Below are 101,530 nucleotides of genomic sequence, written 5' to 3'. Positions count from 1 at the left end.
GTCTGGATATACCAAGGTTGTGGATTCAATCCCCAGTCAGGTCACATACAAGAATCAACCAATGAATGCATGAATAAGTGGTACAAGAAACCCATGTCTCTGTTTCTCTCTTCCTCTCTCTCTCCAGTCAATAAATATATATGTTTTTAAAAGCATGATAAGATTCTTTGCAACTAAGAATGTGGGGAAATGCTATCCCATGTGTCACTGATGGACATTTAAATTGGTACGAAGGCATCAGTATTTGTAGTGCAAGAATGGAAACAACCTCAGTATGCAGCAATCAAAGCTAGTTATATAAAGTGCAGACTATCCATACAATGGACTATCAGGCAAAAAGAATGAAGTGACCCAAATGTACTGTTGAGGAAGAATGGCCAAAAAAAGACATGAAAAAACATAGGATCCAGAGCAGTGTGAATGAAATAACCTGTGTAAAGCAAAAAATGATTAAAAAAAAGAGAGAGGAGTGGAACCTCAAGATTTTTTTTTTAATATATTTTATTGATATTTTACAGAGAGGAAGGGAGAGGGATAGAGAGCTAGAAACATCGATGAGAGAGAAACATCGATCAGCTGCCTCCTGCACACCTCCCACTGGGGATGTGCCCGCAACCAAGGTACATGCCCTTGACCGGAATCGAACCCGGGACCCCTCAGTCCGCAGGCCGACGCTCTATCCACTGAGCCAAACCGGTTTCGGCAAGATTTTTTTTATTTTTATTTTTTTTTTTCAAATTTTTATTAAGGTATTATATGTGTACATATCTTACCATTGCCCCCCACCCCCACCCCACTCCCATACATGCCCTCACCCCCCAATGTTTTGCATCCGTTGGTTACTCTTATATACATGCATATAAGTCCTTCAGTTGATCTCTTATTTCCCCCACCTCTCCCTAACCTTACCACTGTAATTTGACAGTCTGTTTGATGCTTTACTGCCTCTGTAACTATCTTTTTGTTCATCAGTTTATAATGTTTTTCATTATCCCCAAATGAGTGGGATCATGTGGTATTTTTCTTTCATTGACTGGCTTATTTCACTTAGCATAATGTTCTCTAATTCCATCCAAGTTCGGCAAGATTTTTTTAATGCCTAAAATTGACCATTGTGTATTTGTGTGTTTCTAACAACTTTATTGAGATATAATTTACATACCATAAAGTTCACCTATATATAGTTTGATGGGTTTTTTAAACATATTTTTTAGTATATTTAGAGTTGTGCAACCATCACCATAACTATAATCTACTTTTAGAAGAGTTTCATCACCCCCAAATCTTGTGACCATTACTATTTCCCTTCTCAACCTCCCGCAACCCCACTCCTAGTTTCTGTCTCTGTAGATTTGCCTGTTCCGGACAGTTCATAAAAATGGAATCATATATTTTACTTAGCAAAATCATTTCAAGGTTCATCCATGTTGTAGCATGTATCAGTACTTCATTCTTTTTTTATGGATAATTTTTAATTAAATAAAATAAATTTTATTAATAATCTTCCAATGCATGGATATAGCACATTCGTTTATCCATTCATCTGTTGATGAACATTTGGGTTGTTTCTACTTTCTGCTATTCTGAATATTGCTGTAAATACTGGTGCACAACCTTTTGTATGGACATATGTTTTTATTCCTTTTAGGTAGCTATCTACCAGTGGAATTGCTGGGTCATATGGAAACTATGTTTAACATTTTGCAACTGAGCATGTGGGGGAAAGCAGCTCACCATTTTACAATTCCAGCACCAAAGTATGAGGGTTCTAATTCCTCCACATTCTTTTTTTTATCATTTTTAAAATTTTTAAACGTTTTTATCTATTTCAGAGAGGGGGGAGAGAGATAGAAACACTGATGAGAGAGAAAGATCATTGTTCGGCTGCCTCCTACACACTCCCTACTGGGGGATCAAGCCACAACCCGGGCATGTGCCCTGACCAGGAACTGAACCATGACCTCCTGGTTCATAGGTAGACACTCAACCACTGAGCCACGCTGGATGGATATTTCTCCACATTCTTTTTTTTTTTTTCTTTAATATATTTCATTGATATTTTACAGAGAGGAAGGGAGAGGGATAGAGAGCTAGAAACATTGATGAGAGAGAAACATCGATCAGCTGCCTCCTGCACACCTCCCACCGGGGATGTGCCCGCAACCAAGGTACATGCCCTTGACCAGAATCGAACCTAGGACCCTTCAGTCAGCAGGCCGACGCTCTATCCACTGAGCCAAACCGGTTTCGGCTCTCCACATTCTTATCAACACTTTATTGTCTGTCTTTTTTATTATGGCCATCCTAGGTGTGAAGTGGTATCTCACTGTGTTTTTTATTTACATTTCCCTACTGACTAATGCTTATCTTAGTTCAGTCATCAATTCAAATGGAGAGAGACTGCAGCCAAGAAATGAAAAGAATGCCAAGACTCAAAAGTTCAGAAATGGAAGACTTAGGAAAGGGCACCAGGAACTAAGATGTGTCATTAGAAACCAAAGCTAAGATCATCCACACCCTTGTATTTCCAATTAGCATGTATGGATGCAAAAGTCGGACAGCGAAGAAGGCGAATAGGGAAGAAAACAAAGGTGTTAATTTGAAGTATGATGTTGGAGGAAAGCTCTACGAATACCCTGGACTACCCAGGAGAAGCCAGGGTTCCTTGGAAAAGACAACGATGCGGAGAAAAGTAGAAGGCAGCAGGAAGAGAGGAAGGCCAAATATGAGATCGATTGACTCCCTAAAAGGAGCCACAGACATGAGTTTACAAGAACTGAGCAGGGCTGCTGAGGACAGGACATTGTGAACATCACTCATTCACAATGTAGAATTGCCAGGAGTCAGAGCCAACTCAATAGCACATAATACACACAATGACTAATGAAGTCCACCAACAAGATAGAAAGTTTTTTTTTAATCATCTCTGGAACTAGTAATAAGTTAGTAACAGTGTTTGCCTTTGGGGAGAAGAAATGAGAGACTAAGTTCCAAGTGGTTAAACGGCTTCCTTTCCACCAGGTGACCTTTTGTACTGTTTGGATTTTCTGGTCATATTCATCTTTAAAACGTCAGGCCAAATTCCATGGGGATTCATGGAAAGGCATTGTGGTGCCCAAGAACCCCTGGAATTACTACACATAATTAATACACATAATTGATAATGTATGTGTATGTCTTTACAGCTTGCTAAAGGGAGGTCTGCCGCTTTAATCAGATTCTCAATGAATCTCTCCAGAAATATATGAAGCCCGAGTCTAGAAATGCAAGTATATCTGGATAACCAGTATCCTATTAGCATCTGCCCTCTATTGCTCAGAGCCCTGTAAATACCCTGCTCATAACTGTAAGGTGCTTTTCACATGGCACCAGAGCTTAAGACAGGGGTGTCAGTACAGATCACTGTCCACCTGGGCTGGCACCCACCTGGCTTTTTACATATCAGTACAAAGCTGACGTTGCGGGGGGGCTGTTGAATGCTTACACCAGCCAGAATCTGACCCTTGCTCTGACAGTAGACCTATGAAACAGGTACTTTTTATTCTCCCCATGGTATAGATGAAACAGAGGCTCAAGTAATGCCCTAACTTAGCCCAAGATGACACAGCTATTAACAGCCAGCATTTACAGCAAGCACCCAGAAATCTCTTAGCTACCCCACGATACCCCGGCTAATGGATGCAGAGTGACTTCTCCAAGTTCATCTGGACACAAAACTAATGACAAGATACTGGTTGACTTTATCAATGTATATTTATTTTATAAAAATAAAAGGGAAAAAGATCACTATAGTAGGATTATTTAAAATAGGGCACACTGAATATAAAAGAGAATTTGTTTCACAAAAAAATCTGCAACATGACTTTTCAGAAATATACCCACTGCATAAACATTAGGTACATGGCAGAAATAGATGTTTAATATCTTTTTATTTCTTTATTTTATAAAACAGGACAAGTGCATTTTCAAAGTACTTCTATACCTATGTCTCACCTATTCTTCCCAACAGCCCAGGGAGGGAGAATGAACAGGTATTACTTATAAGGAAACTGAGGTTCCAGAAATTACATGATTGACTTAATTAGCAGCAGAATCAGAATGAAACCAGTTCTTCTGATTTTCATCCAGCTATAAATAACACATATTTTCAAAATAAAAGTTCCATTAGAAATATTAGCATTAGTGGGATAGGAGGATAAAGGTGTAGATAGACATTAAATAAATATCTGTGGGTTGCAAGACTTACAAAAAAGAAAGCAGAAAACCTACAGAGCCCTTTGCTAGGTGTCTGGCCTTTGTCAAACTTGAGACCTTGAGACATGCGTCAAGAACTGCATTGGGACACAAGGTGGAAATCTTTCCGGTCACGGAGGCTTGCAGGAGGTCGTTGGCAAATATGACCCAGAGATTTTAACTTTGGAAAGTGCCGTCAGCATTCAGAACGCTCTGTCAGTTGTTGAGGGGTGAGAACAGGGTAACAGCATCGGCTGGGGCACTTGACGTCACACCCTCCCCGGAACCACGAACCTGCCCACATCCTGGGCCCACGTACCAGGGTTTGTGCTTTCATCTCCTGATGATACCCAGCTCTGACCAACAAATCCCAGAATGGAAGAGGACTTCGTGGATTTTGCTTTCTCTAAAAGCTGAGGTCCCTTCTCCCTTCACTTACGCTGGAAATTGGAAGTTTCCTTTCCCCCCAGGTTGGCTGATGTTTGGTTTGTAGTTCCTGGGAGATCTTGGATTTGCCCCAGATCTTTTTCTTGATTTGACAGTTGTCTTTCCAATAGAGGACAAGGGTCCTCAGCTGTGTTCTGGTAATCAGGGGCCAAAAAGCTCGATGCTGTCCAGTTTCTCCTCTTTGTAAAGCAGGATATTCTCCATCAGCTTCCTTTTGGCCTCATTGATCTCAATTTTCCACGAAGTCTCTGTAGTTGATGTTCAATAGAAAGTTTTTTTAAAGAGCCACTTGAACAACACACATTTGGAAATAGGTACTACTATTCTAATTCTTAAAAGCCAGACTTGGTCACAGTTTCTCACTTAAATCAGGTTTCTGAATCTGAGTGTAATGAGTGTTTTCATCATTTCCGCCTTTGCAGGAAAGCCCTGCCACCTGTCCCCACTTTCAGAGAAGAGGGGGCTCTCATGTTCCTCCCCACTGGGGAAGCGGGTGGGGGTGGAGTGAACACTTACACCCTCTCTCTTCCTCCTCTTTCTTCCACAAGGGAGGAGGAGCAATAGGAATGGTCAGAGCCTGGGACATTCATTGAGCTGTGTTTACTAGAGGACAAGGCATTGAAGAGGCTTTCCAAACTTAATTTCAGAAGGAAGCCTCGTATATTTGGATAGAAGGTATCTTTGGAAGCAGCTGGCGAGAATGGGTTCATATTATGAAGCGAGGATGGAGAAGCGGGCAGGGACAAACCACACAGGACCTTGCTGGTCTGGAGGAAGAGTTTCGACTTGGTCCCTAAGTGCAATGGGGAGCTACACAATGGCTTCAACAAAGGAGTGACATGAGTTGTTTTTAAAAGCCACTCTGGTTGGCTCCTGGAAAAAGGACTGGCGAGGAGCCAGAGTGGAACAGGGAGGACAAGAGAAGGCGTGCAGTCATCTAGCAAGAGGACAGTAGCTTAGATGAGTTAGGCCACAGTGGTCGGCAAACTGCAGCTCTTTGGCCCCTTGAGTGTGGCTCTTCCACAAAATACCACGGCCTGGGCAAGTCTATTTTGAAGAAGTGGCATTAGAAGAAGTTTAAGTTTAAAAAATTTGGCTCTCAAAAGAAATTTCAATCGTACTGTTGATATTGGGCTTTGTTGACTAATGAGTTTGCCGACCACTGAGTTAGGGGGATGGTTGCAAAGTAAAGAAGCAGATGGACCGAGAGATATTTAGATCAATGGCTAGGACTCGGTGATGGACAACAATGGGGGGATGGAGAGAGACAGAGGTTTATCTTTGTGCAGTCAAGTGGTAGGTGAATGGCTGAGTAACCAAATGAATGTGTGAATAAGGGAGATGGAAGGAATAAACAATGGGCTGAGTCAGGGATATATAAATGTGTATAAGCATTAAGACCCCTACACACTTACCATCCTGGGGAGGCTCTGGACTGGTACAGGCCTCAGAGGAGGAGTCAGCCTGCATTCCCCTGCTGGCCTGCATCCTGCCTTCTCCATCCTCTGTGGGGGCAGGCGAAGCAGAAACCCCAGACCGGGGTGCTGCCCTCAAGGAGAAGGAGGCATCAAGGCTAGAATTGTCTACATCGTCCGTTTCTTCTGGGATGTTGGAGGAAGAGCCTGTGCTCTCAGAAAGCCCACCACAAGGGAGCGACGTCTCCTGACCTCTGAGCCGCTCTTCCACAGCAGCCACAGAGCCACACACCTTGGAGAGGAGAGAGATAAGAACACTCACCAAGAATTCTTTCTGAAATAAAAAAAGCTAACAGAAGAAACAGACACTGAAGAATCAAATGCTTGTTGCTTTGGTCTGAAAGAACAGCATCCTTCTTTTGAAAAGAGCTGAACTTGCCCCAATCTACCCTAGCTATAGATAAGACCACATGACCAGAGTGAACCAATCACAGTATCCCGTTCCTCTAACCTCAATGATTGGTTCAGGTTTGGGTACGTGACTAATGCAGGCCAATCAAAACCCTTCTCTGGGATTTTTCCCACCTAAAGCTTTCTAGTGACATAGCCAGATTTTCTATCAAGCACAGAAAATCCATTTATAATAGGTGAAAATGAAGCCCTAACACAGAGTAAAGCAGAGACAAAAGATGGAGAGAAAGCATCACAGGCACTGACACAGATAGTTGTACATTTTCTGGTTGAGACCCTGATTCTAGCTACCCTTGCAGTGCCTGTCCTGTCTGCTGTTTGGTTAAATGAGCTAATAAATGCATTCATTCATTCACTTGTTCACATCACCCCCATCTCGCTCCCTTTCTCTCTCTCTCTCTCTCTCTCTCTCTCGTGTTTCTAAGAGTTTGAGTTGAGTTTCTATCACTTTCAACTACAAATGCCCTAAATAATATAGATACTGTCCTTGAGAACTCTTCTGATTAGGGAAGTCAGGAAAATTAGAGAAAGGCAGGGAAGGAATGTTTCTTCTTTACACACAAACACACACAACGAGCCTGAAACATACATACCTTTAAAAACCCTAACAAATCGCATTTGCTCGGTGCCTTGCAATTTACAAAGCACATCTGACACATGATGCACAATGAGTTTTTATAGATAAAAAAATTAAAAGATCAAAGAGGTTAAATTCCCTGCCTAAGGCCACCCAGCTAGTAACTGGCAGAGCTGACCACTGAACCCAGTCCTGCTTGTCTTAAAGTCCATGACCCAATTGATCTCTCATCTTCCTAATACCTAAAGTGCTCTACCCCCTTTATTCTACATAGCAAATGCCTCCTCAACCTTCAAGGCCCAGTTCAAATGTCACCTCTTGAGATAAATCTTCAGAGTATATGCCCAATAAATACCTGCCACACTAAAAACTACATTCCTCTGTAGCTAGGTATGGCCATATAACAAGATTCTAGCCCATGCAGTGAGAAAGTGACATGTGCATTTCCAGGTCACACCTTTAAAAGGAAGAGGATGTGTTCTCCTCTTCCTTTTAACCCCTTTAAGTTGCTGGCAGATGTGATGACCTGAGCTAGAGCAGCCATCTTGGTCTCTGAAACAGAAGCCACACAGTAAGGACAGCAGAGCAACAATACAGGAGCCTGGGTCCCCAATACTGTGGCACTGCCACGTCAGCTCTGGACTGCCTACATTCAAACTGGTAAGCTAAAGAGAATAATCTTCTATCTCCAAACGACTGTATTTTAGAGTCTCTTCATTATAGCAGTTTCTTCAAGCACTTTAACTAATACACTGAACAAAAAATAAAACTAATGGAAGGCTAAATGAAAGAACAAGTGGTTGAGGAGAAAAATCTTTTTAGAACGTAAATCTTATTATGCCCTGCCCCTGCTTAAGCCCATAGTGACTTCCTCAAAATCCTGACTGTGCTTGCACAACCTCTATTATTGGCCACTCCTTCCTCAGCAGACTCATCACGAGCCACTTGGCCCCATGTACTTTGTGTTCCAGACTCTCTGACCTTCTTTCTTGACCCTGCCAAGCTCTCTCCCTACTCACGCTATTTGCATGAGCTGTTACTTCTGCTGGGACAGCTCTTCATCAGCTTATACTTCCTAGGGAAAGTCCTCTTTGGTGGGGCCCCTGTCATACACTATCCCAGAGCTCACCACACAGTCAATTACTGTGCAATGTCTGTGAGTTCCAGGAAAGTAGAACTGGACTTGTTCACTGATACACCTACCCCCCAGGGCCCAGCACACAACTGCTGGATGAATGACTGAACACTATTGCGCTAGAGCATAGGAGAATAGTTCAGGCTTAGAACAATGACTCGGGTTTCTAGTTCCTGCCACATCATGGTGCGAGATGATGGACATGGGGCTGAACCAGGAGTCCAGAGAGCTCTGACAGAAACTTACTCTGTGGCCTCATCATCTTCTCTCTCTGGGCCTCTACGTCCCAATCTATGAAATGGGAGGCTTGGGCTATGGCAGTTGTGTCTGATGAAGACTTTTGTCAGCTATCACAAACCCTATATAATTATGAGAAGTTAATGTGGTATCTGATTGAAGCCACAGGTGGGGCCTACAGCTCCCCATAGTCCTCTTGTTGCCAACAGCAACGCCTGAGGTACTTTCAAGGTGCCCCTCTCTGCCAGACACCACTTGAAAATCACTCAGCTAGATTATCTCTAAGCCCTCTCAAGCAGTAATTTTGACCTTAGAAAGACCAGGCAGCAGTGTCCAAATTTATACCTGTTACCATGGAAACCACCTTTACATATCCTATCCATAAGAAAATGTTTTACCTCCTGTAGGTGGTTGATTTCTGGGGTGTCTGCCTAGCCCACAAGCTAGAAATGCTCCCTTTCTCTAGGGCCTGGCCCCTTCTCCTTTCAGGGATTGACCTCCCCTGACTACCAGGTTTATATACTGGACCCTATGCTCCTCATCTTACCTGACTGGCCAATGGGGCCAGCCTGATCCTAGCTAGGCCAATCAAGTTCTCTCACTGAGATGTTAGAATGGGGACCTGGAGACTTGGTCTCTCCATGGGGCAGAACTATAACATATAAGTGAATATGGCCACAACTCCTAACCAAGAAAATAAAAATTAAAAAAAGAGAGAAAGGGGGCCTACAGAGAGAAGAGGAGGAATAAGGCAGATTCAGCAAAAGCACCAGAGTTCTGTTAATAACCAAGGGTGTGGCCCTAGGCCCCTCAGGCCAGCAGCACATGACCCTCAGGCTCGTAAGACACCCTTATCCATATACTGCCCTGTTTTGCTGATGTAAGTTCTAACATATTCTGCTACTTCCAACCAAATACAGCCCTGGTTTATGAGATCACATCTCAGTGAAGGGATCAACCCTGAATCTTAACCTAGTCCCTGATAAAGCAAACACATGCAGCCTCGGAAGTGAGACCCAGCTGACCCAAGACAGAGCTCATGGCTGGGGAAAGGCTGAGAATCAAGCTCACCTCTGCCAGGCTGGCATTCCGCCTCCGCAGGCAGAGGCAGGTGGCCGTGGCCAAAGCCTCCGCACAGTCTTCCGGCAGAACCCCTGCTCTCTTCTCCAGGTATTTCTGGCAGATCTCCTTCGCCATCACTTTCTCCACGCCTGTCTTCCTGGTGCTGCTTGGAATTTCATGGAGGAGTAAATCCTTCTGTGGGAAAATTAGTGGAAACACCCCTGAGTGAGCTTTAGGTGTGTGGGATCCAAACACACTTGCCTCACTCACCTCCAGGACTACACCAGAGCTGCAAAAACTTCTCAGAAAACCAACAGGAATTTTAAAATAAATTCAAGGATCCCAGAAACAAGCAAAACAGCCAAGAACTGGAGAATAGCTAAATGCCCTGCATGTACAGGGCATTCCATAGTACACTAAAAAAATACCACAAATGCAATGGCTTAACCTTTCTAGGTAGGCCTCAGTTGATTAATCAGGAAAATGGGGATAATAGGACTAACAGAAAGATTAAACGACATAATGCATCTAAAGCATAAAGTGTAATACTTGACTAAACATTCAATAGTTTTAGTGATAATAACAAATAGTAAAATAGCTATCTTTCATTTATTTTTTTAAATATATTTTTATTGATTTCAGAGAGGAAGGGAGAGAGATAGAAACATCATCAATGAGAGATCATGGATCGGCTGCTTCCTGCATGCCCCCTACTGGGGATCAAGCTTGCGACCCAGGCATGTGCCCTTGACCACAATCGAACCCAGGACCCTTCAGTCCGCAGGCTTACGCTCTATCCACTGAGCCAAACCGGCCAGGGCTATCTTTCATTTATATAGTATTTACTACATACTGAAAACTTACATTAATAATTTGATCTTATTAACAATTACAGAGACAGTCTCTTACAATATAAAATAAACATGTTAGGATTTTCACCTATGAGGGTAAAAACTTTACCTTACTCACCTCTGTATCTCCTGCACCAAGGACAGTGCCTGGCACATAGTCAGTGCTTCCTAAATGTTTTCACAAATTATACATAACTTATTTTTTGTATAAGTTTCATCTTTTAATTTTTATGTAATTTTATTTTAATTATTTTTAATTTATGTCAAAGAGGGGGAGAAAGAGAGAGAGAGAGAAACATCGATGTGAAAGAGATACATTGATTGGTAGTCTCCCAACCACGACCAGGGATTGAACCTGAAACCCAGGCACGTGCCCCTGACCAGGAATAGAACCTGTGACCCTTCAGTTTGTGCAGACCAATGCTCCAACCAATGAGCACACTGGCCAGGGCTAATTTATTATTTTTAATAGAAGTTATTAATTAAATATAAAACAATTAGTCTTTATTGCTTTATACAGTTTTTCATATAAATACACTTACAATTTAGAAAAAAAAGATTATATCAGTGATTATCAGACATGGGTTGTAATATTTGTATCAAAAATAAAACAAGAGTCACCACTCTGCCTCAGTTTCCCTCCAGAAAATAGGTTATGTGAGGGTCCAATAATACTTAAATTCTTGACCCCATCAGAAGCTGAATGCCTGGAGACTAAAAACTTCTCCCTGGCAAGGGCTGCATTTTTTAATACCCTTTTGCATAATTCTCTCATGTGAGCTCTCCCTTTTAAATGTTTATTCCTTTAGAAAGTGTATTATTTACAGATATGAAGGTGTCCACCATGTCCAAAGTGAATGCCCTGAAAAGAACGGAGATAGAGATGCTCACCATTTGACTACCCCCAACGAAATCATGGGTCTCATCTAGCAACAGTCACCAAGAGAAGCTGAGAGCACTCGGTGGCAGGGTGATGGGGGAACTTAGTAATGGAAGGAATCAGCAAGTCCACCTGAACCCAGTGATAAAGCTCAGCCCTGAAAGTAGGACAATCTGCTACGTGCCTCGTGTTGCCATGCTACGGGAAGTACACAGCACCATCCAGGAAGTAGCACTGACCATGAATCTAACAAGTTTCAGAGCTGACTACAATGTACAGGAAACATGAGGAATAGAGAAACAAGGATACCTCAAGGACGTCATCACCAAAAGCTGGACCTGAGAGAGTCCATAGGAAGAATGACCCACTTTCTGCAGAAATGCAACGATACACACAAAGAAAAGGGGGGAGAGGTACAGTTAGAGAATAAAAGTGTCTTAAGAAACATAACCAAAGGCAAATATGGAGCTTGCCTGGATCGGTTTCAAATAAAACAACTTTTAAAAAGCAATTTTTGAGGGGGGTGGGAACCGTCGGGGAGAGGTCAATGGGGGAAAAAGGAGACATGTAATACTTTAAACAATAAAGAATCTCAAAAATAAAATAAAAAGCAATTTTTGAGGTGATTTGGGAATTCTAAATATAGAATGGGTATTAAGTAATATTTTAAAATTTAGAAAACTTTATATGGATGCAATAACATAATATTGGAATTTAAAGTACACACACACAAAGTTTTGGGAGTGCAAAGAAATACGAACAGCATGATGTTGATAACTAATATAATATTCTTTATATTCTTTTCTTTACATTTGAAATGGTTCATAATAAAAATGGCTTTTAAGAACTAGCCATGCCTACCCAGAGAGTGAAAGGGGAGTGGGGGGAGAGAGAGAAACATCAGTTGGTGGCCTCCTGTCAACCAATATCAAGTTAGAACCCGCAACCTGGGCATGCGTCCTGACTAGGAACAAACTCACCACCTTTCTGTGTGTGGAATGACACTCCAAACAACTGAGCCACACCAGCCAGGGCAAAACTAGGTTTTTTAATAAGTGATATCCTTCACACTTTTAGAAACCATTAACAAAAAGAACTTCTAGCAAATTTCATATAAGTGCCTCCAAAGCCTCTTTGTCCTGTGACATTCACCCAGGGAGCCCCAGAGGACTGCTGAGACATGCATCTCGAGAAAACTTCAGGAGATGAGAAATTGCCCCAAACTACCCAAACCACATCCAAGCTGCTTAAACTGACGTCTTTGTGGTGTCTGTAGCTCGGTGCCCAAAGGGGGCGGAGCTCAGGGAGCTCAGTAGAGAAACAAATTGTGTATAGGGGAGGCCTTCAGCTCTCCACCCTAAAGCTCAGGAAATGCTATTGGGGCCCAATCACAAAAAGCCAGCTGCTCCACTGGCCTCAACATCAAGTCAGAAAAGGGGTTGCCCTCTCAAACTGATGAAGAGGACCAGAGCTTGCATAGAATTTCGATCTCTGCCAAAGACATGGGTTCAAATCCGTTTGGCCATTGATCTCACTGAGGAGCATGAGACAAGTCTCTTCACCTTGGCCTTAATTTCTTCATCCATAAAATGGGGATGATGATAATACTGAATTCATATGGTTGGACTTCCATGAGAATTAAACAGTCAAAAGTGTCAGGGTTGAGAACTCCAGGATCTGCAATTCAGAAGACCTGACTCAGAATTCCAGCTCTGACATTCAGTACAGCTGAGATTTCAGGCAAACCTCAGAGCTGGCTTTCCTCATCTATAGATGAATATAATGCTTCTATCAATCTCATAGGGATTCTAAAATGACTTAGAAAGATAATGTATGGGCCTGGCCTGTGTGGCTCAGTAGTTGAGCGTCGATCCAGGAACCAAGAAGTTGCTCATCAGCAATCAATGATTCTCTCTCATCATTGATATTTCTATATCTCCCTCTCCCTTCCTCTCTCTGAAATCAATAAAAACATATCTTTAAAAAAAAAGATAATTTATGGAAGGTGCCAGAGTCAAGCTATGTTGTTATGTTTTTGAAATGACACTATACATATGATAGTTCTTTGGACCTACCAAATATGGAAGTTATTGAATCTATTATAGAAAACCATTTTAAAAGGCTGAAATTAACTTTCCAATTTGAGGACAACCCCATTTGATTGCCTGATGTGTAAAGAGGAGAAATGAGTTTTCCTGAAACATTCTAAATTCTATTATATCATGAAAAAGTAATTGTTAGCTGGTAGGTGGGTATGGGAGATTAAAGCTTACTTTGCACAGATGCAAATCAAACCCTGGTCTGAGACCTCATTAGCATCTGTAAAATGGGTACCCTCCTGAGCCCTCGTGGCTGTGAGGCCCTAACACACCAACCAGCCAGAAGTGACTGATTTCCTTACCAGGTAAACTGGGCTTCGGTGGTTCTCCATCGCAGGGATGCCAGTGAGGACCTCAGCTAACACCTGCAGAGAACATGGAGTTAGCACAGTTCACACACTCATGTACAGGTCAAGAGAGAAGCTTCTTCTCAATAATAAAGTCTGAGCTTCGGGCTCAGCTCTGCCATTTGCCAGCATAGACACATGCCCAAAGTCTGGAACATGAGACCCAATGCTTATAGAAGGTTCGAATTAACTGATACTAAGGTAGGGAGGATGGAAACCCAATGTGTGTGTATTATCATCAATTATATATATATAAATATATGTATATATATATATATATATACACACACACACACATATATGCACACTTATACGTATGTATACATAAACTATATGCATATACACATACAGGGTGGGGCAAAAGTAGGTTTATGGTTTTTTGTATGGAAAATAATACAATAATTAATAAATAATAATACAATAATAAACTCTGTTTCACATACTCACAACTGTAAACCTACTTTTGCCCTACCCTGTATAATATACACACATTATATATATACACACACACATGCATATATATCTATATTTATCTATATACACATATACATATGCACACACTATATTTTAAAGATAATTTCATTTAAAAAACCATCAGAAATGGTAAGCAGGCATTGCTACATCAATCTCAGGAAAAAGGAATCCATGTGCATATATGTATTCTACGAAGAAAATCTCAGCAATATTTATAGCATGTTTCATCCATATGCCTTTTTAAAAAAATATGTTTTTACTGATTTGAGAGAGAGAGGAAGGAAGAGGAGAGAGAGGAAGAGAGAGGAGAGATATAGAAACATCGATGATGACAGAGAAAATTGATTGGCTGCCTCCTGCAAGGCCCCCTATTGGGGATTATGTCCTGATCAGGAATCGAACCAGTGGCCTCTTGGTGTACGGGATGACCCTCAACCAACTGAGCCACACTGGACGGGCCTATATGCCTTTATTAACATTATTTGTTCATTACTTCATCCACTCACAAAAGGAACAGAGACCTGAGCCAGTATAAGCCACCAAAAATTGATAAACAGTGGTATGTGTTTTAGTAAATGGGGAGCCTGCTTTGAACAGGAATTCTTGGCAGAGATAGCAGCATGGTGGTTAAGGACTCTACAGTCAGACAGACCTGGGTTCAAATTACTTTGTTCCTTATACGTGCAGGTGAGTTTTAGGCAAGTGACTAAAATGAGCTGTGTCCTCATCTGGTAAATGAGGATCTAGCAGTAGTGAATAGAAGGGACTGAGTGTCAAATCTCTCTTCCACACCCCCTTTAGAAGCAACTCATAATAGGTTCCCTTTTACTGCTAAGAAATCCTCTATTCCAGAGAAAAGGCCCACTAGGTTAATAACAGAAAGGCAGTGGTCAGGAGGGAGCAGTAGCGGGCAACCCTGCAGCCAGTGGACAGGAGACCATTGAAAAGACTCCCCACCAGCAGTGCCAGAAAGGAAGGGGGAATAAATACACAAACATTTCCTCTGCCTCCCGACATGCAGGCTCTATACAAGGCCCCTTATAGAGGTCACTGAGTGCTCACCAAAAACACACACACAAAACACTGAGAAACACACTGTTCCCAATAAGAGAAACCAAAGTTCAAAATCATACTGTTAGTCAATGGCAGGGCTGAGAAAGAGTGCAGGGAGCCAGTGGGCACTGAATGAATGAGTGAATGAATGAATGAACGAATAAGGAAGTCAATTGTTACACTAAGAGCTGAGTTAAAAAGTCAAGAGTAAACATAAATCAGGAATGAGGGTGTAAAGGTAGTAATAATAAAACAAACCACTATAATAATCATCATCATCTTGATATTTGCAGAGTACTATGCTAACCAGTTTATATATATATATATATATATATATATATATATATATATATATAATCTTATTAATCTTCATATATATAATTTACTCCCCATTTTACAGAGGGCAAAACTAAGGTCCAGAGTTATAGGTGATGTACCCTAGGTCACACAGCTGAAAGTAACTGAGCTGGGGCCCAAATCCATGCTTTTAACCTCTGCACTACAGTGCCTGGTGGTTTGGGGGGTTCAGTCCCCCCAGGTCTTAAAGAAGCAGGAGCCTGGGGGAGCCCTGATGAGCTTCACTGAATCACCCAGTGAGGGTGACAGGGGCAAGGAAACCAGAAGAGTCCATGAGCTGGGAGACTGACAAAAGCAAAATCTGACATGTGGATGTCGGGCTGAGGGCAGAAGGTGGCTCAGGGGGAGGGCACTAGTTAGTAGGAGAGGTGGACAGCCAGGGGGTTGGGGTCAGAGAGAGGAAGTATGGAGTTGAAGGCTGGAGAGGAAGAGAGAAGGCAAGGTCCAAAATGCAGTTTGCTTGTTCTTGGCAGATGTCAACCATGGACTATCACTTTTCTCAGCCAGTATTTCCTAGACCAGGTTCCATGGGACACGGATGCTGAGACATACTGAGAAAACAAGGTTCAGTTATCAAATTAATTTGGGAAACACAGCTTACTGTTTTCCCAGCGGTAGTAAATTCACAAAGATTAGATTAAGAGCTCATTATTATACTAAAGGCTCTGATTAATTTTGTGGTAAAGAAATCTGCTTGACTTTGATTAATCCAGATTTCTCAAACCTATTTGCCCCCAAAACCTTTAAACACACCAAACCTACAGAGATCTCAAGGAATTGGTGTTCTGTAGAAATATACACTGGAGACTATTTTCAGACCATGAGCTCCTGGGGGAGGGATTGTGTTTAAGTTACATTTATAGTCTATACAAATTCTACACATAGTAATGCCAGACAGATGGTGGTGAGGATGAGTAGATGGATAGTGAACAGATGTGTAACTGATGGATGGATGGATGGATGGATGGATGAGTGGATGAATGTTGAATGAATGATGATTGGAAAGATGGATGGAAAGATGGACAAAAAAGATGAATGAACAAACAAGGACAAACACAACTGGATAGAAAATTAGACGGCTGGCTGGGTGGGAATCAGGGAAGTCAGGAGATGATAGCTTACTACAATCTGGACACTCATGAGGGGCTTTACTTCAAGGGTTGGCAGATTTTTTTTCTTTAACAGGCTAGAGAGTAAATATCCTATATAATAAAAGCCTAATATGCAAATCGACTGAATGGCAGAACAACCAGTTGCTAAGACACGCACTGACCACCAGGGGGCAGACGCTCAATGAAGGAGCTGCCCCCAGCCCGCAGGCCCAGGTCAGCCAAAGTGGGTGCCAGCAGGAGCCCCCTGATCGCCCCGCCGGTCGTCCCACAGAGGGAGGCAACTGGCGGCGGCAGCAGGGGGCAGGGCTGGGGAGTGGGCGGCACTGGGCCAGTCAAGGTGAGTGCCAGCGGGGGGGCCCTCAATCAGCCTATCGGTTGCCCCACAGAATGGCCCTGATTGCCGGCCAGGCCTAGGGACCCTACACGTGCACGAATTTTGTGCACCGGGCCTCTAGTTCTAAATATTTTTTTAAAAAAAACAAAACATTTCTTTATTGATTTCAGAGAGGAAGGGAGAAGGAGAGAGAGATAGAAACATCAATGATGAGAGAGAATCATTGATATGCCGCCTCCTGCACACCCCCCACTGGGGATTGACCCTGCAACCCAGGCATGTGCCCTTGGCTGGAATCAAACCTGGGACCTTTCAGTCTGCAGGCTGATGCTCTATCTACTGAGTCAAGCCAGCTAGGGTTAAATATATTTTTGCTGATTTCAGAGAAAGGAAGGGAGAGGGAAGGAGAGAGAGATAGAAACATCAATGATGAGAGAGAATCCCACTAGGGATTGAGCCCACATCCCAGGCATGTGCCCTAACCAGTAATTGATCTGCAACCTCCTAGTTCATAGGTTGACGCTCAACCACCAAGCCACGCCAGCTGAGTGAGAGTAAATATTTTAGGCTTTGTGGGCCACAAACCAAGTCTCTGTCACATATTCTTCCTCTTTTTAAAAAATTATTATTATTTAATCTTTTATGAATATAAAAACTATTCTTAGTTATAGGTCATAGGCTAGTTTTGGCCTGTGGGCCATAGTTAGCCAACCCCTACTGTACTTTGATGTAACGTATCTATGAGCCTCTATCATAGCCTGTGCTTACACAGGAGTCAGGGAAAAGACAAATGAGTATAGGCCCCCCTCAGCAGAGAAGGAAACTCTTACTATTCCACAGCTGAAGATGTCCACTCGCTTTGTCAGCTGCCCCACTTTGATGAAATCTTCTGGCAGATATGCAGCCGAGGCCTGGAAAAGATGGGTCTTCATCCTGGTATATTTTGACCTTTTATTGTCAGGACACAGGTGAGCCTTTGGATGAGCCAGCATGGGGGTGAAGTTTTGATCTAGCAAAACATTGGAGCTGTGGAAAAGAAGCAGAGAGAACCTTTTCATTTGGGGCTGGACAAGAAGAGGTTGCCATGGAGACGCTTTTGGGAAACAACTTAGCAATGAGCAGCGTCCACTGCAGCAAGTTAGCGTCACTGAAGACCCTCAACATGGAGTTTCTGAGAGAGTCCTGAGAAAGGAGCCTACTCTGACAAGCCAATGAAGATGGAGCTAAGATTAATCCTGCTGCTTGCCAAAACCGGTTTGGCTCAGTGGAAGAGCGTCAGCCTGCGGACTGAAAGGTCCCAGGTTCGATTCCGGTCAAGGGCATGTAACTTGGTTGCGGGCACATCCCCAGTAGGAGGTGTGCAAGAGGCAGCTGATCGATGTTTCTCTCTCATCGATGTTTCTGACTATCTATCACTCTTCCTTCCTCTCTGTAAAAAATCAATAAAGTATATAAAAAAAAAAAAAGATTAATCCTGCTGCCTTGAGAATGGCATTCAGTGTGGTCAAAGAGGTGCAGCCATCCTGATCCCCACAGATGTCCACCCTGATCACCCTCAGCTGGCTAAGCCCATATAGGCTGACTTGGCTCAGTCCCTCCAAGGCTGTTCCGACCCCCAGCTCTGGCCCAGCTGACTCAAGTCTAAATGTCAGCATCCTTCGTGACTGAACCTGTCCAAATTGTAGAAAATAAGAACAATAAAAATATTCTTGAACCTAGTCGTCTATTAGTAAACCATGGAAGTGAACTCTCAGAAAGTACTCCAAAGGGGAGGGGAAACAAAAAACTCAGCTATGCATACAAATATTCAATATAGAACTAACCCTCTAATAGTTTTTTTAAAAGTAGACACCAATTCTAACGTCCACTATTAGGAGTGGGTAAGTAAATTATGGGCAATCCGTGCAATTGAAGACTAAGAAGTCACTGAAAATAATGACATGCAATGTGGAAAAATGTTTATCATATTTAAGTGAAGCAGGGGAAGAGAATATGAAATGGTAACCAGGTAACTGGGCTACCTTAGGGTCAAGACCTTCTGTGTGGGAAGGGGCTGAGAAAAGAAACAGAAAAATGGGGCCAACTGATGAGTCAGAGTGGTGAGCTAGGACGACCCCAGTCCTTCCGTTTCCTTCCTTGCTATTACAGTTGTTTGTGCAACCAAATAAGAATCAATGGGGAGAGACAAAAAACGGGCTTCCCTTTGTCAAACGGAGAGAGGACTTTTGGGGAAGTGTGGGTTCTATGGTTTCAAGCTCAATTTTGCCAAATTCTCTGATATCTTCTGGAATCTCTTCCCATGTTGCCAGTCCCCAAATGGGGAACTCTTGCTCTTAGATGGTTGGGACCGTGATAGCTGGGGTGTACACTAACACGAGTTACGTTCACCAACAGGTACACAAGCAGGGGAGGTGGGTCTCCAAGAAGACTCTGAGCACAGAGCTCAAAATCCCAGGGGACTTGGCAGATATGACCCAAACTTCAAGGACCAGGTGCAGACCAGCTGGCTGGGTGGAAAGTAAACTACATCATGGGTGTGGGGTGCTTGTTGGAAAAACACCAGCTTAGAAAGACAAATGTGGTGACAGGTAGGCAGTATGTGCTGACAGCAATCAGAAACACTGACTTTTGAGGATGTAACAAAGAAAGGGAGACCCAAAGGAGGTGAGGTGGGGAGAGAAAGGCAAAGAGAAGAGAGACAGAGGGAGAGGAAGGGGACCCTGGAATGTGGTACTGTCTCACCCCTGCAGCCAGAGCCCTGGCAGGGTCCAGCCCACCTCTCTCACCTCTTGATGTTACTGTGGATGATCTCCAGGCTGTGAAGGTGCTCCACAGCACGAAGCAGCCCTGAGACGATGCTGATGCGCTGGGGCCAGAGGAGGGGGTCTGAGCCACCCTAAGAGAAAGAAAGGGGATGAAACAGTGACACCTGTTCCTTTTAAAGTCCCAATGGCAGGCTCCTGGGCTCCTGTCTCTCCTCCAGCCCTTCCTGTCCTCTGCAACAGGGCTCGACCTGCATGGGTTACTGGCAGGGTACCAGTTTTGATATCTGACAGATCTAGGTGGAAATCCCAGCTCAAACATGCACTAGCTGTGTGACTTTGGAAAAGACACAACCTCTCTGAGCCTCGCTTTCTTTAGATTAAAATGGAAATGTTAATCCCTATGCTTTAGGGTTCTTGTAAGGATTCAAAGAAGTGTATGCTATGTCCCTAATATAGAGTGTGCCACACAGTGGGTGCTCAACAAACAGCAGCTATTTTTATCATGACTATTACAGTGGCAGCTCTGGAATTTTTCTCTAGGTGGGGCTGGTTGGGAGAGGAGCTAGGGAGCTTGTGTGGGCACACCAGGCCCTGGACCTTATGCCCATTTTATGTATATATATTTGGGGAGACTTCACAAGGGATGATGCACATTGTGGGGTGGGCTAAATTCGGCTCCCTTTCCTCAGGTGCTACCACTGTTGCTCTAAGACCGAATCTCCAAGCTAAATCACCACTTATTTCTCAAGTCCTGTCTTAGGTCCCACATCCTCTAAGAATTGGCCCTGCTCATTGATTTCTTCTCAAAAGCTCTGAAATATGGAGCCACATGAAACCAGTTCAAACCCTAGCCCTGACACCTGTCAGCTGTGTCCTTTGGGCAAATCACTTTGCCTCTCTGTGCCGGACACTCCTCTTTCAGAAAATGGAGAAAACCTGTTGGGTTGTGGCAAGGCCTGGAGGAAACATGTGTAAAGCCCTTGTCACAGTGCCTTGCACACAGGAAGAGCTCAGCAAGGGCATATAATGATCATTATCATACCATGATCATTATCATACCATGAATAACTGCTTTACTTGGACCCTGCCAAAGGAAGTAATAATTCCATGTGGTATAATTCTTTTCCCTCTGAGAATTTCATGGGAGGGATGTTTGCTTTTAAAATTGTAATTTTGCCCAGCCAGCTCAGCAGTTGAGCGTCAACCTATGAACCAGGAGGTCACAGTTCAATTTCTGGTCAGCTCACATGCCTGGGTTGTATACTCAATTCCCAGTGTGAGGTGTACAGGAGGCAGCTGATCAATGATTCTCTCATCTTAATGTTTCTATCACTCTCCCTTCCTCTCTGAAATCAATAAAAATAGATTTTAAATAAATAAATAAAATAAAATTGTAACTTTATCATTTCTGAGCCTTTTGGCTAAGATCAAGTGATAAAACTGTAATTTTTGTTGTTGTGTTGTTAATCCTCACCCAAAAACATTTTTTCTATTGATTTTTAGAGAGAGTGGAAGGGAGAGGGAGAGACAAAGAGAGAGAAACATCGCTGTGAGAGAGACATGTTGGTTGCTTCCCACATGCATCCCAACTGGGGATTGAGCCTGCAACTGAGATATATGCCCTTGATCAGAACTGAACCACAACTCTTCAATCTGTGGGCTGACACTCTAATCACTGAGCAAAACCAGCTAGGGCTAAAACTGAAATTTTAGTTAAGTATTTATTTTGAAATAAAATTTTGCCTCTACTTTTCCATACTTTGAATCTTTTGTTTTATTGTCTAAAGTTTTATATTTGTCTTCTTTTTCCCCAATTAACCGCCCCCCCCCCCCAGCCATTCCCACCCCAGGCAAGCCCCAATGACTCAGTGCCTGTATCTATTGGCTATGCTAATATGCATGCATACAAGTCCTTTGGCTGCTCTCTAACCCCGCCTCCCCTACCATTTATCTCTGGATCTATTCTTGTTCATCAAATTATGTTGATCATTATATCCCACATATGAGTGAGATCATGTGATATTTATCTTTCTCCGACTGGCTTATTTCGCTTAGCATAATGCTCTCCAGTTCCATCCATGCTGTTGCAAATGGTAAAAGTTCATTCTTTTTTATAGCGGCATAGTATTCCATTGTGTAGATGTACCACAGTTTTTTAATCCACATACTTTGTATCTTTTAATTATTTTTCTTGTCCTATTGCATTGGCTATCATGTCCAGAACAATGTTGAATAAATTTAGTGCTATGGGATAGTTTATCTTGCTCTTGACTTAAATGAAATGCCTGTTGTCAAATAAAATTTTTATAGGGTTTTACCTGAAGATATTTAGCCAGATCTTATGTATCCTGGACCAACTTCTCTTGAAGGGGGCCTCTCTCTCTCTGGACTCTTATATGTCTTTAACCATTGATTCTCTAAGTGGGTACTGCCTGGTCCTGCTCTCTGACCGTGACCCAGCCTCTTACCTGGCACCGGAGTCTGTCCTGTAAAGAACCATTTGCCATGTAGGGGTAGATCAAGCTGTAAAACTGTTTTCCAATGCAGACGCCCAGCAGAGGTAAGACATTGGGGTGGCAGCATCTGAAATCAGGCATTAGTGCAGAGGCGAGGAGTCAGACAGAAAGAATAATCAAAGACTGCTCCAATTCCTCACCTCCCATACCTCTTTTGCCCTCTCCATTGCCCTGAGGCCCAGCACCAGGGTAGAAAGATAAAAACTGGTGTGCCTTCAAGGAGCTGGAAGTCAGTTGCTTGAACTTATCCTGCCTCCCTGCTCTGCAGCATATGACACCTTAACCACCCCGTCTTCTGGAAGCAGAGGCTTAGAGACTAAGGAACTTGCCAAGGTTATAGCTAGCAAGCAGTGAAGCCAGGGTAAGATTGCAAGTCTGTTTGACCCCCAGGACTGGAGTTCTTTCCCAAAATCCTCTTCTGCTGAGTCTAAGTCACCCATTCCTTCTGACTCCTCCTACCCTCTTAACCACTCTTCCTTGGCCGTTTTCCCTAAGACCCTCCTCTTTCAACTCCCTCTGAAACCTGAGTCTCCCATCTTGTATTATAAGCTGTTCCTCTAGGTATATCTCACCTCTATGAGGAATGCTCCCAAATCGCTCATCTCCATACTCTAGGTGAACAATCTAAACTCGTCAAGTCCCAAACCCGCTTCTCCATCCATAGTTATTATCTCAGCAAAGGGCACCACCATCCACCTAATTTCCTGGAAACCCGCTTACCGCCCCCATCTAGTTATTATAGACACTGAAATTTGAATTTTTTATACTTATGTCATGAAATAGTCTTTTTGTTTTCTTCAAACCATTCTTAGCTCTTGAGCCTTACAACACAGGCAGGGCCAGATTTAGCTTATGGGTCGTCATTTGCCAGATCCTGCTCTAGATCTGGATTTTAAGATGGATTCACTCTTAGAATTGGAATCACTAAGTCCCTGCCAATCTCAAAAAAATGAGATAGGTCCTGCCAGTGTGATTCAGAGGTTGAGCGTCTACCTATGAAGCAGGAAGTCACAGCTCAATTCAGGTTGAGGTTGCGTGCAGGAGGGGGCATGCAGGAGGCAGTGATTGATGATTCTCTCTCATCATTGATGCTTCTATCTCTCTATCCCTCTCCCTTCCTCTCTGAAATCAATTAAAAAACAAAACACATATTTTTTAAAAAGAGAGATAAAAATGGATTTCTTTCCCCCTGGATGAAAGGAGTTGGGCCAAGTGAGCCAAGTTTCTTTTATAATTCTAATCTATACATATAGTTGTTAAACAGAAAAAGCATGGACTATGGTGCCAGAGCAACCTCGGTTCAAATTCTGGCTCTGTCACCTACTTGCTGTGTGATCTTGGACAAGATACTTAACCTCTTTGTGCCTCAATTTGCCCGTATGTAAAATACTGTGCTAATAGCAACTACATTACAGGGTTCTTGTGAGGATAAAATGAGTTTGCACACACAGAGTGCTTAAAGCATGCCTGCCACATAGGAAGCACTATATAAGGGTTAGCTGTCATCATTATTAAACAAAGTTTAATCATTTTCCATAGAGGAGGCTTACCTATGACAGATTCGTGTCTCTGCTTGGAAGAAATTTTCAATTGATCCTGGACCTGAGCAGGCCATCTGTGGGAAAAGACTCCAAAATATTAAAATCCAGCCTCACCCAGGCAGCTTCCCCCAACACACACACTACAAACCAAGTGCTTACCTCTCGGAGCTTCTTAAAGATGAATGGTGTGCCCTGCCTTTGTCCTTTGTAGATGTCAGCAAAGGTCCCCTCACTGATTTTGTGGGTTTGGTTGAAGTTATCAGTTGCCTGAACCACATCCACCTCATTCCAGAAAAGGCTGTCTACAGCCAGGCTCAGAAGGGTTTCTTGCTTAGGAATGGAGGTGCTGACATCCTGGGGATTTAGAGAAGAGAAGGAGATTAACATGAAATTAATATGGAAAATATTATTTTCCCTACTATCTCAGGGATCTTAGAACAGCAGAGCTGAAGGGACAGAGGGGATCATCTTATCCAGTGAGGAGAAATGATAAAAAAGGACATGAGTCCTACAGCTCAGTTGGAGTGCCTTTCTGTACACCAAAAGGTTGGGGGTTTGATTCCTGGTCAGGGCACATACCTAGGTTGTGGGTTCGATCCCATCAGGAAGCATAGGGAAGGCAACTGATTAATGTTTCTCTCTCACAATGATGTTTCTCTCTCTCTCTCTCTCTCTCTCTCTCTCTCAAAATCAATAAAAACATATCCTCAGGTGAGGATTTAAAAACAAAACAAAACAAAACAAAACAAAATAAAGGACATGAATAGGGCCAGCTCAAATCCAAGCTCAGGCACTACTTTGCTCTGTGACCTTGGATAAGTCACTTAACCTCTATGAACTTTAACTGCATCAGCAAAAATGAACATCACAATCATTGTACCCTGGAGAGAAATGTTGAAGATTAACTAAAATGTGAGTATTACTAGAAAATGGTTGATGTTTGCTTTTTTTGTTTTTCATTTTACAAAGGTAGCACCAAGGGGGTCAAAGAGCTGAGGTGAGATCACACAGCTGGTCAATGGCCAAGCTGGTTCCCTAGTCCTATACTTGGTACATGTGCTGGGAAGCAGGATATAGGTTCACATAACCAAAGACGCTTCTGGAATCAGAGCTTTGAGACTGCTTGTGTGGGTAAGCCTATGAAAAGCAGCAGCTCTGCTTCAACCACTTCCCTTCTTAAAAATAGGTGTACAAAACTTACATTTTTTTAAACTTTTTATGCTCTTTTAAAGAGTTTTAGAAAATTAGTGGTGTGTGTGGGGGGATCCCATTAATCCCATTATCCACTTAACTGCTATTCAAGTGTAGTGAGTTTCTTGCAGACCAGATATATAAGATTTTATTTCACAAACTAGAATCATGATGCACACATTGTTTTGATATTTGGTGTTTCCACTTACTTACACAATGATCATTCTCCCAAGTTATCATCTTTGGGCATGATTAATTTTCAGAGAAAATTAAAACCCTGTTTAAGTGAGTCTCCTTTTTGGCACAGCTTCATTAATCAGCCCTGCAGTGCTAGCTGCTTCACCAGGCACCCTGCCACACACTTTTAGGGGCCAATGAATATGTTTTAATTTCTTGTAAAATCAGAAGAACAAAAACAAACTTATAAAGTCAAAGAAAATGTTTTCATTTTTAATCTAGCTTGAATTATATTCACTTTTATATCAATGTAATTATAAAATAGAAATTATTTTTAATGAAAGAAAGGGCCCGTGAAGGCACAAGTGCTTAAGACCCATGAAAGTCATATGTGGCTTGGACCCAAGTCATTGAAAATTCAGAATAACACAAACATATTTTGGGTTGAAAAATAAACTGGGCCAAAACCGGTTTGGCTCAGTGGATAGAGCGTCAGCCTGCGGACTGAAAGGTCCCAAGTTCGATTCCGGTCAAGGGCACGTAACTTGGTTGCCGGCACATCCCCAATAGGAGGTGTGCAAGAGGCAGCTGATCGATGTTTCTCTCTCATCGATGTTTCTAACTCTCTATCCCTCTTCCTTCCTCTCTGTAAAAAATCAATAAAAAATATATTTTAAAAAAAAAGAATGCAAATCATCTCCTTTAAAAAAATAAATAAATAAATAAACTAAATGGGAGGCAGTTTGTAAGCAAATACTACTACAATCAATATATTTATGTATAAATGAGACCTGCCAATTATCAGGTCTCATTTATACACAAATAATGGAAAAGCTCATTAAAAATGTTTATTCACTAGTGCATGAACCCCCTCACCCCCAACCCCGCCCCAGTTTTATTGACTGTCAGTACTTACACCTCAGAAGCTCAGAGTAATTCAACTGGTCTCCTCCTCCCCACCTCCCACCCCCCCCCCGCTCTAATCCCCAAATTGGTCTCAGGGAATAAATGCATTGCTGTTTTGAGAAAGAGTGCCACAAACTGGGGCTATGGCTTTCAGATAGGGATTTACCTTTGGATCAGATGAAGCAGGAAGGTCAGTTTTTAAGGAAGGAGGGGCATCTTCAGGAGGAGGCAGGAGGCTGGCTCTGGCTGGAACAGGCGCTAGAAAGAAGGGACTGTGGGTCAAAAAGTGGCGCCCCTGAGGAAAGAGGGAGGGGTCCCTGTCAGTCCCCTGACCAAACCAGGCTCTGATTGTTGTCAATAATGACAGCTACTATTTCCTGACACCCCCAGGCACCAGACTACACAATCCTCATGCAGTACCTAAATGAATCCTTATGACAACCCTATGGATTGGTCCCCATTTGGCAGGTGGAGAAACAGAGGCACTGGAGGTGGCCACTTGCCCAGGGCCACATAGTAAGTGTCAGAGCCAGTCTTCAAATGGAGTATCATCTGTGTGACATCTAATCCCTACACTGTCACACCTTCCTCACAAGGATCTGAGAACACAGGAAAATTAGCTACGAAGCCTGCCTTCCAGAAACCTCCACCATGGCGGGAATGGCCATGAGGAGCCTCTGAGTCAGAGCAGGAGAGGCTGGCCGTAACAGGCTGGGAGACCAAGGAGGGTCTCACAGAGGAAGGAGCATATGACCTGGGCTTGAGAGATGGGGAAATGTTAAGTGGGTACAAGGTGGGAGGGCACCGAGACAGTGCAACTGGACTGTGTGGAGGGAAACATTGCAAACATTGACATCAGCGACAGCTCTACATGACTCACTGTTTTAACTCATTTAACTCTCACAACAATCCTGGGAGGTAGGTATCATTATCATCTACTCTTTACCGATGCTGAAAATAAGGCCTCTGAGTAACTAGGGGCCAACCTTCCAAGGAAACCTGGCCTTGACCCCAGGGAGGCAGGTGAAATTCACCTGCTTCCCATATTTCTGGTTGACGATATCAGGAAAGGATGATTAATCTGGACTTTGGGCCATAAAATAATGCAGAAGACTGAAAATGGAACCAGGTGAAACGACAATGAGCCTTGCTAAACTATTAACCTGGGCAGCTGATACAACTCATCTGATACAAAGCCTGAGGCTCTTTCATCCCCAAGAGCCCAACAGGAGGTCGCCCTAAGCCGCTCCCCTGGGTCTGCTGCAGCTTTTAGGTCTTCTACAGCTTCCAGAGTTGTCAGGGCTTTTTTTGTTTTTGTTTTCCACATTTGCCAGTTTTGGCCATATTTGAAAGAACTACACTTGAGAAGGTACAGTGTTTACACACCCACACTGCATCAGAGAACCCCAAAACGGGTCACTACAAATACACACACACACACACACACACACACACACACACACACACACACACACACACCCTCAGTCCATCAGTGCACTATAACAGTAAACTAAGCTTCGGGGTAAGAGCTATAGCTCAGACACTGGAAGTAAACCTTTGGCAAATACACAGATTAATTAATCCAGGTTAAAAAAATAATAATACCAGCTATGTGCTGCAGACCAGCTGCTGGCAGCATGGCTGACAAGAGTGCTTGCGCTGCTGCTCACTCAAATCCATCCCCCATCTGCACCCAGGCCAAGCTTCCCACTGGCTTCCCTGTCCCCCCAGTGACGGAGTGAAGAGGGGAGACTAAGAGGAGACCCAAGACTCTGATGGCTGGGGACTCTAGTCTCCCCAAGGACACACCTGAGCCTGCCTTAGACTACAAGCAGGACACTCCCACCCAACCTTCCCACCCCAGCCTTGCCCAGCACCTTCCATATTTTCTCCCAGATATTTGTCCTATGAAAACCCTTGTGTTCATCTTGGCTTCTGCTCCTCAGGTGGCCTGGAATACAGGTGCCCACTGGCCAGCAGTGCAGGGCCCCTGCCTTGCAGAAAGGCTCCCTCCCACTGCTGCTCCTGGGATGAGGTCTCCGCTCTTGCCTGCCCTGCCCCCTCTTGGCCTCTGCCCAGTACCCTTGGCCTGTCACATTCATCCCTCTCTTAGATGTTGGCCCTGCCTCTGTGCTGCCTCACTGAGTTACTTGAGTTTTACTTTCAATCCACTTTAATTCACATACTGTGCTATGTATTTAGCTTTGAAATCCCTAGTTCTTTGTGCATGTGATATATATTTTTTCCAGCACCCATGTTCTCATGTACCACTGGGTACAGGCTCCACATTCTGGGAACTGCTGCTCCAGTCCAACTCGATCTCCCTCCTGCTTCTTTCTCCTCTCCCTGACCTAGCTTTGGCCTCTCAGCAGAGCTACATACATAGTCCCTTGTCCTCTTCCTTTGCCCTGTGACTCCAAGGTCAGCACTGGCCTCACACAGCCAGAATTTTCTGGTCTGACTTGATGCCTGAGGTTCACTCTGGGGGCTGCACCAGGTCTCTTGGGTTGGGGGGATCACTGAGGTCCGCTCTTGTGACCTATGAGGGCTACTAGTTGGAGGAGTGGCTGAGTCTATTTATCCCTCTGGTTTTGTCAATAAACAGGAAGGGGATTTGGGCCACTACTACAAGGAGGACACACCAGATAAGGACTAGCCCTTGCTTTGTAAATGCTCGTGGAAGGACTGGGTCAGGGAAGACACTGGGCTACATAAATGTCATTTCGAAAACACTAAGCGTGAACCCTTAATGTGCCAAAACGTTTACCCCCCTCACAAAAACATGAACATTTCGTATGAAAATCTTCCTAGAATGTCTGCTTTCCCAAGCCGAATGCAGCAAATCCCATCCTGCTACGTGGCACCACTGTGGGCCTGAATATAGAGCACATGGCAGCGCTGGCATTTGGGGTCTTCTGTCCCCTGCCCTGTGGCTGGCAGTGGGCCTGCCTCTGCAGCCTCCCTGCCTCCTTTCTGTTTATCAGACAGAACTGGGCTCAAGTCCTGGCTCTAACATTACTAACGAGTTGAACTTGGTGAGTTGTGCTTCACTTCTCCAGCTTCCTCAAATGTAAGAAGAGCAATAACAGACCATTCCTCATAGAGTTCTTGTCCAGATTAAAAGCTATGACAATTTTAAAGCACAAAGATCAGTCTCTGTCTGCTATGTATGTATGGAGCACCAAGGCTGGTAAAACTGTGTAGAATAAGAGTAAATAGATTCTTATTGACAGCACAATGGCCTCTCCCACGGCGAAGGCTTTTTGAGTTATTTCAGCTACTCAGAGCCCTTTTATCTGGATTCTGGCTTTGAGAATTTATTTAACAAGGTGCTCAGAATCTGTCTGTGGCTCACCTACTCAAGTATTTTCCTCTTCCACATATCTCCCCCACTTCCTCCTCCCCTACTGCAAGGGGGTTAGTATATACAGGGGGTAAGATGTGGGCTCTGGCCCTGGACGGTGTGGCTCAGGTGGTTAGAGTGTCTTCCTGTACACCATAAGGTGGCAGGTTTGATCCCCTGGTTGAGGCATGTGTGGGAGCCAATCGCTCTCTCTCTCTCTCTCTCTCTCTCTCTGTCCCTTCCTCTCTCTAAAATATCAAATGTTTTCTAAATTAAAAAAAACAAAAGTGGGCTCTGGGCAACTCACCTGAACTGAATCCCAACCCCACCACTCATTCAGCCAGGAAGCTCTGGCAGGTTATGCATCCTTCCCCAGTTATTAAGGTGAGGGCTGGGAGCAACAGGGGCCCTCACCTCCCTGGTTGTCAGTGTGACTCACCAGGCAGTACCTAGAACCTCCCGGCCGGTGTCTCCTGCATGTAGGCAGTCTTTGTTCCCACTTATCATACCCTCCCCAGCCTTCACTGCCTCTGCCCTCTGCATTCTCCATTCCTACAAGATAATCAGCCTAAACTTTGGGGCCCAAAGAAAGTTTGGGGTTTTCCCAAGAGAGGACAAGCTTTGTGTTATTTGATGAAATGAATGATTACTCTCTTATTTTCAGTTTGGGCAAAGATAAACAATCAGCTTCCTTCCTGTCTATAGATTGTATTTATCATCTCGACCTGCCAGGGCACATGTGCTTCTGATGGGCATTCAAGAAACTGAAGGGTGCAGAAGCTGGCAGAAACCTGTGATGCTTGTTTTTGCAGTCACCTAGATAAGGAACAACAGAAGTGGCTACACCTGTAACCTCCCCATCCTGACCAGCACTCCCCTAGAATTTCCTTATTTTATTACTATGTTTCCCGTTGACCATCAACCAGTATCACATTTACTTTATGACTATTTCCCCTTATCTTTAATTGCTGATCAAAGTTCTGCATTTTTTTTTTCTTTAGCTACAGGAAGTAACTCAGACTCCTTGGCCTAGAATTAATTTTCCAGACTTGAACTATCTGGGGTGTCTGGAATGTTCCTAACATCGGCAAACATTTAAAAAAATTTTTTTTAGCCCTAGCCGGTTTGACTTAGTGGAAAAAATGTTGGCTTGCAGACTGAAAGGCCCTGGGTTTGATTCCAGTCCAGGGCACGTACCTCGGTTGCAGGCTCCTCCACGGCCCAGGCCCTGACTGGGGCTCGTGCAGGAGGCAACCAATCAATGTGTTTCTCTAACATCAATATTCCTCTCTGTCTTTCCCTCTCTCTTCCACACTCTCTAAAAATCAATAAAAAATATCCTCAGGTGAGGACTAAAAAAAATAATAAATAATAATTAAAAAAAAATTTTAATTGATTTTTAGAGAGAAGGGAGAGGGAGAAACATAAATGTGATCGGCTGCCTCCTACACGCCCCCTACCGGGGATGGAGCCCACAACCCAGGCCTGTGCCCTAACCAGGAATCAAACCAGTAACTGTGCACTGGATGAGCCCAACCGAGCTACACCAATCAGGGTGACATCAGCTAATATTTAATGAGCAAACCTGTGGTGTACGATTCCTTACCACAACATGATGATGTAGGTACTATTATTATGCCCATGTTATAGATGACAAAACTGAGGCACAGAGAGGCTAAATAATTCTGTTAGAAAGTGGCAAAGTTGGAATTCAAATGCGGGTCTGTCTAATGCAAAAGCCTATGCATGCTCCTCTCAGTCCATGCTGACCTTGGCTTCAGTATCCACATTAGTGAACTGAGGTTTCATGGGTTTGGATCTTTGGCTCACATTCAGGAGGCACAGGAGAAAGGAAGGGAGGATGGACTCCAGGGGAGAGATAGTGAAAATGGAGATGTGGGTATGAGTGGCAATTCCCCTCAGGGAAGTTATAGCTGGCTGAGTCCTGCCATCATGGGGTAAACTGTCCCTGAACCCTTTCCTGGACTTTTTTTTCTTTAGCTACAGGAAATAACTCAGAATGGAGACAAATCTGAAGTGGTTTGAAAGGCTTTGGGATAGCAGTGTATGCAGAGGTTAGGGACATAAGCGTTCAAATGACACTGCTCAGATGCTACTTCCTACTCATGTGACCTTGAGCAAATCACTTTCCTCTTGGTGCTTCAGGTGCCACAGAACAAAGCAAAGGATCTGTGATTGGCAAAGAGGACCCGGTGGTGGGGCATGTAGCAACCCCACCACATGGCTGTGAAGGCCAGGCCCTGGGCCTGTGGAAAACAGACAGAGAGGTCATTAGGCTCCTAAGCCTGGAGCTGGCATGCAGGGCCAGTCTGTGCTGAGGGCGTGGGAAACCACAGATAAAATACTTGGGCCCCATGCATATGACCCTGGCGGGCTGTTTAACTCTCTGCACTCACAGTTTCTCATCGGTGAAATGGAGGTAATCACCAAGCTCACAGCTAAGTAAGGTTAAATAAGTTAACATCATTGAAGTGCTTAGAACAGTGTCTGGCACACAGCCCTCATTCACTGAGTTCTTTCTTTCTTTCCTTAAAAATGGTAAAAAATGGTATATTCTTTTATTATCTAACTTTTTTTACTTAATATATTGTAAGCATGTTTCCATGTATGCATACATATCCGAATCATTGTTAACAGCATTATTATGCTAATAATGTTAACAGTATTATGTTAGGCTAACATATTATTGCAATGACCTGTCATTAATTTTACCATTCCCACTGTTGTTTCTAATTTTTTGCCATTATATACTGAGCTGAATATCCTTATAGATAAATCATTTCCTTGAGTATTCTTTAAATAAAAAATGTAATTTAATTAAAAATACCTGGGCCCGGAAAGGCAGCTGGCCTCACAAGCTGCCCCTTTTTCTGTTCATCCTCCGTGTTTCTTACAGAAGCTGCCCAGGGCCTTCCTGGCTTCTCGGCACCTGGGAAGTCTGGGACAGAAGGCCTGATTTCAGGAACTGGTTTCCCTGAAACAAGGTGGAATGGAAGAAAGGTGTTATCATTCAGGGAAGTGGAACAGCCATCCGGAGGCTGATCTAGTCCCGGTTCTGCCTCGAAAGCACCGTGTTCCCCAGCGAGTTCTCTCCCTCGGAGCTGGGACTCTGTCTGTAAAATGTAGTGGTTGGTCAACCAGGGGTCCTCAGACTTTTTAAACAGGGCGCCAGTTCACTGTACCTCAGACCGTTGGAGGGCCGGACTATAGTTTTAAAAAAAAACTATGAACAAATTCCTATGCGCACTGCAGGCCCGGGACGAGTCGGCTGCTAAGCAGGACAGGCAGCGGCACCCGGCGGGCCGGATAAATGTCCTCGGCAGGCCACATGTGGCCCGCGGGGCCGTAGTTTGAGGATGCCTGGAGACAATCTCCTGTGATCGCTTCAGCTCTGACATTCTGAGTCGGAACACCTGGTTTCTAATCCTACTAGCTGTGCCCTGGCCAGGTGGCTCAGTTGGTTAGAGCAGTGGTCGGCAAACTGCGGCTCGCCACTCTGTTGACTAATGAGTTTGCCAACCACTGGGTTAGAGTGTCATCCTATACACCAAAAGGTTTCGGGTTCGATTCCCGGTCAGGGCACATACCAAGGTTTCGGGTTTGATCCCCAGTCAGGGTGCATTCCAGAGGCAACTCATTGATGTTTCTCTCTTACATCAATGTTTCTCTCTCTCTCTCTCTCCCCCCATTCCTTTCTCTAAAATAAATAAACATATCCTCAGGTGAGAGTTTTAAAAAATGTAATCCTACTAGTTGTGTGACCTTAGACAAGTCACTTTCTTTTTTAAAATACGTTTTTATTGATTTTTAGAGAGAAAGGAAGGGAGAGGGAGAAGGGAAAGATAGAAGCATCGATCAGATGCCTCCTGCACGCCCCCTACTGGGGATCAAGCCTGAAACCGGGACATCTGCCCTGACTAGGAATCGAACCAGCAACTCTTGGTGCATGGGTAGATGCTCAACCACTAGGCAACACTGGCCGAGCAAAAAGTCACTTTCATTCCAAGGGCCTGTTTCCTCACCTATAAAAGGAAAATCATGTTAATATCTGCTTGTGTACTTCATAGGCTATTGGGAGGGAAATATGAGAACACAGGCATGAAAGGGCTCTATAGCCCAGCTGGTGTGGCTCAGTGGTTGAACATCGGCCTATGAACCATGAGGTAACGGTTCAATTCCCGGTCAGAGCACATACCCAGGTTTCGGGCTCCATCCCTAGCAGGGGGCATGTAGGAGGCAGCTGATCAATGATTCTCTCTCATCATTGATGTTTCTCTCTCTCCCTTCCTCTCTCTGAAATCAATAAAAACATATTTGAAAGAAAAATGAAAGGCTCTATAAATTATGCATTTCCCTGAACACATGGGGTAGTTAAAGTTATCCATTCTGCTAAGTCCTTAGTTGAGCCCCTGAATATAAAAGTTCTGGCTAGTCCTACAGCTTCCCCTTCCACAAGCAGTAGAAACATATGCATCCTTCCCTGTTTTATAGATGGGGATTCTGAAAATAGCAGCTACGTCAACTGAGTACCAACATTGCGACACCCAGGCCCAGCTTTGCATACATCAAATCCTCACAAGGATTTTTCCATTTTATCCCAGATAGAGATGAGGAAACTGAGGCCTGGGTAGGTTAAGTGACTTCCCCAAGATCACACAGCTGGGCAGACAGGGCTGGCCAAAGGAGCCTGGTGGAGGTCACCTGACTCTTGTAATCACTTCCCTTTGCATCAGTTTGGGAAACCCCAAGGTACTGTCAGGGTGTCTACACTGGCTTCCACCCAGCTTCTCAGAGCCGACTCTATGTCAGGCAGCTTCCTCCATTGCTGCCCTGGTGTCATCTCTCCCCACAGCCACCGCCTCCAGCTTGGAGGCCTTCAGATCCCTCCCAGGCTGCATCTCACTAAAATACAGTTTTGTTTAGAGAGAGACAATTCTCTCTGCTTAAAGCCTTTATGACCCCATCATCTGGATAAAGAATATACTCTTCACCTGACTCCTGATATCTCCCCATTGCTTCCCAGATCAAATCCAAATTCTGCAGCCCTGCTTGCATGGCCCCTCACTCTCTGGTGGTTTGCAGTAGACCCATATTTGAGAACCACAAAAATGGGGGCACCCAAGTCCCAGGGAAGGCTTCTGCCTTGTTAACTCTCACACCTGCATCATCAGGTGGAGCTGAGACAATCCCCCTCCAGCCTTTGAGTCCCCAGTAGCATTCATTCCAACAGGTAAATTGTCTCTCTCTAAACAAAACTGATTGTTACCATGGAGCCAAAGCACTTCAAACACAAGCTTTGGGACTAGAACAATACTAATGATGCCTAAATGCATGGCACTACACTTGTATGGCACCAAGCAGATTTATTTGACTGTCATGACAATCTAGGCTGGTTAACAATTATCTGCATTTTTTTTTTTTCTGAGCACATGGAGTCTCTCAGAGGCAAAATTATTTTTCCCTGAATCAAACAGCTGATAAGATTCAAACCTAGGACTGGTTTCACTGTCCCCTCTCATTGGTTAGAACAGAACTACTTAAATACCAAGATCATTACCATCACCTGCAGATGGCACTGCCCTGGATCCCACCTGCTCAAAAAAGCAGGAAAACTGGGCAGGAACTGAAGAAAGGCTCGAAGGAATGCATAGAAGTAACGAGAAGGCTGAATGGGGGAGAAAAAGTGACTTTTTCTTTGACTGTCACTGATTAAGTATTCTTTTAAATAAAACTATCTTATAAAAGAAGTAGCAGAGCTTAGCTGTTCAAAGTTCAGGCCGTGGAATGGAAACCAACCAGTTTCATTCATTCCCAGTTGTGTTTACTGTAGACGACTTTCACCAGAACTAAGAGAAAACACTGCGTGTCAATGGCTTAGCTCAAAACACAGGAACTTCGTTAAAACCTTGGTTAGCTCTTCTACAGCCCACACAGTGAGCATAAAGAGTAGGGTGGGAGTCTTCATTTTCATCTAAATTGTTTACACTTTTTTTTTTAGTTTTAGTATACTTATTTTTTAATTATGGTAAAATACACATAACATAAATTTACCATCATAACCATTTTTAAGTGTTTAGTTCAGTGGCATTAAGTACATTCATGTTGCTGTGCAACTACCACCACCATCCATCTCCAGAAATTCTGTCCCCATCAAACACTAACTCCCCATCCCCCCTCCCGTAGCCCCTGGCAACCAATATCCTACTTTCTGTCTCTATGTATTTCACTACTCATTAAAATTTTTTTTTTTTTTTTTTTAGTAAATGAGCTTCTATTTTATTTTATTCACCATATAATACTTGCACCTCTTCCTCTATGAGGGGTTCTACAGGTTCTTAAGTGAAACAGTTCATTATCTCAATTACCAATATAGCCATCGAGAGCATAAGAAACTACATCCTTCGAGGCTGTCTCCTAAACCATGTCTGGGAGGCATTACGGAGAATTCCATCCAGCCTGAACAACCAGTCTGTCTGCTGGTTACTGACAACTTCTGAGTATCTTCCTTTTTTGTTTAATCCTCACCTGAGGATATATTTTTATTGATTTTAGAGAGGAAGGCAGAGGGAGAGAGAAAGAGAAACATCGATGTGAGACAGAAATACTGGTTGCCTCCAGCATGAGCCCCAACTGGGGATCAAACCTGAAACCCGGGTATGTGCCTTGACTGGGAATCGAACCCAAGACCTTTCAGTAAATGGGACAAAGCTCCAACCAACTGAGCCTCACCTGCCAGGGCTCTGAGTATCTTCTTTTAAGTGAATATTAATGGTTTTGTTTTCACCTGCATATCTGGTTATTTCATGAGCAAAGACATCAGTGGGCAAGGACAAACGCATGAACTTTTTTCCTAGTGCCTATTCTAGTAAAATAATGCTTCTTACCGTTCTTATGCCACATTATTTGAGTGGGTTTCAGTTCCCAAGTTAAATTACAAGCTTCTTGAGGGATAGGACTGTGTCTTTTACCTCTTTTGAATCCACCCCGATGTCCAGAATGACACCCAGCACAGAGTAAGTGCTCAAGAAATGGTGGTGATGGTCTTTGTTGGGAGTCAAAGAGTGGCTGAATCTCCTTAGCTGGCTCCATCTTCCGTCCACCAGCGTGCCGGACCCATGTGGAGTCTGGGAGGCAGAGGCCTTAGACCTGACCCTTCCTGTCCTTCTCTGGAGCAGTTTCCTCATCGCTCGGGAGGCAGCAGCCCTCCTGCAGCCCACCCGCTGCCACTGCCACAATGGACAACCGGGGTGCGGGGCAGCTGGGCTCCCTCACTTAATTTTTTAACTTGTGTGTTTTTCACACTTTAATAGTAAATAAAGAGATAGTTATGTGTATAGCCATTGACGTGGAAAGGTGTTAATATACTGAGTGAACAAAAAAGGATACATATGTTACCAGTGTTTTGGTAAAATATGTGTAAAAATAGAGAAGACATCTATATATGGAAGAAAAAGAGCCCAAGAACATACACAAAATGTTAACAGTGATTATTTCTAGGTGGTGTAATTATCAATAAATTTATACTCTGGATTTGGGGAGGTTTTTGTTTGTCAGTTTATTCACATTATAGAATTTTTCAACAGTGATAATGGATTTGTTGCATAGAAAAGTATGTTTCTTTTTAAAAAATAGTTTTATTTATTTCAGAGAGGGAGGGAGAGAGAGATAGAAACATCAATGATGAGAGAGAATCATTGATCGGCCACCTCCTGCATGTACCCCACTGGGGATCAGGCCTGCAACCCAGGCATGTGCCCTGACTGGGAATCAAACCATGACCTCTGGTTCACAGGTCAACACTCAACCACTGAGCCACACTGGCCAGGCAAAACGTATGTTTCTTAAGAAACAAAATCAAGGGGGAGAAACCAAGATGGCAGCATAGGTAAACACCTAAACTGCTGCCTCGCACAACAATATCAAAACTACAACTAAAAGACAAAACGACACCATCGAGAACCACAGGAAAGCTGGCTGAGTGAAAATTCTTCAACTAGAAGAAAAGAGGAAAGCACATTGAGACTCAGAGGAGCTACAAAAGGCTGAGGTATGGAGACTCGCACGCGGAGAGGAAGGGCAGCTATGTGCACAGGCGGCTGAGTGCGCGGCTGGCTTTCTAAAGCAGGAGGGAGAAGGAAACTCCCGACTGCACTGAACTCCAGTCCTGGGCGAGACACTGGGAAACCAGACTCATTCGGGGGGAATCTGGACTGTCAGGAAAAAGAAAGCACACTGAGACTCGGGAGCTGCAGAAGGCAGAGGTCTGGAGGCATGCGCGCGCAGAGAGGACGGACTGCTGAATGCACAAGAGGCTGAGTGCGCAGCTGGCTTTCTAAAGCGGGAGGGAGACAGAAGCTCCCAACTACGCTGAACTCCAGTTCCGGGCAAGTTTCTGGGAACTCCGACTCATTTAGGGAGAAACTGGAATGTCTGGCAGTGGGCGAAACTCAAGGGCAGCTTTCTCTCAGAGGTGCTTGCAGCGATTACCGAGGGACACTAAGACCCAGGGGCCTCATAGGGCAGGGCTGACGGGAAACCAAGGCTGTCTGCTCCGCCCTGAGACTCCGCCCCATCCAAGCTGAGCACAAAGGCTTTTGCAATTTTGCAAGTCTTGTCTCATAAGAGTGTCTACAGCACAGAAGTGTTCCCAGCATAGACACAGCTGATCCTCACAGCCAATTGGCCTGGAGGTCAATTCCTCCCAGTGATACCAACAACAATCAAGACTTAACTACAACAAGGCTGAGCACACAGTCCACAAAGGGGTGCACCAAGAGTGTCCACCTCAGGTAACTGGGGAGGCTGAGCCACTGGGCCCTAGAGGACACCTACCACACAAAGCTACTCTACCAACTCAGGGAAGCAGTGAAAATGCAGAGAAAAAGAAACAGATCACAAATAAAAGAAATGGAGGAAAACAAATGACTGGATATAGAGTTCAAAACCACAGTTATAAGGTTTTTCAAGAATTTCCTAGAAAAGGCCAATAAATTTAATGAGACCCTCGAGGATATGAAAAAGGACCAACTAGAAATTAAACATACACTGACTGAAATAAAAAATATTATACAGAGACCTAACAGCAGACTAGAGGACTGCAAGAATCAAGTCAAAGAGTTGAAATACAAAGAAGCAAAAAACACCCAACCAGAAAAGCAAAAAGAAAAAAGAATCCAAAAATTTGAAGATAGTGTAAGGAGCCTTTGGGAGAACCTCAAGCGTACCAACATCAGAATTATGGGGGTGCCAGAAGAAGAGAGAGAGCAAGATACTGAAAACCTATTTGAAGAAATAATGACTGAAAACTTACCCCACCTGGTGAAAGAAATAGACTTACAAGTCCAGAAAGCGCACAGAACCCCAAAAAAGAGGAATCCAAAGAGGACCACACCAAGACACATCATAATTAAAATGCCAAGAGCAAAAGACAAAGAGCAAGAGAAAAACAATTACCTACAAGGGAGCACCCATACGATTGTCAGCTGATTTCTCAACAGAAACTATGCAGGCCAGCTGGGAGTGACAAGAAATATTCAAAGTGATGAATAGCAAGAACCTACAACCAAGATTACTCTACCCAGCAAAGCTATCATTCAGAATTGAAGGTCAGATAAAGAGCTTCACAGATTAAAAAAAAAAAAAAAAAAAAGCTAAAGGAGTTCATCACCGCCAAACTAGTATTATATGAAATGCTGAAAGGTACTCTTTAAGAAGAGGAAGAAGAAGAGAAAGTTAAAGATAAAAATCATGAACAACTAATACATGTCTATCAACAAGTGAATCTAAAAATCAAGTGAATAAAAAATCTGATGAACAGAATAAACTGGTGAATATAATAGAATCAGGGGCATAGAAAGGAAGTGGACTGACAATTCTTGGGGGGGAAGGGGTGTGGGAGGTGCGGGAAGAGACTAGACAAAAAGCTTACACCTATGGATGAGGACAGTGGTGGGGAGGTAGGGCAGAGGGTGGGGTGGAAAACGGGTGGAGGGGAGCTATGGGGGGGAAAAAGAGGAACAATTGTAATAATCTGAACAATAAAGATTTATTAAATTTTAAAAAAAGAAAAACAAAATCAGTAAGCAAGCTAACTAAATAATGACTGGAACTGAGTCTTTTTTTTAATATTTTTTTAAATTGATTTCAGAGAGGAAGAGGGAAAGAGAGAGAGAGACATCAATGATGAGAGAGAGTCACTGATCCGCTGCCTCCTGCAAGCTCCACACTGGGGATTGAGCCTGCAACCCAGGCATGTGCCCTTGACCGGAATTGAACCCAGGACCCTTCAGTCCACAGGCTGATGCTCTATCCACTGAGCCACACTGGCGAGGGCATGGAACTGAGTCTTCTGAACTAGAGTTACCAAAAACCGTGTGCCCTGGAAAACCCATCGGGCTCAGATTAGTAAGAAGGTGGTCACTAAATTCAGATGCAACTCACTTCTGGTATTTGCTACCAAGTGTCCAACGTGCACTGATATTTAGCAAGGAAAGAAACTGGGACTCGGGAGGTGAGGACCCTCGCCTGAGGGAGAAAAGTAAAACAAAGGGGCATTGAGGCAGGAAGGGGAGATCCCCTCCCAGAACCAATGTGAAGAGGCAGGGCTGGGGTCCCTGGAGAACACACACTTCACATCTCCCCACCTGGGGTCCTCAGGCATCTCAGAAGGGTGGCCATGGACCACACCACCCTCTCTCCAACTCCCATCAGGTGGAGGCCCTTCTGGCCGAAACTGGGAGCCCAGAAGCTGGTTACTCACCAATGGCAGCCCTGCCGGAAGGACCCATGGAGTCACGGGGCTGTATCTTAGGTAACACGGCTGCTTCCCGCAGGCAGGGGAGAGCACAGTTCCTTGTACAAAATGCAACAGTGAACCACCACCACCACCACGGTGAATGCTGATTCATGAGTTGACTGATCCCGGGGGTGTACAGATAGGGATACTGTGCCCCTGCCAGGAAGGGGCCACCCCATGCCACTTGGTGTCCTTGTGTCTTTATCTTCCCTGACAACTCCCCTGGTTTAGGAGATGGCCTCTTTCCCGGCACCTTCCTCCACAGACTGCCTAGGGTAGGATCCCATGTTCCTCAAAGGGCCACATTAGTGGCGTCCTCATACATCTGTGTGTGAGGCAAAAGGCAGAGGTGGCCCCAGCTCCTCTTGTGACCCCAGGCTGCCATTTCCTGCAGAGCCAGGCCACAAGAGTAGGAGCTGCTCCCCACTGCTTCGGCTTCCTGCAGGTCCCACCTGCACCCCTAACTGCTTGTGGCCCCAGAAGAAGCTCTGTCCCCCTGTCAGAGGCCCGGCTGGGCCTGTCTCCACATCTGTCAAACAGGGGGAAGGGGGACCATCTGGCCTGACCTGAGCTCAGGGCCCTTTTCCTGTTGACTCTGTTCCCCTTTCTGCACAGGTCTTTTTGTCTCAGTCAAGAACATTTGGCAGAAACGCCCATTTATGGCTGCCCTCTATGGCCTCCACCCATGGGGAATATAAAAGGCGTTATTGTGTTTTCATTTTAAGGAGAGTCTGGTTTCTCTCTTGTTTATTTAGTTCTTTCTCAGTGACTTGCAGTGGCCTACAGCTGGGAGTGGGGGGACTCACAAGGGAGAGAATGCCCTGTGGCTGAGCCTGTCAGCACCTTTCAGGCCGGCCTGTCACACTCGGAAGGCCACATCACACTCAGAGAGCTCAGCTGACAGGAGCCCCATGCCAGACCCATCAGTCCCAAGGAGACAATCTGATGAGAGGTTCTGGTTTCCTGTGAAACCCCCGTCTCAGCATGCTATGGGTTTTCAGATGTCTTTTAGATGCCGACAATAAATAAGATGTTTAAACACCTTCATTTCTACTCTTGAGTTGCTGCCACCTGATCTGAGTTGGAAGGTACAGAGCAGGCCTTTTCCTGCCTCCTGTCCCCCCATCAAAAACAGAAGAGGAGAAGGTGTGGCTCTCTGCCCTTCATGCCTGGAAACCTGGTCTCTGATAGCTGATCAGATACAACACCCACTCTACCAGAGTATCATGGAAATAAAAATAGAACCTGGAGGGCAAGACAGGGTAAAGGAGGTCAAAGTGTTCATGAGAAGGGGTGGTGATGAGCTTCAAATCTCACTTTGGGTTTCCTGTCTGCGAAGGCCAAGCTGGTTATATCATTACTATGACAGATGCGTAGGTGCAACCCCAGGCTTCCAGGACAACATTTTCCCACTGGATTACAGTCTCAAAAAGATTCCACACAAACTTGACTGCAGTATCAATCCAAAAATATAAATTGTAATTAAAAAAAATAAAATAGAACCGAGGTGCTCTGGCCAGTGTGGCTCAGCTGGTTGGGGCATTGTCCTGTATACCAAAAGGTCGAGGGTTCAATTCCCAGTCAGGGAACATACTCGGATGGCAGGTTCAGTCTCCCCTCCCCCACTCAGAGTATGTATGGGAGGCAACCAATTGATGTTTCTCTCTCTATCTCCCTCTCTGTTCCTCTCTGTCTGAAATCAATGAGAGTAGGTCCTCAGGTGAGGATTTAAAAAAAAAAAATAGCCCTAGCCAGTTTTGCTCAGTGGATAGAGCATCAGCCTATCCGATTCCGGTCAAGGGCACGTACCTTGGTTGCAGGCTCCTCCCCGGCCTGGGCCCTGGTCAGGGCTTGTGCAGAAGGCAACCAATCGCTGTGTTTCTCTCACATCAATATTTCTCTCTATCTTTCCCTCTCTCTTCCACTCTCTATAAAAACCAATGCAAAAAATATCCTCAGGTAAGGATTAAAAAAAAAATAGAACCAAGGCCCTGCCCGGATAGCTCAGTTGGTTAGAGTGTTGCCCCAATACTCCAAGGTTGTGGGTTCAATCCCCAGTCAGGGTACACACGAGAAGCAAGCAATGAATGCATAAATAAGTGAAACAACAAACTGTGTTTTCTTTTTCTCTCTCTCTCAAATCATTCAATCAATAAATAATTTTTAAAAGAACAGAACGGAGAGTAAATGTGGGGAAGCTCCCATTTCCAGATCCAGCATCTAAAATTCCTAGCTGTGTCCAAGAGCAAACTTCTTAATCCTCTGAGCATCATTTGTATTTTCTGTGGAGCCAGAATAAATAATATACGACTATCCCAAGACTTAGTGGGATAAGATATGTAAAGTAGTTGGTCCAAGGCCAGGGACAAACTATATACCAATGGTCATCCTCTGAACTCTGTCTTCTCTCCCTGCCTGAATGAAAAAAAAAAAAAAAAAAAAAAAAAAACTCTGATCCCCAAGTATAAGGTCTCTGAAGGGAGCATTTGAGGTGAATGACCATTTTCAACATTTCCAACATTTTAAACACTCTAATGAAAAACTGCGACTCAGTGAGCTGTGGTGTGGCCTCGAAAGGCTCAGTGGTGTGGGGCAGCATAATACAGGAGCCAGCCAGAGGAGAGATGGGACCTGCTTGTGCCTGCCTACACCACTGGTGGCCAGCCTTGTCACACACAGGAGGACAGGCAGCCAGGGGTCCTTCTCCCTGCTGGACCCTCAAGGACAGGGAGGGAATGCCAGTGATGGAAGTAACAGCTTTGGTGGCTGTGTGCTGAGAGGTTGACTATCGGTTCTCAGACCAAGTACATCAGAGTCTGGATATTTCTGAAAGTTCCCTAGGCAATGAAGGTTGAGTTTCAGGTACCAGGGGGATAGAGGTGGGGGAGCAGAAACGTCTTTCTCTGTCTACTTCGAGGTTCACAGGAGGTGATGGGCCTGCCTTCTTTTCCACGCTGCTTTGTGTTTTCAGGATATCCCACACTCTCTAAGGCGCATGCATCCCTTATGCATCACTTCTGCAGCGCAGCCGAATGAACTCATGGCACTCCAGCATGCTTCCAACCAGCTGTGCCAGCCACAGTCAGGCTCGCTGGCAAGGGAAGCTTTCTAAGTCTCGTCTGACAAATGAGAGGAGGAGCTGTCCCCACACCCGAGAGTTGCCATGAGCAGGAGGTAAGACAGTGCTCCACCGTTATACGCTACTAGTGTTACTACTGTTACCATCGTCCCTAAGTCTAGCTCAGGCTTTGTCCCAGGTGCTCTCCTGCATGCTTGGCCTATTTACTTCCGATAACAGCTCTGGGGAAAAGGTCCAACTGCTCTCTCTGCTTTATACCTCAGTGAAGTGAAACCTAGGACAGTTATTTTGTTTATTTATGCCTCATTTCTCTCCATTGAAAGGCTTATGCATGGTGAGCCCTTGGCAGAGGGGTCTGGGGTCTCCTCCCTGGCTGCCCAGGAACGCTTAACACAATAGCAAACCCAGGCACCACACAGGTGAGCAGAAGGGCCTCTAGCTGCTGACAAGGTCTTTCCTCTGTGAGCACACTCTGGAAATCCCCCCATCCTTCAAGCCCCCAAGTTAAACAGTGAGGTAATATTTATACATTTGTTTTTATTCTTCAGCTGACTCAGATGGTTGAAATAAACAAATGAAAGTGATTCAGCCATAGCTAAAGAACCCTGATGCTGGTTGGCCACACATAGCTTTCTAGGCCTTTTCTTTTCCTTTCCTAATCCTTGGGCTCACTCAACCCTCCTGGGTATCCAAAGTTCTGTCCCCACTACACACACCTCACTCAAAATTACCAATTCAAACTAGAAAGAAAATTAGGCAAGTCTGAGGGCATGATCTGTTTTCCTTCTCCGCTCTCCCCTCTCCCCTCCCCGCCCATGGACCTGTACTGCAACAGCTGCTAAAATGACTCATCCTTCCCCATTCATTCATTTGTTGTGCTAGTGACTAGGGATTTCATTCGTTATAAAACTGACATAACCCAGCCGAAACCGGTTTGGCTCAGTGGATAGAGCGTCGGCCTGCGGACTGAAGGGTCCCGGGTTCGATTCCGGTCAAGGGCATGTACCTTGGTTGCGGGCACATCCCCAGTGGGGGGTGTGCAGGAGGCAGCTGATCGATGTTTCTCTCTCATTGATGTTTCTGGCTCTCTATCCCTCTCCCTTCCTCTCTGTAAAAAATCAATAAAATATATTTAAAAAAAAAAAAAAAACAAACAAACAAAAAATGACATAACCCTGACATTAAGCTAGCTAAACAAGAGATATCTAATTATAAACTGGGATGAGTTTATATTTTTCAGAGGGGGGAAGTGAGACTAGATGATGCCATCTAGTGACCTACCCCAATAAGGGTTAAGGTCAGGTGGGCCTGAGTTCCCATCCAGGGCACATTACTCAATCTCTGAGCCTAAGTTGCCTCATTATAACACGGGGATAACAAGATTTGTGCGATAAAATGCTTGCCGGGTATATATTAGGTGCTAAGTCCAAGTTATATGACTAGAACCCAGACATACTGACTCCTAACCTGGGAGGTCTTGGCCCAATGCTACCAGCTCCACTGGCAAGCCCCTAGTGGCCACAGGGTCTGACTCCTCAAGTTTGGTTCTTTTTAATCCTCACCTGAAGATATGTTTGCATTACTTTTAGAGAGTGTGGAAGGGAGGGGGAGACAAAACATCATTGTGAGAAAATTGAAAGATTCGGGAGAAACCAAGATGGCGGCATAGGTAAGCACCTAAACTGCTGCCTCACACAACAATTTCAAAACTACAACTAAAAGACAGAACAGACACCATCCAGAACCACAGGAAAGCTGGCTGAGTGAAAATTCTACAACTAGAAGGAAAGAGAAAAGCTCACAGAGAATTGGAGGTACGGCAAAGGGTCTTTGTGCGCGCAGAGAGGAAGGGCGGCTGAGAGCCTGGCTGACTTTCTCTGGCGGAAGGGGGAAGGAAGCCCCCAACCGCACTGAACCCCAGTTCTGACTGCACTGAACCCCAGCTCCGGGTGAGCCCCTGGGGACCCATGCTCTTGTGGGGGGAGTCTGGACTCTCAGGCGGAGACTCAGGAGCCGGGGAAGGCAGAGGTCTGAAGGCATGCGTGCGCGCAAGGGCAAGGCTGACAGGAAGTCAAGACTGTCTGCTCCGCCCTGAGACTCCACCCCATCCAAGCTGAGCACAGAGGCTATTGCAATTTGGCAAGTCTAATCCTATAAGGCTGTCTTCAGCACCGAACTTCTCCCAGCGTAGACACAGCTGATCCTTACAGCCAACTGGCCTGGAGGTCAATTCCTCCCAGTAATACCAACAACAATCAAGACTTAATTACAACAAGGCTGTACACACAGTCCACAAAGGGGTGCACCAAGAGTGTCCACCTCAGGTTAACTGGGGAGGCGACCCACTGGGCCATATAGGAAACCTAGCACACAAATCTACCCTACCAACTCAGGGAAGCAGTGAAAATGCAGCGTCAAAGAAACAGATCACAAACAAAAGAAATGGAGGAAAACAAACGACTGGATATAGAATTCAAAACCACGGTTATAAGGCTTTTCAAGAATATCCTAGAAAAGGCCGATAAATATAACGAGACCCTTGAAGATATGAAAAAGGACCAACTAGAAATTAAACATACACTGACTGAAATAAAAAATATTTTTTTTATATATTTTATTGATTTTTTACAGAGAGGAAGGGAGAGGGATAGAGAGTTAGAAACATTGATGGGAGAGAAACATCAATCAGCTGCCTCCTGCACACCTCCCACTGGGGATGTGCCCGCAACCAAGGTACATGCTCTTGACCGGAATCGAACCTGGACCCATGAGTCCGCAGGCCGACGCTCTATCCACTGAGCCAAACCAGTCAGGGCTGAAATAAAAAATATTATTCAGAGACCCAAAAACAGACTAGAGGAACACAAGAATCAAGTCAAAGAATTAAAATACAAAGAAGCAAAAAACACTCAACCAAAAAAGCAAAAAGCAAAAAAAAAAATCCAAAAAGTTGAAGATAGTGTAAGAAGACTCTGGGACAACTTCAAGTGTACCAACATCAGAATTATGGGGGTGCCAGAAGAAGAGAGAGAGCAGATACTGAAAACCTATTTGAAGAAATAATGACAGAAAATTTCCCCCACCTGGTGAAAGAAATAGACTTACAAGTCCAGGAAGCGCACAGAACCCCAAACAAAAGGAATCCAAAGAGGACCACACCAAGACACATCATAATTAAAATGCCAAGAGCAAAAGACAAAGAGAGAATATTAAAAGCAGCAAGAGAAAAACAGTTAGTTACCTACAAGGGAGCACCCATATGACTGTCAGCTGATTTCTCAACAGAAACTATGCAAGCCAGATGGGAGTGGCAAGAAATATTCAAAGTGTTGAATAGCAAGAACCTACAACCAAGATTACTCTTCCCAGCAAAGCTATCATTCAGAATTGAAGGGCAGATAAAGAGCTTCACATATAAGAAAAAGCTAAAGGCGTTCATCACCACCAAACCAGTATTATATGAAATGCTGAAAGGTATTCTTTTTTTTTTTTTAATATATTTTATTGATATTTCACAGAGAGGAAGGGAGAGGGACAGAGAGCTAGAAACATCGATGAGAGAGAAACATCGATCAACTGCCTCCTGCACACCTCCCACTGAGGATGTGCCCGCAACCAACGTACATGCCCTTGACCGGAATCGAACCCAGGACCTTTCAGTCCGCAGGCGGACGCTCTATCCACTGAGCCAAACCAGTTTCGGCTGAAAGGTATTCTTAAAGAAGAGGAAGAAGAAAAAAGTAAAGAGAAAAATTATGAACAACAAATACATATCTATCAACAAGTGAACCTAAAAATCAAGTGAATTAAAAACCTGAGGAACAGAATAAACTGGTGAATATAATAGAATCAGGGGCATAGAAAGGGAGTGGACTGACAATTCTCAGGGAGAAAGGGGTATGGGGAATTCAGGAAGAGACTGGACAAAAATCATACACCTATGGATGAGGACAGTTGAGGGGAGGTAAGGGCAGAAGGTGGGGTGGGAACTGGGTGGAGGGGAGCTATGGGGGGAAAAAGGAGAAACAATTGTAATAATCTGAATAAATATTTATAAAAAATAAAAAAATTTAAAAAAATTAAAAAAGAAAAACATCATTGTGAGAAAATCGATCGGCTGCCTCCCGCATACTCCCGTTCCTGTCCTGACCAGGGCTGGGGATCAGGGCTGGGGACCCAGCCTGCAACTGAGGTACTCGCTCTTGACCAGAATTTAACCTGGGACCCTTCAGTTTGCAGGCCGACACGGCATCCATTGCGCCAAACCAGCCAGGGCCCTATTCATGTTTCATTGTTCCCTGGTAGTTGGAAAGGGGCGAATGTTGGGAAAGCTTCCAAGAGAGCAAACACGAGCCTCTTCGGGATAAAAAGAGTTCATTCTCTTGTTTCATTTTAGGCAGCAGTCAAAAATTCCCCACTCAGTGAGAGCTCAGCCCCAGGAAGGAAATGACTTTGAATGAGATGCCAAACCAAAAGTTAGAAGCTGTCAAGGTTGCACAACCAAGGAGAGACTACACAAAAATCAGGAACTTCAGACTCCCAGGAGGATGGTGGCAGCAGATGAGAAGCTAAACCTTGGTCGCCTCCCAAATCCTTTTAGGTTCCAGAAGCTCCTTGCTCTCCTACTCAGCTGATACCTGGAACCACCCAGGCCCCCATTCCACACAGTGGCCAGAACAGTGGGATACTCCCCAGGGACTAGCCCTCCAAAATCTTTCCTGGGCTCCAGGTGAAAGCAAACGGCCACAACTGTGAAACTCTGGGTGGCCTGACCCTGCCCTCTCCGGTCTCAGCCCACTACTCTCCCACTGTCCTCTAACTAAGGGAGGCGCCATGGCCTCTTTTGGGTCCTCAATCATCGCTCCTTCCTACCACCAGGCCTTTGCAGGTGCTGTCCCCTTTGCCCAGAAATGCCTGTGTGGTCTCTCACTTCAGCTGGCCCACTCATCCTTTGAATGGAGACTTCAGTTTCACTTCCTTGGGGAAGCCTCCCCGATGAGATCAAATCTTCCCCTCTTCCCCTCTCCTACCTATCTGCCTATCCTACCTACACTTCTCCCTTGAGCCCTCACACTGTGGTTGGTTATGCGTCTCCATGTCATCATCCACACTGGACTGCAAGCTCCTTGAGGTCTAGGACCTTGTCTGTAATTTCATTGCTGTGTCCCCTGTGCCTAGCACATAGCAGGCACCTGATAAATATTTCTTTAGTTCATCATTGAGTCTCTTGCCCAGCTCTGTGTATCTAACTCCCTGTGGGGAGGAACGAGGCAGAGTGTCAACTCACAGGTGAGGCACACCTGGTTTCTAGCCTCCAACCTCAGAGCTAGAGCCATCTGATCCCAACCATCAACAGGCTCAGCTCCTGGGCCTGCTTTTGGTAGCATTTCACTAGCTCCAGAGCTCAGCAGTGATGGTCGACAAACTGTCTTTAGCTGGAAGCCACAGCTCTGACACTTTGGCCTCTCCTCTCATCCCTGCTCCTAAGCCTCCCAGATGATGACACATCGCTTCTGATGCCTGGCTCACAGGCCCCTCCTAAGCCTGCCAGTCAGGAAAAGTCCCTCTTAGGTTAGGACTCTTAACTTCCCACTTCAGATGAGGCCACAGAGAATAATGAACAGGAGAGCCTCCCCCACCACCCACCCCACCCCAATGCCTACCCCTTCCCCAACCCTCCAGGACAAAGCCAGGAGGTAGAGAACCAGGAGTTAGAGCAGTGGTTCTTTTTGTTGTTGTTGTTACTCCTCACCCAAGGATATTTTTCCATTGATTTTTAGAAAGAGTGGAAAGGAGGAGTGAGAGACAGTGAGAAACATCAATGTGGTCAATAACATCGATTGGTTGCCTCCCGGACTCTGCAGTCCTAGGGCCAAGGCTTATCCACTGAACCAAACCAGCTAGGGAGAGCAGTGGTTTTTAAACCTTCATCTGCATCAGAACCAGCCTCACCCTGGAGTTTCTGAATCAGCAGATTAGGTGAGGCTCAGGAATTTGCATTCTGAAAAGTTCCCAGGTGCTGATGATGACCAGAATTCTGGGACACATATTTGAGAATCACTGGCTTCCTGAGAAAAAGGGGCTGCCAGATGGACCAAGCAAAGGACTTGCTCCCCTAGCAGAAGGGACCTTTTACAATTCCTGTCAGCCAGACTTGTCAACTACTTTAACAAGTATATCAGATGAGAGTTTTAATTGGCTTCCTATTCAGATTCCACCACTGATAGAGACTACAAATCACCCACAGATCCTGGGCCCTGAGCTAAAAGAACTGATTAGGACTTCAGGCCTGTCTCCCTTGCATGTTTTCTATGTGGGAAGACAGGTGTATATGGATATTTGGGTGGCCCAAAGGGGAGGATTGTAGGGAGACTGCTGTCCCTCCAATATTTATTACTTCCTCTCCTAGAGTAATAGAAGCTTTAGTTGTGCACATAACCTCCCAGCTAAAGATTACATTTCCCAGCCTCCCTTTCAACTAGGTGTGATCATGTGACTAGGTCCTGGCCAGTGGCTAGTGAAGGGAAGTTAGGTGTGCAGCTTCCTGGGCACACCCTTCTTGCTGGCTGGAATGTGCTTGTGGGGACACGGAGCAGCCATCTCAAGTATGAGTCAGCCGCCAGATGTCCAAGACGACAGAGCAATGAAAAAGCAAGAACCTGGTCCTCCACACCATTGAGCTGCCCTATTGAAGCAGGTTAGTAAGAAGCTAGGAAGCCTTGGCCATGTGGTTCAGTGGTTAGAGTGTCAGCCTGCACACCTAAGCATCTGAGGTTTGATTCCCAGTCAAGGGCACATGCCTGGGTTGAGGCAACCAGTCAATACATGTCTCTCACATCAATGTTTCTTTCTCTCTTTCTCTGTCCCTCCCTTCCACTCTGAAAAGCAATGGAAAAAATATCCTCTGGTTAAGGCTTAACAAAACAAAACAAAAAAAGGCTAGGGAAATTCTTTGGAAAGTGGAATTGGGAAACTGTGACAAGTAACTAAACAAACTAGCCGAGAAATTTACAGCCAGATACTAAAGGTCACCAGAGTGGAAAGCCCTCGGTGCCTAGCAACAGGTAAAACTGGTGCCGGACCTTGCCCCCAGGGTGGCCTTTCCTCCCCTGGCACATGGCTGGCCATGTGGTTTAGACCCCCTGACCCATCATATCACTGGTCATGTGGTTTTAGACCCCCTCCCCGCCTTGTCCTCCCTAGAAATAACATCTAGGCCTCAGCTGTATTTCAGCTCCAGAAAAGAAACAAGACCAGCTGTGACAACTAATAACCCTGCCCAGGTGTGAACCAGTCAGTGGAGACCAGGACCCTGAACCGACAGACCTGGAAAAGTTGATGAATATTCTTTTGAGATCCTTTCCTAAGACCTCCCCTAAATTCCCAGGCTTTAAAACTCAAGACAAGGGACCCAGTGCACCAACTCCCTCCTGGGAGCAAGCCCGTGCCCTCCCCTTCCTCCTTTTTTTCCCTCACAAGCGTGCATCTCCTAAACACTAAGGGACCCCAGGAGACTTGCAACCAGGGGAGCAATGGGTAGCGGTGGCTCATCCCAGGCCAACCCCCTGAACCTGTCCTCAAGGCCCCCTTTTCTCAGACTTTCCAGTGAGCCCACAGCAGCCTGGTCTTGGCTCACTTCTTTCCCATAATGTTTCTAGAGAGACAAAGCAGCCCTGCCTAGTCTTCTGTTGTTTCTTCTGTCCTAAGCCCTCCCTTATTTCACTGTCCGCAGCTTCAATAAACGTACTCTCAAAAACACCTGGACTCACATGTTGCAAATCTTTCCTGCATGAAGTCAAGAACCCACACACGGGGCCTGGTCCCTTTCCTGTAACACTGTCAGCCCTGGGCAGCTTGGACTGTCACAGGAGAGGAAAATAAACTGACTTATTTTATTTAAAAATCACTGTAGTCTGCCCTTAGTAACAGCAGTGAACCTGGAATGCTAATACAGGACACCACCCAGGAGTGGCTACAAGAGTAAAAGGAGCTGACACAGGCAGATTTGCTGGAGGATTGGGTAGAGACCCACATACCCAGCTCTTCGCACAATCATGCCAGCAACCACCCACAATACATGATTTCAAAAGACTTGATGCCTGTGTGGTCCCTGACGTGTGGCTTACCACACATCACCTTTCAGTTCAGGCCCAACCTTCAGAAGGCCTCTGTTAAATACAAGTAATAGTACCTGGAGCTGCAGGAAGCCACTTTATACCTAGGACTTCTGATATGTGTGATTGCCAAACACCAATTTTATTCAAATCTACCCAAAGCCCTTTAAGTGGTAGGCAGAAGTCAGGTTCTCAAACTGCCAGAGGCTGAGCAAGGTCATTAGCAATCTTCAACAAGTACATGCGAAATAAGGTTTAACTAATGCTACTGTTACTGGAAAGGGGACCTGGCCCTTGATGATAGTGTGTGGGTTCTTGACTTCATGCAGGAAATATTTCACAACAGGAGTCTAGGTGAACTTTAGAGGGCTTTTGTTGAAGCTGGGAACAGTGAAACAAGAAAGGGCCTAGAATAACAGAAGGACTAGGTGGGAAAATGAGCCTAGGCTGGGCTGCTTTGGCTCACTACGAAATCAGAGAAAAGGGGGTCCTTGGGGGCAAGTTTGGGGGGTTGCCCCGGATGAACTGCCACTGCCCTTTGTTGCCCTGGTTGCAAGCCTCACGGGGTCCCTTAGAGTTTAGGAGGTGCATGCCTGTGGGGGGAGAAGGAGGGAAGCATAGGTGTGCTCCTGGGAGGGAGAGAGGGAGAGCGTGAGCTGGGACCTTGTTCTGAGGGTTTTAAAGGCTGGTTGTTACCCAGCTGGTGAGGCCCAGTGGTTGAGCATCGACCTATGAACCAGGAGGTCACAGTTCAATTCCCAGTCAGGGCACATGCCTGGGATGTGGGCTCAATCCTGTGGATCGTGCAAGAGGCAGACGATCAATGATTCTCTCTCATAATTGATGTTTCTATCTCTCTCTCTTCCTCTCTGAAATCAATAAAAATATATTTAAAAAATAAAATAAAGGCTGGTTATTTAGGGGAGGATTTCAATAGAATATTCATCAACTTTATGCTGATGTACCAAAATGAGATTTATTCTCTTTATCTGTCCTTGGGTGTGGCTGGCAAATGGCGCTAACTGGATTTCTACCATCTATCTCCCTGAGTAGGGTGATTTAAGCTATTTACCCTCTGGTTGGGGAGAAGTGCAAACCATGTACTTTTTTTAAAAGTATTTTTAAATTAATTTTTTAGAGAGAAAGGAAGAGAGAGAAACATGGATGTGAGAGAGATTTGGTCGGCTGCCTCCTGCACGCCCCCTACTGGGAACTGAGCCTTTTGGTGCATGGGAGGACGCTCAACCAACTGAGCCACACTGACCAGGGACAAACCATTTACTCTTAACTGCCCTTGGTTGAGGGAAGATGGGATTTTCTCCATGGCTGCAAATTGCTATTTACTAGTAACTATCTGTCTCAGTTTCCCTATTCCACTTGCCAAGAAATTTTCCTAGCTTCTTACTATCCTGCCTCACTGCAATTAGGGAAGGAAAACCTGCTTTGACCAGTTGGAATACAGAAACTTAAAATGCTTTACACACACCCTCTTTACTCACCTCCAAAAGGTAACAGAAATTGATAGCACTTTTTTTCCCCCTCCGGAAAATAAAAAGGTACAGAAAGAGGCACTACCTTGCCTGAGGACTCAAAGCAATAGTAAAAACACAACCAAACTCCTAAAATAAAAGAACAGCCAGGGGATTTGTGGAAGTGGAAACAAACAGGCTAAACTCTGTCTTCCTCAGGCAATTTTAATCAGCAAGGCCAAGGGGAAGAGAAAGAGGGTTGGGGAGCAAAGGTAGGTAGACTCTCACAGCCCTGAGAGGACAGAGGCCGTTGGAACAGGAAAGCAGGGGTCTGAGTAAAGTTCTACGCAGAAGAGAAGGGGACAGGCAAAATGTCACAGTTTCCTGGAAACCCAAACATGATGTTCTCATGAGAAAAGCTAAGAATAAAGGCTCTGGATCCAGACGGCCTGGGTGTGACCTCCATCTCCACCCAAGACCAGAGATAACCTCTGTGACTAATTTCTTACTTGGATGGTAAACTCTTTCATTCAAACTTTTTTTTTTCATTCAAAAAATTTTAATTGCTAATGCTGACTATTTCAAGTTGTCATATCGGAGTATTGGGAAAAGTTTTCAATTAGTAATAACCGTGCCTCAGAGAAACCTCATTGGCTATGACACTGCCACTGCACAAAGCTCATTTAACTTTTTAAAAGATTCACAAAGGTTTAAAGGCTCCTGCTCAAGGGCCAGCCGCGCAGGGCCATCTTGGTGACTCACAGTTCAGGATGATCTGGGCAGCACGGTACAGCTCCAGGTGGCACAGGAGGTCCAGCAGCTGTTGGACGGTGGCCTGACGCATCCCCCACCACCACAGAAGCTCCCGGGTAATGCTCACGCCCTGCACCCGCTCCATGGACTTGATCTTCCGCAGCTGGGTCAGGTCCGTGATCACGTAGGAGGCTAGAAGGCGAGTGAGAGGATCCGCTTAGAGTTAGAAAAGTAATGGCTCCTGAGAGGGTCAGTGTATGAGCCAGGCTTTGTCCATAACTTTTTCCCCATCTGCCCCCTACCATACCAGAAATTCCGCCATCAGCTGGGGTCCACAGGCAGCCCACGTTATAATGCTGATTCCATTGCATACCCATGGGGACCAGCACATTAACACTTGAACCTAAATATCAAAGTCGCTACCACACAAGACTTTGGAGAAAGACCACTGGGTGTGAGGGTCAGGGGCCTTGACCATTAGCTGCTTATCTGCTTTGAGCAAGTCGCTCCCCCCATGGAGCCTGTTTCCTCCACTGTAATAGCGGGCAACAACTTTGCCTGTCTCCCCTTCCAGAACAGAGCCCTGTGAGGGAGTTTTATGTGTTCTGTTCACCATTAGATCCCCAGAACAGAGAACAGTGCCTGGCACAGAGTGGAGCCAGGGCCAGGACTAGGATGAGGCAGGGGAGGGCACCAGGGGGCAAAATTTAAGGAGGGGCACATTCTTAGGGCTAGTAAGCCAGACCAAGTGGAATAGGGAAACGGAGACAAACAGTTTACAGCCATCTAGGAAACTGCAATTAAAGTACATGGTTTACACTTCTCCCCAACCAGAGGGTAAATAACTTAAATCACCCTACTCAGGGAAATAGATAACAGAAAATCCAATTAGTGCCATTTGTGCCAACCGCATCCAAGGATGGAAGTCAGGGAAATAAATCTCATTTTGGTGCATCAAGCATAAAATTTATGAATATTCTAGAGAGCCTCCCCTAAGACCTCCCCAGCCTGCACCCCTGTGCCTTTCCTTTCCCCCTCTTTTCCCTCCCTCTGCCCCTACATGTTACCTTTGCCTTTCTCTCTCCTAAGCTTCAAGGGCCCTTCTTTTGTTTCTCTAACTTGTTTGCTAGCTCACTTCTACTACCTCTGCAACTTTCCAGATAAACTTCCTCTTTTAATTTTAGTTCCCGGTTCTGAATTCTTTCTTTGCCGAACTCAAGAACCGAGGTCCAGCCCGACCAGCATCAGTGGTTGAGCATCGACCTATGTGAACCAAGAGGTCACAGTTCAATTTCCAGTCAGGGCACATGCCTGGGTTGCAGGTTCCATCCCCAGTTGTGGGTGTGCAGGCTCTCATCATGGATATTTCTATCTCTCTCTCTCCCTCTTCCTTCCTATCTGAAATCAATATGTGTGTGTGTGTGTGTGTGTGTGTGTGTGTGTGTGTGTGTGTGTGTGTGTGTATGAACCGAGGTCCAACTTAGCCAGTAACAACTAGTGCTGTTTTGCCGCCAATATCGCCGGTAACACTTTCATCATCTGAAGATTAGGTGTCTCCTTATGCCTCCTTAAATTTTACCCTCACCTCTTAAGTCCCAGCCCTGGCAGAGGAAATATGAATGAACGAACGAATGAACGAACGAACGAACGAACGAGCCAGCCCACCATGGCCCACCATCTTCAAAGAATAGTTAGAAGGATCAAAAGAGCCTGTGGATTCAAAAGCACTTTGCCAACTCTGAAGCACTACAAAATTTGCAGGGGGCTACCATTGACAATACTAAAAAGAATGCATTCCTTCTTTTCATTTTCTATTTTAAAATTAATGGTTGTTCACTAAAGAAAACTTAGGAAATAACAGGGCGGGGGGGACTAACAAAACAAGTTACACAGCATCCTATTAGGGTACTTTCTCTTCTAACCAACGCCCCCCCATCCCCAACCCCCTACACACACACATAGGTGTGATTCTGTAAGACTGTAAGATTTTGCAGCTTGTTCTTGTTTAACTTTATACCATAAGCATTTTCCCAGTTGCTACAAGCTCTTCATAAATGGCTTTTTGAATGGTCACAAAGTATTCCACTGAGTTTACTGAAGGGAGAAAGGCATTTTAGTTAACTAGAAATAAAATCATCACGCTTCAGTTCTAGGGTTTCAGAAATCACAGAGCAAGAATCTCTGTGAACATCAAGTCATTCATTCATTCAACAACAAATGATTGAGCACTGCTGTGCTCCAGGTCCACAGCAAGCTCTGGGGATCCTGTGGTGAGTAAACCAGAAGCCCATAGCGCTTCCCTGTTTGAAAAATACAAACATAAGTGGACTGAGTGAGGAAGGGGAGACAAGAGATGAAGGCCAGGAAAATACAGCTAAGGGCATCGAACGCTGGGCTAGGGGTTTGGACTTGATCCTAACAGCCACGGATTCCATGTTAGACCTCAGAGCCATGCTGCTCAACCCCCTCTCCTCTGAAGGAATGGGGAAAGTTGTGACAGCTTCCTGCAGGGAGAAGCCTAGAATGGAAAGTTCCCTGAGTTGCAACTTTAGTCACTGGAAACCCCAGGCCAGATTCCAGGACAATAGGATGTGATGTCAGCAGGGTCAGGTGCTGCTTCCAGCCTCAGAGAGAAAAGAGCAGAGGGAAGCGACTGTTACTCCTCCCACTCTGGAGGCAGCACGATTTCATGAGAAAACAAAACCGCAGGGCTGCCCCTGGAGCTCTGCGGCTGTGTGAACTCTCAGCCATGTCCTTAGTCTCTGTGGGTTGCATTTCCTCATAGGCAACGCAGGAGAAATAGGAATTAAGCTCTAAGGTGCCTTGTAGTTTGGACATCTTAGCTCCATGAAAGTGATGTGTGTGTTTTTGTTGTTGTTGTTTTTTGGGTTTTTGTATTGATTTCAGAGAGGAAAGGAGAGGGAGAGAGGGATACAAACATCAACGATGAGAGAGAATCATTGATTGGCTGCCTCCTACACACCCTCTACTGGAGATGGAGCCCGAAACCCAAGCATGTGTCCTGACCGGGAATAGAACCATGACCTGATTCATAGGTTGACTGACGCTCAACCACTGAGCCATTCCAGCAGGGCTGTATCTTTTTTTTTAAATATATTTTTATTGATTTCAGAGAGGAAGAGAGCGATAGAAACATCAATGAAGAGAGAGAATCATTGATTGACTGCCTCCTGCAGGCCCCCTACTGGGATTGAGCCTGCAACCTGGGCATAGGCCCTTGACCGGAATCAAACCCAGGACCCTTCAGTCTGCAGGCCAACGCTTTATCCACTGAGCCAAACCGGCCAGGGTAGTGGTCGGCAAACTCATTAGTCAACAGAGCCAAATATCAACAGTACAACGATTGAATTTTCTTTTGAGAGCCAAATTTTTTAAACTTAAACTTCTTCTAACGCCACTTCTTCATAATAGACTCACCCAGGCCGTGGTATTTTGTGGAAGAGCCACACTCAAGGGGCCAAAGAGCTGCATGTGGCTCGCAAGCCGCAGTTTGCCGACCACGGGGCTAGGGCATAAGTGATGTATCCTAAGGTATTGACCTAGCAGCATCTACCATACCTTTAAAACAGGGTTCAAACAAGATAGGAATATTGGGGGGATAAGGCACTGCCGAGGGCCCTGTTACATCCACACCTCTTTTCTCCACATACACAGGTAATAGAACATTTGGAAAATGGAAGAAAATCAAAGTCCCCATGACATCCCACTTGGAAGATCCCAAGAAAAGCACTGCTTATACATTTTGCTTCTAAACTTCCAGATTTTTCTATAAATATAAAAATACATGCGTATGTCAGCAAGAAGTACAACGATGGTTCAGGCCCAGATTTTGGATTCAGAAATCTGGGTTCACATCCTATCTCTGCTACTTACCTGCTGTGTGCTTGGGGAAGGCCCTTCACCTCTCCCTGTGCCTCAGTTTCCCCATCTGCTAATGAGGATAACACGAGTGCCTGCCTCAGAGACGGTTGAGAGGATTAGATTAGTTTGAAATCTAGAAGCACTTGGAATACTGGTCGGCACATGGTAAATGAGATGTGAATGTTAGCTGTAATTGTTAAGCCATCTACCATACACTTGATGAAAACCTGTTTTTAGCCCCGCTGGTTAACACCACGTGGAGATTATGCCTCCAGGTCTGAGTTCCTGAATCCTACTGGAGTTCACCTGATATGGTAGAAAAGCTTGCCCTTCTTCAAAGCCCTCTGGAACTGGCACAGCCTCCTAAAATGACCCACCCTAGGGTCAAATACCTCTTGTCTGGTTGAGAGAAGGGGAAAGTGCTAAGGACCTTCCCCACCATCGTGTCCCCTAAGCAACAACTCAATCCCATTTTACAGCCGAGGAAACTAAAGGTTTAAAGCGAGATAGTCACTTGCCTGAAGTCACACAGCTGAGCAGGGACAAAGCAGGGCTGTACACAAAGGCTGGCACCTGCATGAGTGAGCAAGATGGAGAACGGTCCAGCAAAGGAACCCTGTCCCTGGGTCCCTCAAAATACAGCTGGGGCGCATGAAGTTGTAAAAAGCCTGTTTTTTCCCCAAGGGCAAAAATGGATGCAGCTTCAACAATAGGGAAAGGAACAGGAGGCAAACATGTTATCTGCCAAGAACTGTCAAATTCAAAAAGCAGGCATATTTGTGGCTGTGTTGATTTTGAGTCACTTTAAGGATCTTCCTACCCCTATCTGGCAGGACCATAATCAGCCCTAAGAGACTATCTTTTCTAAAACGATTTGCAGCCCTGGCCGGGTGGTTCAGTTGGTTGGAACATTGTACCCATACACCAAAAGGTTGCGGGTTTGATTCCCGGTCAGGGCATGTACCTAGGTTGTGGTTTGATCCAAGTCAGGGCACATGCAGGAGGCAACCAATCCACTTTTCCCTCTTCCTCTCTAAATTAAATAAAAACAGCCCTCGCTGGTTTGGCTCAGTGAATAGAGCGTGGGCCTACAGACTGAAGGGTCTCGAGTTCAATGCGGTCAAGGGCATATGCCCGGCTTGCGGGCTCGATCCCCAGTAGGAGGCATACAAGAGACAGCCAATCAATGATTCTCTCTCATCATTGATGTTTCTATCTCTCTCCCCCTCGCCCTTCCTTTCTCAAATCAATAAAAACAAACAAACAAACAAACAAAAAACAAAACATATCCTCAGGTGAGGCCTTAAAAAAATTTTTTTAAAGCATCAACTAATGGAGCCACTCCAGCAGGGCAATTAAGGGTTTTTAAATGAGGTTATCTTGGATTATCTGAGGGGCCCAATGTAATCACAGGGTTCTTTTATTTTCTTCCCCTTTTTATGGAATTTACTGGGTTAACAAAATTATACAGCAGCAAGTATGTCAAACTCGCAGCCCACAATAAATATTTTTGCGGCCCAGCCAATATAACGGCATGTAAGAAACATCTTAATAAAAATTTTGTAACTTAATTTTTACAATATCCTGTTATACATAATTATTAATAACGAACTACAGCATTCACTAATGACTGATTACTATAATCGTGTTGCATTCATTTCCCTTATGCGCCTTACACGCAGGCGCACCATTTCTCCCCACTCATACTAGCAGGGAATATTTTAGCAGCCGATTGCCATGTCATTAGTCTTGGACTGACTTGTTTGGTGTGCGCAACAGGAAATATTTTGCTTTCGGAGAACAAGAAAAACAGGTTTATTTGCGTTACGCTTATGAATTTGTGCAGTTATTCTGTGTCTGGTAAGTTAATGTTCAAGAAAAAGTATTAATTTTTATTAAAATGTTCTATTATTTTATGTTAATGATTACTCATTTATTTCAGCCCTTTATATCCAGCATGTCTCTATCGAAATAAACCTACCTTTCTAGGAAAATTGAAGCTTTTGTTTTTTTGTGTGGCCCACATAAACCTTATTTGGCCCGTGTTAGCCTTTGAACTTGACATGCTTATTATACAGCTACAAGGGTCCTTCTAAAAGGGAAGCAGGAGTGTCAGATTCAGAAAAGATATGATAGAAGCAGAGATCTGACAGTGCTATGCCGTTGGCTTTGAAGGAAAGGGCCATGAGCCATGGGATGCAGGCAGCCTCTAGGAGCTAGTAAAGGCAAGGAAATGGATTCTTCCCCAGAGCCTCCACAAAGAATGCAGCCCTGCCTACACATTGGTTTTAGTTCTTCTGACCTCCAGAATTGTAACAATACATTTGTGCCGTTCTTAAGCTGTTAAATTTATGGTAATTTGTTACAGCAGCAAGAGGAAACTAATACAGACTAGAAAGCTAGTCATGGGAAACATAGGTGGAAAAATATCCCAGGCAGAGAACATAGCAAGTGCAAAGGCCCTGAGTCTGAACCAAGGAGGCCAGTGTGGTTGGAGCAGGTTGAGCAAGAGGATATGAGAGGAGAGGTCAGAATCAGTGGGGTCAGATTGTGTCAGACTGGGCAGGTCTCGTGACAAGTTTGGATTATATTCTAAACCACAATGAGAAGCCTATTAGGACTTAGAGCAATTCTGGTGTCTCCATGGCCTAAAGAGTTAGAAGCCCAAAGAGGATGTACAAAGGGCCAATGGGCACATGAAAGATGCTCCACTTCTTAGTCATTAGGGAAATACAAATCAAACCACAATAAGATACCACATCACACCCGCTCCGATGGCTAGAATAAAAAAGACAATAACAAGTGTTGGTGAAGATGTGAAGAAACTAACCCTCATACACTGATGGTGGGAATGTAAAATGGTACAGTCATTTTGAAAAAATCTGGTAGTTCCTCAAAATGTTAAATGTAGAGTTACCCTATGACTCAGTAATTCCACTCCCAAGATATCAACCCAAGGGAAATGAAAACATGTCCACACAAAAACTTGCACATTAACATGCACAGGAGCATTATTCACAATAGTCAAAAAGGGGAAAGAACCCAAATGTCCATCAACTGATAACTGGGTAGATAAAATGCAGTATATCCATACCATGGAATATCATTCAGTAATAAAAAGAAATTAAGCACTGATCATGCTACAACATGATGCACCTTGAAAACATGCTAAAGGAAAAGTCATTCACAAAGAATCACATATTATATGATTACACTTATATAAAATGTCCAGATTCAACAATGCCTAAAACAATAGGTGTGTGGGAATGTGGGGGAGACAATTAAGGGGAACAGGGTTTCTATTGAGGGTAATTAAAATGTTCTAAGATTGATTGTGGAGAGGGATGTACAACTCTCAAATACTAAATGCCACTGAACTGTACACTTTATTTTTTTTACTATTATCTCCCACATTGATATTTATTACATTAACATTTCTAACAAAAACAAGTTCAGTAACTGATTCACATTAACAAGGTTTCATTTTTATCCTTTAGTCAATTTGAAAAAAGCCATATCGATCAAAGGAATTAAAAGGAAAAAGCACCTTTTCCTTGTTACATATAATATTTTTTAACACAATGGCTCTAAATTCCAAACGGATATCAGATGCAAAATCCAACTGTAGGACTCTCATTTTAATTAAGATTACAAAATGGACCTCTCTTACATTTTTTAATGTATTTATACAGTTATTTTAAAAAAGATGTTTTAACGATTGGGCTGAAACTGAAAATACATCTGTGAGAAGTATACTTCAGTTCACAGTAAATACTTTTGTACCGAATTCTCATGTCACCTAGAACCTTAACCTAGTCTAAGACATTTTTGGGATAACTTAAAACTATCACTTTTTGGAAATGTTTTTTGGTACTTCAATCAAGTGCTGAAGAGGTTTTATTCTAAAACTAGAAGCCCAATGCACGAAGATTCCTGCCAGAATGGGCCTTCCTTTCCCTGGCTGCCGGCACTGCCTTTCCACCTTCCCACACTGCTCAGAGGCCCAGAGCTGCCGGGGGCGGGGCGGAACACCTGCGCATGCAAATTAACCCATCATTTTTGTTGTGTTAATTTGCATACTCACTCCTGATTGGCTGGTGGGCGTAGCAAAGGTACGGTCAATTAGCATGTTACTCTTTTATTAGGTAGACTAGAGGCCTGGTGCATGACATTTGTACACTGGGGGGTGGGGGGGCTCTCAGCCTGGCCTGTGCCCTCTCACAGTCTGGGACCCCTCAGGGGATGACAACCGGTTTCTATAACGCACACTGACCACCAGGGGGCAGACACTCAACGCAGGAGCTGCCCCCTGACCGGTTGGTCCACCGTTCAGTCGATTTGCATATTAGCCTTTTATTATATAGGATTAGGTAGATATGGGGCTAGAATTTAAAATTCAACACTCCCATCCTTGGGTAATACAATTATGAATATTCAGAAATCCTTACTTATAATATCAGCATTTCAGAACTATGCCTGATAAGTGACACTTGAAAAAGACTAATACAGAATTAGAAGAACTTATACGATTGAAACTATCTAAACTCATCTTTAGGTTTTATATTTACAGTATTGTCCAGGAGAAATTAAAGATGAACTGTACACTTTATTTTTCTTTTAAATATTGAATGCTTCACAAGTTTGGGTGTCATCCTTGCAGAAGGGCCATGCTAACCTTTTCTATATCATTTCAATTTTACTATATGTGCCTTATAAGTGCATTTCCTAGAAAACAGAAGTTGTTTTGGCATTCACAATTGAGGCCAACATGGAAAAAACTCTCTTACACAAAGTTTGTCCACTGCCCGGGAAATATTCAAAGCAGTTAAATTACAGAGCATCCAAGCAAAGAAAATCAGGTAGTAATAGACATTCTCAGAGTTGCCCTGACAAGGTACCACTGACTGTCTCTAGGGAGAACAGGGAGGCTGAGGACCAGGAAGTGGAAAGATATTTACCTTCTTCTATCACAGGTGTATTATTTACATCATTTAACCTAGTGCATTTGTTATTTTTATCCATTAAAAATACTTAATAAAAATACACACTGAAAATAAATCCATGCTGCTAAAGAATATTGCTTGGCAAAGAGAAATGATTGTAATGTATTTTAAGTGAAAAAGCAGGCTATTACAATGTTCAAAATGACATGATTTTTGAAAAACATATACACATAAATAAATGTGTTTAGAAAAAAGGCTAGACTGCATAAAACACCTATCACACTGGTGGTACATGGTAAGAAGCCAATAAATGTTAGCTATTGTTGTTGTTGTTTTATTATTATTGGTATCCAATATTAAAAATGGGTATCCCTGAGTGGTGGAATTTGAACTCAGTTTCCCACCGTATTTTGCTACAAACATTTATTATTTTTGTTACTGGTTTAAAACAGTTTCTGAATCTCAGCATTATTGACACTTTGGGCTAGATAATTCTTGATCTTTTTAAGATTTTTAAAAAATTAATTTTGAGAGAGAGAGAGAGAAACATTGATGTGAGAGTAGAACATCGATCTCCTGCTACCAGGGATGGAGCCCACAATGACTGGAATCAAACCAGCAACCTTTCCTTGCACAGGATGACGTACAACCAACTGGACCATACTGGCCAGGGCAGGCTGGATAATTCTTTATGGAGGGGCTGTCCTGTGCATTCTAGGATGTTCAGCAACATACCTGGCCTCTACCCACTGCATTTCCCAAGTTCTGTCAACCAAAAATGTCTTCAGACATTGGCAAATGTTCCTAGGGGGCAAAATCACCCATGTTTGAGAACCGCTAGGTTAAAATATATATTATTTGCTCAAACTAGATGAGTAACACACACATGTTCATTTCTCTCAACTGTATATTATATACTCTTGCATAAAGGGTATACGTTATAACCTAAATTTTAAAGAACAGATAGATATTATTTTAAAAATAAAGTGGCATGAGTTACACTGATTAAAACATAAAACTAAGATGATCATTGTTAACACCTTATTACTACAAGAATCTCTAGAATTTCTGACCCTTAGATATCAGGTGCTTTTTAGACAATTTTTATTCCTTGGCCCTGGCTGGGTAGCTCAGTTGGTTAGAGTGCAGTCCGATACACCAAGATTTCCGGTTAGATCTCAGGTCAGGGCACATACAAGAAGCAACCAAAGAATGCATACATAAGTGGAACAACAAATCTTTCTCTCTCTCTCTCTCCCTCCCTCCCTCCCTCCCTCCCTTCCTCCCTCCATCCTCGCCTTTCCCTCTCTAGAATCAATTAAACATTTTTTCATTCCTCACACCCTCCAGTTTACAGATTAAGAAGCTGAGGCTCAGAGAAGTTAAGCAACTCACCCAAAATCACCAGCTGAATTGCAGACCTCTACTTGGGAACCTGAGCACCACAAGCCCAGCCTTCCCCTGGATGCCAAGTGCTCTCAGCCAATCATCAGGCACAAACAAACAAAACACACCAAGGAGTTACAATGTCCTGGTGGGACCTGACACGGCATTCAAATGCCATTCTGCCACTTTGCAAGGCCATGGTCCCTGGCAAGTGACTCTACCTTTCTTTTTTCTTTTTTTTTCTTTTTTAATATATTTTATTGATATTTTACAGAGAGGAAGGGAGAGAGATAGAGAGCTAGAAACATCGATGAGAGAGAAACATCGATCAGCTGCCTCCTGCACACCTCCCACTGGGGATGTGCCTGCAACCAAGGTACATGCCCTTGACCGGAATCGAACCCGGGACCCTTCAGTCTATCCACTGAGCCAAACCGGTTTCGGCGTGACTCTACCATTCTAAATCCATTTCCTCCTCTGTAAAATGGGGTAAGAGAAATATGCACTTTATAGGCTGTAGAACTAAAGGAGATAACCCCTGTCAAGTGCTTACATCAGAGCCCGGCACACTGGTAATTTACAGTAACTGCTCACAGCTATTACACGCCGGACTGTAAATAGCACAGTCGGTGGTCATTACTTTGCGAAGGACTTAGTGACAGCAGGAAACTTCAAAGATCACAAAACGCCTTCCAGAAGATCGCACTAGGGTCCAGAGAGGGGTCAGTGGCCTGCCTGCGGGCACACAGCGAGACGTGGGTCCAGATTGCAGCACGCAGAGCCCCTCGGATCAGGACCCACTAAACAGGCTAGGAGGGGGCTTCCAGGCCGGCCCCGGCGGGGTGGCTAGGGGGCCCACTCACCGAAATGCATCCAGTCCCACTCGCTGAGCGTGTCCATGTTGCGGCACAAGTCGTCCAGCACCCAGGAGGGCAGCTGGTAGATGTAGCAGGACATGGCTGCACAGAAAGTGCCGGCGGAGAGCTCCCGGGAGACTGAGACAGACGCCGCGGGACTCGGCTTCTTTACTCCGGGGCTGGCCGTCCCACCTTGCCCCGCCTCCCGGGAAGTGGGCGGAGCCAGCGCTGGACACCACTGCCCCCCAGCGGCGATGTGGGGCGCGACGCCATCAGGCCGGCTGGACCAGAGCTGCTGGGAAACCAAAAGGGTAAGAGCTGGGAGGGGAAACTGAGGCCCAGAGTGGAGAGGAAACACGGTTAAGGCCATCCGAGAATTCCGTGTCGGTCCTAGGAGACCTTCTGACTTTACTTCCTGTGCTTTGGGCGCTCTGCCACATATAATTCACACATTCTTGTAGGTGTTGGAGATACATAAGTAGAGAAAACCTATATAAGTCTGGCAGGTGTGGCTCAATGATTCTCTCTCATCATTGATGTTTCTATCTCTCTCTCTCTCCCTCTCCCTTCCTCTCTCTGAAATCAATCAATAAAAAAATCCTTGCTTTCACGATACTTACACTCTAGATGGGGGTGATGAGGAGGAAACAGCAATAACTAATCAAAATACTGAATAAGTATGTTACATAGTTTGTTAAAACATAATAAGTGCTATTGCCAAAAAGCAAAAGGGAAGTTGACTAAGGGAAATTAGGAATTCAGAGCTATCAGGGGGAGGACCAGCCAAGGTAGACTTTATCACAATAATGGCTAATTTTTATTTGAGCAGCTACTATGTGCCAGGCACTGTTCTAGGTGCTGGGGATAGCTCTAAACAAAATTCCTGCCAGGGAGAGAGACAGACAGTAAGCAATAAAAATGAAAAAAAGTAGGGGGGCCGAAGCCGGTTTGGCTCAGTGGATAGAGCGTCCGCCTGCGGACTGAAGGGTCCCGGGTTCGATTCCGGTCAAGGGCATGTACCTTGGTTGCGGGCACATCCCCAGTGGGAGGTGTGCAGGAGGCAGCTGATCGATGTTTCTCTCTCATCGATGTTTCTAGCTCTCTATCCCTCTCCCTTCCTCTCTGTAAAATATCAATAAAAAAATATATTTAAAAAAAAAAAAGAAAAGAAAAAAAGTAGGGGGGAAAGGGGAACATATGCAATACTTTCCACAATAAAGATTTAGTTTAAAATTTTTAAATGCAAAATAATAACAGCATTATAGATGATAGGTAATGTTAGAGAACAAAAGTAGAGTATGATGAAAGGGAGTGGGGGTGGCTAATTGCATATTCATTATATTTTTTTCATATTCATTTTTAATATGATCAATATTATTGGAGGAATATGGTAAGAGGGACTGTGAGGCAAATTGAATTATCAAATAGGGTATGAGGAGAACTTATACTAATAATGACTAGAATTTATTGAACAGACTTCACCTGGGTTATTTCACTTATTCCTCACAATGACTCCATGAGGTAGGCAGGTGTGGTGATTATCCCCATTCTACAGATGAGGAAACTGAGGCACAGAGAGGTTAAATAACTTGTTTAAACTCATACAGGTAATAAGAGGCACAGCTGAGATTTGAAACCTAGCAGTCTGACGACTGGCTACAAACTGCCTCTTTAATAAAATAACTACTATAATAACACTACAACTTTAGAGTGTGCTTTGCCTAAATTATTTTATGTAATCTCATAAGCCTATACTACAGATATTATTATCCCATTTTTACACAGAAGTAAATAGTTTCTAAGAGCGTAGGCAACATCATCGAGGGCAGAGAAACAACTAAGAGTACCACTTTGCAGCTGTAAACATCAGCAATGGAGTATGGCTACAGAAGAGGGAACCTGAAATGAAAATGAGAAGTCCTAAGGCCAAGTTCCAGTTCTGTGACCAACAGGCTTTGTGACCCTGGACAATGCATTTCACTTCCCAAGCCTTGCTTTACACATCTGTAAAATGGGACTTATCATCCCTACTGCTTATAGTTGTGAGCCAGGGAAGTGGATTGACAGCTATATAGAACACCTACTCCAGAGTCTTCCTTGAATAGACAATGTACTTTAAAAATAGTAGCTGCCACTGAGAACATTGAAAAGTGCACAGGAAAGAGTGTTCCACTGCTTGGAAGGCACTGTACTCCACCAATACATAGATGGGTTTCCCTTGAGTAAAGGACATCAAATTCATTTAAAATAAAAAAGAGCACATTGACCAGTTGGCTCCTGTATGCACCCTGACCGGGGATTGAACCCAAAACCCAAGCATGTTCCCTAACCAGGAACTGAACCCTGGACTTTGATGGGAAACAATGACATGGTATCAGGCAGCACTGTGACTACCACAGAGTAGCACTGAGGTGCTAAGAATGCTAAGACAGCCCTAGCTGGTTAGGCTCAGTGGATGAAGTGTTGGCCTGCGGACTGAAGGGTCCCAGGTTCAATTCCCCCGTCAAGGGTACATGCCTGGGATTCAGAAACCAAGATGGCGGCATAGGTAAACACCTGAACTTGCTGCCTCGCACAACCACTTCAAAACTACAACTAAAAGACAAAACGGACATCATCCAGAACCACAGGAAGGCTGGCTAAGTGGAAATTCTACAACTAGAAGGAAAGAGAAAAGCACACTGAGACTCAGAGGAGCTGTGGAAGTAAAGTGCAGATGTACGGAGTCGCGCACGCAGAGGGCTGGCAACTGAGTACGTGGCTGGCTTTTTCAATCTGGAGGAAGACACAAGCTCCAGACTGCTCTGAACTCCAGTTCTGGGAGAGACTGTGGGGACCCAGACTAATATGGGAAAAAACTGGACTGTCTGGCAGTGGGTGGAACTCGAGGGTGGCTTTCTCTCAGAGGTGCTTGCAATGATTACCAAGGGACACTGAGACCCGGGGGCCTCTTAGGGCAGGGCTGACCGGAAGCCATTGCTGTTTGCTCTGCCCTGAGACTCCGCCCCACTCCAGCTGTGTGCAGAGGCATTTGCATATGAATGGCCTGGTCCTTTGAAATCTAAACTTACCTAACAAACTGCAGCTGAGTCAGAGAGACCCAGAACATCCAAAAGAAGGCCCAAGGCCCCACAGCAGCTTGCATTGCTTCACAGCTGGGCCTCATCTGGGCACCTCCAAAACCCAAACAAAGAAGAGGAATCTGCAGATCTCTCCATAGCTCCTGCTGGGTGGCCTCAGGCAGAGGCTAAATTAGCACCTCCTTGGAGATCCAAGAGCCAGTGTACCCAGGGGTCAGAGTGGGACCATCCAGATTACAACTCCTCAGATCCATAAGGGACACACTCAGGGGGCAGACTCAGTGAGCACCAAAGCCCCACCGAAGCAAGTCTTGCCTCATAAGGGTGCCTCCAGCACAGAAGTTCTCCCATCGTAGACACAGCTGAGCCTCACAGCCAATTGGCCTGGAGGTCAGTTTCTCCCAGTGATACCAACAATAATCAAGGCTTAACTACAACAAGACTGTGCACACAGCCCACGAAGGGGTGCACCAAGAGTGTCCACCTCAGGTAACTGGGGAGGCTGAGCCACTGGGCCCTATAGGACACCTAGCACACAAAGCCACTCTATCAACACAGGGAAGCAGCCAAAATGCGGAGACAAAGAAACAGGTCACAAATGAAAGAAATGGAGGAAAGCAAACGACTGGATATAGAGTTCAAAACCACAGTTATAAGGTTTTTCTTTTTAAAAACTTTTTTTTTTAATATAGTTTATTGATATTTTACAGCGAGGAAGGAAGAGGGATAGAGAGCTAGAAACATCGATGAGAGAGAAACATCGATCAGCTTCCTCCTGCACACCCCCCACTGGGGATGTGCCCGCAACCAAGGTACATGCCCTTGACCGGAATCGAACCTGGGACCCTTCAGTCCGCAGGCCGACGCTCTATCCACTGAGCCAAACCGGTTTCGGCTATAAGGTTTTTCAAGAATTTTCTAGAAAAGGCCGGTAAGTTTAGTGAGACCCTCGAGGATATGAAAAAGGACCAACTAGAAATTAAGCATACACTGACTGAAATAAAGAATAATATACAGAGATCCAACAGCAGTCTAGAGGATCCCATGAATCAAGTCAAAGATTTGAAATACAAAGAAGCAAAAAACACCCAACCAGAAAAGAAAAAAGAATCCAAAAGTATGAAGATAGTGTAAGGAGCCTCTGGGACAACTTCAAGTGTACCAACATCCGAATTATGGGGGTGCCAGAAGAAGAGAGAAAGCAAGATACTGAAAACCTATTTGAAGAAATAATGACAGAAAACTTCCCCCACCTGGTGAAAGAAATAGACTTACAAGACCAGGAAGCGCAGAGAACCCCAAACAAAAGGAATCCAAAGAGGACCACACCAAGACACATCATAATTAAAATGCCAAGAGCAAAAGACAAAGAGAGAATCTTGAAAGCAGCAAGAGAAAAACGGTTAGTTACCTACAAGGGAGCACCCATACGACTGTCAGCTGATTTCTCAACAGAAACTATGCAGGCCAGATGGGAGTGGAAGAAATATTCAAAGTGATGAATAGCAAGAACCTACAACCAAGATTACTCTACCCAGCAAAGCTATCATTCAGAATTGAAGGTCAGATAAAGAGCTTCACAGATAAGAAAAAGCTAAAGGAGTTCATTACTGCCAAACCAATATTATATGAAATACTGAAAGGTATTCTTTAAGAAGAGAAAGAAGAAAAAGGTAAAGATAAAAATTATGAACAACAAATACATGTCTATCAACAAGTGAATTTAAAAATCAAGTGAATAAAAAATTTGATGAACAGAATAATCTGGTGAATTTAATAGAATCAGGGGCATAGAAAGGGAATGGACTGACAATCCTTGGGGGGAAAGGGGTATGGGGAGTGCGGGAAGAGACTGGACAAAAATCATACACCTATGGATGAGGACAGTGAGGGGGTAAGGGTATGGGGTGAGGTGGGAACTGGGTGGAGGGGAGCTATGGGGGAAAAAAGAGGAACAACTGTAATAATCTGAACAATAAAGATTTAACTTTTTTTTTTTTTAAAAAGGGTACATGCCTGAGTTGTGTGCTTGATCCCCATTATGGGGTGTACAGGAGTCAGCCCATCAGTGACTCTCTCTCATTATTGATGTTTCTATCTCTCTAAAATAAATAGAAATATTTTTTTTAAAAAAAGAATGCTAATACACAGAAATCTAGTATTAAGTATCTGGAAAGCTCTCACTGGTATTCCTAAGTCCAGAGTGCAAAACATTAATACCTATTTCATATTCTCAGTGCACACTGATTTCTACCCAGTGCTCTGTCCTTTTATTACCTTTTCAATATAAGCACTGGTGAAATGTTAACATCTTATCTTTTTATGGTTCTTTTTAAATAGACTTTTAAAGAGCAGTTTTAGGTTTACAACATAATTGAGAGGAACAGGGATTTCCCATATACCTCTTGTCCCCACATACAGTCTCCTCTATTATCAGCATTCCCCACCAGAGTGATACATTTGTTGTAATTAATGAACCTACAATAACACATCATTATTACCCAAAGTCCATAGTTCAGAGTTAACTCTTGGTGTTGTACGTTCTATGGGCTTGGACAAATGTATAATGTCATAGATCATATAGTGTAGTATATAGTATAGCATACATATAGAAACATACAGAATAGTTTCACTGCCCTAAAAATTCCTGTGATCTGCCTAGTCATTCCTCTCTCCCCTCAAGCCCTGGCAACCACTGATGTTTTTACATCATAATTTTGCCTTTTCCAGAATATCGTATAGTTGGAATCATACAGTATGTGACTTTTTTATATTGGTTTCTTTCATTTAGTAATAAACATTTGTTTTCTCCGTGTCTTTTCATGGTTGACAGCTCATTTCTCTTTAGTGCTGAAGAATCCATTGTGTGCCCTGGCTGGGTAACTCTGTTGGTTAGAGCATTGAACCAATACGCCAAGGTTGCTGGTTCCATCCCCAGTCAAGGCACTTACAAGAATGAGTGCATAAATAAGTGGAACAACAAATCGGTTTCTCTCTGTCTCCCTTTCTCTAAAATCAACTTTAAATATATATATATATATATATTGTCTGGATGTACCACATTTTATCACCTACTGAAGGACATCTTAGTTGCTTCCAAGTTTTGGTAATTATGAATAAAGCTGTTATAAATATCCATGTGCAGGGTTTTCAATGTTAAGTTTTGAACTACTTTGAGTAAATACTAAGGAGCACCATCGGTGGATAGTATGGTAAGAGTATGTTTAACCTCGCCAGCATTTGTTGTTGTCAGTATCACAGTGTGGCCTTCTTAATAGTGCCTTGTGGTATCTCATTTTAATTTTCATTTCCCTGATAACTCATGATGTGAAGCATCTTTTCACATGCTTAGTTGCTATCTGTGTATCCTCTTTGTATTTATTTTTTAAATTGATTTTAGAGAGACAGGAAGGGGAGAGAGAAACATCAACTTGTTGTTCCACTCGCATATGCATTCATTGACTGATTCCTGTATGTTACCTGACCAGGGATGTAATCTTCAACCTTGGCATATCGGGAGGACACTAACCAGCTGAGCTACCCGGCCAGAGCTGTGTATCTTCTTCAGTGAGGAATCTGTTAAGGTTGGTTCTGTTTTCATGAAAAAACAAACAAAAAATACAAAAAACTTTGTTTCAACCTAAGTATTTTTCTTAATACTTTTCAGTAGTGCTTAACAATTTTTTTAAATATATTTTTTATTGATTTTTTACAGAGAGGAAGGGAGAGGGATAGAGAGTAAGAAACATTGATGAGAGAGAACCATTGACCAGCTGCCTCCTGCACACCTCCTACTGGGGATGTGCCCGCAACCAAGGTACATGCCCCTGACCGGAATCGAACCTGGACCCATGAGTCCGCAGGCCGATGCTCTATCCACTGAGCCAAACCGGTCAGGGCAGTGCTTAACAATTTTTAGTGATATATCATATTTATGAGAAAAATAAAGTTAAAAGAAACAATGGTTTAAAAAAAAAAGTGTTGAAAAGAGAAGGAACTGAGAATGAAGTGAGTTGCTTGTGTCTGCTACTCCCTCCCCACCTTAAGCCTTTAAATAAACATGGCTTTTATACCTCTCCAAGAGAGAAGAGCTTAGTTAAAATAACACCAAACACACCTTCCCTATTTCCTTTACTCAGCACCATTTAATGTATTAAAAAGTTGTTTTTTTAAAACTCAAAATAGGAAACAGCACAGTCTTTTAATACATTTAATACATTCATAAGACTTCAAACGAAAAACATATTATTCATGCTACAGATTTTCAATCTTCCTTGGACAACACAAAAAACACAGTACTCAAATTGCATGTTTTAACAACTGGAACATGAAATCTCATTTTGACACAAAGACAGGCTAAAAATAAAGTAACACCAACATCGAACTAATCCAGCACCAGCAAACTTCCTTAAATCCCCATCCTATCTAACTATGGAACTCACATTGCTACCTTCTGTACCAGCATTCCTTCTTCCCTACATAAAAAATTAGGTATTTATAAGTATATCACTGAACGAGTTCTACAACAGGCTCTTCTCTCTCGGAGCGGCCTAAAAGCCAACTATTTTGCTGAATGTTGAAGAGGGGAACCAGACTGGGTAAAACTTAACATATAGTGAGACAACTGTGGGGTGTTTGTCTCATTCACTTCATTCTGCAGAGCACAGGAATTGTGCTCAAAGGTTAGCACAGGAACTAAAGATGCCAAGAAATATCCCAACATTATTTACAAGACAAAGAGTGTACTAATGTCTATGGAGAGCTTATAAAGATGCCATAGAAGATATTTAAGTTATAAAGTTAAATGAGAAAGAATACAAAATTGTATGTACAATATAACCTCAACTATGTAAAAACAAACCAAAAGTTGCCCTAAAAGGGGCTGAAAATTCAAAATGTTAAGTTAGTGCCCTGACCTGTTTGGCTCAGTGGATAGAGTGTCGGCCTTCGGACTGAAGGGTCCCAGGTTCGATTCCGGTCAAGGGCATGTACCTTGGTTGCGGGCACATCCCCAGTGGTGGGTGTGCAGGAGGCAGCTGATCGATGTTTCTCTCTCATCGATGTTTCTAACTCTCTATCTCTCTCCCTTCCTCTCTGTAAGAAAATCAATAAAATATATTAAAAAAAAAACAAAACAAAAAAAACCCCAAAATGTTAAGTTAGTGATTGTGTTTAAGTAGTTTATCAGCAGTGATCTTTTTCTTCCTTTTATTTTTCTGTCTTTTCCAAAAATTTCTCTACTGATTTTTTTTAAACTATTACACAAAAGGAAGCCTGATAGAAGTACTGAATGAATTTAAGTCCAGCCTATAAGAAAGTATAAAACTATAAAACATTCCAGGCTACTCTCTGAATCCACTGTGTGTGAGCAGGAACTTCCCAGAGCTGTGAGGGCTTCGTGCTAAGTGTCACCATATCCTGCCGGATGAAAAATGTTGAACCAAACAGAAATGTCATGGATTTACAAAAAGAAACAGAAATACCCACACTTGGCAGAGACCTATTCACAGTATGGTAGTATCTCCTTCATATTAGAGTTAAACAAGAGGACAGCTCTTTTCTCCTATCTTCTGTGTAGATGTCAAGTTTCAAAAGAGCTAGCATCACAGTAACTGTAAAAAGCTAAGCCTGGTTTAGAAACAGTAATAAAACAGCACTAGAACAATAGTGAACAGAAAAAAAGCACAAAATTTATAAAATTATTAAAAGTGCTTTCTATAAAAATGATCCCCTTTAAAACATTTATTTACTGTACATACTTTAAGTTCCCCTATTTTCCCCCTGCAAAAAATGGCAAACCTCCCAAATACTTTCTACCAAAATATCCACTGGTTTGTTCATTCAACAAACACAGGTGAAGGCTCATAATGTGAGAGGCACTGGGGTCTCAAAGAGCAGACAGTTTTGTCCCTGCCTCAAGGACATCTCCGTCTTCTCAAAGCAGGAGGCAGACATATCACCAACCACAATACAGCAATTAAAAGCAGATGCCACTGCTTTCTTACAATCAAAGAATATGCTACAATTCTCACTGAATTACTTACACAAAGGTTCTTACACTTTTCTGACTTACAAAGAGGCAACTACTTTCCCTTCATAAACACTTCTAAAGAGGGCAGACATTACATTTTGTGATATTGGCCCCTAAACATCACAATACCTAGTGAAGTCAGTTAACTTTCTTTTAAGCAATGGAGCATTTTTTACTCTAAGAATGAGACCTTGACACTGAGCATAAGTGACTAGTCCTGTATCTAGATTAAGACTAGCCCATTCCATCAACAGCTGAGACTTAGGAGTACAAATTTCAGTTAAAATCTTCGATCTCCTCTTCCATCCGCTGATTTTCAATATGCTCCTGTGTCAGCCGTTCCAGGTCTTTCTTCACATTTGGGTGGTCTTCCAGATCTTCGTAGAGTGATCTCACAATGTCCAGTCTCCTGTAATCCTCAGGCTTGACTAGGCTTCGGACAACCTGAAGGCATCGCTCTTTTAGGGTATACACTGTAAGGGCAGAAAACCAAATCTTCAGCAGCGAAATTCAGGCAGGCCTTCAGACAAGGGATGAGCAAGAGGCTTTGCCAACAATGGCAATTACATTTACTACAGATGGACCTCATTTTGGGCAAAAAAAAAAAGTGAGTACATGTATTGTGGCAGAATGTAATATGATGGCCCCAATTGGCATTTCATGGTATTCATAACCTTGTGTACTAATTTCCCCTTGAAAGTGGGCTGGGCTTGTTATGTGCTTTAATAACTGAATGTGGGTAAAGTGACACTGTGGCAATTTTGAGTCTAAGCCTTAAGCAACTTCCACTTTTATCCTCTCAGAAGCCCTGAGTTACCCTGCAGGACAAGCCATACAAAGAGGGCTAGACACTGAGACTACATGGGAGAGAAGACTAGCCCTCAGCCAACATGCCAGGAGAAGGCAGACACACCAATGACCACCAATGAGCAGATTAATCACCTAGCTGAACTCAGTCCAGACTGCAGAATTATGAATAAATCTAAATCAAATGTTTGTTGTTACTTTTGGGGTAGTTGTCACATAGCAATAAGTAACCAAAACAGTTTATAACTGAATTTGGAGGAACTGAAATCTGATTTTACTTACTCTCTAAGGGTACTCCATTTAATTTATCAATGATCACTTTTGTATACCCATTTCTTTAAAACAGGATCTATATATTAGCCTGAACCTTATAAAGATGCAAATACTTAATGTGGTGTGTTTTTTAATCCCACAAGAACATCAGTTTCTTTTTTTTTTTAAATATGTTTTTACTGATTTTAGAGAGAGAAAGGGAGAGAGAGCTAGAAACATCAATGGGATAGAATCATTGATTGGCTATCTCCTGCATGCCCCCTATTGGCGATAGAGCCCACAACCCGGGCATGTGCCCTGACCAGGAATTGAACAGTGACCTCCTGGTTCACAGGACGATGCTCAACCACTGAGCCACACCAACAGGTTCAACTTAATCACTATGAGGCTAATGTTCAATTCAGTTATTTTTTTAAATCCCTGATTGGCACTGAGTTTGATTGGGTTAAATAACATTAAAAAATACAATACTAGAAGTCATATAAACAAGCCATAATATCAATCCCCTATACTTTGTTCTTCTGAAACTCCAAGGCATAATTCTGCTCCAAGACCAGGGTAACAAAATGCATTCATAAGTCTACAATCAGATATTTTAATTTAGCCCAACTCTGACAAGCCCAAAGATATTTTTATTTTTTTAGGGAGAGAGAAAGGGAGAGAAAGAGAGAGAGAAACATCGATGCGATAGCAAAACATGGACTGGCTGTCTCCTCACACCCCCTACTGGGGATGGAGCCTGAAACCCAGCATTTGCCCTGACTGAGAATCGAACCGACAACCTTTGGGTGCACAGGATGATGCCCAACCAACTGAGCCACACCGGCCAGGGCCCAAAGAGCTTTTTAACAACAACAACAACAACAAAACAAAACAACAACAACAACAACAACAAAAATATATATATATATGTATGTATATATATATATACATATATATATATATGTATGTATATATATACATACATATATATATATATATTTTTTTTTTTTTAATTGATTTCAGAGAAGAGGGAGGGAGAGAGAGATTGAAACATCAATGATAAGAGAGGATCACTGATCAGCTGCCTCCTGCACAGCCCCTACTGGGGATCGAGCCCACAACCCGAGCATGTTCCCGGATGGTGAATCAAACCGTGACCTCGTGTTTCATAGGTTGACGTTCAACTTCTGAGCCACACCGGCCTGTCCCAAAGAGCTTTTGAAATACTACAACATCTTTGCTCAATACAGAGCCTACAAACATATTTGTGGTGGAAAATAGGACACAGAAAGGTTGAATATCTCGTTGAGCATCAGGCGAAAATCAGTAAGGCCTTAGCTCCTGTAAGTGGCCTTTCCTCTACTTATAACAGCCTTATCTTTTAAAATGTAAGATGGGGAGGGAAAAAAGTAAGATGGAATAACAGTACCTGGTAGTGTGATGTTGGCAAAAATAGGCTGTCCATCAACATTGAGAGATGGCACAAATAGTTCAGTTTGGTTAACCAGAAGCCCATCATATGTCCCAGCATCTCGGAAGAGCCAAAGGTGACCTGTTAATACAAGCAGAAGCTGTTAAGTAGGGACACACCCATTTGCTTCATCATCCTGGACTGATAATGAAATACTTGCCATTCTGCTTAAGTGTCATGCAAAATATCATAATACTAGCTTACTCAATCCTCACAATAAATGCATTTACAGATGAGAAAATAGGTCTGAAAAAGCCAAGTGACTTGCCCAAGGCAACAGGGCCAGTAAATAGAAGGGCATGTACCTGAGGCTCCAAATCCTATCCCTATCTTCTGCCATGGAGGAAAAGCAAATCACAACACTGCAAACTAAAAGAGAGGAGGTCACTGACTCCTCAAATTTGTGTTTCTCAAAAACAAGAAGATGCAGTCCTGGCCGGTGTGGCTCAGTGGTAGAGCATTGGCCTGTGCACCAGAGGGTTGAGGATTCTATTCCAGTCAAGGGCACATACCTGGGTTACATGTCTGATCCTCAGCCCAACCCTGTTCCTCTCGGAACCCCCTCCCACCCACCCCCACCCCTCACCCCCATCAGAAGCATGTGGGAGGCAACCAATCAATGTGTCTCTCTCACATCCATGTTTCTTTCTCCCCTTCCCATTCCCTCCCATTTTCTCTAGAAAAATCAATGGAAAAATATCCTCACTCCTCAGGTGAAGATTAAAAAAAAGAAGAAGAAGGTGCTAAAACACCATGTTGAGTGAAAGAAGCCAGACAGAAAGTGTACATTTTGCAGGAACAGATGAAACCAAACTATGATCCAAAAATCAGAAGAGTGGTTGCCTCTGGGAGGGAAGGGCAAAAAGATACTTTCTGGGGTGACAGACATGTTCTAATCTATAACTTGATCTAGGTGTTGCTACATTTGTCAAAACACATCAAACCCTAAGATCTGTACACTTATACTCTATGTAATTTACTCCTGAATGAGAAACAAATAATCATATGCAAGAGAGAGAAAGAGAGAGAGAAGGAGGCAAACCTCTAGGCTTAATTCTGTTTAAGGAGGGAGGAGGTATCTCTCAGAAAAAATATAGCATGTGTTCCTGGGATATAAACTTACTTAAAGATTTGATGGGAAAATTTAAGAAATGTAAACTGGTCATTTTTTTGTTGTGGTAAAATATACATAACATAAAATTGACCATTTAAACCATTTTAAGTGTATAGTTCAGTGACATTAAGTATATTCACCTGGTAATATATATATATATATATATTTATACATATATTAATCCTCACCCAAGGATATGTTTCTATTGATTTTTTTTTTTTTGAGAGAGAGAGAAGAAGAGAAGGAGAGAGAGAAGCATCGATCAGTTGCCTCCCACACACCCCAACCGGGGATCAAACCTGAAACCCGGGTATATGCCCTGATTGGGAATCAAATCTTGACCCTTCAGTGCACAGGAGACACTTGCTCCAACCATCTGAGCCATACCAGCCACCTGGCACAATACATAGTTATTACAATACTAGAGGCCCGGTGCACGAAATTCGTGCATGGTGGGGTCCCTAGGCCTGGCTGGCGATCAGGGCTGATCAGGTTCCCTGCCTCCCCACCTCCCCCTCTCTTCCTTCCCTCACTGCCCGCATCTGCCACCACCCATCCCTGGTTCCCCGTCCCAGCCCGGGGCCCAGCCCCAATCAGGCAATCGGGGCCTGCTGAGCTGGGGGAAGCTCCTGCGTTGAGCGTCTACCCCCTGGTGGTCAGTGAGTGTCATAGTGACTGGTCATTCTGTTGTAACGGCCACTTAGGCTTTTATATAAATAGATTATTGACTACTAGAGGCCAGGTGCATGAATTCATGCACGGTTGGGGTCAGGCCAGCCTGCCCTGATTGGGACCGATCGGGCAGGCCAGCCAGGGGGAGGGGACATGGGAGGTTGCCCACCGCCTGCCCCCAATCTGGGTGGGTAGGGGCCAATCAGGGGTGGGGCCGGCCGGGAGAGGGGCCACAGTCGGTTGGACAGCCAGCCCCACACCCTGGTCGAACTCCGGGTGGAAGGGACAATTTGCATATTAGCCTTTTATTATGTAGGATAGGATATTCCCTATGCCAGGGGTGGGCAAACTTTTTGACTCGAGGGCCACAATGGGTTCTTAAACTGGACCGGAGGGCCGGAACAAAAGCATGGATGGAGTGTTTGTGTGAATATAAATTCAAAGTAAAGGAGCAGAGGGGAGAGCAAGAGAACCCTCCGCTCTTTCGGCTCCGCGGGCCGGATAGAACGGGCTGGATCCGGCCCGCGGGCCGTAGTTTGCCCACGGCTGCCCTATGCTGTACTTTGCATCTCTGTGACTATTTTATAACTGCCAATTTGTACTTCTAAACCCCTTAAACTTTTTCACCCAGCCCAAACTCTCCTCCCTTCTGTTCTCTGTATCTATGAGTCTATTTCTATGGTTGTGAAAATTAAGGGAGCCTAGGACTATTTTCTTCTTGAAAGCCATTGGGAGATTACTACCTCTTTAGGCAATAAGACCTAATCTCTCCCTCGGTTATTACAACAGCTTCCTAACTGGTTCCTCAACAGCAGTCTTCCCCAGCAAACCACTTTGCAACCCAACCTGAGTGAGCTTTTCAGAATGTAAATCTGACAATGCCGTGTCCCTGCTAGAAAACCTTCAATGGCCCCCATTTCCCTAGAGGTAAAATCGCCTTTAGGGCTTCCTCTCCCACCATTCCATACCTTCTTCTCCTTCAGCCATGTGGTTCCCTCTGCCTAGAACTGTCTTGGGTTGGCTAGCTCCCATTCATCCTGCAGGACTCGCTTTTTTCTCTGAGAAGCTCTCCGTAGCTGAAACCACACGTGTAACCACCACCACCACCACCACCACCACTGCCCCCTCACTGAGCAGATGCCGGCTGCAAGCTCCAGCAACCCCCTGTGCTGTTCCTATCGCAGCAAATTTGACACTGGCTTGTTCTCATCTGTGTATGCATTCGTCTGACTCCCCGCACTGGGCTGTGTTCTCCATGCATACAGGGCACCTACGCCGACCTGGCCCACTGAGGACATCGAAGAATGTGAGATTCTTCCATTCAGGGACTGAACAAATGGGCATTAGGGATGGAGCACTGCTTTTAAGGTAACTATACGTGGAAGGGGGTCGGGGGAAAACCACCATCGAATGCAAATTAATCAGTTTTATAAAGAAGAATGCCTACCACTTAGTAGCAGCGTCAACTTGGATCTGTCACTACCTCTTTGGGGCCTCAGTTCCTCAGGCGTAAATGGGAATAATAATGACAACAGCACCGGTGTCCCGGGATGGGGGAGGGCATTCGATGAGTTCGTGCCACCGTTGCTGTTGCTATCAGGCCTAGAGCGCTGGGCACACACAGCTCAGCACCGGCGGGCAGGCGCTCAAAGGGGGCGGCGCGGCCGGACCGCGAAAGGGCGACCCTACCTCGGTAGCTGTGCATGCGGCGGCCCGTGCCCGGCGGCAGCGTGGGGTAGGGCTGCGGCTCGCCGTCGAAGTTGAGCCACACAGGAAGCACGACGCGCGGGCTGCGGTTGCAGAAGATGACCTGGGACGGCTCGCGCGAGTTCACAGAGCGCAGCACCGGCCGCGGTCTCCCAGCCTCCATCTCCTCCGCGGCGTCTGCCGCCTCCAGATCGGACTCTCCCCAGCCGTTCTCTGAGGGACCGTACTCCTCTGCGCCCACCCCAGCCTCCCGCAACTTCCCCGCCTTCCAGGGCACTACCTCCGGCGCCTAGACAACCCCGGCCTCGGAGCCTCAGGATTCGCAGACCACAAGGGGCGGGGCGGGACCTCCGCACGTAAGTGCCGTTCTCCCTGCTCTCGGTGGAGGGTGGAGCGTACATGCGCAGAAATGGCTGGAGGCTATGCGCGTGCGCAGATGGATCTCCTTAGCCATAGGGGCCAGTTCTCACTGAGGCGATGGGTGGCACTTGGTCACCCCATTCCTGGGTTTCCCCTAGAAATTTGTTTTTCTTTCCTCCTGTTAGTTTCCGTAGTTTTATTCACTCTCTTAAGGCCGTCATGCTTTTTGCCATATTCTCCCTACCATCTGCGCTATTATTTATTTGTGTTCTCTCCATTTGGGGGTCACAAAATTAAAATTTTATGAAGAGCATAAAAATTTTCCCTCTTCCCCTAGCCACCCAGAAAGGGTCCCTGAAGGCAGCAAGTATCAGTTTTTTTGTACTTCCTTTCAAAGGTATTCTATGCATATGCAAGCAATTAAACAAGTTTGAGAAGAAATTTTATATTAGTACTACCAATAGAAATTCATTATCCCTTGCCACAAAAGAGCACAGTGGAACTAAGTTAAAGAAAACAAGTTATTAATTTGTATCTATTGTTTGTTTTTTAAATAATTTTTTATTGATTTTAGAAAGGAAGGGAGAGGGAGCAAGAGATAGAAACATCAATGAGGGAGAATCATTGATTAGCTGCCTCCAGCATATGCCCTGACCGGGGATCAAACCTCGACCTCCTGGTTCATAGGTCAACACGCAACCACTGAGCCATGCCTGGCCAAGCTATCTATTGTTTGTTTAAAGCACTTGACCCTGCTTTTGCTTTAAAGGGATTAGCCAAGTGTTAGATGCCAAGTGTTAGTTGTCAAACCAACTTTCTCCTAAACATAATCAGAAAGATTTTTTTAAAAGAAAGATTAAAGGAAACTGAAAAGGGAATCACTTTTCACACTGCAGTGTGTGCCCTCTGAAATTCACACCTGTTGGCGGTAGTGGAACAGCACCAGATGTAGACCAGTGGGGTTAGACCAGACCTGAGTTCAGCAACCTCACTACTTGAGTTCTGGCTAGGAAACAATTCAGAGCCAAGACTCAAACTATACAGAAGTAGAAGTAATTTGTAGAAGAAATGGGCTTAGGAAACAAGTTATAGAGGCAAAGGAAGGGCCCTTGGAGCTTAGAAGTAAAGAAGGTAAAGGTGCCCTCGCCAGATTAGCTCAGTTGATAGAGCATCAGCCTGCGGACTCAAGGGTCCCGGGTTCGATTCCCGTCAAGGGCATGTACCTTGGTTGTGGGCACATCCCCAGTAGGGGGTGTGCAGGAGGCAATTGAATCGATGTTTCTCTCTCATCGATGTTTCTAACTCTCTATCCCTCTCCCTTCCTCTCTATAAAAAGTCAATAAAATATATTTAAAAAACAAACAAAAAAAAGAAGGTAAAGGTGAGCCACCTGGTCAGAGTGACATACAGTGCATTTAATGCTAACTAACATGCCCTGACCAGAAAGCTCAGTTGGTTAGAGCATTGTCCCCATACACCAAGATTGCGGGTTTGATCCCTGGTCAGAGCACATAAAAGAAGCCAAATTGATGTCTCTCTCCTTTCCTCTCTCTCTAAAGTCAATCAATAAAAAAATTTTTAAATGCTAATGAACAACTTCTTAGACAAAAGGGTTATCAACACCAAACTGAATTACTTTATCATTTATTAAACTGGAACATCTTAAAAAATTATATCAACAAAATGGATTTCACCTTATAATGCACTTATTTTCCATTTTACTCTTTTTAAAAATATATATATTTTATTGATTTTCACAGAGAGGAAGGGAGAGGGATAGAGAGCTAGAAACATAGATGAGAGAGAAACATCGATCAGCCGCCTCCCGCACACCTCCTTCTGGGGATGTGCCTGCAACCAAGGGACATGCCCTTGACTGGAATCGAACCCAGGATCTTTCAGTCTGCAGGCCGACGCTCTATCCACTGAGCCAAACCGGTTAGGGGTCCATTTTACTCTTAAGGTCACACTGGGATTGTTACATTGAATGAGTTCAAACTTAAGGATAAAAGTAAATCTCAATTCAAAAATGTTTTATGATGTATAGAAATTCTTTGTACTATTGTTGAAACTTTTCTACAAGTCTGAAATTTATTTTACAAAAAATTGCTAATATTATTCTTTAAAGAATAGCTTGATTTTTAGAGATGAAGATTGAGAAACATTGATGTGAGAGTGCAACATTGATCTGCTGCACACCCCCTTGTGTGCCCTTGACTGGGGATCGAACCAGCAACCTCCTGGTGCACAGGACCATACTTAACCGAGCCACAAAAAAATTTTGGCCAGGGCACAAAAAATTATTTAAAAAAAAACCACATATTATGGTTGGGAAATGCAGATCCTTAATAGCAGAAGGATGGATTAAGGCACAATACCAATCTCACACTTGGTAGTCTCAAACCCAAGGTGCCAAAGGAAACTGCCCCAATTTTTTGCAAATGCAAATGTTAATGCCAATGGACACCACTTAGCTACATGTGACAACTGCCCTTTTACTCTTTCAGGTTGTTAATAAGATCCAGGGAGAGGCTAATAAAGGACCAGCATGGCACAGAAAACAAAACCGACTTCGGAGACCCTGAATGGCTCTGGCTCTGCACTTGATCCGGGAATAAGACCTGGGTTTTAGTGTTATCTTTGCCACCATGTAACTAGATGGGTGTGTCACACAACCTGTCTGGGCTTGCTTCTTCATTTTCTTTCTTTTTTTTTTTTTAAAAACTTTCACTTTTTAAAAAAATATATATTTTATTAATTTTTTACAGAGAGGAAGAGAGAGGGATAGAGAGTTAGAAACATCGATGAGAGAGACATCGATCAGCTGCCTCCTGCACGCCCCCTACTGGGGATGTGCCCGCAACCCAGGTACATGCCCTTGACCGGAATTGAACCTGGGACCCTTCAGTCGCAGGCCGACGCTCTATCCACTGAGCCAAACCGGTTAGGGCTGCTTCTTCATTTTCAACAGGCAGGAGTGGACTAGATTCTAAAATTTTTTCCCACCTTTAAGTTTTATGAGCTAATCCTAACCTTTGTTCAGGCTGGCTTTTCTCCACAAAACAAACTTGAGAGCACTAACCCAACCTGATTTTCTTATTGTATATTCTACTTGACAGCCACACTACCTTCAGAAATCAGCTGTATTTTTGTAGTTACTAATGGCACCAACTGCCTGCAACTTCCCTAACACATTCTCCACAGACAAGTGGAGGCAAATGTTTTTTTGCAGGCAACAGTATGAAACTGAATACAAATGCTGGGAAGGAGCCTAGAGATAAATAATAGGCTCTCGCCCTAGCTCCGTGGATAGAGCGTAGGCCTGCGGACTGAAGGGTCCTGGGTTTGATTCCAATCAGGGACACATGCCTGGGTTTCGGGCTCGATCCAGTAGGGGGTGTGCAGAAGGCAGCCGATCAATGATTCTCTTTCATCATTGATGTTTCTCTCCCTCTCCCTTCTTCTCTGAAATCAATAAAAATATATTTTAAAAAATAATAGGCTTTCTATCCACTTAGTATGGCCTATAGTAACACTGTTCACAAACATGGGACTAGCCTTATGAAATAAAGGTGGAAAGTTCAAAGAGTAGTGGGTGACTTTGAACTTTAAGTGAACTAAGTGAATGTTAAACAAGAGCAATACAACAGAACTTGGTACCTCTCTAATGCTCAAAAAATCAGTTTCCTATTTTCCTGCTTCTGAAAATCATTCAAGCTTAGTTTTTAAAAAGATTGAAAACTGCTTTATTATCAAGATATTTATAATCTATTTATGCCTAATAACTCACTAGTTCAAATCCCTTACTCTATTTTTTTTTTCCAATAAATATATGAATTAAACCAAATTACCAGGTAGAAAACACTTCCAATGTACGGGAAAGAAGAAATTCCCTTGAGGGCTCTTATGAAGAACAGAGATTTTTCAGTTAGCTCATTTCCCACTCAAGTTAAAAAACAGGAAAAGTCCTTCATAATTATCCTTTAGGAATCATTAAGATTTCATGAGGAAAGAAAGAGAAGCACAATGTGGACAACTTCCCTACAATGTCTAATGTATGAACAAGAAAAAGAACTCTGTCCAATTTTTCATTATGGTGAGATGAATGAAAACAATTTGGACTAATAAAATCTGGGTATATTTAACATCTCTGAAATCCATTCTCCTTATAGTTCAAATCAAAACAACTATTGCCCTAGCTGGTTTGGCTCAGTGGATAGAGCATCAATCAGCCTGCGGAACTGAAGGGTCCCAGGTTCGATTCCGGTCAAGGGCACATGCTCAGGTTACAGGCTCAATCCCCCCAGTAGGGAGCATGCAGGAGGCAGCCAATCAATGATTCTCATCATTAAGGTTTCTCTCTCTCTCTCACCGTTCCTCTCTGAAATCAATAAAAATGTATTTTAAAATAAAATTATCCTGTCAACACCTTAGTTGTTAAAAAAAAAAAAAAAAAAATAGAATGAGCCCTAACCGGTTTGGCTCAGTGGATAGTGTCGGCCTGCTGACTGAAAGGTCCCAGGTTCGATTCCGGTCGGGGGCATGTACCTGGGTTGCAGCCATATCCCCAGTAGCAGGTGTGCAGGAGGCAGCTGATTGATGTTTCCCTCTCATCGATGGTTCTAACTCTCTATGTCTCTCCCTTCCTTTCTGTAAAAAATTAATAAAATATATTTTTTAAAAAATAGAATGACTTACTAATCATAGGTTAAATTAAAATATTAACTATCATCCTCAGTGAGGGGAAATTTTAGTACAGGAACACCCTGGGGATACTGCCGTTTGGGTTCCAGACCACCCCCCCGTATCGCAATAAAGTGAGTCATAACCTTTTTGCTGGCGGAGGACTTGCCTTCAATTTGTAAAATAATGCAACATTTGTGGCATATAATAAAATGAGGTATGCCTATGATCAGAACTCTAATTGCTTAAGTTGAAGTGACACATTGAGAATTAAATAAATGGTTTAGCATAACACTATTTATAGACTGCAATGACCTGTGAGTAAAGATGTGTATAACTTGAGAGTAAAATCCCAGTTTCTGGGGCCTGATCAAATAAGCTCTTTCAGAAGGGAGTTACAACTGCTTCTTTTGGCTCCAGATGTATCTCTAACCCAGAGATAATTAGAGGAAGTACTGGAGTTGACTAAATTTCAGTACTTCCAAGACTTCCAGAAAGTAAAACATATTATTAAACCTTCAGAGAAAGGAAGCTGGGAAAAGTGAAACTGGATAATATAAACATCAATGCAGTGTTGGCCAGACAGAGCAAAAGCCCATGAAGCCTCTTTACAAAAGGATGGTGAGGAGGCATATAAGACAAATATAGGTGTGTAAAGCCTTAAAAGTATCTACTGTGAATATAGTGAAACAGTTCTGGACTAGATATGACAAAGTAAGTTTTAGATCTGGTTATACCACATTCAGAAGTACAATGGTTAGAGCAGCCTGAATCAGGTAGGTATAGGTTGAAATCCCAGCACCTTCACTGATATTGTACGACTCTGGATAAGTTCCAGCCTCTCTAAACTTGTTGTAAACCTATTATGTGGAGTTAAGAATGCCTCCTTCTCAGAGCTTAAAGCTTAAATAAAATAAAGTACATAAAGCACTTAGCCCATCTAGCACATGGTAACACTCAATAAATTATAGACAATATTAGCTATATATCCTTGATCAAGCCAAGGCATTTTATTTTTTTTATAATAATTATTACTTTTAATATATTTTTATTGATTTCAGAGAGGAAGGGAGAGGGAGAGAGAGATAGAAACATAAATGATGTCAGGGAATCATTGATTGGCTGCTTCTTGCACGTCCCCCACTGGGGATTGCGCCCGCAACCCCGGGCATGTGCCCTTGACCAGAATCGAACCCTTCAGTCCACAGGCCGACGCTCTATCCACTGAGCCAAACCAGCTAGGGCCAAGCCAAGGCATTTTATACATGGGGTGATAACACAGAAAATCACGGACACCTTTAAGTGCCAGATAAAACGGAACAGTTACTACTACTAGAGGTCAGATTCACTTGTCTCCCATACCAAATGTTACCACTGGCTCTCTTTACAAGCAGCAAATTACCTTTAGCAACAGTTATTATTTAGGGCACTAACTTTTTTAGAAATATTACTTTGACATTAATAAACTAGAGGCCTGGTGCATGGATTCATGCACACTAGTGCATGGGGTCCCTCGGCCTAGCCTGCACCCTCTCGCAATCTGGGACCCCTTGGGGGATGTCGGACTGCCAGTTTTGGACCGATCCATGCAGGCCGGGCCAAGGGACCCCACCAGTGCACAATTCTGTGCATGGGGCCTCTAGTATGCATGTAAGGTCTTTGGTTAATTTCTTCCCGCCCTTTCTCTTCCCCCTCCCCCCTTCCCTCTGAGATTCATGTCTGTTCCATGTTTCCATGCCTGTGCGTTGAGCATCTGCCCCCTGGTGGTCAGTACGCATCATAGCTACCAGTCGAATGATCGCTTAGGCTTTTATAAATATAGATTAACTGATTAATATCTATTGGGCCATAAGAAATTTATCAAGCATTTTCACATGTAATCTCATTGGAGGGCTTCTCCAGCTTATAGATTATCACCACTTTTGCCCCTATTATTATCTCATGTTATAGTCCTTGCATATAGGAGGAACTCAATAAATATCTGTTAAATTAACTACAGAACACCAGATAACCTAAAACTTGAACTTTAGAAGTATGTAATTCTTTATCCTGGATAGGGGAGATACTATGAATAATTAACTCAAGTGACTCTTAAAAACACTCTAAGATGAGCTCAATAATGTTCAAAAAATAGCACTACCAAATCAAATGTCAATTTTGTCTCCATTGTAAAATTCCATTTTTATAGTTTTGCTTGTTGGTGTGTGTTTTTGTTGTTGTTAATCCTCACCCCAGGACATTTTTCCATTGATTTTTAGAGAGAGTGTAAGGGAGGGGAAAAGACAGAAACATCGATGTGTCATCAACTGGTTGCCTCCTGCACATGCCCCGACCGTGGCCAGGGATCTGAGGTACATGCCCTTGACTGGAATCAAACTTGGGACCCTTCAGTCCTTGGGGCCAATGCTCTATTCACTGAGCAAAACCAGGTAGGGCTAAAATTCCATTTTTAAATGAAGGTACTATTTTCCAAAGGTCTAAGCAAGGATTCTAAAAGTACAAAGCAGTTTGAGCTCTATAAGTCAGTTCAATTGTTATTTACTGATTTCCTACCTTTTGCAAGTCATTCAATTGGGCAATTTAAGAAGAGAAACCCAAGTACGTTACAGGAGGCAGACACTAAATTAGAGAATTCATCAACCCAGAGCTGTAGTATTAGCATGGTAGGATGGCAGGGACTGAGGAAAGGAAAAGGGCAATACTAAATGACTTCTAGGTGACTGTATAAGCCTTTGAAAAAGGTTGCAAGCTTTGGAAATGACAAGTTTTACATTCTTCTGTTTAAACTATTAGCTTTAAAAAAAAGTAGACATTTGGCTTATACCTTATAAAACCTGGTTTTAAAACCCTGGATTGTGGTTAAATTGTGTGAATGCTGGTATTGCAAAAGACTGTAAGCATCACGCCTCATTCAATGATGTATCTTTTATTGGAACATAATGTATCTACAAAGTAAGCACTTGGCAAAATGCCTGCTGAACGACCAAATGATTCCCAGGATAAATTAGTCAGCTCAAAGTCCAAATATGAGGGCTCAGGCTGGTAAGCCACCTAGGTTTTGATCAAGCAGCTACACCTGAAAGTTTTGTTAAAATAATAATTCCACACAGATTTCTGTGGAATAGAGGAGTCCCATCTCGAACTCCTCTCCCACCACAATCACAGCAGTCAGATAAAGTTGAGGAGTTTATTAGGGAAATATCAGAGGCAAACACCCCAAGTGACAGAAAAAAAAAAAATGAAAATGTCCCTTCAAGCCAAGTGGGGACCTGACCTTGACCTCCCAAGAGGGACAAAAAACTGGTGGATTAGCAACAACATTCTCTAGCAGCCACCTTGCCAGGGCATGAGTCTCTCAGCCAGGACTGTCTGCTACCTCCCAACAAAGGTAGGGAGGAGAAAAGACTGTTTATAGAATCAATGCAGAGGCAATGAGAACTGTAAGGAAAATCTGAGAGAGAGAGAGAGAGAGAGAGAGAGAGAGAGAGAGAGAGAGAGAGAGAGAGAGAGAGAGAGATATGGAAAGGACCTTAATAAAAAGTCCCAGGCTTTTGGCTCTGAGTGCCTCAAATACATTGACAAGTAGTTTTACAAAATGTTACTGAAAAGGTAAAATGCCTGTTTTCAAGAGTTCCCCTGGACTTCTCCCCACATGCCATAATCACACTGCCAGATGAACATGGCAGAGCCCAAAGGCCACATTTTTTAAGAAAGAAAAACAAGAATAAGCCCTGTTGCTCTTTAAGGAGAGAGAAGGAGTGGAAGGCTGCTGGGACCTTTCCCACGTAGGCCTGTGTTCTGTAAAGCAACTTCCCAGCAGCAGTCTGGCACAGTTCTAGGTGAGGGTCTCACCTTTTGTCACCTGTAGAAGGAAAATTGACCATTAGATAAATTCAAAAGGATTAGAGGTATTTTAGATCCTAGGCAATAGTGAGTGGTAGAAAAGAAGATAGCTTTAGAGTCTCAGAAACCTGGTTCAAATTTAAGCAAGGTACTTAACTTCTCTAAACTTATTTCTGCTTGCCTGTTTGTTTTAGCAAGACGTAGCAATGTGCATTCTCTCTTGCACAGCCATTGACTAACCTCATAAGGAAACATCTTGGCCATCATACTCACCCTTGCTTCAATGTACTCTATTCTCCGTTCAAGGGCTGTCAATTTCTCATTTAGTGTTGCGAGTCTTGAACGACAAGACATATCTGGTAAAAGGAGACTGATATTCAGGATTAATGTCATTCCAGACACACACACACACACACACTCTCTCTCTCTCTCTCTCTCTCTCTCTCTCTCTCTCTCTCTCTCTCTCTCTCTCACCCCTAAGCTGAAGAAGAGGAAAGGTATGTCATGTAGAGTACAAATGGGAGCAGGTAGGCAAAGCAGAAGAATGGAGAGGACAAAGTGAGAAGTATCTTAGGAATACAGCTGCTTACAGTGGATCTGCAGTAGGCAGAGAATATGGCTCCCAAAGATGTCCACATCCTAATCCCTGGAACCTGTGAGTATGTACCCTACATGACAAAAGGGAGTTTGTAGATATGATTAAAGTTAAGAATCTTGAGGTCCTGGATTGTCTAGATGAGCCCAATCTAACCACTAGCCCTTAAATGTAGATGAGAAAGGAAGAGTAAAGGCAGAAAAAGACTCAAAGTGTGAGGGCTACTCAACTTGCCATTGCTGGTTTTGAAGATGGAGAAAGGGGGCCATGAGCCAAGAGCTGCAAGTGATCATCAGAAGCTAGGAACAGCTCTCAGCAGACAGCCAGTCTGCCAACAACCCAATGAGCAAGAAATCACATCCTCTCCTAGAGCCTCCAGAAAGGAAGGCACCCTGCTGACATGATTTCAGCACAGTGAGCCAGTTTTAGACTTCTGATCTACACCACTATAAAATAATAAATTTATGTGGTTTAAGCCACTACCTTTATGGTAATTTGTTATGGCAGCAATAGGAAACTAATAGACCAACGCTGTACAGATGACCATTTGGTAATAGGCAAACTAAGAGTTTCAAGAGAGGAAAAATAAAAAGAGGAAGAAAATAATCTCAATAGGGAGGAAAAGCAGAGGCCAAGAAAGCAGCAGAGACTGTGGGAAGAAGGGAAGGTGTCAGTGTTTCTAAGCTAATGGAAGCCACAGCACTGCCGTTGCTTACAAGGGCACTTAAGGTCTCATCAATATCTGCGAAGGCCTTCCAGAATCAGAGAAAACTTGAACATCAAATATCTTTTGAAGCCCACATCTGCAAAATTCCTTTTCTACCTTTTTCAATCTTCTTTCACCACCTTACCCAAAATGAAATGTAGGTTTTCCCTAAAATACCTGTCTTCTGCAAACTTCTCTAACAGACTTGTATACTCTTTCTACAACTATTATCAATACACAGGAGAAAAAGGTTTCTAGGCATGCTAATTATTTCCTACCACTTCTTCCAACATGGTTCAGTCATCTATATAATAAAAGCCTAAGCAACCATTACAATAAACGACCAGAATGACTGGTCGCTATGATGCGCATTGACCAACAGGGGGCAGATACTCAACACAGGAGCTGCACCCTGGTGGTCAGTGCGCTCCCACAAGGGGAGCGCCGCTCAGCCAGAAGCCGGGCTCAGGGCTGGCGAGCGCAGCGGCAGTAGCGGGAGCCTCTCCTGCCTCCGTGGCAGCTAAGGAGCAGCAAGCCGAGCGGTAAGGAGCAGCAAGCAGGCGGGCAGTATGGAGCAAGGAGTCCCGAACTATGAGAGGGCACAGACCAGGCTGAGGGACTCCCTCCTCCCCAGTGCATGAATTTCGTGCACTGGGCCTCTAGTCTCTCAATAATCTTCACTTAAATCTAAAATATCCACTCACTGAGATGCACTCCCACTCAATGATTTAACACTTAGCTCACAACCTTTCTTTTCATCTCTTCCCTGGATGTTATGCAAAAATGCTTTGGCACCCATTTTGAGACAAATCTTCCTATACCCTGATCTTGCCTTAATTTTCATTTCATCATACGCAAATCTTACTCATCTAAACATTCTCCTTCAAGTCTCAGTTCAAATTGAATTCTGAGAGGTCTTTGACAGATGGATATAATTTTCCCTCCTCTGTTATTTACCTAAATATTTATGGCTGAATTTCTAATTCATAAGTTACTTACATAGTTGGTCTTCAGTTATCTTTAGATAAAGATTTAACAAACAAGAATGTTCACCACTATTACTTAGGAATGCTTTGGTAAAGTATACATATCTATGAGAAGCTATTAAAACAGTCACTGCCAAAACCGGTTTGGCTCAGTGGATAGAGCGTCAGCCTGCGGACTGAAAGGTCCCAGGTTCGATTCCGGTCAAGGGCACGTACCTTGGTTGCAGGCACATCCCCAGTGGGAGGTGTGCAGGAGGCAGCTGATCGATGTTTCTCTCTCATCGATGTTTCTAGCTCTCTATCCCTCTCCCTTCCTCTCTGTAAAATATCAATAAAATGTATTTAAAATATATATATATATATTTTAAAAAACAAACAAAAAAACAGTCACTAAAAAATTACCAGTTTGAAGAATAATTAATAACATGAGTAAATGTTCATGCAACAAAACCAAGTGATACTTATGTGCTTGTGCTTTATAATTTATTTACGTGACTGTTTCCCCAGTAGAATGAGTTAATCAAAGGCAAATATTGGAAAACCTATTTGAAGAAATAATGACTGAAAACTTCCCCCACCTGGTGAAAGAAATAGACTTACAGGTCCAGGAAGCGTACAGAACCCCAAACAAAAGGAATCCAAAGAGGACTACACCAAGACACATCATAATTAAAATGCCAAGAGCAAAAGCCAAAGAGAGAATATTAAAAGCAGCAAGAGAAAAACAGTTAGTTACCTACAAGGGAGCACCCATACGATTGTCAGCTGATTTCTCAACAGAAACTATGCAAGCCAGACGGGAGTAGCAAGAAATTTTCAAAGTGATGAATAGCAAGAACCTACAACCAAGATTACTCTACCCAGCAAAGCTATCATTCAGAATTGAAGGGCAGATAAAGAGCTTCACAGATAAGAAAAAGCTAAAGGAGTTCATCACCACCAAACCAGTATTATATGAAATGCTGAAAGGTATTCTTAAAGAAGAAGAAGAAGAAAAAAGTAAAGATAAAAATTATGAACAACAAATACATATCTATCAACAAGTGAACCTAAAAATCAAGTGAATTAAAAACCTGAGGAACAGAATAATCTGGTGGATATAATAGAATCAGGGGCATAGAAAGGTAGTGGACTGATAATTCTCAGGGGGAAAGGGGTACGGGGGGGGGGGATTCAGGAAGAGACTGGACAAAAATCATACACCTATGGATGAGGACAGTGGGGGGGAGGTAAAGGCAGAAGGTGGGGTGGGAACCGGGTGGAGGGGAGCTATGGGGGGAAAAAGGAGAAACAATTGTAATAATCTGAATAAAGTTTTATTTAAAAAAATAAAAATAAAAAGTTTGAGGACCAAAAAAAAGTCAAATATTGCCTTTTTTAAAAAATATATTTTTTATTGATTACAGAGAGGAAGGGAGAGGGACAGAGAGAGAAACATCAATGATGAGAATCATTGATCAGCTGCCTCCTGCACGCCCCCTACTGGGGATTGAGCCCACAACCCAAGCATATGCCCTTGACCGAAATCGAACCGAGACCCTTCAGTCCGCAGGCCAATGCTCTATCCACTGAGCCAAACTATCTAGGACTGCAGATATTGCCGTTTATTAATCTTTCTAATCTTAGGGTCTTGCCTGGCACATAGATGTTTATTGAAAAAAAAAAAGATTCTGGTATTAGTAGAACAGAAGTTTGTGTCTACTAATTTTTTTAAAAAATTTTATTTGTTGATTTTCAGAGGGAGAGGAAGGGAGAAACATCAGTTTGTCATTTCATTTACTTATGCATTCACTGGTTGATTCTTGTACTAGTTATGTGCCCAACTGGGGATCAAACCTGCAACCTTGGCATATTGGGATGATGCTCTAACCAACTGAGTTACCGGACCAGGGCTCCACTAATTTTACAAGTGGGGAAACAAAGGCCTAGATAAGTGGAGTATTCATGATGGGTAACTAACAGGACAAAAGGGTGGCAGAGCTGAGATCAAAACCCAGTTTCCTCACTACCCAGCATGGCATTCTTCCGCATTACATTGCTACCATCCTCCTGAGCCTCTGAAGCCATAATTTATTCCCCACATCCCTTAAAATTTGCTTGCAGCCTGACTCTTCCACTTTCTAGTTCATTTTTTTCTTTTTGTTTCATATTAGATCCTTTCTCACTCATCCATCTTCACGGCTACTCTTCATTATTCATTTTTAGAAATAGCTTCACTGATATATAATTTATTACCATAAGGCTCACCTGCTTAAAACATATAATTCAATGGTTTTTAGAATATTTACAGAATTGTGCAGTGATCACCATAATCTAATTTTCATAATCTCTAAAAGAAACCTCTATTAGTGCCCTGGCCGGGTGGCTCAGTTGGTTGGAGCATCATACTGTACACCAAAAGGTTGCAGGTTTGATGCTTGATCAGTTCACATACCTAGATAGTGGGTTCGATCCCCAGGTGGGGTGCATATGGGAGTATGCGTTTGCCTATTCTGGACATTCTTCTTTAATTTTTTAAAATAATTTTTAGAAATTCATTTTACAGAGAGGAAGGGAGAGAGAAACATCAATCAGCTGCCTCCCATACACACCCCTACCTAGGCATGTGCCCTGACGAGGAATTGAACCGTCCACCTTTTGGTGTACAGGATGACATTCCAACCAACTGAGCTACACTGGCCAGGGTTCTTCATTCTTTTTTTTCACTCTTGTCCTTTTATCTGCTTGTACTGCTTCTTCAAATTCCCAGGTCTGGCTTGAGTAGAAAAGTACCTCAGTACCCTACTTTTCCTGGATATACTTTGCCATGACTGCCCACCAGGACCAAATCTCTTTCAGTGTGGTTGTGGTGTTGTTTTTTTAAAAAATATTTTTTATTGATTTTTTTTACAAAGAGGAAGGGAGAGGGATAGAAAGTTAGAAACATCGATGAGAGAGAAACATCGATCAGTTGCCTCCTGCACACCCCCAACTGGGGATGTGCCCAAAACCAAGGTACATGCTCTTGACCAGAATTGAACCTGGGACCCTTCAGTCAGCAGGCCGATGCTCTACCCACTGAGCCAAACCGGTTAGGGCTTAGTGTGGTTTTTAGAAGCTCAAAGACACATCATGTATGCTATTCAGTAACAGCATGAATGTTATCACTGACAAAAAAGAGCCAAAAATATCCAAAGACGCAGGGTGGTAAGAGGGAGGTTTCCTTTCTGGATTGTTGTTCTGTTCTGTCAATCTGGTCATGAATCAGAATCCAAGAACAACATGATGCTACTGGCCTACATGAATAAGCAGTGTTGAGAAATTTAAATTGTTCAATTCTAGAAACTTCAGTTATATACATTAAATACATACTGGTTCAAATAAAACACAAGGAAAGCATTCAGCAGCTGAATAAATCTGAAACCAGAGTGCATTTTTGTGTACACTAGAGGCCCGTTGCACGATATTCATGCAAGAATAGCCCTTCCTTCCCCTGGCTTCACTCCCAGCCGCCTGGGAGCCGGCAAGTCCTCGCTTCTGTTCGGAGCACCGCTCCTGTAGTTCCCTCCGCCGCCCCCCTTCCCCTCATAGCAGGCGCCCCGCCCCTCCCAGCCGCTCTGCACCTGCATAGGCAAATTAACCTCCATATTTGTTGGGTTAATTTGCATACTCACTCTGATTGGCTGTGGGCGTAGCGGAGTGATGGTTAATTTGCATGTTTCTCTTTTACTAGGTAAGATTATCACCAGACTTTAACTGAAAATGCCAGCTGTCCTTGTCAGGGTGCTTGATGGTATAATATAGTAGTCCCCCTTAACCACGGGTAATGCGTCCCAAGTTTAATTTATAAACCAATTAATTTATAAACTAATTTAATTTATAAATTAGGCACACAGAGATTAATAATAACTATTAATAAAATGGAACAATTATAACAATAAGTAATGTGAACGTGGTCTCTCTCAAAATTTCTTATTGTACTACTAGAGGCCTGATGTACGGATTCATGCACATTGAAAGTAAATTAATTAGAAGGTGACCAGTGGGGCAGGACTGGGCGAGATGGGCTGAACATGTCCTGGAGCAAACCTCCCACGGTCCCTCCCCTGCCAGCCGCACCTGGGGCAGCGCTGGGACTCGAAGGGTGTCTGTGGAGTGAGCAGGGTCCCTCAGGCAGCTGGGGTCCCTAGGCCTGGCCTGCAGGGAGCAAGCCGAAACCAGTAGTCCGACATCCCCCGAGAGGTCGCGGAGTGTGAGAGAGCACTCTGCAAAGTTGCTGTCGCTCAGCAGCTCCTGCATTGAGCGTCTGCCCCCTGGTGGTCATTGTGCGTCATAGCTACCAGCCGACGGGTGGTCGGCTGGTCACCTAGGCTTTTATATATATAGAGGCCCAATGCACGAAATTCGTGCACAGGTGGGGTTCCTAGGCCTGGCCAGCAATTAGAGCCGATCTGTGGGGCAACCAGTGGGGCGATCAGGGCCCCCACTGGCACCCGCCTTGGCCACCCTGGCACCGCCCACTCACCAGCCCTGCCCCCTGCTGCTGCCGGTGCCGGTCACCTCCTGCAGAGGGAGGCAACTAGCAGGGCAATGGGGGGGCGCTTTGCTGGCACCCACCTTGGCTGGCTTGGGGCCTGTGGGCTGGGGGCAGCTCCTGACTTGAATATCTGTCCCCTGGTGGTCAGTGTACATCATAGCAACAGCTCGTTCTGCTGGTCAGTCAATTTGCATATTAGGCTTTTATTATATAGGATATTCATCCTTCTTGTGATGATGTGAGAAGATACAATGCCCATGTAATGAGATGACGTGAGGTGAGAATGACGTAGGCACTGTAATACAGTGTTAGGCTACTGACCATATGTAACAAGCACTTTATGGCTTTTCTTTGGCATACCAGAATTACTAGCATCACTACTCTTGTGCTTTGGGGCCATTATTAAGTAAAATAAGGGCTACTTGAATACAAGCACTGTGATACCATGGCAGTAACCTAGCTGGGTACTAAGTGACTAATAGGCAGTTAGTATATAGCGTAGCTATGCATGACAAAGGGAGATGATTCATGTCCTGGACAGGACAGAGTGGGACAGCAAGAGATTTCATCACACTGCTCAGAATGACACACAATTTAAAATTTATAAATTGTCTGTTTCTGGAATATTCCATTTAATATTTTCAAGCCACAGTTGACCATAACTGAAACTATAGAAAGTGAAACAGTCAATAAGGAGGGACAATTGTATACATTATCACTACTGACAAATGCCAGTTACCAAACAGCTCCTTCTCTGAACTCAAGCACATAGCCTTAGCCTACAAAAATCAAGTCTTTCTCTTGAATTATTTTTGCAGGTAAGTCTTATTTCTCAAAAAAAAATTCTAATTTTTTTTAAAATTTGTCCATTTATTCTTACTTTCTCCTTTCTAAGACATCTGACCCACAGCTGGATCACAACAGGCATGGTATATTGCTATATCTGTTGGTGAAGTATAAAAACAGATTTAAAAATAGTCACATTCTCTATTTTTTTGTTACACTTCTCTAGCTTTAGAACCAGAAAAAATATATAAAAATAAAAAACTATCAACTGTCGCCGAAACCGGTTTGGCTCAGTGGATAGAGCGTCGGCCTGCGGACTGAAAGGTCCCAGGTTCGATTCCGGTCAAGGGCACGTACCTTGGTTGCAGGCACATCCCCAGTGGGAGGTGTGCAGGAGGCAGCTGATTGATGTTTCTCTCTCATCAATGTTTCTAACTCTCTATCCCTCTCCCTTCCTCTCTGTAAAATATCAATAAAATATATTTAAAAAAAAGAAAAAAAATAATGACAATACTTGTCCTTTAAAAAAACAAAAACAAAACAAAACAAAAAAAACTATCAACCGTCAGGCCGGTGTGGCTCTGTGGTTGAGCGTCAACCCATGCACCAAGAGGTGGCTGGTTCAATTCCCAATTTCCGGTCAGGGCACATGGCCAGGTTTCTGGCTCCATCCCCAGAAGGGGGCGTGCAGAGGGCAGGCAATCTATGTTTCTATCTCTCTCTTCCTCTCCCTTCTTCTCTCTCTAAAAGAAAATCAATAAAAACATATTTAAAAAAACAAAACCATCATCTACGACAATCTATTTTTAGAAACTTCAGTTCCAAATACAAAATAAGCCTAGTGCTAGGATGTTATCACTGCTTTATAATCTGTGCATTCTCGGGTTGAGGTGGTCCTCCAACCCTGAAAGAGAAAACTACAGAGATTGTGATTTTACTTTCACCAGCTGGAATCACAGAGTAAAAGCTGTTCAGATACCACTGGCTATCTTGCAAAAACTTCCCTTTCCAAAGCACAGGGTGAGGCTTATAGTACTGCTGCCATTTTCAAAGAGCTCCAGATGCATCCTCAAAGTAAACTCCTATTAAATCTTTGCACCACCAAACCACAGTACCATAAACTCAATGCAAGCCCCACAGATACACATCAGAACTAAGGAGTTATGCTAAGGGCTTAGAATAAAAAAATACATCCCATACACACTCATCTCAAGTCATCCAATGCTAGGACAGTATACTCAAGCATATTCTTATGATTTATCCAGTTTCTCAGCCTGTTGGTCTTTGTCTAAACTCTTATAGTGCCAGTTTTCACCAGCTTTTTACCTGCTAAGTCAGATTGCTTTAACTTTCACTCTTGCTTCATAGTTCTGTTCTTACTTATAATTTTGTACTTTTCTTTAAATGACTAAATTCAATTACTAAATTTTTCAAAGCCCGGCATGGTTCAGTGGTTGAACATCGACCTGAGAACCAGGAGGTCATGGTTCAATTCCTGGTTAGGGCACATGCCCGGGTTGCAGGCTCAATTCCTAGTGTGGGGCATGCAAGAGGCAACCAATAAATGATTCTTTCTCTCTCATCATTGATGTTTCTATCCCTCTCTCCCTCACCCTCTCTCTAAAATCAAAAATAAGTAAATAAATAAACAAAATTTTCAAAACCACCTAGTAATTACTCCAAACATCAGGTCATTGCCATCGCTTTAAGGGAGAATAAACGCCTAAGCTAAGGGAAGCCATTTCTTCCGGCTCCTAAAGATTAGAATTCTGTGTCTATTTCCTCAGCCTAAGACTTGTTAGAAATCTTGAATAAAAAGAAAAGTCTTTATTCTCTAATCACAAAATGTGACTCACATACATTTGATAAAATCTGAGAGCAGGTATTTCTTTGCTAACAAAATAAGAAAAAAATATATTTCTCCTCGGCAAATACTAAGTTCAGACTCTACAATTTTCAGTCAGGTACAAGACTCACCCACTATATAAATTTAGTGGCTATGATATGTCAAGATTTATGGCAAAGATAAAAATTAAAAATTGCCGAAACCGGTTTGGCTCAGTGGATAGAGCGTCGGCCTGTGGACTGAAGGGTCCCGGGTTCGATTCCGGTCAAGGGCATGTACCTTGGTTGCGGGCACATCCCCAGTGGGAGGTGTGCAGGAGGCAGCTGATCGATGTTTCTCTCTCATCGATGTTTCTAACTCTCTATCCCTCTCCCTTCCTCTCTGTAAAAAATCAATAAAATATATTAAAAAAAAAAAAATTAAAAATTTGTTAATATAGCCCTGGCCAGTGTTTCTCAGTGGTTAGAGTGTTGCTTGGATATTCTATGTGTACGTATCTGATATTATATACCAGATGAATGAAGTCTTTTAATTCTACTTTTTAAAGTTAAAACTCTCCATGTCAGTGATGTTTCCAACTATTTTCCACTGCCTTTCCAGACCAAACCAAAGCTATGATCTTGTCATCATTCCATCTCTCCCTTAGCATGCAATCTTTTGGTTTCTCTTACCTGGTCCTTCTTTTGAGGGAATGTTATGAGTAAAGAATGCTGTGAAGAACCCCCTAATTATTGGAAAAGCAGAAGAAACCAGTTATGAGAACTAACATTGAAAGATTTTGCATGGAATTTTTTTAAAAAATGTCTCTGAGAAAACTCAGAATATCTGAGTATCAGGGTAAATGTCAGTATTTCTCAAATGTTTTCAGTTCATTAAAATCAGTCCAGTTTCTTTGAACTTCTGTCTCCAAACCCACTTATCTTTCACTAAATCGTGTTCCTTCACTCAGTCCTCAAAAAATTTCAGGGTATTTGAGATCTATACTTTCTTTTTTTTTTTTAATATATTTTATTAATTTTTTTACAGAGAGGAAGGGAGAGGGATAGAGAGTCAGAAACATAAATGAGAGAGAAACATCTATCAGCTGCCTCCTGCACACTCCCTACTGGGTATGTGCCAGCAATCAAGGTACATGCCCTTGACCGGAATCGAACCTGGGACCCTTGAGTCCACAGGCCGATGCTCTATCCACTGAGCCAAACTGGTTAGGGCGAGATCTATACTTTCTTGATACCATTCCCTACTACAAACGCTATAGCAAGTTTTTTGTATGAATATGTATTATTGACATATAAATTCACACTATTCTCTCAATAATATTATCTTCACCCCCAATCCCTGGAAAGTGAGGAAGTCCACCATATCAAGATACATCAAGCTTATAGTCCTATATACCTTATATGTAAATATATTAATAAAAAACAATGTTCTGCTTTGTTCTGAAGTTATTATTTCATCTTTAAGATAAAATTATTTGACTCAGGCTCGGCCAGCAAGGCTCAGTAGTTAAGTGTCAACCTATGAACCAAGAGGTCACAGTTTGATTCGTTGTGGGCTCGATCCCCAGTGTGGGGTGTGCAGGAGGCAGCCGATCAATGATTCTCTCTCATCATTGATGTTTCTAGCTCTCTCTCTCCCTTCCTCTCTGAAATCAATAAAAATAAATTAAAAAAAAATTATTTGACTCAGGAAGTGGTTTTTGTTCTGTGTCCTCCATAGTCCTGAGAGTCTTGCACTGAGAACTAGTCTCTCTTGCTGATGCTTTCTGACAAATTCCATGTTCTGTCCTTAGAACTCATCAGACCTCTAGCTAGAAAGTAATATATTTTAACATCTTTTTTTCTAGATCATTTCCCCTACTTAATTTTAATTGCTTAATTTTGCTGAATTTGTGGAACAGAAGCACATGAGTTTGAAAAGATCACTAGATGTGGTCCCTACACCTTGTGATTACTAAGTCTACCCAGTTCTTAAACATTTGAAGAACATGGGATGGGGATGGGATTCTGTTACAGGATTGCTGTCCAGAAAAAAAACGGAATAAAGACTGTCATGAGCAGGCCATGCCTAGGAAAGATTTTGCTAGAAGCAGAAAGAACACCTACTGCCAGCTAGATACTTAACAATACAGAGAAGATTTCCATGACTCCACACGACCTGGACCTTACCTCTGACCTTATCTCCTAACACTCAGCACAGCAAAGAGGGGAGACAGGAAGGAACAGACAGGAGAAGGCTGAATGGGGCAGGCAGTAAAAGGCATGGCGCTAAAGGGTTTCCACTCGATCCTGAAGGAGATGGGAAACCGGCACGGGTCTATACACAGCGCAGCGACACGGCCACGGCTTATGTTCCAGAAGGAGCACTCTGAATGTAAAGTGGGAACTGGAAGGGAAGAGGAGCGCAAAGGAAGCAAGAAGACTACTGAAGAGAGGACGCACAGGTTGGATGGGGCTGCCTGACGTGTCTGGGAAAAGGAAGAACTTGTCAACGGATCCGGAGTAATGGCAATAAGGTCGATGAGCTCAGCAGCATGGAGCAGGGTAACCCTACAGGGACTGCCCAGTGGAGCCTGAGGTCAGGGAGGGAGGAGGAAGACAGGGCCTGAAGGAGGAAGAGAAGAGCGAGAGCAGAGATCTCCCGGAGAGAGCCCGTCAAAGCTTCTCAGCGCCCGGCCGAACCTCCGAGACCTCCCTCCATCCCGCTGCCCGCTGCTCGCCCACTGACCGAACGAGTTGAGAAAGTCCGCGATTTTCTTGATGCTGCTGGTGATGATTTCAATGTACTCCCGGTTCGCCCAGTCCTGGTGAATTTCCCGCTGCACGGGATCCTCTTGTCCCGCCATGGCCGCCGCCTAAGGAAGTGCGACTGCGCAGGCGCCCCGATCCTCCCGGACGCCCGCGCGCCTGCGCCGCCAGCCCACACCCTCTCTCGGCAACCACGTATTAACTAGAATCGTGATGCGCCTGCGCGACATTACATCTTCGCCGGCGTTTGCTCTGCTCAACTCCGACCGTGAAAATGGAGTAGGCATGCGCCAGGAGCCTCCAACCCACCGCAATACCCGGTCGCTGGCGCTTAGGGGCAGCGTGGGCTCGCGTCACCAACCCACTCCCTCAGCTGCTCCAGACTTAGGTTATGGTCTGTGTCAGCAATAAATTGGGCATAACCGATTAAATCACATTAAGCCCAAGTTATTTTAAAAATGCTTTTCAACAACACAATATGATGTTCCACCTTAAATTTATCA

The 101,530-nt window shown here is 43.7% G+C and overlaps 3 protein-coding genes across 4 annotated transcripts; all 3 read right to left on the bottom strand.

The window, feature by feature from the left end:
• Nucleotides 1-3,736: 3,736 nt before the first annotated feature.
• Nucleotides 3,737-65,002, bottom strand: IRAK2 (interleukin 1 receptor associated kinase 2). 2 transcript variants are annotated; one of them, XM_080673217.1, is made up of 13 exons: nt 64,829-65,002; nt 53,764-53,946; nt 32,372-32,518; nt 26,347-26,438; nt 24,066-24,260; nt 23,916-23,980; nt 22,318-22,432; nt 19,871-19,980; nt 17,915-18,110; nt 13,710-13,772; nt 9,587-9,772; nt 6,096-6,387; nt 3,737-4,928 (listed from the first exon to the last, which is right to left on the bottom strand). In XM_080673217.1, the coding sequence occupies exons 1-13, from the start codon at nt 64,920-64,922 to the stop codon at nt 4,822-4,824; spliced, it is 1,845 nt and encodes a 614-aa protein (XP_080529343.1). In that variant the 5' UTR covers nt 64,923-65,002; the 3' UTR covers nt 3,737-4,821. The 2 variants fall into 2 exon arrangements, with proteins under 2 accessions (XP_080529343.1, XP_080529344.1); XM_080673218.1 differs by having other exon boundaries at nt 3,944-4,928; nt 9,587-9,769; nt 64,829-64,958.
• Nucleotides 65,003-72,022: 7,020 nt separating this feature from the next.
• VHL (von Hippel-Lindau tumor suppressor) lies at nt 72,023-80,342 on the bottom strand. Its single transcript, XM_080674750.1, has 3 exons — nt 79,942-80,342; nt 76,425-76,547; nt 72,023-74,406 (listed from the first exon to the last, which is right to left on the bottom strand). The coding sequence occupies exons 1-3, from the start codon at nt 80,120-80,122 to the stop codon at nt 74,210-74,212; spliced, it is 501 nt and encodes a 166-aa protein (XP_080530876.1). The 5' UTR covers nt 80,123-80,342; the 3' UTR covers nt 72,023-74,209.
• Nucleotides 80,343-87,912: 7,570 nt separating this feature from the next.
• On the bottom strand, nt 87,913-101,227 carry BRK1 (BRICK1 subunit of SCAR/WAVE actin nucleating complex). Its single transcript, XM_080674749.1, has 3 exons — nt 101,008-101,227; nt 89,119-89,201; nt 87,913-88,864 (listed from the first exon to the last, which is right to left on the bottom strand). The coding sequence occupies exons 1-3, from the start codon at nt 101,123-101,125 to the stop codon at nt 88,838-88,840; spliced, it is 228 nt and encodes a 75-aa protein (XP_080530875.1). The 5' UTR covers nt 101,126-101,227; the 3' UTR covers nt 87,913-88,837.
• Nucleotides 101,228-101,530: the final 303 nt, after the last annotated feature.

This window comes from Plecotus auritus (genome assembly GCF_963455305.1).
Source record: "Plecotus auritus genome assembly, chromosome: 6".
Classification (NCBI taxonomy): Eukaryota; Metazoa; Chordata; class Mammalia; order Chiroptera; family Vespertilionidae; genus Plecotus; species Plecotus auritus.
The sequence above is the reverse complement of the archived record's forward strand: the minus strand, read 5'-3'. Positions and strand labels throughout refer to the sequence as shown.

What these genes read in the sequence shown, in the direction of transcription:
- IRAK2 (XM_080673217.1), bottom strand. Translation starts at nt 64,922, where the DNA reads ATGTCCTGCTACATCTACCAGCTGCCCTCCTGGGTGCTGGACGACTTG. An exon ending in GAGACACGAATCTGTCATAG is followed by an intron (nt 22,433 to 23,915) that starts GTAAGCCTCCTC and finishes GCCTGATTTCAG; the next exon opens with ATGCTGCCACCCCAATGTCT. An exon ending in AGGACAGACTCCGGTGCCAG is followed by an intron (nt 19,981 to 22,317) that starts GTAAGAGGCTGG and finishes TCTTTCTCTTAG; the next exon opens with GGTGGCTCAGACCCCCTCCT.
- BRK1 (XM_080674749.1), bottom strand. Translation starts at nt 101,125, where the DNA reads ATGGCGGGACAAGAGGATCCCGTGCAGCGGGAAATTCACCAGGACTGG. An exon ending in GGACTTTCTCAACTCGTTCG is followed by an intron (nt 89,202 to 101,007) that starts GTCAGTGGGCGA and finishes TCCTTTTACCAG; the next exon opens with ATATGTCTTGTCGTTCAAGA. An exon ending in TAGAGTACATTGAAGCAAGG is followed by an intron (nt 88,865 to 89,118) that starts GTGAGTATGATG and finishes TTCCTTCTACAG; the next exon opens with GTGACAAAAGGTGAGACCCT.
- VHL (XM_080674750.1), bottom strand. Translation starts at nt 80,122, where the DNA reads ATGGAGGCTGGGAGACCGCGGCCGGTGCTGCGCTCTGTGAACTCGCGC. An exon ending in CCGCATGCACAGCTACCGAG is followed by an intron (nt 76,548 to 79,941) that starts GTAGGGTCGCCC and finishes TTGTATTAACAG; the next exon opens with GTCACCTTTGGCTCTTCCGA. An exon ending in TGCCAACATCACACTACCAG is followed by an intron (nt 74,407 to 76,424) that starts GTACTGTTATTC and finishes CTGCCCTTACAG; the next exon opens with TGTATACCCTAAAAGAGCGA.